The sequence below is a fragment of the Anomalospiza imberbis genome, chromosome Z, assembly GCF_031753505.1.
Source record: "Anomalospiza imberbis isolate Cuckoo-Finch-1a 21T00152 chromosome Z, ASM3175350v1, whole genome shotgun sequence".
Classification (NCBI taxonomy): Eukaryota; Metazoa; Chordata; class Aves; order Passeriformes; family Viduidae; genus Anomalospiza; species Anomalospiza imberbis.
Window position 1 is genome coordinate 9853371 of NC_089721.1, and position 128346 is coordinate 9981716.

The window sequence follows — 128346 nt, forward strand, 5'->3', positions numbered from 1 at the left end:
AATCATTTTATTGTGGAGAGAAATTACATATGTCTTTCGGAGAAGGCTTAGTTCTTATTAAAATCTCTCAACCTGCTATGATGAATCTGCTAAAGTTCAATCTGACAGAATTTTTCCTTTAGTTTTTGAAATGAAGTAAGTTTGTGTAGCATCCAATTTTGGAAAGAGTAAAATTTAGGGAAACTATACACTATTTGTACACTTCTTTCTGCATAAAACTCACTGCAGGTAAGAACATTTTTTTTTCTGTCTGGATTTTGAAAGTGCATTGAAATGTTTCCTGCCTGTACTTGCAATGCCATTTTATTATTTCCAATCTTTGTACAACTTGTAAATCTTGAGGAGCACTTTGGTTTCAAAGATTGTTAATTGCTTTATAATGGCGATTGAAAGACGGACTAAGCAGTATGATGCTGCAAGGATGTTTATTGACAAAAGGCAGGGATATTTATATTGTTTTAGTTTCTGTATAACAATTTCTAATTGCTCTACGTGTGATTTAGTGCATAGCAGGCCATAATGTATACTTTTTTTTTTTTTTTGCATAATTACTTATCACAGCAGGTGCTTTTGTTCTTCGGGAGGAGGACAGAGTTTTTGCAGTTCTTTCTTTATGATTTTTTCTCAGTTTCTGCAGTTTTTTTTCACAACTTTTTCTCACAGCTCTTTCCCTACAATCTTTAGCAATTCAAGCATACTTTTCATGTCATTTAAGTAATTCTCTTCTGCAGCAGTTTTAGATAATTTTTAGATGTTGTACAAAATCACTCAGTTGAAACATTTGAATCCCATTGACATGATCTACTCATTTCACATACAGACCACTTTCATCTGAAAATCCATGACCTCTTCACAATAGAGATAAATATTCTATGTTGTTTCTTCATAAGGTTTTTTTTTAAATATTTAGCTACTGCCTATAGTAATAAAATAAACCATCAATCACTTATCAGAAATATTAATGGAAAATCTGATTCTGTGCTAAGCTGTATTTTGGCAGTGACTTGGTAAATGTTAAATTTTGTTTTCTTAACTGTAGCCAGGAAAATGAATGTCCACTTGAGAAATTAATCTGGAAAATTTTTACCTTTTTTTTTTCCTTTCCAGATTTCAGACACTGCAATTAGTTAGTGATCAAACACTGCTATGATACCTATATGGGCATTTGATATTTCATAAAGGCTAGAAAAACACAATTAATTTGTATTAATTGAAGAGTAGCTTGACATTTCCCTGAACCTGAGACCAGAACCCTCTAACATACAGCAATCTCCCAATAGTGGTTTTTATAATTATTGGTTTTGGTCCTTCATGTTGTCAGGCAGAGATATGAACTAGGTGCAAACACTGTTCACGTTCATAGGTTTTAGCACGTGCATCCAGCTAAAAATTTTACAGCTGCTTTTTAAGCTTGACTGGAAATAGAAAGCGAACGAAATTTGGCAGCTGTATAATGCGAGTGTTATAATTTGGGAAACATGACATTTCTTTATTAAAAATAGATTCAGAATCTTACATAGATATTATTTTCTATTGCTGCTAGACCCAATGGAATGACCTCTGTCCTAGAAAAATCTAAAATGCACAAAGCTCTTAAATATCTGTTAACAGTTCTCCATATAGGTAGCCATGTTTCAGGTGATTAATTCTTATGGACAGGGACTTACAGAATCTTAGACTCGTAGAATGGTCAGGAGTTGAAATGGGCCATAGAGATCATGTAGACCGAACCTCCCCTGCCATGGACAGGGCACCTTCCACTAGACCAGGTTGTTTAAGGCCTTATCTGCAGGGCTGGTCATCGATAACCTCCCTGGACCACCTATTACAGTGCCTCATCCCCCTCACAGGGAGGAATTTCTTCCTAACACCCAGCTTAAATTTCCCCTCTTAAAATTTGCACCCATTACTCCCTGTCCTATCAATACAGTTCCTGAAAAAATGTCTCTCTCCAGCTTCCGGGTGGCCACCTCTTCAGATAGTGGAAGGTTCCTGTGAGGCCTCCCCACAACCTTCTCTTCTTTTCTCCAAGTTGAACAGCCCCAACCTTCTCAGCCCACCTTTGTTAGGGAGCTGCTCCACTCTTCTTACCAACCTTGTGGCCTTCTCTGGACTTGCTCCAACAAATCCATTCCCTTCTTCTGGGGATGCCTGAACTGGACTCCACGTGGGGTTTCACTAGAGCAGATTAGAGGGTGAGAATAACTTCCCTTGACCTGCTGACCATGCTCTGTTGCATTGAGTTGCAACTGGGTTCGTCATGTCCAGGGAGGGTGCAGCTGCTGGCACCAGGCACAAGAATAAATGGGACGGGTCTTCACTTCAGAAAGCTTGAGAATCCATTTATTACCCCCGGGGGCGAGGGGCGGGATGGAGACGGCTGGGCAAAGGCAGGCTCATGGGGTTTTTATAAGGTATCGCAGGGGTGGAGTTAGGATTCGGGTCAAGGGAGGAGTTATTAGCAACACGAGACGAGTAAGATCAAATTCCTGTCTCTTGGGAACAAGGGCATTCTACAGTGCTTCTTTGGAGGCAGCCCAGGATACATTTGGCTTTCTGGACTGTGAGCACTCATGGTGAGGTTTTCATCAACCATCACCCCCAAGGCCTTCTCCCCAGGGCTGCTTTCAATCACTTCTCCTCTGAGCCTGGGATTGCCATGACCCAGGTGCAGGACCTTGCAATTGGCCTTGCTGGACTTCATGAGGTTTGCCTAGGCTTACCTCTCAAGCCTGTCCAGGTCACTCTGAATGGCATCCCTTCCCTCCAGTATATTGACCACACCACAGGGCTTGGTATTATCCGTGAATTTGTGAAGGGTGACATTGATCCCACTGTCCATGTCACCGGCAAAGATACTGAACTAACCTTATCCCTGCTTTCCCTGTATTCCTCACAGGCTACATGCCTTCATATCCAACCCCAGAAAACTGCTTATTTGCATTCTGAGTTTGCTCAGCAGTTCATTATGCATCCATGGAGGCCTCCTGGCATTCTTGCTTAATTTCATCCTTGTATTGCTTCCAAGCTTGGAGGAGGCGATCCTTGAATTCAGCCAGCATTCTTGGGCCCCTCTGCCCTGTAGGGCTCTATGCCATGGGACTCTACTGCGAAGATACTTGAGGAGGCCAAAGTCTGCACTCCTCATGTCCAGGGCAGTGATCTGTCAGTGTAGTCTCCTCACTGCCCTGAGGATCTTCAACTCCACTCTCTCATGGTCACTGTTGCCAAGGCTGCCTTGGAGCCCTGCATCCCCCACCGCCTCCCTTTTGGTGAGCACAGGGTCCAGCAGGGACCTCTCTTTGTTGACTCCTCAGTCACTTGTGTAAGAAAGTTGTGGTTGGCACATTCAAGGAACCTCCTGGCTTGCCTGTGCATTGCCATGTTGTCCCTCCAACACGTGTCAGGATGGTTGAAGTCCCTCATGAGGATCAGGGATTGTGAGTATGAAGACACTTTTACTGTCTGCAGAGCACTTCATCCACACTATCCTCCCAACTGAGTGGACTGTAGCAAATCTTCAATCTAGCAACTACTGTCCCTGCCCTCCCTTCCCCTCAGACTTCTCTCACAAGCTCTGGGCTGGCCCCTCATCATTCCGCGGGCAAAGCTCCATACACTCCAGCTGATCATTGACACAGAGGGCTACATGCCATCCTCAAATCTCCAGCCTGTCTTTCCTAAAAAGTCTGAAACCTTCCAATGCTTCAGTGTTAGGAGACATCCCACTGTGTCTCCGTGATGCCAATGGTATTATCCACACACATCTCTGGTTCCTCCTGTTTGCTCTCCATACTGTGTGCATTTGTGGATAGGCATCGGAGCCAGGCCCTGGATAAAGGTGACTCGCTGGCTGGAGTGTCAGAATGCCTGTACACTGTTCTGGGCATCCATTACAGGTATTGACATCTGACTGGCAGGATTGGGATGGATAGATGCCCTTCACCAGTAAATCTTGATCTGCATGACATCCATTTGCTGCTGTGGAGACAATGTGCCATAGTATAATAATCTGCCTTAATTAACAAAATCAAACACACGAGTTCCCTTACAGTCAGTGAAAATACTCTCTGCTTGCAAACTTGGAAACACGCTTCATTACTTCTTAAAAGAATCACTTTTCTAAATTAATTACTTTAAAAGTTCTGTGTATCAGGCATACAAAGAACACTGAAAGTAGTACTCTTTACATGGATCATGTAGCACCACTATGTGGAAAAGACAGGGGAAACAGCCAGGCTGAAAACGCAGCCAAAGACAAAACATTCCTCTGGTGATGTGTGGTGCTAGCTGAAGATATTCAGCATCTCACAAGTTCAGACCTTGTATGATTAAATTGCTGTACAAACCCATGGTAATAGATCCTTAAATAATAAAGTGAAAGGGCAGATAGGAAGGTTGGGTGGGAATAAAACTATCTCAGTGCATTAGAAAGGTTATTGTTTGAGTTCCAGTATTTAACAGTTGGGTTCGCAGTGCGGCAACTGAACCCAGCAGCAGAGTTGTTCTGGCCAGTGATTCAGTGGGAATGTCAACCTGAGCAACAACACTGTGGTATGTACAACTCAGGTCAGACACGTCTCTGATTTCTGACCACTTTTTTCTCTTGGGTGGTGTTTATTTTCTTCTCAGAAAATATGGTAATGTTTGGATTTATTCAATCCTGTGGTAGTCTTGTACTGCATATTCTAATGCCTCTTGTTGAACCTGACCCACACCCTACCCCTTCATGTAAATAACTTGCTTAGACCTAAGCCCTGAACCCTCTGCTTAAGGCTGAGTGAGCTGACTGAAGGAACATTGTATGTTCTGACATCGAGTGGAGCACAGAACAAATGTTCTTTGATTTGGAAACAGTGCTTGCCATAGTGCATAGCATTGTCTCAGTTTGGAGGGTGCACACGCAACTTGTCTCCTGTTTCATCCTTTCTGGGCTTCCACGAGCAGGAGCAGAGGGTCCTTGGGGTGTGTGTGGAATGGAGCCTTCTCTCCTGTTCTGTGACACCACGTCTTACATGTCAGCAGTGGTACCATTCACCTGTTTGCAATGTGTTTCTAGTGTGTGGGCTCGTGAGATGGCAGAAAGTGTGTGTGACTCTTCATTTCATCCCTTTAGATTGCTGCTCACCTCTCTGTTTGATAGAGGGGTTAAAATTGTTAGCATAGTCCTTACCCATGGACAGCCATGGGCAAACTCCATCTGGGAGTTCAGTGAAAAATTAGGAAACAAGGGATTTGGTTGAAACAATCTACAGGAAATTTATTTGCCTCCTGTCAGAAACACAAGAGGGGATGGATGATAGGTACTGTAGTTTGGGTTCTTAAAGTGAGGGATAATTTTTTTCCCACAGAAATGTAGGAGCAACCTTCCTCACAAGTAAGACTTTTTTACAGTAGGTAAAGAAAAAATGCATTCCAACAATTTTGCAAGTAAACTTTCACTCCTGTTATAAGCTATAACTTTTATTAGGCCATAAGTATTGCATTTTGCAGACACAGAACCGAAGGCAGTGATATTATTTCTATTTTTGTGGTGATGCCTGGAATTACCAGACATAATTTAAGGCCTTTTGGCCTGGGCACAATAAATGTACACAACAGAAAGATTATTTCTCTCTCTAAATAATTACTCCTCACCAACTTTATAGCAATAGCATTCCATCAGAAGCCAAACAGATTTGTATGCTTGTTCTGCCTCCATTTATGTGTTAAATGGTGGTGACTTGCTGAAAAAACATGATGAATGCAATTCAGCTAACACACAGTTATTACATTCATGCTATTCAGATAATTTAGGAATTAGTACTAATAATTCTCAGTTTATTGTGAGTCATCTATTTGTTGTGAGTTTTACCCTAAAACTGAGATTAGTCTTCCAATTCTTTATGAAAAGCTGATACATGCTTATCTTTAGAGTTCATAATGATCCTTTTGAAAGCATGCTTAAACATTTTTAACTAATATAACAATCTGAATGATTTAATCAGAAAGAATGAGGTAAATAAAAATGCCTATTGTTATATTAGATGCTGAAATGCAGCTTAGCCTAAAGATTTTGGGCAAATAGCATGAGAATTGGTAGTATTGACTACCAATTGACTACCAAGAATTGTGCAGCACATTAAAATGTATGCTTATGCAAATTGTGGTCAGATTTTAGCAAGATCTGCTACATGAATCTCTTTCACTCTTGGCAATAAATAAGAAATAGGGAAAGTTAGATATGAAGCAGGTGTCACCATTTTGGTTTTTATACTCAGAACTAAGATTACAGTCCCTGGTGTAGCGTGTCATCAGCCTAGTGACTTCAGATGACAACTCATAACAACTGGCAGTGGCCTTGTTGGTTGATTTTAATGTTGGCTATAGGTGAATCAGCTTCTGAACATTACCTGTTTCATAAGAAAGCTAATTTGATCATGACCCATCTCCGCCATTCAATGAGCAATGTCATATTTTCAATGTCCTCAAATACATATAAAGGTACAGTTTGAGTATATTAGTCCACATGCTTGGAAGCAGGTCTCTGATTAAAAAACCCTAAACATAAAAACCCCACATAAATATATTTTGTATACTGTATTAGATTTCCTAAAAATTTAAACCACGTTGGTGTGGCAGCAGTGTTCTCTCTGAGTCCCTTTTCTCTCAAGATCATAACAATTTTCTAATTCAGTCTGATAAAATAATGTATGCTGAAATGGTGTATTTGTAGTCACACAGCCCTTAAAGAAAAAGTGAAAACCTTAATTAACAAGTGAGATTCTTTATACTTGCAACCTTAATTTGGACATGCTATTTCGAAGCACTGTAATTTGCCTCCAGTATAAACATATGAAAAGTCTGATTCCTGACATTTACTCTTTCATGCTTCTAAACATTTAAAACACATGGTCAGATGGCAAATTGAGGGGTGTGGGAGGGAAATTAAGACATTTTTTGCCATTTTTTCCTATTATTTTCTTTTTAAATGACTTTTTCGGTGAGGGAATGGCATCTGGTTTCATTGCAAAGGAAAGGTAAGTCACAATCAAAATGTGCCAAGGTCACATTTGCTGGATGAATCTGCAAAGACAGCAGCAGTGCTTGGATTTTACAACCTCAAGCCATCTTGCAGCTTCCAATAATTTTTGATTTTCATTCCTTCTCTAAAGCTTCTCATTTCTGTCATGGTGGGCCAGCTCCTACTTTCCCCATGGTGAAACAGCCTACTGTCACACTGCCTGCATTCAGGGGGAAACCTGCATCCTCTGCAGAGTTCAGCACAGGGTCTTCCTTTGAAAGAGTCATGCCAGGCTCATTTTCTCACCAGCTGCAGATGCTGATTTGACCCAAAAATTAAAAATCAGCTTCAAGTTAAGGATATGGAAAAACAGGGTTAAAAGCTGTTGTTGTTCCCAAACTTCAGCAGTGTTTTTTTCCAGCTCTCCAATGGATGGAGAAGAAAACACCTCCTAGTTGTATTGATGTCTCTTTAAAAAAGGAAGTAAATGATGACAGAGATAGAAAGGGAAGAATATGGAACTATTAAAATGGCCTTGGCTGCCTTCTTTCTACCTGTGTAAATTAAATTTTGCCAAGCACAGTGCTTCAGAGCCTAGTATGATTTGGATGCCCGCATCAGTTATTTAAAGCTGGCTGGAGTATTTCCACACTGTGCTAGTGTCTGGAGTACCATCCTGAACATGCAGCTGGTCTAAGTGGAAAGGAGTCACACTATTGTGTATGGCTTAAGTCTGTTATTTTTGCAGGCTGATTTTACGTGTGCAATGTTAAAAGCCCTTAGTGACACCAGCCTGAACCCCTGAGGCTAAGGATTGATTAGCTAACCTGCAGGTTTTCTTTACAGGGAAATGTATTTTCCATTTTCATAACTGTGGGCTTAGAAGGTGTTTTAAAGATAACTTGCAAAGATGCATCTTTTAATATGTTTTCTTTTCCAGCATGACAGTTCAGTGGAGGTGGAGAATTATAAGACATGACAAATACCTACTATTTGCAAATTCCAGAAAGAACAAAAGACACTTTTGACTTAAAGAGACTTGGCAAGTAGCTTGGGGCAAATATCAGGAATGTGCTCACAGGTATATATGTCAAACATTTCCAGCAAAAAAAGAAGTTTGTTTTGTTGTTTCTCTCAGGTTTGTTTGTTTGTTCATTTGTTTCCAAATGAAAGGTGCATTTTAACCTCAGAGAAAGAATGATCCCAGTATAGTATGCAGAAGGGGAGTTCTGGACAGGGCAAGTGAAACAGAGCAAAGTCCATGAAGTTTATCAGCTAGCACAACTGCTCAAAAACAATTTCTTGAAAGGTTTTGTTTTAGCAGTTTATGTCATTTGACAAACCCAGCATTTGGGTTTTATCTGAAGTCTGTTAAAACTGAAGAAAGAAAGATCTTCAGGACAGAATTACTGCCCAAGTTTTTGAAAAAAAAAAAAGCATCTTAAAGAAGGAATTTTTCAAAATGTTTAAAAATAGAGGAGATTTTTTTAGCTCTGGTGTGGTGTTCATTGAAAGAGTCTGTGCTTCTCTAACTCTATTCATGCAATAAATTTATTTCTCAAGAAGAAAAAATTAGGAGCATATACAGAAAATATTTATTTCACAAGGAACAGTTCTAACTTGAAACTACAAATCTTCTTGAGAAAATTGCTGACTTTGAAGCAGTGAAAAAGATCATTTTCTCAGAAATAATAGGAGTTTAAATAAATATCTGTAAAAGGTACTTTAGTAGATTTGGTAGAAAAATATTTCTGTCATTCAGAAGAGTATAGGAAAAACTCCACACCTTTTGCATGCTCTGTTCAATGAGACCAGAAGCAAGAGAAAAGGATACATCCCACTGAACTTCAGCTTTCTGGGTTGGTGTCCCATGTTGTGACAGGCTTATTTAGTTTTAGGGGGCATCGCTCTAGGATCTCTTTATGTCCCATCTCAGATTTTTTGAAGTGTTTCTGCTTATGTAAAAGAATGCAGGGATTTTTTTAGCACCTGAACACAACTTATTTTCGAAATGCAGCTGAATGATGAAGTTTTTTAGATACCAGGTTATTAATCCCTGCAAAGAAAGTGTTTTGTGTGAACTCTAATGAGCAAATTTTCAAATACACTGGAAATGGTTATTTAGTCATTTGGGTCTTGGAGGCTGGGGAACTCAGAGAAAAGCTAGAAAGAGGGTTAGCCATAACATTAATAATCTCTTTGGACATCTACCTATATTAAATTGCCACACTTCTTTTAATTGCTCAAATACTGGTAAACAGTAGAAGGGTAGAGGATTCTTCTGAAAAAGAACAAAAGAAACATAGGATAAATACAGTGATAGCAATTTGTTGTCATATTAAGGTGCTTCTCTGTTTCTTCTTCACTTAATTACACTAAAAATGAATTTAAAGGGAATGCCTCCAAACTATATGGCTAAGTTTTAAGAACTTTCCATCTGGCTTACCTCCTGCAAAAAACAATTCTACCTGTTTGTTCTGTCTGGTTGTTTTATGAGTGCTCTGCTCTCTGAATTTTCTTAGTTTTTAATAGTTTCTGAGAGTTATTTAGTGACTGATTTTTGTGTTCCTGACTCACACAAAATTGAAGAAACAACAAACTAGTTTTAACAGAGGCTGTAAGAATTTTGCTAATGTGAAGGATTATTCTGATAAGTTGATTGCGAAACCCATTGGAGGAGTTCTCTGTCCTGTTTTAGTTGGCCTGAGAAAATAGCAAGTTATGCACAACCAATCATCTAAAGATTGTGATAAATCTCTGTTTACCTGGTTGAAAAATACATTTGTTTTTCTTTACAGCTTGTGTATTATAAAAAAAAGCATCTTTCCTTTGCAATAACTCTCCTCACTTTTATTACTAACAAAGGACATTGCTCTCTTTCCCAGCAAGAGAGGGTATTGGACCAAGGCCTGGATCCACAAAAGGCCTTAGATGCTGTTGTGGGATTTGGGTGACTAAACCCAACAGTTAGATTTGCAAAATCCTTATTGAGCTGTTGCCTAATCCTGAAGGTGCCTAAATCTGTAGGAGCAATGCACAGAGATATTAATACTAAAAGTACCAATAACCACATTTCAGTTTACTTGGAATTGCACCAGAAACTGTTTATCTCTTTCTTGGTCATGTAACTGTTCTCAGAGCATTTCAGCTCCACAAATTGCAACAGCTTCTTTCTGCCGAAGTGGTAAAGTTCTCTTTATACAGTAATTCAGAGGTTACATTCTGGGGAAGAGAGTGGTAGAGGACTAGGTTCAGTTCATCTTCCTCTTGATGTGTTTCATCTCCACATCCCCTTCTCCCAAGATTTACAAAATTTAGATCTGAAGTCTTAGCTATTACTTTCTTCATGGATTTGTAAAGATACTTTATTGGAATTTGATAAATGGCCATTGTCTAATTGTAAAACCAAAAAAAAGTTGGGTAGGAGAAAAAGCAGGAAATAGACACAATTGAATTAGAAACTCTTTCATTGTTTCACAGTAGATTCTGAATGGAGGTATTACTCTACTGCACAATATTGTTCTGCTCACCAGTAAAAATGTCTGTGAATGTGAAATGCAGTCAAGCTGAAAAACTGATTAAACCGGGCTAATTAAAAACTAAAAAAAACCCCTAAATTAAACTAAAAAAACTTAATTGAAAACTAGAACTGCAAAAGAGGAAAATTTATGTTCCCTCTTGATTTTCTTGCCATTATGCACATTTCTAGTCACATAGCTGGTTCACACAGATATTTCCAGTAAAATACATCAGTAAAGTTGTGAAGTCAGACACTGGGATTAGAAAAGCCTGTGAAGCCTGAGGGTGGTACTCTTGAGAGAATTACTTCTGTGGCAATCTGTACGTCAGGTACCATTTTTTTTCATTTGGAGTTTTCCCCTCCCCTCTTCTTGACTTCACGTCTTCTGGTTTGTAGAGGTCAATCTAAGCACCAACTAATTTATTAATTACCTTGCTTTATCTTCCTTTTGTGTCTTCTGTAACATTATTTCCTGGAGGTGTAATTGCTGGTTTCCTCACATGTTCTCCTTCCAGCCCGGCACGGCACGGGGGGCATCATCAGGAGCATCTGCAAGAGATTTAAAAAATAAAGTCTTGTTGACTTCCTCCTCCTGATCAGATGGCTGATACTAAATATGCACAACAGTGTCATCCATTCTAGCCTGACCCTTAATCCTCACCCATAATGTCTCAACTTGTTTGTCAGTCCCTGGGAAGAGCTTGAGGCATTCTAGTTGCTCTCTCACATAAAGAGCAACTCCACCTCCTCATCTCTCTGACCTGTCCATTCTAAAAAGTACACAGCCATCCATGACAATACTCTGGTCATGTGAGTGATCCCACCATCCCAGTAATTCCAATGAGATCTTTGCTCAGTGACCACACAGAGATTGCTAGTTCTTCTTTTATATTTCCCGTGCTGTGTTTGTATACTGGCACCTCAGAGAGGCAATAAAGCATCCAGGTTCCCTAGAGGGATGTAAGAGGAATCACCATAACCATCAGCATGGATTTACCACAGGGAAATCATGCTTGACTAATCTGAGAGCCTTCCATGATGGCATGTCAGAATGGGTTGATGAGCAGGGAGCAGTGGATGCTGTCTATCTCCATAATCTCCTTCTAGGTTAACTCAGGAAATGTGGGTTGGATGAATGGACCCTAAGGTGCATCAAGAGCTGGATGAATGGAAGAGCTCAGAGGGTTGTCATCAGTGGAGAAGAGCCCAGTTAGAGGATTAATACTGAGTCCAGCCTTTTTAAACCTGTTTATCAACAACCTGGATGAAGGGATAGAACGCACTCTCCTGAAGTTTGCTGCTGCTATGGAACTGTGGGGAGTGGCTGATCCACCTGAAGGCTTTGCTGCCATTCAACGGGACTTTGATAGGGGGGAGAGTTGGGCAGGGAGAAACTTAATGGGGTTCAAAAAGGGCCTGCACGTGGGAATAACCCCAAGCATCAGCACAGTTTGGGATCTGACCTGCTGGAGAGCAGCTCTGCTGAGAAGGACCTGGGAGTTTGGGTGGGTGACAGGTTGCCCATGCGCCGACAGTGTTCCCTGGCAGCCACAAGGGCCAATGGGCTCCTGGGGTCCATCGGAAAGAGTTTGGCCAGCAAGGTCAAGGGAGGTTCCATTTAAACATGAGGAAGAATGACTTTTCATTGAGGGTGACAAAGCACTGAACAGCTGCCCAGGGAGTTGGTGGTCTCCCTCTCTGGAGACATTCAAGCCCCACCAAGATGCATTCCTGTGCCATCTTCTCCAGGTGACTGTACCTTGGCCAGGAGCTTGGACTGGATGATCACCTTCCAACCCTAACAATTCTCTTATTCTTGGGCTAGCATTATTAGCATATTTATTTTCAGATTGCTGTAGGATAGGATGGTGCTTGTACTCTACAAATGGGATGTTGCAGAGCTATCCTACAAAAAACTTATTCACAGCCACTTTCAGAACATATCCCTACTCATTCACTGTTCATCCATAGCTGTTATATAAATGCCACCTAGTTTAGCCCTCAAAAAGCAGTGATGTGTATTGACAAAACACCAGGCAACTCTGTCCTACTCCTCTGTCCCACCCACATGTACTGGATGAAGTCCCTGGCAAAGCCCTTATAAAGGAATGTGAAAGGCAAGGTCTAATTATGCTTTTGGAAATATTGATGCTAATGATAAGCCAATGTGCTGAGACTGTCAGCTGTTCAGGACCATTCTTGTCTTACAGCATAATGGAATTCTGGTTTTAGCAGCTACTTACATTATGCATGTAATAAAATTGGTAAGATTGTAGTGGTATGAAAACAGGATCATATTAAGTTTTCAGGCAAGGAACATTAAAATTCAACCAGCATATAAAATGTAAGAAGACTCTACTGTAGGTCTGTTAGAAACTTTGCTTGTGTTTTCAGGCTTTCTGTATGTGTGTGTACGTATTGGTTTTATGTCTATACATTTGTCCCTATGGCTTCTTGTGAAAGGTAAATAATGCAAAGTTCTTAAGGCGTGAATAGACTAACAAGTTTCTTTCACTAAGCATTTTCAAACTTTGAGTCCAGAGTGAAAAATGGCAAAATATGGCTCCTGAAAATGCTAAAACCTCTGAAAAACCCTCATATCTACCTTTATGGTGGGCATTGATTAGGAAACACTGTTACTCTGACAAAGAGAATTTAAATGCTCTGTTAGGCTGTTTTAGCCTAAACCTACTCACCTTTCTGGGGTTAATTCAAGGCATTTGGTATAAAACAAAGGTTGAGAAAAAGGAATATTGGTAGGCACTAGACTTCCTGTAAATTGGATATGAAACTAGAGAACCTGGTTTCTGTTACCAAAACAGTTTGTGTGCTTTGGGGGAGAAAAAGCCACTGCTTGCCAGTCCTATTGAGGTAACCGGTAAATAAATCTCTGTGTTTGGTTTGGTGTTAGGATTGTTTTGAGCACTTCATTTTGATTATCCAAGTTTTTTATTAGATGCTCTGAACTCTCGGCCTGAGACATTTGCAGTGCAAATAAAGCTCACTGAAAAGCAAATTCACGCATAAGTTGCAGTGTTTAAACTGCAAAATATCAATGATGACAGGAACGCAATGAGGTTATTCTTCTACTAATGTTTGGCTTTTATTCCTCATGCTGTCTTGAGTTGTGATTTGGAGAAACAGTCCTCATAACCTGGAAGGTTCTTTTGTTTAGTGTCTTGTTTCTAGCAGGTAGTCCCAGTCAAGAGGAAAGAATACAATTAACCAAAACATCTTTAGAGACATATTACCTCCTACTTAATTGTCAGTGTCTGTCTACCCCAGATGTAGACAAATTTCAGATTTTAGCTTCTAATCTGTGCCTACTATTTATTGAGACTAAATGTTAAAATGTATACATGCCTTTGTTTAATCTCATATCTGAAGGCCTTTTAGTGACAATGTGTTTGTGATGTCATATTTGTTAGTCCAGGTTTTGAATGCTATTTTAGTTATGTATTTTTCCCTTTTTCCCAATGGATTTAATCCCTAGCTCAGTATTTTTTACTAGCATTAAGTATTTCCATTGCATTATTTTAATGGTTGTTTTTTTTCTATTTTTGCCAAGTTACTTTATTCCTATTAAAAGAGTTCTCCTTCAGTGCAAACTCTGAGTTAAACTCTTTTAATTATAATTATTTACAACTAAAAAGAGTTGAAATATGTTTGTTTTTAACTCTCAAAGATGAGTTAAGGTATCTTTTTGGTATCCTTTTCTCCCCTCTCTCATCTCTGCTGTCAGCCATCTCCTGACCCTGACCTTCCAGAAAACACTTCCAAAGTACTACCAAAATGCTCATACCAGTTTAGAATCTAGTAAAGAAATCTAACCGGTTGACAACCTCCAATTACTGTAATTAGGTTGGGCTTCCACTTCTTTGAAATAAAACAAAAGTCTTGGTTGTGTCAAAATGAAGTACTGAAGTTGTTGGTGTGCAGGTATGGTGTAGCAGACTGCGCTGTCTTTACCCTGTGAGATAACATCAGAGGACATTGGTTCCTCCTGCATTATGAGATCTTCAGCCAAAGTACTGAAAAACAAGGGAAAAGAAGCTGTGATGTCTTTTATATGCCTTTAGGGTGTTGCAGTCATGGATTCTTTTCCTTTTAAAAGTATCAGCTAACTATATTAAATCAGATCTCTCCTGTTTTCCATAAAAGGCTCTTTGGAAGCCCCTAGATATTTTATGAGCTTTCTCAGTCCTCCACTGAAATGCAAATGGATCAGATATTTCTTCCAGGTGTCTCTCAGCGTTTGAGCTAAGTAGGTGTTAATAAAAATAACTCAAAGCATTAAACAGTCCAAATAATAAACCACTTCCCCTCTCTATTACTTTGGTTTTACTTATACACTACTGGGGTGATAATCCCACCTGTTCTTCAGCCATTCATAGTCTTCCAGGAAAAATTCAGTAGATTTCCTCATGTAAATAATAGATAGAAATACATCTTACTTTTTTTTTCCTTTAAATAGCATTTCTTTTTATGAAGTTTCTACTTTGTAGATTTTCTGTAAAGCTGATCTTGAGTGGTGATTCCAGACGTGACTATACCAATAACTCTGATTTTTTTGTTAGAACGTGGGTGACTTAACCTTTCATTTCTTTGCCATAAGTGAACTGCCAGTGGGTGACTTTTCACACAGTCCTGGGCCTAATAATGGCCAGTACCACATCCTTGTCACAGGGTGTCTTGAACCTTCCTTGGTGTGTGGTGAATTCTGTTCTGCAAGCCCTGCCTCACAGCCTGTGGAAGCAAAAGGCATTTTGTGCTAAGTTTACAAGAAGCTGGAGGCAGGGAGTTTTTTCATAGAAAATTATTTTCCCTGCAGTTTGCTTTATCTAGATTAACATCAAAGCCAAGATTTTCATTATTTTGAACATTTTGCAGAATATCTTCATCACATCATCTTCTGTGGGTTCATAACCATGGGAATTGAATCTACTGGCCATCACTATAACCTATCTTTGTCCTTTAAACCACTGATGCCAGCACAGAATATTCCTTCATTGTTCAGGTTTCCCAACTGAAGCCCTGTAATGCTCCATGCTATTAGAGTTTGTAGAATTTACTGTAAAACAATAATATGGACACCAAGGCAAAGCATAACATTCTCTTATTATTGAAAAGCATCCTTTTAATGCAGAAATAATAAAACTAAATTGTGTAGCATTGACATTGTTTAAAATGAAATAAATCCTCCAGTTTTGTACTCCCTTTTATGATTACAAAATCACCCATAAGGTCAGTTTGTATCATATAGCTGACTACTCTGTAAAGGTCTGTTTTATTTGGTATGTGAATCTATTGTTCTGAGAAGTTTGTTAAATTGGCTTGTATATCCATATTTCACAGGATCACTTCAACTACTCACTCTACTTTAGGGTCTACACTTGGAAAATTTTCTCAGTTAGTAGACTGCATATCTTTGTTCAATAGTGACTGTGTTAACTATCTTCCCTCACTCTTCAGAGTTAATGGCTTTCCATCATGTATTTTCACTGAGTATGATACTCATGGCAAGCAAAGCACATAGCCTCACTAATGTAAGTAGCATTTCCATCACATGGTTAAACCAGCACAGGCAAAGGCAGTGATAAGTCTCCTCATTTTGTGCAGTCTGGGGGAAGAGGTGGAAGAGGTTAAGCTCTATCAATTTGTCAGTGCAAGTCTTTTGTCTTATGCTTCTTGGACATGCTGTAGTGTGTTGTCTGTTGGGGTACAAGTGTGACCTGTGTGATCAACAGCAAGGTGCCAAACCATCTCGAATTCCCTTGTACTGCCCAGTATTACAAAAGAAAGCCTACTAATTTCTTCTTACCGCTGAGTAAGGTGAATTAATAAGACAGTGACTAAAGATGACCATTTCTCTAGGTTGAACTGCCTTCTGTTTTAACATAGTAATAGTGCTGGTGGGAGCAGCAGAAAATAAGGCATCAGGGAATTCATAGCACCTTTTCCAGAGTTACCTATCCTAGACATGATTTCCATGTCAATAATTTGTGTAGAAATTTTCTAAGTACTTTGAAATCCTTCACATTAGCATGAGAGCTGGGGTTTGAAGGAATGGTGTTGATGAGGCAAGTTGATGTTTCTGCATTTCCTGCATGCTTTGATTTGATCTCTAGGGGAAATGTCTGGAAAGGAAGAAATTTTTTTCCCCCTCCTCAAAGCTGAGAACTGGTAGTGGATTTACTGGTAGCTAAGTTAATTTTTCTTACATGCAAAAACATCAGGTTGCAAATGTTCCCATTGGGAACTCTTCCTTCTCCTGGACTGATGCCCGCTTTTGAATCCTGTTTCTGCAAATTAATTCTACTTGGCTTGTCAGCCCCAATGTAAGTGCCCTCAATTTGGTAAAATAAAGCCTGCATTTTGTGCTTCAGGGAACTAACAGATTCCACAGAGGTCAGAGCTTTTTCTTTTAACTACTACTACTACTACTACTACTACTACTACTACTACTACTACTACTACAAAAAAAGTATAATTATCTAAGGAACATAAAGAAAGCTTTCACGGAAAGAGGATAATATTTTTTTTTCCTTGATTTCCACAGCTAAAGTCTATTTACTGTGGTTCACAGATCCACAGATATTGCAGAATTCTGTGAAAAAAAAAATCATGTCATGCAGGACTATCTTTTGAGACACTTGTGTGTGTAAGTGTCAATAACCTCTCTGAAAATGTTAAATCTATTCTAAGGTTTTAAATGGGTGAATCATGGCCATATTGTGTAGGAAGACACTTCAGAAAGGAACCATGAAGTGTAGTTCTCTAGATATGACAGAGAAAGCCAGAAAAAGCAGATTAAAATCTGTCTGGAAACAAATTGAATTTTTTGGTCTGATTCATCTGAAAGCCTTCTCCAAAATCTCTTTTAAAGAAGAATGTTTAGATTTAATCATTTACTACTGGTTCTTACCAACTAGTTCTTTTGATGTGTCATGGCATAAATACTGCAAAGGTTGTCTCTCAGTTTAAATATCTTTTCTCCACCACTGATGTCTATCTGAGTGTTTGAAGAGAACAATACTCTTTCCTTTCAGACTTAGCAAAACAAAACTCCTTCTATTTCCCACGTGTCCTTTTGGATGCTCCTACTGGCAATTCACCAAAGCTCTTCTGGCTTCAGTTCATCCGATCAGACATGGGAGATGGGAATGGCGCACGGTATTTCAGGCGAATTTTCTATTATGTCTTGACATGAAACATATCTAGTTGTGCTTCAAAGGCTCTCATATGAAATTGTCTGGGATGGTCTCCTGTATCAAGGATAGATGTTGTTTATTTTTTTTTTTTTATCCAGTCATTGCTGCTCTCTGGGTGATGATAGGAAATTCCCCAATAATGTATAAGGTGAAATAAAGGCTACTTCTGTACTAAAAGATGTTTAAAAGTGGTGACACCAAAAGGGAAGATGGATGTTAAATTCAGCTCACAGCTCATTTTAACAAGGAGATTTAGAAGCTAAATTTGTTAGCATCACAGCAATTTCTGCTTTGTCACATTCAGCACAATTTAAATTAATTTAGCTCCATGGCGGCATGACACAGGGCAGAACAGAGCCACCATTTGAAAAAGAGAAAATAAGACTAACAGTCAGCTATCAGTAAAACTGGATAAATGGGATACTTGAAGCTGGCTCCTGTAATAATGCATATGAAGCTCGAAACTTTTCTTCTTCTAGTAGTACATACAAATAACTGTATATCAAGCTGTGCATTTTTTCAGTCTTCACAGCACAGGTAGACTATGCAGACAAGTATTTCACTCAGGGGCATTCCAGGCAACATGGAAAAAAACACAGAGAGAAGTCAGTGGGTAAATTGCTGCCAAATTAGAAAGTGGCACTTATATAAGCTTATTATGAAACGCCCCCCCCCCCACACCCACTGGGATTCCTGCAGTATTTTTTTAAACTTCAGAATTTGAAACATTTTGTGCGCATTTAAGTAAAATATGATCCAGTGATAAAATACAATAGTGAATTGCTGTGTTTTTCAGCCTTCTTTTCATGTTTTCTTTACCTTTGCACATAACTGGCTCCTGAGATTTAGAACCACACATTACCACCCACCTTCTAGGCTGGTATTGACTAAAATTTAAGAAAAGGATTATTGAATGAATGACCAAATTATTTTCTTTACTGGCTTTTCCCCAATGCCTGCAAAGCATTCCAATTAATTTTCAGGCTTAGAGGCCATGTTCTGATATAGATGTGACAATCTCTTTTTCCTGAGGATGGCATGAATTCACATTAGTGGATGAAAGAAACATTTTTCATGGTCATTCAAAATGCCACTGAATATCAGAAATCTAATCTTTCAGGAATCTGAATAAAGTTCAATGTCTTTGTATATATCAAGCTTCAGTGGAAAAAAAATAGATATTTTGTCTCAGTTTTCTGGCTTATTTCTGAAATACTAGTGAACTCAGCTCTGAGTTTCACCATCCCACTGACATCAAGAATCTCAGTAAATTCAATAAGAAATTGGACATTATGCATTTTTGTCTCTATTTGTTCAGGAATGTCTTGGTTGTTGGCAACTCTCACGGCTGGATTGTGGACTTGATACTTCACTTCTTTCAATAGCCAACTGCAAAAGAAAATGGGTAATTTGTTCAGAGATTTATCAGTCATTCCATAGAGTTTTTGGGCTTTTTTTGTCATTTTGTGGACTAAATGTACTAGATCAGCTCTGTGCTAGTAAAGCAGGCTGAGGATGAAACTGGTTCTAAAGCAAGCAGCCTCCCTTTCTCTTTATTCTGGTGGGCCCACCACTGGAATGCTGTCACATGAGGATGAAAATCCTAATTGCCAACCTAATTGCCAACAAGGTGCAGAAGTGAGTTTCAAGGTCCATTTCTCTTTCCATCCATCTTTGAGTAATTGCCAAATTCAGTACCTGAGGTAACAAGCATTTTTGTTGAGCCACGTCCCAAACACCACTTCTGCCGTAACTCAAGAGCACTAAAAATAAAGAACCACCCCTGTACCAGAACTAGTGTGTGTTGGATGCAAATCATTGTGAGGATATGACTGTTCAGCACTGTTCCACAGGTGATCTTTTCAGTTTGGGCTGAGCTCTACCAATCCTGGAAATGCTGGTCTTGAAACATTACACAGAAACTTCTGCGTAGGAGCAAGATATATCTTCCTTGTAAAGGTTTCTGTCTAAATTCCTCAGAGCCCTGTGGGCAGCAGGGGAGGGAGGGGATTCTGCCCCTCTGCTCTGCTCGGCTGAGACCCACCTGGAGCACTGCATCCAGCCCTAGGCTCCCAGTACAACAGGGACAGGTCCAATTGGGGCAGGTCCATAGGAGTGTCAAAAGGCTCGTCAGGGGCTGGAGAACATAACCTATGAGGAAAGGCTGAGACAGTTGGGATTGTTCATCTGGGAGAAGAGAAGACTCCAGGGAGAATTTATTGCAGCCTTTCAGTACTTAGAGACGGTTTAGGAGAAAGATGGGGACAGACTTTTTATCAGGGCTGGTAGCAATAGGACAAAGGATAATGATTTAAACTAAAAGAGGGTAGATTGAGAAATATGGAAGAATTTTTTTTTTTTATTATGAGGTAATGAAACACTGGCACAGACAAGCTGTGGATGTCACATCTGCGGAAGTGTCCAAGGCCAGTTGCATAGAGTTCTGAGCAACCTGATCAAATTGAAGATGTCCCATCTGACTGCAGGGAGATTGGACCTGATTACCTTTAAAGGTCCCCCTTCCAATTCAAACCATTCTAATATTCTATGAAAACCTTGAAGGCTTCATGGACTTTTGGCTGCGTGTCAGTCTTTACAGAAAGCAGCATGACTTACCAGGTAGAGTCATCAGAGTCAACACTTTCCTGCAATAAATACTGGGGTTTTTTGAGGAACTATACTTCTGGATAGCTCCTGTGAAAAATTCTACCTGCTCATGCCTGTGTTGGATGGATGACCACAAGGGATCTTCTAAAACTGACTGTAAATGCTTTTAGTGAATTTTCTTTGATACAAGCTCTGAGGAATTCAGATGATTTTGAGAGGTCCCTTCCAACTTCAACAATTCTGTGATTGAGTGAAATCGTTTTTTGGAAAGCTGTAGCTACATCAAGAGGAGTCAGTCATTGCCCTCTGTCTTCTCGGTTTCGACAGTTCTTCTGGACAACTTTATCTGTTAACATGAGTTGGGGTCTTTCCATTTGAGAACAACTAGGCTGCCTAAAGGTCTAAGTAAAGGAGATGTTGGATACAGTGTTTTAGAAACTAAGTCTGAACAGTTCCTAGTCTTAGAACAGATGGAGAAGCTCATGACAGCAATAAAATTATCCTTTTTATTTTCCACTATGACCTACCTCAGAGAGTTTGGAGAAAAAAGAGCAGGAGCATTTTCTGTAAAAGCCAAATAAATTAATAAAGAAATCTTTATTTCAAGGCATTCCCATTTAAGCATACTTCAGGCAGTTCTTTAAGGCAGCTGGATGGCACCCATGCTTAGTTTTCTTTGTTTTCTCCCAAGTTGAAATCCTAACACATTTGCTGGTATATATGCCCCTAGCATCTCCACCTCCAGCATGAATGTAGTAATAATACTGGTTTTAGAAAATAAAGATACTTTTCCCTTCCTGAGTGATTTTCAGGTGGGGGATTTGATTTTTTTTCTTGGGGGAGGTTTTGGTTTGCTTGTTTTAATTTAATTGAGGGGGGTGTCTTTTTTTTTTAATTTTTTTTTGGTTGTTGGTGGTAATGGTGGTTTTTTAGTTTTATTATTGTTACAAGGGGTATGTGCAGAATAAAGTCCACAGAGAAGGCATGGGAAGATACAATGGCTTTAGTGTTTTGGATTTGTGACAAACACAAAGGCATAGCCTATGACTATAGGCTATGCCTGAGAACAAGTTCTGTCAGCTGTAAAGACGAGTTCATGGAATTTTCAGCTGGAAATTATAATTGTGCAAGAGGAAATTGATGGTGCCATGGAAAGCCTTGATTTCCTTGGGGATTCTGGTCTTCTAATGCATCCATGCTCAACCCATTAGTTCAGTGAGTAGGTTGTTTAAAGTTTGATAATATTGTTTCTACTTGACTCTTGCAGTTTCATCCATAATTAAACAGAAAGATTGAGTCATTGGCCGAGGTAGCTTTTATACCTGACAAATTCACTTGTCACCAGAGTTTTGTATTCTACTGCTGAAAAGGAAATGCAAGCTTATGACAAATACAACCAAGGAATTTTCTCACAACTTTCCTTCTCAGTGAACCATTTCCTATCCAGAACGGCAATGAAAATCCCACTTAAGTTGATATAGAACTAATTTGCAATTCATTTAAAATGTCTTTCGGCATTTTTCAGCGTGTTCTCTGCTTTTATGAAGCTGGGGATAACAAAAATAGGGACATACTGTGTTTTCCAGGCACAGAGTCTTGCTGAAGGCTCTGAATGTGTTTACCTAAGTGACAGAGCATAACTCCTGGTTCCTGGTCAGGAAAATAGTTGCCACAGTGATTAGATAGCTCAGCTTTGTCAACAATGGTAAGTATGAAAATAATCTTAACACAGCCACTCTTATTTTTGCCTTCTGACTTCCACAGGATTAGTGAATTAGTGTGCTGGGGTTAGGTACCAGGACTGAGCTTGGTGAAGTACGGTAGGTCTTGCAGAGGTGGAGTTGTTCAAAATATATATTATCAGTCTCAGATCTCCATAGGTTTTGAATAGCCTGAATGAATTTCAACTGCCATCTGCACATGCTATACAATTCTTACTGCCTCCACTGCCTACCCTGAAAGGGGAGCAGCAGTTCTCACTATCTCTCCACATTTTTGCTCCTTCCTGGGTCCTTTATTTTGCAATGTAGTTCTAAACCAGACCCCAGCTAACACACATGCAAATATGCAAGAATTTGTGGTATTAAAAAACTTCTGTTAAACAAAACAAATTGCTTCTTGGTTCATTTAAAAATAATCATGGTGCTTGATTTACATCTACTTTGGAACGTTCTCCAAATAGCTGCTCCAAATCTATAATTTCAGCTACTGCATCTGGCACAGTCAGATTTAATTGGGTTAAAAATGTAATCCAAGAAGTATAAATTCTAAATCTTTGCACATTCCTAGGATTCCAAAAATACGCATAATTTTATAACTTAGCCTTTGCAGGATGAAGCTCTTTGTACCTTCCTTGCCTGCTGACTGTGAAGAGTTGAATACCCTTATCATATTAGCCAAACAGAGAGCTGATGGAATTCAGAGGAACCCTGGAGAACAATTACAAGTTAATTAATTCATTTGCTTCACCTCTGGAGATAATAATTTTTTATTTTGGTTAGACTTCTGTGTCTTCCAACCACCATTTCAAAATCACAGAATTACATGGAATGGCCACCTCTTAGTTATATTGTCATTAGGTCTATATAGAAAAGGGGGATGTAGTTACAAGTATTCTAAAACAGATATTTTAGTGCAAAACCAGGATGTAAGTTGCCCCTGACCTGGCTGTACATATGAAGCAGAAATCTTAAAGAGTTGATTGTGCCCTACAAAGCTCCATGAACACTGTATTCTGCAGTGCCCATTCAGGTTTGCCAGCTTTCAGGGAACTCAATACTAATGTGACAGGAGAAGGGATATTGAAGGATGTGTGAAGTTTAAGAATTTCAGTCAAATACCAAAACTAGTATTTTTGTTGCATTTAAAATTCTTCCTCTAAGTCATACTGCATGTCCTGCTTCATTTATAGACCATTTATTAATGGTGTATATGTGCAATGAACACATTGGGAAGTTGATAAAATGTATCAAAGAAAACTAAGTCATGGCTTCAGGTGCGCTATTAATGCTGGCAAATAAATACAGATACTGGAAAATAAAGCAATTTCACTGAAAATGGTGTGGTGAAATACCAGAAGAGGCTTCCTAGAGAGTTTGTTAATATTCCCAGTCTGTCAATGTTCAGAGGCATTTAGACAATGCCTTAAATTGCAAGCTTTAACTTTTATCAGCCTGGTCAGTCAGTTGGACTGCAGATGGTCTCCGTAGGTCCCTTCCAATTGAAAGAGTCTCTGAGGTTTGTCCAACAATTTTCAACTTGATATGTAAATACAACTTTTGTATTCACGTTTTGCACTTCTGACTGACCCTTTCTTATCTGCTTATATGACTTCTTGTGGTTGTATTTGTTCCAGCCACATGAAATTGTTGCCCAGCTCCTCAATGTTTGCTGTCTGCAATGTCTTTGATGCCATCACCTTTATACAGATCATTTGTAAAGCTGCTCCCAAATCCAGATCTTACCTGAAGTGCATCATCAAGCTGGTAAGGAACTGAACACCCAAAAAGTGACATAGCAGGAGCTGTCATAGAACAAATGAACAGCTGCTTTTCTCAGATGAACAGTGGCTTGTCTTGCCTTAATGTGGTGCCTGACAGCATTGTTTCTTCTTGAAAAGTCATTATCTTAATAATAATTCTTAATAAGGCTGATATGGAAAGAATTCAGTTCACTGTTATTTCTTTAATAGTCCAAGGGAAGTGCTTTTCCCTGTTACTGTTGGAAGAATCTGAATTAAAGTGAATGAGATAGAAAATTTTCTTCTCATCAGTCCTTCCTTACACATTATTATGAAATAGCAGAGATTCTTGCTTAACTCTGTAAGATTTAGAATATATTTTTTATGAAATTCAGATGGATCTGATTTTGATGCAGTTTTATTCAAAGCATATTAGAAAAAGAGCCAGATTTGAGAGTTAAATCAACTGAAAAGTGATGGAAAGATGAAATTTTCTTAAAAATAACAATTTTTTAAAATCTTAGTATTTTGAAAGGTAATAGAAATACGGTGTTAAACATTGAAATTGGCATATGATAATGCAGCAGTTTCTGCCACTGAATCTTCATTCTTCATCTTTTAGGGCTTTCCATTTCTTTTCCAGCTAAGACAGCTGAGTGGCGCTTACTGTCCAATCTAAATTGGCGGGGTTACAGCCTTAAAACATCTCAAAAGCCTTGCTTTTCACTAGCTCAAAAGACAAAAAAAAAAAAAAAAAAGAGGTCTTGTATATGAATTCAATATTTTGTATGAAAATGTAGGCACTTTCTCTATTTTAACCACAATATAAATCAGCACAGAAAACAATGTAGGTTTTGGCATCTCTGCCATGTTAGTTTTGAACAAAGAATACATACCAGGTTTGGGAATTACAAAAACTGCTTGTGTGGTATGCTACAATTTTTCCAGTGTACCTACAAGCACTTTATCTTTTCATGTCTTAAAGTCTCTTTTGTCCTCCTTGGCATAGTCTACTGGGATTTCCCACTAGGAACAAGAAGTCTTCCCTTGAGATTTGTCTGCCTAGGTGTGTATCATGAAATTATTAAAGTGCGGGGCTATAGGGAACAATGAGACATCACTTTATTTGAAAGAGGGTAGATTTGAATTAGATATTAGGAAGAAGTTCTTTACTCAGAGGATGGGGAGGCCTTGGCACAGATTGGCCAGAGAAGCTGTGGATGCCCCATCCCTGCACTGTCCAAGTGCAGGCTGGATGGGGCTTGGAACAACCTAGTCTGGTGGAACGTGTCCCTGCCCATGGCAGGGGTTTGGAACACAGGGAGCTCTAAGGTCCCTTCTGACCCAAACCATTTTTGTGATTCTATGACACTGTGAATCTGTTTGCAGTCTTCTATATATTGGAGGGCTACAATCATGTCCTTCTTGGTCTTCTTTCTTCTAAAGAAAGTTAAGTCCTGTCCCAGATTGAGAAGCAAGATATATGCCATTTGCCATCTGTGTAGCAGTTGTCTTCTGTTAAGTGGGCGGTTTTTCTTATCTCTTTCACAACCAATTCTCCCTCTGGGGAGACATCTGCTGATAATGGGCTATTGAATGTCACTGCATGACTGATAAGAACTATAACATCCCATTGTGAGATGCTCTGCCAGAGGAGGAGGGAGGAGCCAGAGGGAGGAGCCAAGCATTCCTAACTGGATATAATCTGGGTTTTGGGGACATCAGAGCCAGCCTTTCCACCAGTTCCCAAGAGGAACAGCCAGAGTTTTCCACTGGACCTTCAGAGGAAGACTACACCCTTCTATAGGCTCTCTGCTCCAACAGAACCACATCTGTCACTCCAGGAGGACTGCAGCCATTCCAATTTGGACTGATACCAACACGCTGGCCAAAAGCGTGTCAGGTTGTGTTCCGACTCTGTCAGTAGTTTTTCTTTTGTATTATTGCATGCATTTTGTTTCTTTTCCCTTTTCCTAATAAATTGTATTTCTGACTTAGAGTCTTTCACTGGTTTTGCTTTCAAACCAGAACAGTCCTCAAACTTCTTTGTAATTCTCTCTCTTTTTTTTTAATGCTCTTTATTCTATTATCCCAGGTAGAACAAATCTTTCAAAAGTGTTGTTTTATATTTTTTTTGTTTTGTTTTAATTGAATGCAGAATCCCATCTCAGGCCTCTCAATCCCTTTAAAGAAGGTGGATTAGCCTCATTCAGCTCTGTGTAATTTTGAATGTACTGCTTCTTGTACTTAATTTTGTTTATCTCATATTTTCTTGGATGTTTTTTGACTTATTCTAATCTAATATTGAGTAAATTCTAAAATTTTGTCTTGTCTTACTGATGAGTTAAATTTAAGAGCTTCTCTTGCAAAGAAATAGTTCTTAAAGAACAAATTAATCACACAAATTATATTGTCTAATTAGATAATTTCTAATACAATTAGGAATTATATAGAAAAGCAAGTGAAAATTTTCTCTTTTCATTTTTTAAACACTTTTTGCATCGATTTTAGTATTTACTTCAATAAGACTTTTCTTCTTTGGATTAAATTCAGATATCTTTGGAAGGCTGCCAGGACATTTTTAACAGTCTTTACAGGTGTCAAATGGAGTTCATAGTTGATAAGAACCTGAATAATTTGTTAAGGATTTTTGGCACAAGCCTCTTAGAACACACAAAATTTCACATAATCCTGTGTCTTACCTCCAGCAATATCCATGAGCAGTATCTTGAGGAGAATCTAGAAGAAAATCATGAATAGAAAATTGTGGTAAAGCATGCACAAAGGGCAACTTCCTAATTGTATTTCTTGGTGGTTGCTTATGCACTGAGGTACGGGGACCCAAAATGTAATCATGTTTTGTGCAAGAGAAGGTATTTGTAAAATTCACATAATTCTTAGCATTTCTATGGGTCCTAGAATGGCTTTCTCCTGTAACAGGTTAGTAATACTTAAGGGATTGTTATTGAAAAAATGCTTATTTTTATGTATTTCGTACCTTCAACAGCTCTAAATGACCTGCCTTTCAATTTTGTCACATGTGCCTTTGATCCTGTATTACAGGATTGAGCAAACAAAAAAATCAACCTTCCCTGACCCATTCAGATGACTTCCAATTTACACAAAAATCATATCCAGATATGACCTGTTACCATTTTGTTGCCCCTTTCTGTTTCTGCAGATTCTGCTTATGTTTGGAGGTATATCCAGTTACTAGAGAGTAACTTAATGTCAGTGATATTACAGACATGGTACTGTGTAGTTGCAGTTCGCAGTGTGAAGTGAGGGGCAGGATATCTTCCTAGTCCAAACTGGTGGGAACCCCTGATACCCACAGCTACTTAGTCTTTGGGAGCATGTATATGTTGAATTCTCAGTCTGAAGAGGAAAAGTGAAACATCCCACATGGATGCAGTAATGCAGCTCACAATTGTTGCACCATCCTTCAACTTCTACTGAAAACTAACCCAAACAATCACATAACAGGGTCATTACAGTATGAAAATTTTGATTCAGAATTTTTACATTTAAAGTTTTGTTTTGCTCCTGTTTTTCCTGTCTGCACCCTGTGATATTATCTTTCTCCTTTACAGGATGCAAAGCTAAAATCCAGATGCTTAGAGTCCAAAGATACCAGAAATGCAGTTTGGCTCAGGGTGGCACTGACCACATAAAAGCTGCACGTTTTTTCTTGTTTCATGTGGCTTTTTAGTAGGTTGAATAACAAAAATAGTAGGGTGAGACTGCATCTGAACTTACTTAAAAAAAAAAAAAAAGAATGAATGATAAAAAGAGAAAGACTGAGTATAAAGAAGTGTTCAGCTGAGCATATTTTATGATCTTCTAAGCATAAACGGGGTAAACAGAACTCCAAAAGTGTATATATAGTCAATAAAATAGGCAATTATCATTGCCAGTTTTATGGGTATAGTTTCAGGAAGAGCTTCAGTCCAAATTATTAGCTGAGATGAAACTTTATTGATAGGTGATGCTAATAGGAAAGAGTTTTAAATTTAGTTTAGATAACTGCTCTTCAAATGTGCTAATTCCTAGCGAGTAAATTTGTGAATCAAAAACTGGCAATGGGGCTAGTAGTTGCATGAGAATCTGTGGTCTAAGCAGGATTACTCAGTCAGACCAAGTCCTATGCACTCTCTTCAGCAGTGGCCAAAAGCAGATGTGTAGGACAAGGTATATTCAGGGTAATAATGCAAGTCTGTCACAATATGTGGCTTCCTGAAGATGTGTGGTGTATGTGTAACCTTCATGGATTCCTATGCCTTGAACTTTTTTGGTCTCTCATTGGGCTCATGTAAACTTAAAGCATCTAAGATGCTGTGGTAGAAATTCTGTAACCTCCTATGTTCTTCTTTTTGACTGGTCTATTTGCTCTTGAATAACTTCTAAGAGAAAGATGATTTATATTTTAATATAGCAGGTGCAGTTTTTAACCTCCTTCAGAGGCTTTTTAAAGTTACCAGTGAGACTTTTTCCAAAGTTACAGTATACTCATAATGGACAGTTTAAAGCGTATAAAAGTGTTTCTATGAGACTCAGCTAACTTCAGACAGAATTAGTTTTGTAGTCTAATTAGTTTACCAAGCTTCCCCTACTATCTGAACAACAGAAGCTTCTGGAGGGTGATTAATTAAGTTTAATTTAGGCATCCATTTTTGACTGGATTGAGTTGCTTTTTGGAGGGCTTTGCTTCTCCCTGGAGGAGGAGTATAGATGGCCAGCTTAGACAATCTGCTCCACTTTTAAAACTAAAAATAAGTGCCATGAATCCCGGTCTAAGAACTCATAAATAATACCTACTTTGAAGTTTTGGAATTTGGAAGGACATTGTAAACTGAAAGCAAAGGACTAATAAGCTGATGGAGTAACAGTGCACAAGCATATTAGCATCCTCTTCCAGGGTGCTCCCAAGGGCTGCATGAATGAGGCAGAATGGTAGCAGAAGCATAGGCTTAGAACACAGAAGAAGTCTTGTTGGATGGATCTTGATGTATTCAGGTCTTACTCAAATATTCCTCCAGATAATTGTTTGGATCAGATATGCTATTGAGAGGAGAAACATTACAGTAGCTACTAAACTGGGCAGATGACCGATAAAACTTTATGTTCCTACCATGCAGAATGTGTCTGTTACCCATAGCATGAAGGTCTGGAAAGCATTATCTGCTACAGCTTTCCCTGTGTAATCTGTATGACTTGGGCAAATCGTGAACAAATGCTTGGTTTGATGATTTCTACTGATGCAGTTAGGGAGGATGCTCCGAGGGTTTAGCAATGCACACCTGTTTTCTTCTCATCTCATACAAATAATTTATTTGCTAGTGAAGGGGCTAAATCATCATGGTGATGCACTTAATTATGTTGTATTGACACAAAATTGTCAGCACAAGTTTTCCAGAGGGACTGAACAAGGATTGCACTCTTCCATCAGCAGTGACATACACGTGCTCACTTTTCACACACAGAGCTGTCATGCAGCTGCATTGCTCTGGATTCCCTACTTGGACGGGTTGTTTACACATTCTGAGAGGTTCCCATGCTGTTGTTCATGAATGAATCACCAATGGCCTACTTGCTTGTGGTGCACATAGAAAAACTTTGGCTCTCCTTTTTTCCTGCTGGTTATGTAGGTATTTGACTGCTTACAGAAAAAGCCTGGGGCCCTGTAGAAGCACTGCTGCTCTGGACTCACTAACAACAGCAGCTAGGAAGGTGATGGCACCTTGTGACAAATTCTTGACAATCACATAAGTGTAGTCCCTGTTACTCATCCCTGCTCACCAGTCATTAATCCCTTTTCAGGGAAGAGCTTTCTTGATGTCCTTCCAGCCTATATACCCCGAATCAGTCAAATTAATCTTCTGTTTCTTGCTAACTTTGATAATGTAATATATTTTTCTAGTTGGCATTTTAATCTGAATACAGCTAACACATAATACCTTTGAAATGAACTGAAATTTGGTCGGTCAGAAGTGGCTTCACTTCCACTAACTTAGATGAGCTTAGCTGAGTGAAGGGGTTGGTTAAATATTTCTTTAGCACTGAGTATAAAAAATGTATCCATCCATATGTGGGCAGAGAACACCCAGTTTGAAATTCTCAGGCAAATTTTTTTATTTATTTTTTTTAAACACCATACTTTTCAACAATCCAGACGTGATCAGTGTTTCAAAGTGATGAATCATAGTGCAAAATGTGAGCCATAAAAGACCTCATTTCCCAAAGAGCAGCGGAAAACCAATCAGAAAAAAATATTTCTAAAAATTAGTATTTTCAAAGAATTGGCTAGTACTTGTACCTGAAGGTTTTAGTCTAGATGTTGTGACATGTTTTCTTGTCTGTGTCTGTGCATGCCTTTTATCTTCATCCAACAACTGTTCTGATGCTATTAGCAATCTAAAAGCAGTGAAGCTGTTCAGTCACTAAACCACATGTCCTCTCTACAGAAACATGAAGTCTTATGACTTAAGGTCTGAAAATTTACCTAGCCAAGTTAGTATCTAAATCAGTGTTGGACATCTCTTCCTTTTCCCAACCAGCTCTTCCTCAAACCCACAGAAAGTTTTCTACTCACTTAAGTAGACAGTGGATCAAACCATTCCATGATTCCTTTTGTATGTGCTGTTGGCCAGGGTTGCGCACTGTTGATCTTGGATCTGAATCAATTCCCTAATTTCTAGTGGTTTAAAACCAGGTGGTAAATTTTTTATATAGCAGGAATTTGACCCTGTATGTAGGAATTTGGGATGAGATTTTAGAAACTTTTATTACAAGGAGAGCTCTCTGAAGCATTCCTCATGGCCCTACAAATCTCTTTCTTTTTATTGTATTAAGGCAGGGTGCAGAAAAGGGCTTACAGAGGGTCACCAGTAGTTGATTTTATGTGGGATGAATGCACTTCTAGTGGCCATAGCTACTAGATGGGTCAAGCAAAGGTGTTATGACTGTCCCATCTTGTAATTGTAACCATAAATTAGTTTTATGTGCCAGCATGACTCTCTTCTAGACAACAATTTAATTGAGCTGATGACACATGTATTTCCAAATTCCACTCTTTGACTTTTTCCTCTTTCTTAAAATACTGGCAAGTCAGACCTTCTGAATAGGGCAGAAATCTTCAAAACAGAACTCAGAAAAACTAAGCTTTATTTCAAAGTTAATATCCTGGCGAGACTTAAGGGAAGGCTTGACAGGGTTTGTGCATCCAGCTCAGCCAACTCATGCTTCCAGATGGAAGTTTTGTGAGATACTTTTTGGTTTTGTTTGATGACCTCGGACAGGTCAGAAGTAGATAGTTTATCCATGTTTCACATTGTGTTCTGGTTTTGCTCAAGCATGAGGCTGTCAAAGGCAGCAGATCTATGTAAAAGAAAACAGAAGTACAGATAACTACAAACTGGGCCACCTTTATTGTCAAAATTCATGAATAAAGCTTGAAGAAATCAGCCCAAAATGTGGTAAAGACTGAAAAGCCAAAGCTCCATTTATTGCTTATCTTTCTACTCTACTTGTGACTACTGCAGCTGGGCATTATTAAGTAAAAACCAGCTGAATGCATCTGTGCCAGTGCAATACTGGGAGTCTAATCACTTGATCTGAGACATTTGTAACTTTATGGAGACCATTTCCCCAGGAAGATCACAGGATTTCAAACACAAATCTCAATATGTATTCCATGTCCTGGAGTGGATTATCCACCTCTGGTGTGTTTTCAACTAAGGAAATTAAGCCTTGGTAAAAAAGCAGGTTCCAGCTGCCATCATTCAGACTCTTATCCTTTAGACCTTTTCTTCTGCTTCCAGTTCCTCCTATATTAGAATGCTTTCTCTCTCAGTGGCAACTTAACAGTGCCTTTTGCTTAATTTATGAACAGTATCTCACTATTCATCTGGGACTTTGGGAGGAGACTGGCATTTGACAAATTCTGAAATGAATCGCAACTCTGGCTCATACATGTGTCCCATAGAGGACAATGACATTATCAGCAGCTACAGAAATAGAAAGAGACTCACTGGGGAAAATTTCTTGCTTTAGCCCAGAGTATTGGGTGAAGCCCCAAATTGGTGAATATCATTGCAATGTATCATAGAACCCTACAGTGGTTTGGAAGACATCATCTCATTCCAGCCCCCCTGTCATGGGCAGGGACAGCTTTCACTGTACCAGGTTGCTCAGAGCCCCATCCAGCCTGGCCTTGAACACTGCCAGGGATGGAGCACCCACACCTTTTCCGGGCAACCTGTGCAGTGCTTCACCACCCTCACAGGGAAGAGTTTCTTCCCAATATCTAATTTAAACCTGCCCTCTTTCACTTCAAAGCCATTACCTGGTAATGATCATCACTAGGACAAGGGGTGAGAAGTCTGTCTCCAGCTCTCTTGTAGCCTCCTTCAGGCAGTGGAAGGCTTTTCTAAGGTCCCCCTGAAGCCTTCTCTTCTCACTGCTGAACAACCCCAACTCTGTTATATATTTTGTTTTGATGGAAAAATTCTGTAAATTCTCCTTAGAAAAGACAATTATTAATATACACTGGATCTTTTGACCACAAAAAAATCCAGCACACAAAATGTTTAAATGAAACAATAAAGTCCTATAAATCCATATGAAAGGGCAATGATGGTGTATTTGGACCAGTGTAAAAAACTAGATCATGTGTAAAGAACCAATGTTCAAATTGAAGAGGTAGTAGCTAAGATATGAGAATGTTTCAGTTTTCCTGAGTCTTGTTCCATGGACAATCCTGCAGTGTAACCCTCCTCATTGTTGCAAGAGGCTCCTGTCTTTTCCACAGATAAAGTGTCTTCTGCCATGTGAGCAGACTCTACCTTCCTATCACACACTTTCTACTGATTCCCAGGTTATACTTTTTTTCTTTTTTTTCTTTTCTTTCTTTCTTTTTTTCTTTTTTTTTTTTTTTTTTTTTTTTTTTTAACCAGCAATTCTTTTTCCTTCTGAAAGGGCTAGGATATCCATGAGCACGTTTTGCCTGTTTATCTATCCTTATTTCCTTTCACCTTTACGCAAGAGTAAACTTCAAGGCTAATAGAAGTTTTTTGTACCATCTCTCTCCCTGAATAAACATGAGCCCTTTCTAAAAATGTGCCACCACTTCTCTCTTTCTCAAAAGGAGTCTCCCTCAGTGCTTGTTCTTCTGTTTCCCTCTCCTACAAACTCTGTGATTGGCTCTGTTCTGCCTTTGTCGGTCCAGGCGCTGGGGTTGCACAGTGTCAGATCTTGTATTTCCCCCTTGTAGTGGTTATTGGACTGGCTGTATGGCCAGTTTAGTTTATTGGCTCTATGGTTTCCAGAGTCTGAGAGCAAAAGACACTGAATATGGAAATGTACAGCATAAAAATGATGTGGAAAAAAAATCTGGCAACAGCTTGTTATAATCAGCAGAGGGTAGTCCTTAGAAGATACCTTTTACAATGTGTCTTCAAAATGAGCCAATTTCAATAATCTGCTTGAAAAGCAACTGAACCAGGTATTAAAGGAGTTTTATATTGAGAGAGAGAAGAATATATGGACCTAAAGCAATAAATTTGCCTGATGTATGCATCAGACTAATTAAAATTATCTTTATGCATAGAAAGAGTCCTTCTTTGATTTGAAATTCTTCAGCTTTTACTGAAGACAGTGATAGATTCCTTGAATGACTAAGAAGAAAACTCTTAGGCTGCATATAGATCTCCTGCTTACTATGATGATTAAGCATAACTGTTTTTTACAACTGTACCAGGGGAATAATTGCTTTGTAGCCTCAGAGCAATGTTAACTGAACCTGAAGCAGAATTGCCAGTCTGTAAGCAGCTCTTTGGGTCCAGCTTGCTCTTTACACTGTTGTTTACTTACCTAGCAGGAAAACATCACTTTGATTTTGTTTCAATCCTATTTTTAGTTGGACTGAGCATGGAAGAAGTATTACCTATCTTTGAATTGGAGAGAAAAAAAGATAGGAGACTCATGCCAGGTCTTCAACATTTTAGTTAAGTTATGGTTGGTTTCTCTCCTTCTTTAAATTCGGTGCATTTGTCTGACCCCAGCAAGTGGTGTGACATGCTTTCACCATACAACTTCTTAAACTAACAGTTGTCTTTGGCAGATAGCATAACTGCTCAGCCTCTTTTATATGTCTGGGGTTCTTACTGTGGTCAGCACTTCAAGTATAGCCCAGCCTAAATGATCTGAGGAGAAAACATGGAAATGAAATTATTTTTTCCTGTTGTGAGCAAATGGCTTTAGAAATTATTAATGTTTTACGAGTATTTAAGGCTTTTGTTAGAGCTTTGAAGTAGACCTGCAATTGTTAATACTGTTGATGTCTCCATTGTAAAAAATATAGCCTTTAGAGTTTACTATTTGGCTCCTTGTAACAATATTCAAATCCAAGCTCATTTCACATTTCATGTCTCTCATAAAATTGTTCTATATATATTTTTACAGTGGCATTTGGGAATGATCTCAGAGTCTTTTGTTCCTACAGAAGTTAGACTTCATAACATTCATTTCAATTTTTGAAATATTAGTCTTTAAGGTCTTTTAAAAATAGTTTTCTTTTCTTTTGTAAATGATTAGTCTATTTATAACCAAAACACAGTAAACCTTTTTATCCCAGCATTTTGGACAGTGTTATATTAACATTAACTCCTTTTGGACTTCCTGGTATAGTAAAGCCTGAAAGACATCCTCAGCCCCAGTGTATGAGCTGGATTTGTGAGTTCTGAGGATACTTAAAAACTTCCTCCAGTCCATAAGCACACATTAAACACTCCTGAACAAACTACTGGACTTCCTTTACACAGCAAAGCACACTACCACTAGCCACTAGCACCTTTGTCGTGTAGCAGGAGTACACAGGCATGGTCTACCAGGTTTCTTCCTAGTTCATAAATTTCAGCTTCTCTTTCTGTGAACCTTGCAGTGATCAGTGCTTACATTGGCATTTTTTTTCTTCTTTTTCAAAAGCCACATGAGACTTCTGGGAGAATTGGAAACACCATAGTCTTAGCTACCAACAACAGAATGATAACACCCTGCTCTTTGTCTTGTCCTTTGCTGATGTAATCATGTCTAATGCATCATCAAAGGGCAGGAAATAGCCCTTCAGATGACAGCCGACTGTCAAGAAAGATGAAAGCAATGCTCGGGAAGGTAAAAACACCTGGTGCTGTTTCCACATGTGCCCTGGGGCATTCGACCTGCTACAGCCCTTCCCGACAAGTACAGTGTTGATTGAGCTCACAAAATATTTGAAAATCTTCATGTGTGTAAAGTCTTTACTACAAATATATGCCTTTTTTTAATGATAATGATGACAAAAGTAAGGACTTAAATGTAAACATAAAATGTTTTATTAAACTAGTTTCGCTGATAAAGAAGTTAGAAAAGCTTATGGGTGGATAATCTTTCCTCCAGGCTCATTACTGAATGGTTTTATTTATTTTTCTCTTGTATAAGCTATTCATCATAAATTATCTTCTCATTGTGTTCAACCACATTTCTTATTCCAAAAAATGTACCTTATTTTCACACCTGCCAACCTAACCTGTCTCAATTTACCTGCATTCCCAGTAGAATTGTTGCTGTTGCTATTTCTACTCATTTTTTGTGCTGACACTTTTACCACCTAGTTTAATAATTTTTTAGTTGTTTGATATTTTATTAGTTTTCTAATATTTTTTTTCCTAATAGTTTTCTCTCAAGGCATCACTTTAATAGGTATTGTTTTGAAAATTACCTGCATAATTCGTGAGTTTTTAACCAGGAACACTTATATTTCTTTCTTGGTTTTGAAGGAAAAAATTTAATACAAAGAGATTATTATTTGGGTCTACTCTGATTGAGATTTTTCGTCTTCCAGATATTTAGAAATGGATCTGAAATGAAACACTCAAATAGTATCAAAACACTCAGAAAATTGGTCAATGCAAAAGTTTCAATTTGTATGATAATGAATACCCAGTTCTGGCCTGTGACTAGACTATGGAGAGATTTAGAAAAAGTTGTATGACAAGGAAATCTCTGGCTACTTTAGAAACAAAAGTATGTATTTATATTCTCTTCTACAGAGAAAAATATGAGAAAATATTTAGCAAGACATAAGTTGAGGGGGCCTCAACCTCACAGAATCCCTGCAGAACTCTGTGGAAAATAATATAGTTTCCTGAGTGATTTCTTTGGAGATCAAATTCTCTGTTTAGTTATTTGCACAGGTGAATGCTAGGCCACGAATTCAAGGCCAGAACTGTCTTGCAGAAACATTATTGTTCTTGATGAGTCACAAAAAATAAGTTAACTTAATCTTCGGATCAGATTGCATATGAAGGGGTAATACTTGGAGAAGCCATCTTTTTGCTAAGACTGATATGTGATTCTGAGCCAAACTAAGCTTAAATGTATAAAACTGTGTTAAATATCAAGAGGCAATCACACTAAAGAGGTTTGGGTTTTTTTTTTTTTTTTTTTTTTTTTTGACAAATACACACAAAGAGGAAACTGTGACTACTGTAAGATTAATGAATTTCTTTGAAATTTTGTATAAATCACTGCCCTGTCCGTATCAGATTCATATTTAACTCACTGCCTTCATGCAAAGGCCCCAAACGTGGCTTAATTCATTCTAAATCATGCTACTCTGAAGCAGAAAAATGAAGACATAACATGATTCAGTTTAATAACACTTCTGTCTTCCCAAATGTACTCATTTCTGTAGTCAAATGTGTAATAAGAGACCTGGCTGAGCTCCCAGGCTTGCTGAGCACCACAAGAACATGATACAAATCAGTCAATGCCATAACAAAGAAATGTATAATTATGCAGTGAATACCCTACAAACCTCCCACAAAGAACTTTTGCCTTGAATTCCCAAACAAATGAAATACAGGGCTTCAGAGGAAAAGCAGAGCCAAGTATCTCTGTGCAGTGTCTCAATCTAATTAGCAGAATGACTCTGAGACAATTTCACTTTAAGTGCTTTTAAATATTTGGATTACTTTATTTAAATTAACAGGAAAAAATTTCATTATAAAGTTAAAGACCACAGAAGGGGGCACATTGCCCTTCTCAGAGCATAAAATCCTGATGAAGAAGCTCAGAATCAGAAGTCAAACTGTTTCCCTCTGCTATATTACTGAGCAGCAATGCCAGGTAAACTTATTATAATGGTTTTAGGAAGGTGTTTGTCAACCTAAGATCCTTATTTCTTCATACCAGACGTGACAGGTGAGATAACATTTTTAAAAAGAAAAAAAAAATCTGTCAATATGAGGGGGAAGGGGTTGTTTTCAGACAACTGAAAGCTAAGTCTGAAAAAGCATTTAGGAGTCTAGTGTGTATCTTAGGCATCTAAACTAAGTGAGCAACCTACAGATGCTAGTTCCCTAATTAAACCCAAGGACCACTTATTTGCCACCAGTGAACTCAATAATCTAGAATATTGCTCCTTGACTTATCCTAAGATGTTTTTGGTTAGTAGTGCCTAAATGACAATAGCGCACACTTGAATTTCCCAAAGAAGGTTATCCCTTGAGAAAGTTTTGTGAGTGATCTGACAGCAGGATTGGGCTATTATCATGGCTCCTTATCCACTGCTCACCCATCGCAACTCCACCCACCTTGGCTGAAAACATAAAACTGGTAAAGCTGGTTCCACCAATCTTTGTGCACTAAAACTTCAGCTGACAACGCTCATTCAGGAATGGCACCCTGTGGTTCAGCAATGCCCTGGATGTACTGCATATTTCCCATGAAAACCAGAATTTGTGGGGCCACTGTTTGCCAAAATGCAAATTTGCTTTCTCCTAAGTGCAATAACAGTTCCTGGGAATGTAGCCAATTGCATGAAGTTATTTATGGACATTTTCAGATCACACATCGTAGCACTGAGACTAGGACTCACACTTCTTGCACATATACTCTCACCACTAGGCCATTACCAAAAATGTGGCACTACCAGGACCTCTACCTATCTTTTAAAAGAATAGAGTAACCAGGGTCCCGCACCAAATGGAAAACTTAAGTTAGATGTGGGTTTGAGACTGTTACCCACATTTTTATTGAAACATGAGGTGTGGTGTCACAGACAGAGCCCAGGTATAGCAGGAAAGTGGCTCTTTGAACCTCTTTGTCCATCACTGCTCCTGTTGGCCAGTGTGGGTGTTCTTGTTCTTTGTGGCTCCTGTGAACACTATTGTTGAGGGTGTAACTCACAGAGGTTTTGCTGTACTCTGCAATTAAAGATTTCAAAGTCTGATTGCACATGATTAAGTCACTTCAACCACTGAGTAACTGTTAAGTGAACGAAGTAAAGGTCCAGTGGTCATCACTAACTTTTGGCTCAAAATTTTTGGTTTTTGGTAGTGAAAAATTTCTTTAGTTACCATTTCCAGGGAAATGTGCTACTCTGGATGGCTGGGACCCATCAGCTGGTCTGAGGTGGGTCTAGAGAAACACACAGAAACTTATCTAAATTCCCTGAACATCTGACCTTAAATACAGATCTGAAAGTCTCTGGAGAATAGATGAGCACTAGAGAAGTCCAGCTAATGATGCTTTTTTGTCTAACAGGAAATACTGAAAGAATAGACTTTCTGTAACAGTGGTTATTTATAATTCAGCTACAAACAAGAAGACAACGTCAGGAAAATGAAAAGTTGAAAGCAAAGTAAAAGTAAAGTTTTTTAATAAAGAAAATATGGGGACTAGTTATACTTTCAGCAGTCCAAGTCAAATGTGGATTCCTTATTTACACAACAAAGAATATATAAAATTTATCTACAGACATGTCATGCTCCATTCAAAAGAACATAATATATTTATTTTCAGGTGTAGCACTTGAGAGCCTAAACATTCCTTTCTGTGGGACTACTTTGCTTAATTCTTTAAACATGTTAGACCAGCTATGATGCTGCTGCAAATGTGAACACAGCTGTGGGTGGTAAATGGTAGAGGTTTTTACAGTTTATTGAAATATTTGACACTTTTTGTTAGCCTTGGGCTTCTACCCCCCAAAAGTGAGTGAAATGAATGATCTGAAGGTTACTGACTCATATTTTCTATCCTCATGATAATAAAACATAGTAAGAAAAAATATGGAGAAATTAAGAAATAACTTGGGACCAATTATAAGCTGGGGTGCCTTCAAGAAAAACAATGATGTTAAAAAAATAACTAATTCTGTTTCATTTTAGAGTCTGGCTAGAGGGTGATTTTGAAAAATCTTTCTCCTTAAGCTTAGCAGCCAATAGGAAGGTAGCAGCTGGAGTATTTTTGAATAAATACTTTTAAAGGAATAGAGAGTCTTTCATCCTTGGGAAAAATAGTGCCTGCATGAGTGAGAAAAACACAGGAAATTGGATTGTTATGGGGATTATGAAGCCTGCTTTCTTTACAGAAAGACAGAGCACAATTCAAACCATAAGACACCATTCATTGCAGGCATTTGCTCAACACCTCAGAAGGGAGCAAAGCACAGACAGATCTGTGTTAAAGTGCTTTTCCACTGCTTTTCTACTTCTGCTGCCATAAATAGTCATCTTCCAGAGAGGACTCTACATCAAAGCTAATGAAGTGCTGCGCCTGATTGTCTGTGTTAAGAAGCTCCTAGGATGACCATTCCAACTTTTCTTAGAGTAGCCCATTGCAGTACTGTAATGCTGTCCCATGGAGAATTTTTTCTAATCTCCAGTCTGAGCTGCTTAAGACTTAAACTGTGGCTGGCATCTTTGTTCTGTAACCTTCCATTACACAAGGGAGTTCAGCTCCGTTGTCTCTGTAAGTTCTCTAAGTCATGATGGGTAGAAAGCATTTTGGAAATCAGAATGAACAGATGATTTATTCTCTCTGGAACAGCAAATGAAAAATGTCCCTTGCAGGACATTTGTGCCTCTTCTCTGAGAGGGTCTACTTCATCTATGTTATGAACCTAGTAGCAAGAAAAGATGAAGTGAAATATTCTGCTGTGTGATCCCAGGAACAAGATTTAAAAATTAAAAATTATAATGGATTTTTACTTCCTGCCTTATGCATCCAAAATGCATTTTCAGACTAAGGACTGCCCTCAGTGATGCAACCAAATCAATCTCTACAGACCTCAGAGAATCACAAAGATACTGTGATATTGGGATATCAGCAGTGCACAGCAATGCAGTATTTCAATCTGGGAACAATTTTGTCTCTCATGCACTTTTTGGTTATTTCCACTCGGCAGTTATCATGGTTTAACCCCAGTCAGCAAATCTGCCGCACACAACCACTCACTTATTTGCATGGTGGGATGTGGGAGAGATTTGGGAAGGCAAAACTGAGAAAACTCGTGGGTTGAGATAAAAACTGTTTAGTAGGTAAAGCAAAACCCATGAACGCAGCACTGCCCATGGGCAGGCAGGTGTTCAGCCATTCCTGGGACAGCAGAGCTCCATCACGCGTGAAATGGTCACTTGGAAAGACAAATGCCATCACTCCAGACATACCCCTTTCCTCCGTCTTCCACCAGCTTTGTATGCTGACTGCAGTGCCCTATAGTATGGAATGTCCCTCTGGTCAGCTGGGGTCAGCTGTCTTGGCTGTGTTCTTTCCCAACTTCTTGTGCACCACCAGGACCCTCACTGGTGGATGGGGTGAGGAGCAGAAAAGGCCTTGGCTCTTTGTGAGCACTGCTCAACAGTAATTAAAACATCCCTGTGTTATCAACACTGTTTTCAGCACAAATCCAAAACACAGCTCCATACCTGCTACTATGAAGAAAATTAACTCTATTCAGCCAAAACCAGCACAGGAATGGAAGAGAATAATATCAGTTTCCATCCCACCACACATAAATACATTGACTCCAACTGCAAGAGTATGTAAGTAAGTCTTCCTAACACTTTTTGGAAAGGGATGCTGTTACACTGAGTGATGAGAGAATCCCTGCTTGAGGTGAACGGTTCTGTGTTTTGGACATTGCTCCAGTTGTATATATGTTGTTTATGTGTGCACATTTTCAAGAGAATAATCTTTGAGAAGGCATACTAAGGGCTGCAAGACATTATTGCAGTAGGGCCCATATACTGAATAGCAGCACTGTGTACTCCAGGGAGCTGTCATCTCCTCCTTACAAACCCATTACAGTCCATCTGCAAATACTGGCTCCTCTAAGATGTAAGGGAACAATTGACTCACTGAAAGGTCTATCCAACAAACCTCTAGCTGCACGCACTGCATACAACAGACATCCCTCTGGGGTTAGCCATAAACTCTGTACCATTTGGGCTGTGATATTCGTGTCTATTCTGCTGCTCCCTCAGCCAATCTCTCATGTGCTCTTCACCAAAAAATGCCTGATATCCCTCTTCCCCCCTGAAAGTATGATCCTGCAGAGAAAGAGAAACATAGTGAGAATTCATTCACATCAGGCTTTCTATGATGATAATTAAGGCATGGGACAAAAAGCCTTTTCCCACTTCAGCTTTAAAACATTTTTTTCCAGTTTTAGTGGGAGAGAATTCAGCAACCATCAAGAGAAGCAGACAGAATCCTTAGTGCCAAAGTGAAGTGTCTGTGTTCTCAAGATCTTAACACTCCTGAAGACAGATGTAGAATAAGTCTTCTGAAGATGTCAGCAAGACCACAAATAGCTTGAGAAGAATTAAGTAAAATTTAAAAATACTAGACTACAGGTGGCCTGTGGGAAGACCCCCAGTACACTAGGAATATGTGTTTGGCTTATACCAAGAAGCCTTGCAGCTGTGTTTTCAATATAAGCTGAAGTCTGGGATGTAACAAGATTTAGTTTGATGCCGTGTAAAATGGAATGATAGCAGTTACAGCATATAATTTTATGATTAATTCAGCAAACTTAGCTGCATTAGAAACTTTACTCCCACTGCACTGTTAATTCTTTGCAAGTAATGTAAGTCTAAACTTACAATATAGTATCTATATTATGGGAAAAGGGTAATCTGAAATAGAGGCAGGACCAAATACCAAAACTGAGTAAAATGACAGATAATTTCAGTCATTTGAAACAGCATTACAAGGGCTGAATATAATCAGTATATTTTGTACAAACTGTCATATTTGATTCCTGTCTTCAGGAACAACTAAAACAAGCAAGGATTTCAAGTCTGGCAACTGTGTGCCCTGTATTCATCCCCACAGGCCCCAGAAGGATAATTCTTAAAACTGTCTTGTGCAGCCTTTTTTTTTTTTTTTTCTTTTTTTTTCTTTTTTTTTTTTTTTTCCTGTAAGACTATCCAATTACTTAGTGCTGTGCTGGGAGTACCTGAGGAAATAGTAAAAGGAAATACAACTGAGAGCCACTGTGGTTTGACTCCTCTCCAGATACTTTGAAAATATTTTGGCAAAAACAAGATTTTAAGTAAAACTGTTTCCTTTGGTAACATACCGAGGACTGCAGGTTTTACATTTTTGTACTTAGTGTGGAGGGCCAAAAAAAAACCAAACCCTTGTGTGAGAAGGTTGTACATGCGGTAGTAATGTTGGTGGGGACGAAAGAGAGAGCAAAGCAGAGGTGAAGGAGGTGGGGAATTCGAACAAGATGCAGAAAGAAGACAAGGAGACAACATAATACAAATATCTATTTTCTACTGACAAAACAAACTGCACAGTGCTGCAAGAAGGAAAATATCTTTGGGTACTTTAGACTTCTAATGAGTGACAGTTTGATGGTTTGTTCATCAAGGGATGACTGTGATCAAAGAGACAAAAACCATGATTTCTTTCAGCTTGTTTGGTCATCCAGTGGGGTTAATGAGGGAGCTCCTGAACTGACAAGTGCATTTCCTTTTCTAAAAGAAGATTCCTTGGAGTACTTATTATTTTTGCTCTCTGAAGTTTTTAGTAAAAATCAAAAGAAGTGCCATGAAAAGCTTTCTAAATGCATTGGCCATACTGAATTCTATAAAGCCACATCCATCCCTGGCTGCATCCAGCGATGGAGCTCCCATGGGCAGCAGGGCAGGGAGGGGATTCTGCCCCTCTGCTCTGCTCTGCTGAGACCCACCTGGAGCACTGCATCCAGCCCTGGGCTCCCAGCACGGGAGGGACAGGAACCTGCTGGAGCCAGCACAGAGGCCTGTGATGCAGCACGTCTCTTATGAAGAAAGGCTGAGAGAGTTGGGATTGTTCAGCCTGGAGAAGAGAAGGCTTAGGGGTGACCAAGAGAAGGCTCAGAAGTACAAATTGTGGCCTTCCAGTACTTGAGGGAGCCTGCAAGAATGAGGGAGAGGGAATATTTACATGAGTATGGAGTGACAGGACAAGGGGGAATAGCTTCATTCTGAAAGAGAGTGGGTTTAGGTTAGATATTAGGAAGAAATTCTTTACCCTGAGGGTGGTAAGGCCCTGGCTCAGGTTGCCCAGAGAAGCTGTGGATTGACCCTCCTTGACAGTGTTCAAGGCCAGGCTGGATGGGGCTTGGAGCAACTGGTCTAGTGAAATGTGTCCCTTCCCACAAATGAGCTTTCCAAACCTTAATTATGAGGTCTGTGAATATTTAAATTTATTAAACAAAACAATGATACCTTTGCCCTTCAGGAGTGGTTTCTTTCTTTAGAAGATCTTTGTGTTTGTTTGGCTGCCACTGATTACAACATGCCCAAATCCGAAGTCTTGTTTCCGTGTTGTCCTGCTCTGTACACATCACTCACAAGTGACATAACAATTGGCATTCAAGAGAACAGTGTTAAGTCATTCTTATTATTCATAAGCAAATTAGCCAGATAAGCATAATATAAACATTTCTCTTTAGCTGTTCATTTCCAAATACAAAAAAATATAATTCCTTATCATGGCCTTCAGGCAGATATATAGTTATGTGTTTCTTTCAATTTTTGTTGAACCTAGGAGAGGAGTATTTTAAAGGCTGAATTGCTGTTTTTTTTCCTGTAGAAATGTTCACCTTGTCACAATGGGTCAAATTCTTTCTACTTTGTATGGAAATGCAGTGGGTTAATACCTTTTCACATCACAGCTTTTCCTCAAATTTTTTTTTTTTTTTTTTTTTTTTTTTTTTTTTTTTTTTTTTTTTTTTTTTTGTCCTGAAGCCACTTGTTACTGGGGAGGGCTCAAGGAAGGCATTCTTTAAAAATAGCTGTCGGATGGAAGTCAACTTCAATCCTAACTGGGATTACACAGGTGCTGACTTACATTTTTGCCAGCTGTAGTGATGTGGAAGAATTGTATTGTAAGTTCCCAAGCATAAGAGGTGCTGCGAGCTTGGAAGCTGGCAGAAGACAAGGCTGCAAATCAAAAAGAAAAAACAAAGAAGGTGTAGGTAATGAGTGCATGGAGATGGTGAGGATTGAACAGAATTGAGTTATTTTGGGAAGAAAGTCTCTGGAAAGGTTGTGTTAAGCAAGAGGCATAAGGAGAACACTGATACAAGGCTTTAAAGAATTGTAATGGAGCTGAGTTTTGATACTTTAAAAGAAAGGAAAAAGGACCTATTCATTTAATGATGCTTGAAAAGAAAGGCAAAAGGACCTATTCATTTAATGAATCATAGATGTGATTTCTATTTCAACAGAGTTTGGATTGATTTTTATTTAACTCGACCAGTCAGAATATTAAATTAAATCTGAGGTGCTTTTCAGGGGGAGAAAAATAAAACAATGCATAATGTCCAGTAACTGGCAACTTGCCTCTTTCCTGTACCATACTAAATCATTTTTCTCAGATGCTGAGTTTCATTGTTCTTTGTACCTTGTTGAATTCCTAAGTTATTACACATTGAAATCTAGTATGTTTAACCATGTCTGTGTAGGCTACTTCTAACAGTTCCTTAATATGCCCTATTTATAAACAAATCTTTCTACTATTTTACCCTCTTCAGCTTAAGTGCTTTTTTTGGTTTGGTTTGGTTTGGTTTTTTTTGTTTATAGTTTGCTCACCTGGGAAATCTGAACATGTTGTTAGGGACAAACTCTGTCTCCAACACAGGGGATATTAAGCTCATGTAAGTGACAGTACAGTAACATCTACTGGAGCCATGCCCTGGAGTGCAGTCCAGACTTTTCCTTTTGGCAATCAATGGAAGGAAGAAGTTTTTGACATAACTATTATTTGAAGGGTGCCTTAAGTGAGACTGGGTGGACATCTTCTTCAGGTGTTTAGAACAGGAATCCCACTTCACACAGCTGTCTTTCAGGACAAGGCTATAAAATAACCTCAAACTTTGAGCTGCCATTCTATTTTCTGTTTCTGAGACAGTTGGATGTGGACTAAGACAACTTGATTTTGTTAACAAGTACCTGAAGGAAAAAATATACCCATTTGGTAGAGCAGTTTAGGGAATAGCACTAGTTCAAACAGAGAAGAGTTAATGTGTGAGAAAACACTGTGTTTTCAAAAATCCAGTACATGTGTGTCAGTTGTTCCATAAACGGTGAGTGTGTTCCATTAAAGTGTTATGCCAGGAAGCTTTAATTTCTGCACCTAATTCTTTCACTATCTGAAGCCAATTTTTAAAATGTTCTTGTAGTTTTTTTCAAAAACAAAGCTTTGATGAAGAAATTCCCTGGATTATTTCTGTAGTGATCTGTTCTAGTGGTTTGCAGCATGCTGTGGAGAACTGAGGGAATTCTTCCTGGAATTCCTTGAAGATGTGGGATATTTTTGTCATTTGTGTAACTAATCTGAAACTAAATGAAACTTGTAGCTCTTCTTGTTGCAGTTTAGATTACCTATCTCTTTGTGATTGTCCTAGAGGTACTTACGGTTATCATTTAGAGCAATAGTCTGTGTGTCCATTGAGGCTTCAGGTTGTGCTGGGGGCTGGGCTCCTTCTCCACAGTGGCACTAAACTTTGGAAGTGAGGCTCATGTCCTCACTGATGTTAGATCACTGTGTTCACAGCACGCAGTAAGTTATCCTCAGCTCAATACCACACAGGGCATTCACTACAACTGTATTCTCCAAGTTAGAGCTAATTTACTTCCATGACTTTTATTTTCTTTCTATCATAACCTTTTCTTTTCTTCCTGTCCTCTTTGGTTTTGTCCCTTACCTTTTTTATCAAAAAGGTAAGCTATTTGGCCCATAATTCAACTCTTTTTACAAACTAACATCTATGAAGCTCTAGGCTTACCTTCAACATTTTGGCAAATACCCTCAGCTGATGGAAACTTTTCAACCACGGGCAATTTCAGCATCCTGTCTGTGGAATCTCTTCAGCATCAGGCAGTATCTCAAGATCAGTGACCTTCAACTCCTGCAGGCTGGCAGGTGTCCTCCTTGAGGAAAGAGCTGAACTCACATTCTCTCACTCACATTCACCCTCAGACATCTTTCTAGCCCCTAGAATGAGGAAATTGAGCAATGTATTAAATCCTGTACTATGCCCTCTTTCTACTTATTTTTCTGCTTATCTTTACTGCTAACTCCTCTTTTGCTTGTGTTCATCTTCTCTAGAGTTCTCTGCCCTCTGAGCTCTCCCAGTCACTGTCACATGAGGAATGACAGAAATGAAACAACTCAGAGAAGACCATGATCCCTTTGCAGCCTCCCCATGGGGCACCTGCACCTCTGACAGTGATGGGTCACTGTCAGTCACACCTTTCCTATCCTAAAATATTCCATGACTCCATGATTCCAACTGCAGGGTCCTCAACGCAAGAAGGATGTTAACCTCCTGGAATTGGGTCCAGAGGAGGGCCACAAAGATGATACAAGGGCTGGAACCACTCTTCTAACAAAGACAGGCTGAGAGAGTTGGAAGTAAAGAAGGCTCCAGGGAAACCTCATTATCGCTATCCAGTATTTCAGTGAACATAAAAAAGATGGAGAGTGGCTTTTTACATAAGCAGATAGTGACAGGACAAAGAGGCACAGTTTTAAACTAAAAGATGAGTTGTTTAGATTAGATATTATAAAGAAAAGGTATTTCTGCTATTGGTTAGTAGCAGCTCTTAGTTCAGGCAATTTTGTTAAGGATAATTAGCACTCGAATGAAAGGTATTTGCATTCTGGTCATGATTCTGATATTATTTTTTTCTTTGAATTAGATAGCGCATTGAGATTATGTGAAATTCAGAGACTCTGTTATTGCAGATTTTTTCTTCTTTTGTGTCAACTCTGCTTTCCCTTTTATCAAGAGTTGGGATGTGCTTCTGATTAATTAGTACTTAATCTATTACATTAATTCATAAACACCATATAGGCATTCAAGATGAAGATGCACTAAGTAATGTTGAATTAATTACTGTAGTTTTACTGTTTAAAAAGAAGAAAAATCTTGTTTTACATTTTAAAATAATCTAGATAAACCAGGTTCTTTGAATTTCTTTCAGAATCACTTGGATGTAGACATAGATTAACAGGTGGCAATGAAATATGCCAGGCATCCTTTTACAGCACAGTGTTCAAATGGGGATTTTTGATCAGAGGAAAGACAGAGGAAGAAGCTGACAGAGAGACATCTGCCGGTAACACAGGAGAGCAGTACTGAGAATTTGGGCTTCTGAGCTGAGCCTTTTCATCCTGATTAATCTATTTGATTTGACATGGTGGTGTTCTTACCTCCAAGAAGCATAAAAAGATCAGTAAAAATTCATATTAAAATTATAACGTTCTTCACTCCAACACTGAATAACTTTTGTTCCCTTTTCAAAATAACAAAAGAAAAACAGATTTTGTTATACGTGTTTAACAGAGGAGTACGTGAGTCATTTCAAAACAAAAGTGAGGACAGTCCTAAAGTTAAGGAATCATTTCCATGGTCATGGATATCAACCCAGTTTTAATTATACCAAGAAACAAGCTGGAATCCCTTGCAGTCTTCAGAGCACAGACATGAAGTAGTGAATGGTCAAGAACCTTCTTGATATATAACACTTCATTGGTACAAAGAGTTTTATGAAAAAAATATGCCATTTATAATTTTTTTTTTGTGGATGTTAATGAGTAGCAGAAAATGGAGGCTAGTAACTGAGTTAATGGGCTGTGTGGCTATGAAACAGTAATGCTGTCATGACTTGAAACTTATTTGCTCTGACTCAGGCTGAAAAGGAAGTTCTTCAGACTAGGTACAGATTTATTTTAAGGGGTGGCACCTTGGTTAATCTGAGTCATGTTCAGTCAGTTGCTGGATAGAATCCCTCTTGTTACTAAAAAAACCCTGATTTTTCTCTTGATGAAATAATATTAATTTGTATCTCCCATTTTTGCAGCAGAGGAAAACAAAAATTAAACTGACAAGTGGGACACTCTGTCCATGACCCTTCATGTGCATTGAGTATCAACAACATTTGCTGGAAGATACTTCTTCTCACCACCACTCCTTGTCCTATTTTATTTGCTTTTCACCTTATCAAAGTCCAAATGGGAGATACAGTATTATCTCTGTGATGTGCACAGGAATTAGGACACACACTAACATGTCCCAGAGTCTTGCTTTATTGATTTACTCCATTTTTTTAATTCTCCACCTACTCTGAATCACGATAATCTCAAGACAAGTCAAGACAAAATGCAAATCAGCCAGCATAGTTAGAAGTGCTTTTAAGGACACAGCTGAAGAAATGGAAGAAAATCTACAGCTGACCTACAAAGAAAGGCCTCACCTTCTAGCACCTGTCTGGCTGATACCCTTCGATCTAGGTGGTATGTAGAGTTTCAGGCTGTGCACGTGCATTCCCTCTTCCTGTTTTGGAATATGCTCAGGGTTCCAGCTGATCTTGCCTTTGCAGCTTACTACCTCTACAAATGTTTAATCTTTCTCTCTAAAATTCATCCTCCTCCCTCAGTAAGTAAGAGATAGTGTGACCAATATCCTAAAGGTGTCTTTCACTGTAACAAATGCTTTCTATTTGTATATGAGAAATGTGCATTGTGCAGTCATTTTAAAAGAACAGTTGTGAACTGTACCAACTCCCAAATCACAGGTCTATTAGCCAAAACCACAATACCCAAACACCTCACCTCCAAAGTAAATTAAGTTTTATGCCCACGTACTATCACCAACAGTCCACAGCTCCACTTCCTTAACAAGGGGAGAGCTCTTGGTCACTGTAAAATCCCAGAAGTACCTAAAAGCCTGAAATGGTTTTTAAACATATGTGTACAGAGGATAATGTTGGTACTTTACCTGCAGGAGTCAAAGAAAATTAAGGTCTCTGAAGAAACATTTTTTAAAACGTAGAGATTATTCTTCCACAGGAACACTACAGAAAAATCTACACCTACACCCTTATTTTTGGAAGAGTTATTTTAAGTCTCAAAAAATAAATTCTATTGCCAAAATTTGGAAGAAAATGTCTTAACTATGTTTTCCAATCTCAGTATACAAATGCTCCATTTTTTCTCTCTGACATTATCAATTTAAACTATAATTTACTTTTTAGATTTTGATTCATCTTTATCTATTTATCATTTTTCAAGGAAGAGTTGCTCAGAGCATTAACTTGATAAGCCATTTCCTATTTCAGTTGAGATGGCTTGTAAATAGAGATAAAGTATGTAAGAGTTGCCATGCTGTCATATCTGGGACAGAAAGCAGCAGTGAATTAGGAGGAATTTCTTCACAGAAAGGGTGATTAAACACTGGAATGGGCTACCTGGGAAGGTGATGGAGTCACCATCCCTGGCAGTGTTTAAGGAAAGACTGGGCATGCCATGGTCTCATTGAGGTGGTGATGTTCAGTCATAGGTTGGACTCGATGAGCTCAGAAGCCTTTTCCAACTTCATTGATTTTGTGATTCTGCAAATGCTTGTGATGAGAGGATAAGAATAGTCTGATCTTCCCTAAAGATTACTCTGTGCCTTTGAACTGTTGTGGCTAAGGACCCCCTGAGTTAAATACTGTATCAATGAAGTTACTTGCTATTATTTTATCTGATATATCTTTTTTTTCATACCTTAATTGACACAGTATTCTGAACTTCATACGAAAGTTCTTGTTCCCTCCCCTTCTCAGGGACTAGCTGAGGCTAAGTATCCTATAGTTCTCCAGATTCTCCTTATTGTCCTTCTTGAACACAGGAGTGGTATTTTTTTTCTTCTATATCTCAAGAATGTTCCCAGATCAAGAACAGTTTCAAAAATGTTGAGAGTGGCCTCACAATCACACTGACCTACTGAGAAACTCTGTGAAGTTGGAGAGGACTTCACCTGCTTGTGGTCTATGGATGAGTAGCTGATGAATATCTTCTGGCAGCAGAATTTTGGAAGGTTGGAAAGCTTATGTAATTCTGGATACAATTCAAAAGCACAGCTGATACCAGACCTTTGGAAATTCAAACCCCCCCCCCCCCCCACCAGAAATATGGTTTAACTACTGTAAATACTGCCTCTATCTCCCTCCTTCTAGTTTACCTCATTTTTTTGCAACAAATGAAAAAGAAACTCTCTGGGTCAAATGGAAAGCTTTTAAGTGGGGAAAGGTACAACTGAAAATCAGGATGCTCAAGCATGCTCAGAAAACCATCTAATTCCTTCTTGGAGACTTTCCAGAAGTGATCGGGCTTTAGTTCACATAGAATACCCAGCCTTGTGAGCATTTCTAACCAAAATTAATCTGGTTTACTTGGTGACGACAAGGGCAAGGAGTGTTTAAAGTGCTTTGTCTAAACATGGGAGTTATGGGAGAATTGTATCTCAGGGCAGGGCTGATCTTCCACAACTGAACCATGTGTCTAACCAGCTCCTGAGCCCTCATTCTCTCAGAATGTAATGTAAGAAATGCTGTTTCACAAGATTTTGCACAATATTGTTAAATATAGAGTGACTGGAAATATTGTGCTTCCTTTGCCATCACCAAGAAAGAAAAATGCCAGAAAAAGGAGGGAGAAGCTGTGGAAATCAGGGCCTATGACTTTTTCTATGGAGGTGGAAAACTTCTACTACTTGACAGCATTATTCCACTGAGTGGGTTTTTTTGCACTGAATTTCAAATTACAAATTACAGCTGCACAGTGGGGATTTTCCCTGAAGGAATCTGTGATCTCTGAGCAAAAATTTGCCCTTTCCATGCCTGATTTGTGGCTCAGTATAAACTACAGCCTTACTGTGCAATCACATGATCTTAATACTTTCACCTTTTCTCTTTTTTTCTTCCTTCAACAGCTGCTGACTGGTTTTTGCTTTCATACTAATTGTAACACTTCTGATGTGAGGCTCCAGGCTTGCTCAGAGATGCACTGAGAAAACAAGGTCATTTTAATGTTATATCTCTACTTACATAGACATGTTCTGGAGCAAGACTTTATTACAGATGTTTTTTAAAGTCACTGGAGGATGGTCTTCCATTTTCTGTTTTATGGCTTCAAGCTTAATTTGAAAAATAGAATTAATGACTATTAATTTAATAGTCTTAAAACATGACTTTAACAAAACCCAGATTCAGATGAAAGGAAAGCACCTTTCAAGATTCCTTAGCTTGCAAACCAACCTGTTTCAGTCTGAGACTGTGTACTGAAATGGATATACTACGGCCTTATTTTCTTCTCAATAGTCTCCCTCTTGCTCTTTTTGTCTTTCTTCTCTTCCATATGGGTGGAAGACAAAAAATGAGGAGTTTGTTGCATGGCAGCAGGGTAATCTAAGACTGGCCATTCAGCTTTTTGTGACCTGGAGTTTTCTCCATTAGAATCAGATGATTCTGGGCATGCTTTTTGTTACTTACTCGAGAAGCAGTTGTGCAAGACCCTGCATCCCCAAACAGAGGCTCAGAAACCAGAGCTTCATTTCCCAGTTTCTCTGTTCTCTTGCAGATTAAAGAGCTACTGTGTTTTTTCAGTGCAGTCTGTGCAGTTGATTTATATTTATACAGCCCTGGTTCCAATAGTGTTATCACCTCAATTGTCAGTTAATTTTTCTGTGTACATATACTATATGGGACAAGATTGATTTATTCGTGTTAATCTAAGAGTAAGCCATGACACATTTTATTTGCAGCGTGGTTAACTGTAGTATTCATGGCAGCTCCTCTGAATGTTTTTTATGAGGTCTTTAAGTATGTGTAATACCGAAAACACATTCCCATTCAGTAGGTCTCATGTAAGACGTTAAGCCCAACAGGGCAAACAGCTCCTAGAAAAATTCCATAAACATTAAGCATATTTATGTCATAGTATTAAGCTTGGTCAATTTGAAACTTACTGTATTGTGGTATAAGAGGCATCTTGTTTGCTTTTATTTACCTTCTCACTAGTAAATGTATTTTGGTTAACCACAATGGCAAGGCCAGGCAAGACATTTGTGTCAACAGATCCTTCTCAACAAAGTAACATTCTTAGTTTCTAGGGCAGCAGACTGGATTCTGAGTAATAAGGTCTTTATAAGTCTTGTTGTAAATCTGAAACCATAAACATGTCTACTTTTCTATTAAACCTGCTGCTGTGTTTGAGGCACAATAAGTTCTCTTTAAAATTTGATGGTAGCAAGCATGTTGGTTTTCTAGTTTTGATTGCTGTTGATTTAACATTTGCCAGCACCTCCTGCCAAGCTGTTGACCTAAGTCATGGTCCCTGGTGATGTCATTAACAGAGAATTTAATAGTTGATGGTACCTGCTGTTAAGCAGAACAATGTTTTATACATCCCCTGTTTTGTTGCAGGCATGTTGGGGAGCAGTAGTAAGGAACTGTTTCTTTCCACAGCTGACCTCTAAATGGTTGCTTTTTGAAAATAGTTTCAACAAAGATTGGTGCCTGGTGAAGTTTTGATTGGGGCATTTATTTGGTTTTTATATAATACAGGGTTCTAAATACAACTTGAGCACTACTAACAATGAAAATGATTTCTGAAACATCTCTTGCATTCTTCAGCTGCTGCAGGGTACTTCCCTCCTACTGAGGACAACAGAGCTGCTCCCCTGAGCAAAGTCTATTCACATTGGCAAAATCAACAGGCCCAGTGCCCTTGCTGTATTAATTTCATGTGGGATGTACTAGGAGTTGTATGGTGAATTATTTCTTCTGAATGTATAAAATAGCTGTGCTTCATTTATTGTGCTGTGGAGAATGATACAAGATCACACCCTTGACTGTTTTGTGTGCTCCTGTAGGTTTTGTGGGCTTCTGAAGGCTGCAGGAAACTGCTCAGCTGGAATCAGTGCTTAGGATCCAGGTCTCAAATTGAAATGAAAGTCATATATGCACTTCCATATTCAAAGTATACTGTAACAGTTAAATTAGAAACAGGAAGGAAGCATAATATTGCTTATGTTCCTCTATTATTTCTATCCTCACCTCAATGCCAACACTTAGGACACAAATTAGTGCATTTATTTAAAGGCACCATCACCTGACACAGCAAACAGAATTTTGCTATTCCAACATGTGTAAATGAAGGTTGGAACTGATCCAAGTTCCTTAATCTCTGTGGACAGCTGCAACTGCAAAACCAAAAATTAGTGTGTCCTGGGGAGGCCTCACATTTTCTTGAGTATTTTTGTAAAACTAAATCAAGGGGTAACACATTCCATCTAAACCATGGTTAAGTGCCTCCATGGTGCTTGGAAAATATGCCTACACTCCCAAACTCCTGTCTATTTTTCCAGTTTCTGTATAATCAGTTTGCATACTATTTCTCATGCATCAGGTTTCAGAGTTTCCCTAAACAATCTGAATATGGTCATGTGACAATTTTATGGTCTCACTTTCATGCAAGACATCTTCTTAAAAACACTTGCTGAAAAGAGTAGAAGGCAAACAGAGAAATTATCCTTGGAAACAAGCAGGACAAAACATTAAGGGAAGAACCCTGACTGAATGTACCATCTTCTTAAATTTTAAACTACACTCTCTAAATAAATATGAATACTCAAAAGGTTTAATGAATGTATATTTTGTGTTCATATGCATATATAAATGTGTATACATATACATAAATTTATACTATATGTATGTCTCACCTCCTCTTCTTTGAAATGTTCCTGAATCTTAGTGTAAACTTGAGCTCTTTGTGGAGATCTGTTCCAAATGGTTACTTCAGTTTGACAGGTTTCACAAGGGAAGCTTCCCAGCAAAGGACAGGAAAGGAGCATATGCTTGGTGAAATTCATCTGCTTCTGACCATTTTGCAGGAACTGCTGGAACTGCAGCTTTTTGGGGCTGCTTGGAAAGGTCCCTTGCTTGAAGAACAAGTGAATTTCAGGCCTTTGACCGAAAGTTTAAAATAGGACTTAACAATAAATCTCTCTGCAGTCATACCTGTCTCACACCCTTCTCTTCTAGATTGGGAACCTGAATGCCTTTACTAAACTGAAATCCTTTGGGATCAGATGGAGTTTTTATACCAAAATCTAATTCAAACCTGTTCCAAAAGACAACATTTGTGTGTCAAGGATCTGTATCAGTCATGTCTGAGCTAATCCTGCAGAACCAAGGTCAGGAAACTTATCTGGATGGTCCTTCCTGCCTATTTATAAGTGAAGGACAGAGTGCTCATCTGCCCCAGCACTGGCAGATTGGACTGCAAAGTCTTCTCTGCTTTCAGATATGGGGAGGCAGCAGTTCAAAGATAGGATGGAAAAATGAGAGATACTGAAATACAGTAATAAGGAATCATTAAAATCACATGCAAACAGAATAAATAAAATTTTGCAGTTGAAACTAATACCCTTTCTCCCTCTTCAGCTATCTTTGTACTTTTCTTCTCCACTGCAGGCCTTAAAAGTACCAAGGTGTTCTTTTAAGGGCACTTTCCCTTCAAGGGTAAGTGCATTCACGAGCCTTAAGGCTCTTTATGTGGCAAAGTGTGACATCTGGGATGGCTTGGACCAGTATATATGGGAATCCAGTAGAACAGTACATGGGAAGGAAAAGAAAGGAAATGCATGAAGAGAGGCTGAATGGCAAAAATAATTTTAATATTCTTAGTAAATAAGCACAACATGAACAAAGGGACATGCTGAAGTATGAAGCTGATTGAAGACAATGGGATAAGAGCAGAAAGCACAGCAAAATCAAAATGACAAATTATCTCACCAAATTCTCACTGAATAGAAGGCACTCTTAAATTAACTTGTCAAACATGATAAAAAATGGAATGGGTATTTGGGCTGGTATTTTACCAAAGGCAGCAAAATGCCAGGAGCAATTCTGACTCATGTGTTTGTGAGTCAATTCTTCATGAGATAGCTGCTAGAACAAGAACGATTTGATGTGAAAATAGATTTTTGTGCTGATCTAAACAAATTGAAAACATTTTCATTTGTTTTTCATGAGCAACACAGATGTTGTTTGGCAACTTACATACAAAACACCACAGATAAAAACCGTAACAGCCCAGCGGAAATGGATGAAGTCTATTTTTTTAGCAGAACCAAAGATCTCCAAAGTTTTTATACACTTTTTGCCAGGGAATGAAGGAGATTAAATGAGTTTGGGGTCTCTCTGTTTGTGTAGTTTCATGCATCTCACATGGAAACAAAAGAAAAACCACTGGAGGTTTCTTTCTCATGCTGGAAAATCCACTAGGCAGGATATTACATTCTTTTAAATTCACTGAGCAGTTTAAATTTATTTAGTTGTACTGCATATGTACTTTCTTCAGATGTAAAACAGTAGCAGGCTAATATTGGAGTTCACAATAAAATGTGTAACCTGCACAGAAACTTCCAATTTTTGATAGCTAGATGCTGTAGTCTTTATACCAAACACTGTTTCTACAAGGATTTGGAGAGTTTACATTTATAAATCATTATGTTTGTCCACCCAGAGCATAAATTGCATGTCGTTAGCCACAAATTAATTTTTGAGTGAAATTGCCTCTAATGCCTGACTTTCTGCTCCCTGGCCTACATACATGTACTCAGTAAGACCAAAGACTATTGTTGCATTAAATGGTTGAGGGCCAGCCCTTTCTCCAGCCCTATCACTGGAGACTGTTTCATTAGCCATAACTACATCCTCTTAATATCTCACTAAATAATTCATATGATTTTTCAGCCTCTTTGGCATTTATGTATTTGAATACTGTACTAACAGACAATGAATGTCTCCCTTTAGATATCTCATAGCCAAGTTATGTATATATTTAGTTGCTTTATCTTTCCTCGTAAATCCAGTCATTTAATAATTTTTTTGTTGTTTTCTGAGTCTGTTCCAGTTTGGCACAATCACCCTTATAGTAAGTTGCTCGAAATCAAACGTATTTTTAGCAGTGGTCTCACCATAACCCTACAGATAGGGCTGTACAACCTCTTGTCCCCATGGCCTAATGCCCTGCAGCTTGTAAATAAGTTTTTATTGCTACCATATTGCACTGGAAAGTCATATTAAATATCTTATATCTGTCTCTTTCAGGATCTTTTTTCCATAGTAACTCTCTTTCTTTCTTCCTACATGTTTCTCCTTTTGTCCTCATTTGGCAGTAAGTAATTCCCCAGAATTGTATGTTTCTGGTTATAACAGCAGAATGATGGCTTATGATACTAGTAAAAGATTTGAGAATTCTGTGTTTACTTTCCAGTTCTGTGGAAAATGAGACAATAAAACTCTTTGTGACTAAATGGTGCTGTGAGCCTAAGTGCATTTCACCTCTGCAAAGCACCTACATGTGCTGATACTGAGGCTGTTTAAATGCTATAAAAAAGTCTTGATTTGCTGTTACGTTTTCAATTTCAGTAAATATTTGAGTAGTATTTTCTGTCCTTTGCAGTATTTACTGCTTGCTATTTATCTAGGATTTCATAAAATCTACTTGCATGTACTGGCCGAACAGCTGCCTAAGTTTAGCCAGACTCTAGATAGGTTGATACACAAAAAAAAAGGTGTGTTGACAAAGAGAAGAAATCCCCAACTGTCTTTACAGTGTCTGAATGTCTGAGCAATTGCTTCACCAAATACATGCTCTGAGAAGCACAGGCTCACCAGCAACTTGAACTGGTCTTGGTGCAAAGTAGTAAAATTACTCACACTGTTCTGCAGCTTGCATGTACTTGGAGCTGGACCTGTTAGACTTAAAAATGGCATGGTGGATGAGCTGGCTGTTCCCAGAAACAATTGCCAAAGCATTTGTGCTGGCTTCTATCAAACTGGAAAACATTCCTGCTATTTATTAAGGTACACTCCTGTCCACATCAATGAGCTGATATGTGCAATGTGTGTGCATCTCTGGCAGAGGAAAATTGGTTTCCCAGGATATGGAGAAGGCTGAGGTACTCAACAACCCTTTAACCTCAGTCTCCAGCAAAAGTTCCAGCCAGACTGCCTGAGAAGGCAAAGGCAGGGACTGGGAGAATGAAGAACCATCTGCTGTAGGAGAAGATCAGATACAACATCTAAGGAATCTGAAGATGCACAAGTCCATGGGGCCTGATGACATGCATCTGTGGGTCCTGAGGCAACTGATTAATTAAGTGGCTCTCCTTTGTATTTCAGAAGCCATGGCAGATCCCTCTGACTGGGAAAGGGGAATCATAACCCCCATTTTTGAAAAGGAAAATAAGGAAATCTTGAGGAGCTGCAAGCAGGTTATTCTCACCTCACAGTGAGACTGTGACCAGAAACAATCACAGAACTGATCCTCCTGGACACTTTGCTAAGGCACATGAAAAACAGAGAATTGACTGGTGACATCCAGCAAGGCTTCACTAAGAGCAAACTGTGATCTTCTACAACAGGGATAAAGTGCTGGTGGATAAGGGAAGAATAACTGACATCCACTACCTGGAGCTGTGGAAAGCATTTGACACTGGATGTTCCCCACAACATCTGTGTCTCAGAACATAAACTTGGTGAATGGACCATTCATTGGATAAGGAGCTGGCAGGATCAACTGCTCAATATCCACATGGAGACCAGTGACAAGTGGTGTCCCTTAGGGGACAGTGTTGGGACCAGCACTGTTCAATATCTTTGTTGGGGACAGGGACAGGGAGATCAAGGGCACCCTCAGCAAGTTCACTGATGACACCGAGCTGTGTGGTGTGGTCCCCTCTGGAGGGAGGGGAGCCATCCAGAGGGACTGGACATGTACAAGATAGGCTTGAGAGGTGGGTCTGTGTGAACCTTATGGAGTTCAACAAGGCCAAGTGCCAGGTCCTGCACCTGGGTCAGGGCAATCCCAGGCACAAACACAGGCTGGGCATGACCAGACCCAGAGCAGCCCTGCCCAGAAGGGCTTGGGGATGCTGTGGGTGAGAGGCTGCACATGGCCCGGCCATGGCACTCACAGCCCAGAGAGCCAAACGTGTCCTGGCTGCATCCAGAGCCCCGTGGGCAGCAGGGCAGGGAGGGGATTCTGCCCCTCTGCTCTGCTCTGCTGAGACCCACCTGGAGCACTGCATCCAGCCCTGGGCTCCCAGCATGGGAGGGACAGGGACCTGCTGGAGTGAGCCCAGAGGAGGGACACAAAGACAGTCATAGAACTAGAGCATCTCTCCTACAAAGACAGGCTGAGAGAATTGAGGTTGTTCATCCTGAAGAAGGGAAGGCTCCCAGGTGACCTTACAGCATCTCTGTAGTCCTTTTAGGAAAGGACAACAGGAGAGCTGGAGAGAGACTTTATATATGGGCATGTAGTGAGAGAACAAAGGGAAATGGCTTCAAAATGAAAGAGGGCAGGTTTAGACTAGATAACAGGAAGAAATTCTTTACTGTGTGGTTGGTAAGGAACTGGAACAGGTTGCCCAGAGAAGCTGTCTGACACATCTCTGGAAGCGTCCAAGTCCCAGCTTAGTGGCAATGTGATGTAGTGGAAGGGGGTTTGAATGAGAAGACCCTTCCAACCAAAAGCATTCTATGATTCTGTGACCTTATAAGAAAAAATTAAATCATGCCTAAGTTATACTAAAATCATGGAAAGAAAGAATCTTGATCTCCCGTAAGTCTTTCCTATTCCCATATTAAATGCTAGGCCTTCCCAAGGTGAATTTTGCTACTATGTGAAATGAAACCTGCAGATACTCATATTCTTAGGAAAACACAGCAGCTCTCTGCACTGAGGAAGGACCGTGGGGGTTTTGAGCCCATTATAGCACCAGTTTTTCACCACAGAAAATTTTGCACTGACATCTTCAGTAAATAACTCTTACTCTGTAAATCCAGAAGTTTCATCAGCAGCATGTTAAGTACCTGCTGCAATGGTTAGTCATGCAGATATGAGATATTTTTCCTTCTGTCAGGCTGTACAGTTCAGCCACAACCATGCTGCTGTGGGACACCCAAGTGGCATATTTGAATGTAAAATATCCCCGGTTTTGTTTGCATCACCCATGTAGCATCAGTTCCTGTTTCTGCATTTGAACATAAGTGTTTTCTTTATCTAAGTTTGTGCTAGTAAAACAATGCTAATGAATACACTGATTTATGTGCATCTTAATTTTCTACCTCTCCCAGCAAGCAGGCTCTGGGGAACTGTAGGTAAATATGAGTAAATGTGAGTAAAAATTTACCTTAAGCCTAGGAGCAAAATGTATGGGCACATGGACAGCTAAGTGTACTTGGGTGCCTAATCTAGTGAACCACCGAATTACTATTTTAACCCTCAAAATGGATTCTGTTGCATGACTTTCATGGTGACTGTTCAAAAATGCTTGACTTAATATACACCTCATGTCCAAAAAAGCCATAAAACAAGCTTCACTAAACTCTTCAGGATGTTGTGATATTTAACTTCTGCTCATGCATGTGTTAAAGGAATGTCCTGAGGTCTCAAATAATGAGATGAGTAATAATCTGCCTTTTTGTTGAAAATCAGGGAGAAAATCTCTATTGTATTCTTAGGCAATTTTTCTTTCATTATCTGTGGGCTTGCACCGAGAATGTCTCTGTAAGATCTTCTGTCAAACCAAGGCTCACTGGCACAATGGCACAGGGTTTTAATTTTCTCAGAAGTTAAGCTAGCAACTGTCAAAGGAAGAGGCTCTTACCTGTCTGAACCAATCCCTGTTTTTGACATATGGCATGGGCTGTTGCTTCATTTGGAAATACCACAAATGCTGTGTTTTGTAACTGACAGCCTAATTACTGCCTAGTGATTAGTGTTTGGCATAATAGACTGTCTCTTGGATCACTTTAGCTGGTAATGCTTTGCATGACCATTTCATAACTTAAGATCATAAAAGGGAACGCTAAATTAATTCACAGGCATGAATGGACCTGAAAGGTTTTACCTTGGCCATATTTTTCCAGCTAGTTATCCACTCCCAGTAAGTCTCTCTTGTTAGCGCACATGCACATACTTTGGAAAACAAAAGTATCACTATTGCCACTAAAACTTAAATGTCTGTGCCTACAGTGAATGATAAGTTTTAGGTAGGCAAAAGCCTCCTCCTCCCCACTTAGCCTTAAAAACGCTTTTTTGTTTCAAATTGTGTAACTCCTTCAGCAGTCACAGAGGTGCCAAGAGCCCGGCTTTGGCTGGGGTGGGTTTTCTTTGTATCGGTGGCAGGAGCCCTGCCAATGTCTCGGCTCCGGGGGCTGCCGGGGGCTGCTGCTCCCCGCGGGCAGCGGCTCCTCTCGCTCGGCTGCTGTGCTCGTGGCCTCGGATGGACAGCCCTGATGCTTCCAGCTGCTCCCACAGCTCAGCACCGCTGGCTCCTGCAGGAGCAGATGCTGGCCGAGGAAGGGAGCAGCCAGCGAGGGACAGAGTGGTGGCTGCAGAAGGGCCAGACTGTCAGATGTCTCAGTGCTGGCATGAGATGTCTCTGCATGCTGGCAGAGACCGTGGAGAGTTCACAGCTGAAAAGAAAAACAAGGGGGGCCCAGTAAAGAGAAGAGGACCACAAATCCTCTGGGATCCTCAAGGTTAGATAATAAGTTCTGTGCTCTTTTTTCATGGGATGACTGGTTTTGTCTCCAAGAGCAATGATTTGTTGTCAGCTCTTCAGGATAGTGGTGTTCTGGAGAAAGCCATGTCAAAAATCACTGTGAAGCTGGTAGTCTCAACCTCAACACTTGTCCACAAAATATTTTATTTCTAGGCTCTGCCAGCAAACTCAACAAGCTACATTTTCTATCAGCACAGAAGCACAAAATTGAAGAGCAAAAGGGACAGATTGACTGCTCAGAGATGCTGATGAAGGAAGACCTCATGAGATTATGTCTGAAGTGACTACTGTTCTGCATTTCAGAAGGGAAAGCATGAAATGTGTCAGAAATGTTTTCTCCCACCTTCAGAATGCTGTGATGATTAAAGTCTCCAGAAGCTGGAACACTAGTCTAATGACTGTCCCCTTGCAACACCATTATAATACCAACAAACCGAAAGAGAAACCATTATTACCTTTCTGAATTAGTTGATATCACAATATTAATTAGACTGGACACACTTATTTCATGGATGGGAAGAGCTCTTTGCAGCTGTGCAACCATTACCCATCCCAACCATGCAGTTTGGACAGTATTTGCCCATTTAGGCACCACAATTACAATTCCAGGGTAGCCTGATCAGGACAGCTGACCCTGCCAAATGGACAACAACAGGCCTGGAATTGAGCTATTAGCTTTGTATGAGGCTGATGTGTGTGCAAAATGATTTGTTTTTCAAACTTGCATTACTGAACTTTCAGAAAAAAAAAAAAAAATGGGCCACTTCTAAGTCTTCTGTTCACTGTGAATGTTTTGCCTTAAGAACTCCAGTTAAGGAAATTATCCTGAATTCCTGCAAAATCAAGAAGGAATGCTTGGGCCTTTTTGCTGCAGGAATTGGTCACCTTTTCACACAGCTCCAAGGACCTACCAGCCTCAACATCCAAAGCAGACGAGACAAATTAACAAGTAAACAGATTTCTACTGCTCTGTTGTGATTTTGCCTTTCTCAAATATTGCAAAATAGAAGCACCAACAAACAACTATGAGAACCTGAACCTTTACCCTAGTTTTTTGTAGGCTGGACCATTCTGAGACCTGTCTCTAGGGAGTGTTTATTTGTGGTGTAAAAGTGTCCCAGGCTGCCAACACATCAAAAAGCAAACAGAGCAATAAAAGTTGGGCTATTTTTGTTTGTTTTGTTCACCCTGCTTCACAAAGAGGGAACTAGCTGACTAATGAAATTATATAAACCTATTATGTGAATTCCTACATAAATATAAAATCAAGGTTTATTTTGCAGATTGACTTGTAGGGAATTGCAACATTATTGGATTGTGATTGTGATTATTTGGACAACTTTCCTCTCTTTTAGAGAGTGCAAATAAATCAGAGGAGTTGTGGATTCTAGCACAAATGATTAATGATGGCAGAAATCTGATCTCTCTTGTTCCCAGGTTTTCCTTCAAGTTTGGGAACAAGAATACTCTGTGCAAAATATTCCTGTCCTGTATTTCTGGTAATCTACAATTGGGCCACTCAAGGCTGCCTGGGTTCCACAGCACTGAATTGGGAGTCACTGGGATTCAAAACTGGAGTGGGCCTGTGTAAGTAGAGAAGTTTTTAGATGTTGACTGGACAAGGAACACATCACTCACCTATCTGAGGTAGGGAAAGAGTCATAAGAAGTACCTTCACAGTAGTGAAACCATGCACTGCTTCTCTTTTCAGGCTAAATTTCCTTCATGTTTCCCAACACAAGATTCAGATGACCAAACAGAAAACTAAAAAGAGAGATCTATAGGGAATACTCTAGAAATTGTTTAGCAAAGCCCTTGTTAACCCTTTGAAAAATAATGGCAACATTCAAAATGAATGAGAACCTTTTTCTGATGGGTCACACAGGCTGGTACCTTGGCAATTTTGGTACACAAGCCACAGTGCAACTGATGGTATCGAATACAGAACACAGGCACACCTCTCTACTACAACAACCCCAATGTTTGAAATCCCACTTGAACACATTCCTAGGACATAGAAAAGGTGTGTCAGTGGTTTTTAAATAAACCAGCTGATGCAAACATTAAATAAGACTCTTGTGCCCTATGGGAGACTACTTAATCTAAGCATTTGAGAGCTGCGGGGAAGTAGCCACCGCCTCTTTCTTAAAAAGATGGACATTCATCACTCCCTCTGTATGTCTAGATACCATGATGGTGGGAAAATCATATATACAGCAGGCAAATAAGGTCATCAAGGGCATTAGGGCAGGCAAATAAGGCCATTAAGGGTAGTCATCTTCTTCATGCCTCAGAATTAAAGTAAGGAAAGGGAAAGGCTCTGAACTTCAATCTGCTGGTATAGCTTGCATTAGGCAAAGAGCGCTGCACACAGCCATGCAGGGGACTGTGAAGAACTAATCAGCCTCTTCCAGAGCACAAAACCAAACTCTGCTGTAGCACAGAGATTGCTAATAGCACTAAATATCAGGTTTACTGGCAACTTGTTAAAACATCAAGAATTAAAGAAATGTTCTACGCTGGGCTCTGAGCTTGGTAACACCAGTGTGAATTACATGAAAGCATAATTCTGTGCTTCCAGCAGATCTGAATACCTGTACATTTGAAATAGCTATCATTTGTATTGGTTTCTTAGCATTACAGCCTTTGATCACAAAAATGACTCAGCCACACTGACTTAAGGAAACTTCTACTCTCTCCATAGTTGTTATGTAGGTAAATATTGTGGTTCAAGTGCTAAAATGCACACAGTTGAAAAATAATTATCCATAATGCTAGCCAAGAAAAACTTGGCAAGCACTCTAATGCCATAGAGCTGGAAATAGAGCCGCCATAAAGCACCTTTATTTTCTTAAATAAGTAGGATTAGATAAAATATGTCAGTAAAAGAGGCCTTTTCAATAAGAATTAGGTAAAATTGTCTCTTTTTTTTTGTTGCTCCTAAAATAATGAACTTTTATTTTGAATTGTGAACTGAATTAAACAATCATATATTTCTTTTGTTTCTTCTGACTTTTCTCTCAAGGAATTATATTTTAAGGAGTAATAACTAAGAACACCTAGAGAAAATTAAAAAAAACCCCAAAAACTAAGGAAAATTAATTCCTGTGTATGCTGAATCAAGAATTGGACCATAACTGTTATTTTCTAGTTCCATTTAAATATAAGCAAACTCAGATGTAAAGTGTGTATAAATATTTATTATGATTATTTAAAAATAAGATAGGCATTTGATCACTTGGATACTAGTATTAAATACTCACTATACTGTCTTCATTGAAAAATTCCCCTGGGTTCAAAAACTTTTTGAATTAGAATAGTTTCACAATTTTAGAATGATTTTCAGTGGATGCATTCCTGGAAATAGCAATCTGTGAACAACAAACTGTGAAATAGAAAATAAAACAATAAAATTCAGCTAGTGATTTGATCACTGCATTTCTCTCTTTCATTCTAATAACTAAAATTAAAACATTATAAATACTCTAAGTATTAAATGACCACTTGTTTTAAAATGACACAGCAATTTCTTGAGATGTAAAGAGTAAAGTTGGGGACCTTTCACATGAAAAACATTCATTATTTGCCTTTCTGTCTTGAAAGCAGTGTTGGAAGTGATTCAGAGATTTCCCAATGTCACACACAAAAATTTTATATCGAATTTTCTTAACTGTACCTTAAAGAAGGGTTTTGTTCCTTGTACACTGTAAGACAAATAAGATTAATTCCTAGGCAAACTTAGCTAAATAAATATGTTTTTGTACTTTATGGAAGAAAGGGGTTACTTTATCACTATCAAAAGCAAAGTGTCTCCAGTTTGTTATCAGTGCACAGTAAATGTTTGCCTTAAGATGAACTTAATATCAGGAACCTTACAAATGAGGAAATAAAAACCAGACACCGATAAAAATGTGCTGAAAGTGTTCCTTTTGTCAAACACAATGAAGGTGTACTGTGCCTTGTGCTCTGCTTCAGTCTGGGGCTGGACAGGATTACTCCATTGACAGTTTGTACTATTTTAACTTCCTGGGACCCACTGGAGGCCTGGGAGGGCTCAAGAATTCTGGTGACAGATGCTGGAGGTCTGTTATCTTTGAATGAAGAGTTTTCAGGGCATTCCAACATGAATTTCTGTCTTTTGGTTAAGCTCGGAGGAGATCCATCTGGTGTTCTGGCAGCACAAATCTGCTATTATTGCCTCCTCCCTGTACTGCAACACTGGCTTAGATAGTGCACCTGTAGGATTGAGAGGGAATTTCCCCCATTGAACCCCACCCCACTCATTTGCTTTCAAGCTTGACCTATCTTGTTCGGTTGGGATTGCCAATAAAAGGCTTAAATCGTGGTAGTGGCATTTTTTATCTTTCTGCAACTGAGAATAAAACTGAAGCTACTAATTAGTTCTATATGAAGCCTGAAACAGTCACTGAATTTTGACAGGCTTTGTCCCTTCCAGTTCAACTCAGTGATCTAATGCCAAACAGTTATGTTTCTCAATACTAATTCCATCATCCCAGGAAATGTAGTTTTCTCCAGCTGTTTTACTGAGAAATTATAAAACAGAATGGAAAAGCAAGAAAATATGGGGATTTTTTTCCCTTTCAATTTAAAATGAGCGCTTTGAAAGAGTTAAACCAAAATCTGACATTAGAAATTTTTAACCAGCTTCTCAGTTCTATATGCTTGCTCTGGAAATTTCATGGATTTCTATTGACCAGCAGCTGCCTAGGCTGAATGGATCATAAATGCATGTCTAGATCCTGAGCTCCTTTCCTTGGTGCTTTTGCAGGTTACACACTCAGACTATTCCCCTCACACTCTCCCTACATCCTAATGCTCTCTTCTATTTTAATACAGTTGGAATGTCATCACCTGGACCTTATTCTAAGAAGTTCCAGTAAGGACCTTTTTCAGTTTTGTGCTTAATTTAGGGTAATAATACAAAACTTCAAAATGTAATTGTGGGAATGTAAATGTGGGAATCCAGGGCAGCCAGAGGGATGCTCTGGATTCCCACATGTAATTCAATTTCATTAAAATAAAACCATAAGAAAAACCCCCACAACTCAAATCCTTTCTCATGAGAAGTATTGTGTTGCCCTAATTTTATAGTATAAAGCAAAACAGATCAATAAATAGAAGTTACCTGTCACTGACCCATGTGACCAGAGAGAATCAGCTCTCTCCCCACAGATCCAGAAGACAAGCAGACCCAGGAAAGGCCAAGGTAAAGGGAAAAACCCTCCCGGGATGCAAGTTGCTGGCAGATATCAGCAGGGCATGCAGGGATGTGCAGGTATGTGCAGGGATGACGTTCTTAACTTCTGACTGCCATCTCTCCAAAGTCTGTCCTGTCCCATATGGATTGACCACACTGATGTGGTTCTGTCTCATGAGCAATGGGGCTCTTTAGGGGCCTTCTCACTAACATGGTTTCACACTCACTGGACATCTTGAACTCCCAGGAACCTTTCTAAAATCATAATCAGAATGCCAGGAAATATAGACTATTTTTTAATAGTTAACTTCTGTGGATCCTATTTTGTGGTAGAGAAATGTCACTCCCTTGCTCTGGTGCCTATCAGATGACATGACCCTACACCAGCATCTGTCATTTGATGCAGCCAGGAAGAACAGGGTCATTCAGAGGGTTGCTTTCCTGGGGCAGAGCCTCCAGCTTTGAAAATAAACATCTCAGCTTTTTCTTGACATTTTGTTTTGATAGTGACTTGAATGCATTTTGGCATTTGTCTAGTAACAGGAGATAATTGCACCAGGGTGGGATGGTCTCAGAGGGCCCTTCTATTACACTTCTGGAGTTCCTGTTGGGATCAGTTGCTGCCTCTTGATCTTCTCAGTGATCTACCATTCTGTGAAGTATCAGGCAGCACAACAGATGCAAACAATCTACATTCACCAAAGAACTCAGTTGGAATAATATTTTCTTTTTGAAATTTGTTCTACCCATAAATCTTTAAAACAGAATCTTTAAAGAAGAAAAAGAACAACCAGCAACCAAGTAAAGCTAATATGACATCTTAGTCACCTTTTATTCTATTTCAAATTATATATTCTACTGCTACTATATAAAAGTAAGCAAACTTACAGAACCACACCAAGCTAAGTCTGTAGTTTCTGTATACACTTACTTTTTTTTTTTCATCATCAAATATGGCATAGAGACTTTGAACACAACTGTACCATCTGTATTTGTCATGCTGTTTGTCAGAACAGCAGTTTTATCATATTACCATTTTTTAAAGGGTAGGTTGCTGGTCTGTCACTCAACTCCTACCCTTTAAGCAGCTTTTTTTGTCTGGATTAGGTCTTTAATCTCTCAAACTATACGGATTTCCAGGAATTTAAACACTCACCAGTCTAAGTCTTATTGGATTTCAGGACTTTCCTGTCATTCCAATACATTAAGAAAGTGTCTCTAAGGAAAATGCTGTGTTTGTGTTGTACTGTACTACCTCTTGAAGACTTCCCTATCCTCTCTTACTATGATTATGTGGTTATGACCAGACCATCACCTAACCTTCACTTTGTTCTTCATTTCCTCTGTTTGGAAATTCACTCCATATGAGAGCGAGGAAAAAGTCTGAATTCACTTCAGTGTCTGGCTATTCCTGGGTCAGGTTAAAAAGGCACATGTGCTATGTTTAGTTCTTTTCCTTTTCCTTCCACGGGATCCTAGTAAGACTCCATGATGCCAACACTGCAAGGAAATCTTGGCTCCCTCCTGATTTTGCTGATATGCTTTAAAAATAAGAAACAGAACAAAAGAATATACACTCTTAAGTAGGTGTCTATAATGCTCTACTGACAGTGTGACCTTTATTAACAACTTGCTGCCTGGTTTAACGTAACAAGCATGCAATGAGAGGTAGAGGTGTTCACAACTTTGGTAGGTGGGTTGGCACTGTTCTTTTGGAACCTGCAGGGGTGTAATGAGGTGACATATCCAAAGGTTTTATACTTAGGTTGGGTTTCCATATGGATTTAAAACATATTCAAACATCTTGAATAAATTGAGAGAGCAGCCTTCCTTAAGATATTTGGCACTTCATATGCAATTAGGAACCAAAAGTGGAGAAGAGTTATTGAAATAGTTTTAAACTTCAAAAAATAGTGCACTTTGGAGGTAGTTGTAGGAATGGGGTAGATTCAAGGATTATAGTAAATATAAAAATATTTCTGCATTTGCTCTCCAGTTCAAACCTCTGAACACCAAACCTTTTCACCACTTTAGCCAGCATTGTTATCTTACTTCATGCAGAACACTCAGAAGAGTTAGAAAACCAAGTTTTATTCATCTTGTCCTTTTTTAATGTCAACGTTAGGTTCAGATGAATCAAAAGGTATTTATCTGCCAAGAAATGAGTCCAGAGTTCTGGATTTCTTCTCCAACAGCAGATAATTTTGTTCTCACTTCAAGTATATTTCTACTTTAAATATTAGTTTTTCATACAGTAGAAATTCAGAGACATGTTGCTAGGTTCTGACAATATAAGCAAGGGTGTTGATTTGCAGACATTTGATTTTAAAATCCAAGTATTTTGAACTTGCTCCTGTGTTTCTCACTGTCAAACCCCAGATGAATGTACTCAACACGCTGTCTTTAGAGAAGTGGGGATATGGATTCAAACTGTGTGTCTCAAGCTGGTTCCTGGAGTTAAATGGAATGTGCAAGTCTATCCATATTGGACTGAACCTGATCTCACACTGGGGCAGGTCAGAGGTAACTGTACAGCAGTCAGTGGAACAGACCCCAGCCTTGTAACTTCTGTACCAGTGAATTTCACTTACTTCAACAAAGTTGATTTTGATATGCACTGATTGAATGAGCCTCTTATTAAAGATCTCATGTTAAAGTAATTGTTTTTCTTTTGACTTTAGTAAAATCTTAATACAGCAATACAGCAATAAGATGAGATTTTTTTTCTCCTTAAAATACTGTTTTTTTTTTTTTTTAAATAAGCACATGAAAAGTTTTGTATTGTCTTTATAAAGAAATGCATGCTGATAGCTATGAGAGAGGAGAAATATTTTGCAGCATTAAATCATTTTTTTACAGTTCAATCTTCTGGAGGATTTCCATAGGTCATATTTACACTCACTTCCTATTTAATGCAATACAGATTTTTACATGCATCAACCTTGAAAGAAAATAACATATGGAGTAGCCTATGTAGTTGTTTTTTTTAATGAAATTCTATGCTTTTGTTTTACAAAAGAATTTTAATGGGGAGAGTGCAAGACCCTGAAACATTACTGTGTTTCATTAAATCTACTTTTTTTGCATTTCCACTGCCCAGCTCAAGCTGTGACATGGACCAAGAAAATGTCAAGGTACCATGTGTTCCATTGAAATCTAAGATTTATCAATACAGTAATCACAATGAATGAACATGAAGTTACAGAATCATAGAAAGGTTGGCAAAGACCTTTTGGTTCACTGAATCCAACCACTAACCCAGCACTGCCAAGCCCATCCCTAAACCATGTCCTGATTGCCACATGCACTTGTCTTTTAAAAACCTCCAGGGATGGTGACTCCACCACTTCCATGGTCAGCCTGTTCCAATGTCTGACCACTCTTTCAGTGAAGAAATTTTTCCAAATATCCAACCTCCAAATATAAACCTCTCCTGGCACAGTCTGAGGCGGTTTCTTTTGTCCTGTCACTTGTTGCTTGAGAGAAGAGACTGACCCTCACCTGGCTACACTCTCCTGTCAGGTCATTGTAGAGAGTGATAAGGTCACTTCTGAGTTCCTTTTCTCCAGGTTAAACACCCCCAGACCCCTCAGTTACTCCTCATCAGACTTGTGCTCCAGACCCTTCTCCAGCTCCATTGCCCTTCTCTGGACACACTTCAGCACCTCAATGCCTTTGTCATAGTAAGGGGCTCAAAACTGGACACAGGATGGAGCCTTACCAGAGCTAAGTAGAATTGTGTTTGAAAACTTGATATTTGAGCTTGAATATCCTGAAAAGCTCTTTAATGTGCTCTGGGCTGGCCTTAAAAATGCAAGACAGCTAAATTCCAGTCAAAAATTCTTCCTGATCATTAATTGCTACTTCTTTAATCTAGAAGCTACAAATGCTGGGTTTCTGAGCATGGTCCAGTCACCTTGATGGTTAAAAATGTGCAGCAGACTATTTTTCTATTGAGGAAAAGAGGTTTGTTTTAGGGATTGTAGGAAGTGACAAGATAATAAATCTCTCAGTCTCTAAAAAAACTCTGGAACAATATTCCACCCTAGTTAGACTGTAAAATTCTACTGGATTGTATAAATCAAGATTAGCCTATAGACTTCTGGCTACTTTATATTTAGGCACCTTGAGCTGATGGAACTATTGTGGACCCACATGATTAGAAATTTAAACATGCAAGGAATGAAGTATAGCTGTGTTTTTAAAAAGGAATGTTACAAACAAATCAGCTCTGTAAATCTACCACCACATTCAGATCTGCTGGAAATAAGTGCAGCTCCAGTGGAAACACCTGAGTTGCACCCAGCATGGCTCACAGGAAGTAAGCAGGGCAGACAAAGAGAGTCCTCTATTACTGCTGGTCTAAGGAAACCCTGCATTTCTAGTCCTGGATCCCCAGGTTATAACAGAGGCTGTCTGGAGATACACCAGTAACCATTCAAGATGGTTCACTACCAAGAAACCTGACAGAATAACAGTCAAATTTCTGTGTTTTTCTGTGGGACTGGGGAGTGGGGGAAATGTGAGGTTTTTTTGTTCAGCACACTGTCTTTGTTCACATTAATCACTGCATCATCAAAAAGTGGTCCTTTATTTGCTGCTGAGTATTTAGGCAAGAAGACTGATTTTCACAAATGAGAGAGTTATGAAAGATCCCCACCAGTGCCCTGTTTCTACACTGGAATAACACTTATCTGCAAGCAAAATATGCTGAAATGCTTAACTGTGAGAATAACTAATCATGAAAGAAGACTGTAATTCCATCAGACTTTGGGGAATGATATCTCCCAGTGTTTGCTGCTGGATTTGCCATCCTGGAAAAGGGCCAGACTAGAGAGAACAAAGAAGCAAGCTTCAAACACATTGCTGTACTTCATGTAGCAAAGCAAACACATTTGCACTCCACTTTACTCTCCCTTAATAAAGAAAATGTTTTTGTGTTCTGTTTGATTAGTATTGAATAAAAGACCAGTGCTGAGTAAAAGTAAAAGACCAGTTGCTGGGTCACTACTACTGCTGGCACATGTAACTCATGGCCCAGAGGGAAGCTTTGTGCCTCTGGCCCCCACAGCCCTCGGGGCCAGGACAGACAACTGCACTGATCCAGGGTTAGGACAGCTGGCATCTGAAAGCAGGCAAACAGTGTGGCCTGGGCACCACACCTGCTTCACACCTTGCAAGGATTGACAAGAACCAAGCTGATGGATAAGACTGGATTTGCACTGTGTTAAGCTGCACTGAGTGGGCTTTTTGTCTCATGTTCCAAATACACAGTAATTTCCTAAGGCTTCTTTTTGTTGTGTGGTGTAAGTGCAGTCTAGGTAGGATGCTAGTCTTGCATGTTTGCTGCATTCAGGAGAAGGCATTTCTCCTCCAAGAGGGCTTCCCACATCCTTAATTTTTAGGTCTTTTTTCAAGGAAAAATCTTCAAGTTCATTGACTTGATTGTGATTTTGCATCAAAATGGTGTTTTGAGCTAAGTCAGTAAGTCACTGACTGTAAACCATTCCAAGCTGACTTGAAACTTTTGGAAGTACAGTTCCTGATCTGAGAAAACCTGGCCTCAGTTAAAAGTTTGCAATGAAACCCAAGGAAATTTGCTACCAAATGTTTTGTGGGAGGCTTAAGATTCCATATCCTCTTCCTAACAACCAACTAATCACTATTTATTTTTGCGTGGTTGTACCAGCGAAGACATACTAAAGCACGAACACAAACTTTCTTTATCTGGACGCTGCTATCTGCTACCAATGTCAGTAACACTGCAGATTATGAGCACTCACTTGGCACTGCTTGCTACTGTTGATAGGATGTGGTCTTTGCTCCAGTCCCCATATTCTGCATGCAAGCAGCTAATCAGTCTGACCATTTGCTGAGTGACTTGACAACTGCAAGAACCAGATGTTAAGTTCTAGAATTTATTTTTCCAGTAGGGTCATTTAGGTCTCTTGATTTTTTTCCTAGCTAGCTCTTCTTAAGTCTTTTATCTGCCTTCTTGGCTGATTTCCAGCAAAACAATAAAGCATTTATAAGTCTCAGTTTCCGCATAATCATCATGTCCAACTGCAATTCTAAGAAGTCCCCTGTGTAATGATGTGAAGGTTTTATTTTCCTTGTGAAAGCTGTGAATGAGGTACAGATTTTGTTATGTCAGATACAATACTCGTATCTTGTTTATAACTGTTCAAAAGAACACATTGTGAAGCTTCATTCACAGAATTGACATTTCAAATTTATCAGAACAGGATTTATACTCCGATGTTGGTACAGCTATAAAATTTATCTCTGATGGGTGGAGAAACAAGTTTGTTTTGGGTGGAGTGAATCCATCCAAGTCTCCATAGGGAGCAAAGAAAGGACAAGAAAACCTGGGATAGCCTTTGCAATCATACTGATAACAAACAGTCACCCTGAAAACACTAGGGAAAAATAAATTAAACACTACACATTTTCCTGGTATGCATTCTTATTCTTTGCTTACTTGCACTCAGAGATTAATATTAAATCAAACAAATGTGCAATCCATATATATATATATATATATATATATATATACATATATATATATACACACACTTATATTTTTATATATATATATATATGTGTGTATGTATGTATGTATGTATATAAACATTTTTAAGAGAGTACAGTTTTCCAATTCCATATATTTTGGTTTTGCATGAAGGAAAGCATGTAAAAAGAAAACTGCCTGATATGTCAACACTCACTAATCAATATCTAATAGAATCATATTTGCACCTGTAAATTACTGCTTCCTCTTTAGCAGATGATCTCCTCTCAAGATTTGGATTAGAATTCTCTCTCTCTTTTGCAGTTCTGCTATGAAGGAGTACCTAGTTCTAACAATCACTTAAATTACTCTAATTACTTTTCAACTCTTCTTATTTACACGGTGATACTATATTAATGTACAAGCAGTACCCAAAAATACATTACTAGTTCTTCCAGCCAACCAGACATTGGATGAATTTGCTGGTTCAAATGAAAATCCTGGCTCAGAAAGTCCATTTGCAGAATGCCAGCAGAGTGTGCTACGGAAGAACCTTGTTAACACCTCAACTCCTTCAAAACTCTTCCCCTTGGTTTCTTGTTACTGGTTACTGTCAGACATGAACTACTGGATAGAGGGTGCTTTGATCTGAATCACTCCACTGGCATCCATTGCAAACTTTTTTGCTTTGGAATGCTACTCTGTTAACATTATCAACCTCCATTTGCACTCCTGGGTTGACAAACCTGGATTTGGCAACAGTATAGAAACCCAAATCATCCACTTACGACAATGTCCAAAATTAATAGTTGTGCCATCCTCAAGGATGTCATGGTTGTATAAAGCTCAGAAGACACTGTAGTTACTAATCCAAAGAAATTAAACCCAAGGAGTTGAATCCTTCTCCTTTTGGTTGTATAAAGCTCAGAAGACACTGTAGTTACTAATCCAAAGAAATTAAACCCAAGGAGTTGAATCCTTCTCCTTTTGGTCATGGTAAGTAGAATTTCTTCTCCACTCTAATTGAGAACTTGGGTGCCACATCACTTGAGTAATCACAGGACCACAGAATCACAGACTCGGGTTTATACAGTGGTGCTGGTAGTGCCATGCAGTACCATTTTCTTTAAAATACTCTTTCAGAGGCCAGGGTGCATCTCTTACATTATTAACATAAACTAACCCCTTCTTGTTAGCACAACTTCATGACCATCATGGTTTTTCAAGCCTTGGTAGAGGTTGCTATTTTTCCACATTCATGGCTATTATAAATGTGCTGTTTGAGCAGTATTGAGCAGAGTTAGTGTTAGGCACACCTAATTAATGTCCTTGAAGAGGCTGTCCTTTCTCTATGGATGAAAAGATTAAAAGAATTTGAAGGGAAGAAAGCTAATAACAGTGATGAAATATTTGAGTAACGGGTAAAAAATTCAAAATTACAGTCTCGGCCACCTGAATGAAATATATCACAATAATTGATTGATAGCATCTCTTCATGCAAGGAGGTGCTGTGAAAAAAAAAAACATAAGAAAGACTCTGAATGTTTCTGGCACAGTTCTGGCAATGTTCAGTGACTTGTCTAGTATTCAAGAGAATTCGCAAACTACTGTTTGTCTCACTCTTGCCAGCTGTGACTGTCAAAGGGGCCCCCAATGCCATCAACCAGATGATGAGGTTTTCAAAACTCAGTTTGAATTCTCCCCAGCAGATTATTTTCTGCTGTTGTGTTTGGGCAGGATGGCTTCCAGGGAATTGATTCCTTAAGCTTCAGACAACTTTCATCTCTTTTTTCCCTTCTGTTTATTCCCTCTGGATAAAGAATCAGTTGTGACATTTAAAACATTTGGGTTTAAGATCCCTCCATTTCACATGACAGATGGATCATGTGTATAAAACTTGCATGACTTTTCTTACTGTGTATATCTTGAACATTTCTTCTTTCAGTGATGCCAGCATCTTTCTATTCTTAATGCTACAACAGAAAGAAAGTGGTTTTACCTGCACCCTCTTCTGACATGCAAGTGTTAAGACAGCTCCATGATCTTCTGTGCTGTTTGGTAGTACACAGGGTGGCTGTGTTGGTGGGCCAACAGTAAAAGGCAGTGCTCCCCTGATGCCTATCCTTTTCAAACATGCTGTGTCTTTCCCTTATGCGAAAGGCAATTTGGACATGTCTTTGTAAGGAAATTTTCAACAGTGAGTGAAAACAAACATCTATCCTCCATTCTGAACATCTGACAGAATATTCAGACAGATCCTCATTTCCTAGGGGTTGGCCATGGGACCTCTGGTGACAGTGAGCTGATTGAAAGCTCTTCCAGTCTCTTGCCTCTTCGAGGCCCTCTTAAATTAACACCTCATGTGAAACAGAATATGCCTAGGTCATCCTGGATTTAATTTCAGGAACATGCATGTGTGCCCTGCTGGGTCTAGGTTTTCTCCAGGCTTGGTGAAGGTCCTGTAGCAGAGGTGTGGACTGTACTGACAGGTTTCTGTCATGGCAGATTTACAGGTCCTAGGAAACACTGTACTGGAAGCTGCTAAATTTTGCTTGTGTGGCTCTGGTTGCATCTCTGCTTGGGTCTTTGCTGGCTTATTTTTCTGTTTTCCAGTTGATAAGGCATTCCAAACTGAGGCATTCAGACATCAGGTTGAATTTTCCCCAGCAGATAGTTTTACTTTGCAGTCAGCTCAACACGCCAGCAAAACTTCGAAGTTTAGGTGATACATTAAGTTTACAGTAGGTTGGTTTTCTTTTCATGTATATCAGAAATATAATAGCATCAGTTATTCTTTAAAAACTCTTCCTTTTTCTTATTCATCCACAAGGTCAAATCCAATGCAACTTTCACTCAAACTGAAGAAGCCGTCAGGAACTTTACTATGATTTTGTTGTTTTAAAAAATATCCCTTAAAGACTAAACAGCTTTCCATATGCTTGTAGTAGCGAGTAGTAAAATACTATGGAAAAATTTGTAGTATACCCGATAACTTGATGTTGATGGATATGTCATATACTCACTTTTGGTTAATAAAACAACATATTTAGCAATTAAATAATTTGAGAAAAGTTTTAAGGCAAATCCAGGCCCATACAATGTCATGACTTCAGGTGAAAGGTCCTGACTTCACTGAGAATGAGGTCAACCTATAAGCTCAATAAGCTTTCAGAAAAAAATATTTTTGTAAATGTTTAATTTTAAAAAGTACTTTATAAATAGTATTTTACAGCATCAACAAATACAAAAATCTTAGTATTACCTTTGCATTGTATTGTTTGATCTAGAATCTTATTTTGTGTGTTTGTAAAACTTGACATAAAGGAACCATGACTGAATTTGTGTTGTTAGGCCTTGGTGACAAGGCAAGTATTTCCTAAGTCCTGTAGAGTAAGAAAAGAGACAAAAAGAGCATCTAGTATGGCTTTTATTTCAGCGTAGTAGTTCCTGGTATAGTTCTGAAGATCATGGAAAGTACTTATTTATTAATTTTTAATGGATTGATCAATCTTTTCCACCCACTGATGCCTCTTAGCCATCAAGCTGTAAGCATGAGCAGGCCTACGACTGATGCTCCTCTTGGTAAGCAGGTCTTCACAGAGGAAATGGAAAAGATTTCCCATCTCTGTTCATCTTTCCTTCATAAGGGGGGGTTCAATATGAATATATCAACTTAAATATGGTAGATACATATGACATGGAAAGACTAGGGCAGATTTATTTATTAATATGTAAGTGTCCTGTTTGCATTTTGAGGTATAGTAATCTTCCATAAGAGCTGTTTCTGTCTTTTCCTGAGCTGGATTATGCACAAGTATCTGCCTTCTCCTTTTCCAAAATGGACTATATGCAAATGCCAATGGTTAGCCAGTGTAAAAGTCCCACTTTAAATTATAAAAATTACCAACTGTCTTAGAGATTTTCTTCTGCTCTGTGGATGCTAACATGTGCACTATTCTAGTCCCTCATTTCAGTGGCACTGTGTGAGGAGGGACAGATTCTGCATTACAAATGTGGCCAGCCCAGTATTCTGTGACTGAGTTCAGCTGTTGGGGGTGCAATTTGAAGAATCACAGTCAAATTCAGCTCTGGAGCTGATAAAAAATTTCATCTGCTTTTCCAAGGTATGTTAAAGAAGAACCTATCGTAAACCTGTAAAACCCCCATAAATCTTCTAAGAAAGCATTTTTAAATCTCCAAGATGTCAAATAATTGTTTCTAGATGGTTATATTTGTGCTTAGAGAACTGCCATATGCTTTCAATTAACATTATTTTGATTTCAGATTAAAATAACAAAATAAAGAATAAAGTTTCCATGAAAAACCACAATATCTATATTTCTTTATCTTTAGTGAACTCTGCAAGAAAGTGGGTGTCTCAGCCTTTTCCTTGTTTAAATTAGAAAAATAATAGAAAAAATCCAAAAGCTTAAATATTTGTTTTGACTTTGCAACTTAAATGAGAAGAAATGTCAGGACTCAGACTTTCTGAACTCATTCATTCTACCTCACTCAAAATCTATAGTGTAAATCTTAAAAACAGGAAAAAAATTAGTTTTCTGGAAGTTTGACAGCCATTTCTTTCAACTATTTAAAGGTAAAGGAGTCATGTTAGATATGTAAATAGTTATGTTTATACCTTTTACAGAATGCTAGCAAGAATTTATATCCTTAATTCTGCCTAAATGGGAATGATTACAATTAGAATGTTTACACTTTCTGTCTTTGCCAGGTGTGGATGTCATAGGAAGAAAATTATGAGACAGGTGTTATTTTATGCCCTGAGTATGCCACTTTACATGACAGATTTTATAGCTCTCTTTACAGAAAGCAAAACTCTTCTTGTCAGAGTGAAAAAACAGCTACAGGAGCCAATGAAAGGATCTAATTGCTTTCTTAAAACATACCAGGCACTTCACAAAGTGCACAAAAACATGATTTTCAGAAGGACATGAAGAATTGTTATTTGAAATGCCAAATAAACCAACAAAAGCTTCTCATCCTGTTATAACATTCTTCCAAATTGAAGTTCATGATGCACTTGGGTGGGTATAATCTTCATTATTTCTGAACAGCAAGATGTGATTAATAGCTACAGTGGCATCCATTTAGGTAGGAAGCTGCTTTGTTCGAATAAATAGGAACCACAAAATAAATACATGTTTACTTCAAGGGTTTCTATACAATTTTATATCTATTGCAGGTATTGCTCTGCTGCCCTATCTTGCATTTTATAAAGAGTTGCAGTACTCTGACCTACAGAACAAAACAATAGCTTTGAATTTTAACAGCCGATTTTGACAATGCAAATAACATAAAGCCTTTACTAATCAGAACATCTTGCAATATCCCAGAATAATTACCTGATCTAGAAAGAAGTTCTGCTTGGATTTTTTTATTTTTCTTTACCCACTATGCTGTGGTAGGTGACCGACCTCAGCCACACTTTTAGATAAAGACAGTATATTTTTTAAGAGCAACTTCTATGAGCAGAAGAAGCATTCAATGCTTTGGGCATGCAGTTGAGTTTTGACTGACTACAAGAGTTATGTCCATTAAGAATTTGATCCAAAGTCCAGTGCAGTTGAAGGACACTGTTTTAAGCCAAATTAATGATTGAAAACTGGATCAAGCTTGATGTGATCTAAATTAAACCCAGTATTTTTTAAAAAAATATTGTATTTGCTTGCTATATCCCTATCAGGAGACCATCTGAATTTGTCTTTGTAATCTGTTTTACCATCACAGATAATTTAATAATTTTCCATTTATCACTGGGCTTCTAAACTTCCAGAAAACACAGTAATTTTAGCCAGTAGCAGTGTAAGTTATTTGCTTTTTTTAGTTATTTTCATATGACTCTCTTAACTCTAAGCTCTTTCATAGTTTAAAATTCATAGCTAAAGTTACAAAACTTCTTTTATCCACTTACTCAATTACCCTGATATCAGAGTGCCTATTAAAAGCAATAAAACTAGTACTGCAGACCTTGAGACTCGATCTTCAATACGCTCTTGTCTGTATTTTCACTAGTTATGAGCCCATACTCCTCCCAAAAACCCTTTAAAAATTCTAGCTTATCATATTCATTTGCACACACTAAACTTGATAGGACCGAGTCCTCACTAAAATAAGCAGGAAGAGGTCGCACTGTAACTTTTTAAACACACTTAAAAAACTTCTAAACCTCAAACCTAATGACTGATCCATGTACTTAAGAATAGCTGTAGTATAAAAAGATTACATTAATGGATAAATCAGAATGGATTTTTTTCATGTTTGTTGTGAACGTCTTCTTGTCCGTATATGATTCTGTGTTATGCAAGGTGAAGCTCTGTCTACTTTATTTCTTTTTTCCTGTGTCTGTGAAAAAAAAGGAATAAATTGAGAGTTTATTCCTACACATATACAAAAGGAAGATCATGCCACTTAAGTCATGGCAGACAAGTGACTGACAAGGCATTTTTGAGATGTTGGTTCATTTCTTCTTTCTTCTACTTTGTGAGTTTGAGAAAGCTATCATATCCCTCTGTACTTCAAGACTCCTTCCAAAAACTAGGAACTTAGGAAATAGGCATATTTATAGTAATAAGAGCTTAGATACAAATCTTGCACATAAATGCCTGTGTTTAGACATCTAAATACAAACAGGTTATTGTAAAGAATTCTTTCTATATTCAACTCCAATCCTATGTAGAAGAAGCAATTTCTGTGGGTGTATTCCATGCAGAAAAAACAGTGGGATTGCTGTTATGGAAGATGCAAGCACTCTGCAAGTGATCATAAGAGACTGTCTGAGCTAACAGAGCTTCATTAAAATTTAAGACAGTATGGGTAAGGTAGGTAGGAATATAGAGGGTTAGTTTGTATTGCTATAAAGGCAGCACTAGAATGTGATTTAAAGCAAGTTCTCTACTGAGAATTAAGTGCTACTGTGACCTCCAACTTCCCCAGATAAATAATGGAGCCTAAAAAAATGCATTTTCCTGCATGGCAAGCAATAACTATAGTCATGTTAGTCATGCTGTGCTGTTTATTCGCCCATGAAGGTGGCAAACTGCTGGCCCACCTTCTGCTCTGTGTCTGCTGCTTGACATAATTCAGGCTTGCATATTTAAGTCCCACTGGCATCCTTTCAAAATAAAATGACACCCTTTACAACATGAGCTTCTGAATAATTCTGCTGTCATAACTTAGACTGAACATAGCTAGAGCTAAAGAGAAAACAATAATAAGACATTTTCTGATGTCAGAAAATGTGCATCAAAAGTACAAGGAGCTTTGAAAAATATGGCAAAAATGAACTTGGATGTGATATATTTTGTCAGAAAGGACTTTGGATTTACATTTTGTATCTTCAAGTTGCTCAGTCACATTGAACAAAGGTATGCTTAATATAGAGTTACTCTCTTTTCAATTGTATATGAATTAATGCATTAAGTTTCTTAGTTTTTCAATAGACTTGAATCAAATGAACTGATTAAGAATAAAGAGATTAAAATAAATTTTAAAAAAGGAAAGGAAAAGGAAAAGGAAAAGGAAAAGGAAAAGGAAAAAGGATAAGGAAAAGGAAAAGGAAAAGGAAAAGGAAAAGGAAAAGGAAAAGGAAAAGGAAAAGGAAAAGGAAAAGGAAAAAGGAAAAGGAAAAGGAAAAGGAAAAGGAAAAAGGAAAAAAAAAGAAATAATTTAGTTATATGATCCCTGGTCCAGCTAGGAAATCAGTAAATTTTGTTTTCTATAAACAAAAGTGTAGAGTTGATCTGTTTATTAGGGTAAATACTGTGAGCAAGCAATAATTACAAGCATGAGCAGGGGGAGGGGGAGGCAATATTCAAATCTAATCCCTCTGACTACTGCTGAGCTCATTCCATAAGGACAGCTCACTAGCAAGTTGGAGTTGTCCCTTAGCAAGGATTTACTGACTCCCAACAGTTTTAAAGCATGAGGAATACTGGTTTTGATTTTTATGACACATTATCAGTTCAACATAGACTTCCAGAAGGATTGCTATATGTAACAGCATAGTCTGATTTTTCAGTTTTTCTTCCAGGTTACTGTGAATTTGAAGGAATGTCAAGATGGAGAATTTCACCTCATGAGACTGAGACACTTCCAGAGCCATGAAGTTAGAACTGGAGTCAAGTCTGTTCAGCACAAGCATTTCAAAAATGACATTTGATGATGGGCAGTAGACACTATGAGAACTGGCAGAAAGGCAGAGACAGACTTAGGAACAACAGTATCTGAGCAGAACTTTTGGCAATGAGCCCACACCCAGAGCCAGGCACTGGAGGATGCTCCAGAAGGGATGATTACATGGAAGAGCTGAGAAGCCATGCAAAGGAAAGCGTGGCATGGATATCCATCTAAAAGACTGGAGCATCCTGTCCTGGTATCTCAGGTAGGATATCTGCCCAAACACAACAACTCTGAGCATTCTACAAGGTACACATCAGGCAGTAATCCAGGTTTCTTTGGGAGATGGTGGAGAGAAAAGGACAGTTTACTGGTGTCCATATAAGCTGGACAACCAGCTCTCCTGAGTGCCAGTTTCTGTGTGTTGGATAAGAAAGGAACACAGACAGCCAGCTCAGATCACAGAACTCTCACTGGAGACTCCTAAAACTAGATGTGGTGAAATTTTACTTTGCATCTGATATAGCTGGGCTGGTGTTTCAAAGGGACTGCAAATGATGTTCAGGGTATGTTGTGGTCACAGTGTGGGAAGCCCAGTGGCAGTGCCCAGTGTCTGTCCCTGTATGCGAGGGAACACATGCAGAACAGTCCAGACTTTGAGGGAATGAGAGAAATTAAATGGCTTTTCTGAAGGAATAATTACATTCCATTCTTCTCAAATGTCTAGAAATGTCTTAAATTTTCTAGACAGAGGAAATAAAAAAAGAACTCTGTGTTTCTGTCTTCTCTGATGTGCTGGGCAGTCTATGACCTGGTAGTGCAACCCCCTGAGTTTAGGGAGCTGCACACTTTTACTCCATACCATTCACCTTTTCTATTAGCTGCTGAAGGATGAAAGGGATGAACTTCTACTACATGTAGTCACTGTTCCTGTGGTGATTATCTTAACACTTATGTGCATAGCACATTAGGATATTTTCATCTCTTTTAGCCTTCTAATTCAGGTGACAGTGCCTGTTGTTGCTAGTGGAATGCTATACAAATACAGCATGAATGGCTGTAAACTTCTTTAACATTCAATACAATAGCCTTCTGCTGTGCCTCACAGCTTACTATTTTCTGAAACCCACCGGCAGCCTGGGTTTTTTAGTCTATGACTACGCTGCACCTAAGGAGTTTGCATCCTTCTACCTGGATGTTTGTGCTTTATCTAGATACACAGTGATCCCACAAAATAAATACAGCATTTTCTTTTATCTGTGCTGTCCCTGCCATTAGAAATATTCATATCTTTTTAGAAGATTAAACTCAGGCCACTAAACATTTCACACAGTTCTCATTGCCCTTCCAGTGGGAAGATCTGTCACATCCACACACTGCAGTTACAGATAACAGTAACTGTCAGGTTGAACTAGAAAAAGTAGCAAATATATGAATTTGTTTGTTTTGGCCATGTCACTGCTGTCTTTCTCTAATCCTTACAGAGTTTTCCCTGACCACAGAAACTCATTGCTTCTGATACACTGAACAATATACATCAACTCCCACTGCTTAGTGCAGAGTTACATTTGGAAACTATTATTGTTTCAACAGTTTTACTGTCAGATGTACATACACTAGAAATTTTCTATAGGGAGCGTTGATAAATAGGCTGGAAATATTGTTTATAAAATAATTTAGACTACACATTCATAAGGCGTTTGGGTTAACATTTCTCTTTCTTTTCATCACAAGTCATTCCCAAATAAATCAAAATCTCTACAAATGTATTAGATATTCATAGAATGTCCACAAAAGGGAGGATGAAGAGCTTGTCTGTTCTTGTATCACAGTATAGATTGTTCTTTGTAATTCACAAATTAATGATAAATTATAGGTAACAAAATGCAGGTTTAATATTAGAGTGTCCTCTAAAAAGGCCTACAATACCAGAATAGCTTTCTTGAAAAACTTGAGAAGAAATTGTATTTTTAAATATAGAAAACAATTACCACTTATTTCACTGATGTGTGATATCACAGCTATACTTCTACACACTACAGAAATTCCCAAATTGCATTAAAATTAAACAATCCAGACTACACAGTCTATATTTCACAATGTAAAATTCCACAGACTTGGCTCTTTAGAGTTCTCATGAGACGACTAAAAGCATCCTCACAAGGATTAATTTTTCTAGACACTGTCACACTGCAGCAATTCAATCCCACTGAACACATACTGACTGCTGGAGAAAGGTTTTAGGAACTTTAATCCTTGTTCTTGGGCTCATGCTGCAGTGTTGATACCTCTCCAGCTGCACCCAGTATCACAGCTTCCCATACACCTTTTTGTATGGGATGGCAAATATTTTGTCAATTTCTTTAATTCAAAAAATGTAATGGGCAAGTGTCCTTTGATATATGGGCAAAAACTAGTTTACAAAATCTGGACATTTATCCAAATACTGTTATCTGGACATGTCTATGAAGAAAAACCCTGTCTTGGACAAAGGAAAAGAGATGATTTACAAATTAATGTAGTATCTCTCATTAGAGTACCTGGGGTAGATAGAAAAAAGTAGCCAAGCTCATGGGCACAGCAGTCATTCTTAAGGTTTTGGGGAGAAAGATGACAACCTGTACTTGTAATTATTTTAACACTTATTTCTATGGCTCAAGATTTTACCTTCCATTTGCTTTGTATCTAGTCTGCAAATCTTGTGTTTATGAAGACATAAGCACTATGAAACACTTTGACACCCTCAGTTTCCTTCATCTGAAGCAGCAGCATTATCTAAAATAAACGGGCTGCCTGGCCAAGGAGGGGGACAAAATGAGTGCTTTTGCCTGCATTTTTGCCAGGGAGTCCAAGGCGAGAGCAAGAAGGGAAGTGAGGCAGGGCCTGCTGTGGATGCTGCTGGAACAGCCAGCGTCCAGCGAGATACAGCTCCATAAATTTGACAAACATAAAGGAGAGACAAAGAGGTGAGGGCAAAACTGTGTTTGTGCCAGCAGAGATTAAAAAAAATAACTGCTTGGCTCAACTTGTGTTGAGGCTGCAGGTTATAGCTTGTGTGCCAAAGAAGCATGTGTATTCTCACATGCTTTTTGTACTCTTTTGAGATACAGGATGACTGCACTTAGAAATAAGTACACAGTATACCCTGAACATTGTCCTTTCCACAATACAAATATTTATGTTCCCCTCCGAGCACCCAGTTTCAGTCCGTAGTCACAGACTCCTCCATAACATTAAAGTCTTGATTGATATGTTTACTAGGAGATTTTCATTAAATCTGAATTTGGAAATTCAGTCATCCCCTGGCATATCCTTAATTCTTATCAAATTTCTCTTTTTTTAGTCTCCAAATAGTGCATTACTATGACCACTTATCTACCTGTACTCTTGGGAGAAAGAACAGCAATAACGACCCACTATAAAAAAGGGAAACTGAGGCACAGAGTTGGACTGCCCAACATTGTGTCTTTTCACTTCATCCCCATGCAGCTCTTCCCTTCCTGTTATTAAGATCCCCTACTCCCTAGTAAAGGCAAAACTCTTGCTATCTTTTCTACAACAGAGTCTTACTTAAAGCTTGCTCTGTCTTCCAGTTGGTTTGCCCCATATGAGCTGCAGAAACAGGTTCTGGAGCTCTTACACTTCAGTCAGCCTGGAAAACTGAAATGGACAGGTGGTTTTCTATCCTTACGCTCACAGAACCACACAGTTCTTATCTTTTCCTTTTGTTTTCTTCCATTAACACTACTCATTCCCACACATGCACAAAAGTTAGTATCTTTTTGGCTTTTCTTTGGTAACTTTATTAATGCCCTTCTCAACAAAAATAATTTTTTACTGATTTCCTTCACACAAAGTAAGTTCAAGAACCTCATTTACAGCCCTGACATGTAAAGTCAGCTTTAACAATAGAAAGCACATTATATACATGGTTTTCCTGGATTTCTTGCAGAAACATCAGTTCAGGTCAGTGCTTTTCAGCAGCTGCTACTGCAGCAAAAACAACAACAACCCGTAAGCAAATTAAAAGTAGTCTTACCTCAGTACGGCACATTGGGAACCTGTTTCCTTGCTCTTCTAGCTGCTGGCCCCATCATTCTCCTCAGGCAGCACTGACTCACTGGACCAGTAAATATCTTCTGGCTTTTCTAGAGCAAAAACATAAATTAAAAAATATTTGTCAGACCTGTGTACAGTGATTCCAAATTCTTCTGCTGTATTTTAAAAATGAATGTCAAGTGATCCAAGTGAAACAGATATCTGATTTGCTTCTCCTCCCGTGCTTCTGTCCATGTGTAAAGCTGGGGCTAAGACACAGAGACACATATTTAGGTCCTTGCATGCACATTGTTATCTTGTAAGAAAGAATTCTCTTTGGTGCTGAATGTTTTGTTTTCCTCACTTGCTTTTAACGTCTTTTAGCAGACTGATTTTCAAGTGTGCAAAGAGCAGACTTTTGGGCCAAGCAATATGGACGCAGTAAATATTTTAATAACCATCTGTGCCCTTTTGAGTATTTGGGCTCCATCAGCTAATATATTTGATTTCTTCAGCTGAGCTGTTTGAATTCACTGATTATAATATTATGGTTTTAAGAAAAGAAATTTCAAAGTAAAAGCACTGAGATTAGCCATCATCCATCAAACAGGTAGCTAAGTATTCGCTGAATATGAATATTTGAAATGCAAAACTAAAGTTAATACAGCATCAGGGTGCAGTGTAATAACCATACAAGAATATTAAAGGCAGAATTTATGAAAAAGAAAAATTACAAGCTGTACAAAAACACAGGAAAATAAAAAAGGCAAGCACAGTAAATAGTGTAGAAACTACACTCCTTTATCTTCTAAAGCTCTCTTTTATCTTCTTTAGGTGTTTCTTTCCTGTCCTACTCCACCAGTGAATCTGTGCTTGGCTTTCTTCCACACAGTGCTTTCAAGTCTGCATTGATTCAGGATAGTCCTTTACAAACTACCACAGAAAATGTATAAGAGTATTACATTCATTCTTAAGTCCTCCTCCTCCCTCCCCTGTAGCATTAAGAACTGCAGAAATCAACAGAATGCTGGTAACTGAGTAAACACTGATAAAACAAACCACTACTACTTCAAGTGGATGTTAGGAGAATCAGAAATACCTCGCTGAGCAGCTCATCACTGGCTGGATGTGTGGGTTTGACTGCCGTTCCTCTCCACTCCTATTATTTATTACAGCCCTTTCACATTCTATTTTAATAAACTCTGTAAGTTCTCTTATGGGGCAGGGAACATGCCTTCCCCTGTGCTGGTAATGGTATGTTGTTTCTGTGCTCCGTTTCATCCCTCCCTTTCTAATGGGAACTGAAGGCGTGAAAATATTTCCTGTACCCAGATCTGTGCCAGTGCTAGCTTGACTTTGAATCAGTCATAGTTAGTTATTGGCAAACAAATATCAAAACTAAAGGCTAACCTCAAGCAAGTGAAGCATCTGCATTCCACTGGCACATGTGCACACCTTGGTTCTGCAATACAGCAAATCAGTTCTGCCTCAGGTTACTGGAGGATGAGGTACAATGATCTCTAGATAAATTAGCTCTGTTGAGCTGTGCTCCCTGCAGCTACAGTGCTGCTGTTATCTCTGACCTTATTTCTACTGCAAACAAGTAGAAACTTACCTAAAAGCCAGAAAGGGTTATCCAGTCAGATCTCCCAGAAAGCAGAAACCATAGAATCAAAAAGTAAGTTCAGCTCTAAGCCTGGAAGGAACCTCAGGAGGTCATCTTGTGCAACCTCCTGTTCAAAGTGGGACCAGTTTAGATTAAGTTGCACAGGCCCTCAAGAATTAATTCCCATGTCACTGGAAATTAATTGACTTAAAAAAAATCTGGGAATTGAGAATCCACTATGAATCCACAAATCTTTCTGTAACCAGTTGCCACCAAAGATGTTTTTGTTGTTGGTTTTAGTTTGGTTTGGTTTTTTTTCCCCAAAGACTCATTTTTAGCCTTTATTTGTCTAGCTTTATCACCCTCTCTTTTAACTCTGATTTCTTGTTTTGATACTGCCTGGCAGAGGCTGTCATCACATAACCCTTTGAATCAGACTGAGCTTCATGAATTTGTTAGTGTATTATGTTTTTCATGTTCCAATTGCTTGTGCAACCCTGCTCTGAGCTTTCTCTAATTTATCAACACATGTATTACAAAAAGAACTGTCCAGATAACGAGATCAACTGTCCAGTCTTGGGCAAGAGAGCTGGACAGAATTTTCATAGTTGCAGCACCAAATACAGAGCTAATGTATGCCTTTTCTATCTAGGGAAAATATTCCCCTTTATATTTATCCAAGGGTTTCAATAGCAGTTTTGGAAATGGCATCATGATGGCAGTTCATATCCAAGTTGCCTGCCTGCCATGAACCCAAATTTGCTCTTCCCCAGGAAGGCCATCCACATGCTGCAAGAACATTTCTAGGCATAAGACTGCCCATTTAGAGATATTGATCCAGTGATTCCAATGATTTGTTTGTGACTTCCTTGTGAAATTATTCAATTATACTAAGCAGTTCATTCATTGCATTATTTAAATATTTTTGTGGTATCTGCAAAATTGGTCAGGAGTGATTTCATGTTTTTCTCAGACCATCTATAAAATTTGATAATTATCTCAGCATCAGAAAAGGGCTTTTTGGGTATCACTAAACAGCAGACCACTGATGAGTCTCAATTTACATCTATATTTCAAGAACTAATATTTGCTATTATTTTATTAGTATGTGCAATATTGGTATTTTAATTTTTAACTTTCCTTAATCAAAATGCCAGCAGGTACTAGATTAAATATTTTAAAAACTCTGAACTGTATTGCATTCATATTAATTTGGTGGTCACATGAAAATGTCAGAGTTGGGGCAACATATGTGACAGAATTGTCTCTCCACAAACTACCAGTGTGAACTTTCCTTCGAAAACCTGATTAGAAGAAAGTTTTGTCCCTGAGAATTTTTCAGTTGCTCAGGATAGAAGCCTTTAAAATGACATGTACAATTCTCCAGTCATGACTTTCCACATGGATTGCTTTCTTGTACAAATATTAAAAGCATTTGAAATACACTGAGGTATTTCACTGCTTCTAAAGAAGGAAAGAAGATAATTTAATTTTTTTTTTTTTTTTTTTTTTTTTTTTTTTTTTTTTTTGGTGTTTGCTTGATGTTTTCCTTAAAAGTTTATCTTAAATGAAGGAAGGGAAATATTTACAATTGAAATGGAACAATGGCCTGGAACTAAGGAAGGGAAAGTTTAGGTTAGGCTGTAGTAAGAAGTTCTTAACTCAAATAGCCTCAGACTCCAAAATAAGTTTTTTGAGACAGCATCATGAAAGATTTCCATTAACTGTGCAGGTGAGACACTCTGGAGAAATACTTTATAAAGAACACTATCTGGTGAAAGTTGAATACTAATCACCTTTTAATATAATCTTTCTTTCTTTATAATTCTTTATCTATAATTTTATTAGTGACACAAAGGAGATTTAAATTTGAAGCAAATTTTAAAACCTGACATATTTAAGAGGCATATCCACTGCAGCACAGATCCTATTGAGAATGACAGCTCAGTGAAAAAATCCAGATTCAGTTTTTTATTCGTTATGTTTACAATTGAAGAGGAACATTCAGGTGCTGGATTATTGAAAATCTCACTCGTGCAGTACAGCCCCTCCAGTGTGCCCTAAGGATACATTGGCTTTTAGAACTGCCAGCACACCAAAGATTAAACAAAAGTATAGGGGGAGATTAAAGTGACACTTTCTGTGATTTTTTGAAAAAGACAAGAGGCAGTACCAGACAAGCCAGGAGTTCTCACTTGACTCTTTCTAATTCTCTGCAAAAAATATCTAAGTGAGAAGAAGTTTAATTCACTTTGGTACTTAATTCTATTACCTATTCAAAGAAGTAAGGGAAGTTTATTTAACAAAATAATCAACTTTCCTTTTAAACCAGAATTTAAATATGCTGTGTTACATGAAACTCAATTTTCCTAGTTGTACTATATACAATAAGCTGGGGGCTGGATAGCACTTGTTCTGAAGCAGGTCCATTTTATGTGGTGAAAATGCTGCAGATTTATGCTAGCAGAAGAGTGTTCATTCTGTTCTGCTTAATGATATATGAAATTATCAATTTCAGTATTATGAGCATTCATTTCTTCTTTCCTGTCACATTCAAATTTAATTTGTTAAATTTAAACAATTTCTCTGGCAGTTCTCTGCCAGAGAAACATCTGTCTGAGCTGAAGGGAAAAAAATTATATGTCAGATAACTTTGAGGTATTAAATTAGTTTCAGATTTTAGAAGACAAAGACTAATGATATCTGGCCTGCTACATGCAGGATCCACTACATGCAGTGCTAGAAATACTTATTCCTTGGAGATGCCCAGGATTGAAGAAAGAGTAAAACTTGTCCCCCTAGTGTACTGTTGTTGTAAAATATTTAGCTCTCTAACCTGCTGGAGTTTGTCTAAGGGTTCATTGTGACCTCTTCTGTATCTTCAGTGTGTTTTTACTGACTGAGCACAGTTCCTGGTGAAGGACAAGTCTCTTAAACAATTTTCTTATGACTCTAGGTTTCTGGGATAGAACAGATTCCACCCGGGAATACAGTTCCTATAGAATGTAAGATAAAAACTAGATAATATTTTGCTTCTGTTTATAAAAGCTTATCAGAACAATTTTGGCATTTATTCATGCTATTAACATCTGTATTTTTGTTATAAAATTTAATTTAAAATCTGTGTATATATAACAATTTTAATTTTGTATTTCTGAATAGCATTTCCATTGCTTTGGAATACTCAGTTAAATAAAAGGTCAGATGAGATAGGCAATAATTATTGAACTGATTCAATAATCAATATTTTCTTCTGGGAGATGGCTCTAAAATAACTTATAGTCAGTATTAATCTGGTATTATTATCATATTGGAGATATATTGTTTAAATTATATTTCTAGTAAATTATTATGTTGTCCCTGAAGTATCAAAGACAATTTAGTTGTTTTATGTGAATGCATTGAACACAATGCTGAAAAATATTCTTGACTATTCACTGAAGAGCCTCACTAAACCTTGAAGGGAGGCTATGAGGAACATTTAAATGAGTGACTACAAAATCTGATGCAAATTTGGAAATTTACAATAGGATATTTAGCAAAAGAAGTTTGACTAGAATGGCTACATGAGGCATTAGCATTGCAGAAAATATTTAGCATTTATTTGGAACATAGTCTGCAAGTCTGTTTCTGGGAGTTGTTTGTGTAGGGGACCATGGAAGAATCACTGAGAAACAGATCCTTATGAATCTAAAGGGAGGGTAGAAGGGTTTTGCTGCCTTTCTGGCTGGGGTTGTTGGGCCTAGGAAGGGAGTGATAAGGCGAAATTGGAGTAAATATGCACAGAGTAATGCAGCATCGTGGTGTGACAGCCAGCTCCTCACCCCTTCCTGGCAGCCACCTCAGACCACCCTGCTGCTACTCTGCACCTCAGCCATAGGAGTCTTCTCCTGCAAAGTATGAAGAAAAGAAGTTTTAGCCTAGGCCATCAGATTAAGGGCTGCCAACAGGTCTCTTACACCCCCAAGCAATCCATCCACTAAGCTTAGGTGTAATTGGGTTGGGAAAACATCACCTTCATGTATATTTTGAAAACATTTAGCTTTTTCTGATAGATTTTGGATGAGACCAGTCTTGACAGGCTCACCCTCAGAACACCCTCAGACTGGTTCTCCAGCAAGATTTACCTGCTGGTAAATCCCAGCATGCTGAAGTCGTTAGTTAAACAGGAGCATTTCACAACTGCCATGCACAAGAGGACAAAGGTACTTCCAGAAATTTCTTCTGAAAGTCTGAACTTCTTACAGACTTCACAATCTTCCACATGTAGTAAATTGGAATTTTGTGGTTTGCCATTTAGGCATCTAATCCTGTCACTTAAAGTCCTGATTAAACCAACTTAATCTTACTATAAATTTAACACAATACTACTTAAGTAAGTGCCTCATGCATGCTGTTGCAGTGAAGAATCTGCACTGCTTTTCACACACTGAGTTACAATCAGTTTATATCCTTCTTTGTATCAGGATTAGGTGATGGAATTTAAAAAGAATAGTATAAAATAAAGAATATGATGGACCAGAGATGTGTGTCTTGCCTAGAAAGGACATTTGCAGGGACAACTTTGAAAACAGGTAATTTGCAGCCCTTCACTGTTAATTATAGTTTCATAGTAGTATTTATTCAAGCATATCTTATGACAAATATTAAAATTATCTAAATAAACTGGCCACTTTCAGGGTGTTCTCTGTGTATTCAGAGCATTGGAATGGGCAAAAATCTATACATGTAGTACTTGATCTTATGGCATATAAAAGATATTTTCTCTGGGTCACAGTTATAGAAAGCTTATTAAATAAACAGCTAGAAAAATCCTAATGCTATTTATGTTTTTTCTCTCAATATTAATTTGTTCAGGTTAAAGGGGAGTTAATTTACTTGTAGATATAGGATATTAGCTCAGTTTTTTAGAGCATGGTACTAATAATACCAAGGTTGCAGGTTTAATCTGCACATGGGCCATTCACTTAAGAGTTAGGATTCAATGATCCTTTTGGGTCCCTTCCACCTCAGAATATCCTGTGAAATCCTGTGAAAATGCCATGTCCTCCCTGGAAGATGTAGAAGATTTGGATTTAGATCTCTCAGCAACTCATTCTACCTGCTTGTCTCTGTTAGATTATAAAAGGGAATTCCAACCACCTAAAATTGTTCTTGGAAGAATATTTTGCCTCAAAACCCTTTCAAATATGCTTGCACCATGTACCATTTCTACAAGCAGCATTTTTCCTTAAACCACCTGAAATTCCTGTCTTCACACACAGGAAAATGGCACATGAAGGATTTGGCACAGTCACCTTCAGGACAAAAGATGCCTGCTCATTTTGCCCTCTAAGCACACCCTAGGTAGCACAGTTTAGCTCACTGTGTGTGTGGACAGACTCTGAGCTCCATCTTGGATGTGTTTCAGATGAACTCCCATGGAATCCCAAACAATCTTTCTGGCAGAAGATTTTCCAGTGAAGGATCAAATCCATCATATGAGGGGAGGACATTTTCAAAGCTGAGGGTGCATTTCAACAAACAAGGCTGTCAGCCTTGCCCTCAAGGTCAAGCCTTAATTTTTCAGCCTGATGATAGGGATTGTTTGATTCAAAAGAAACTCTGCATGCTCACTCCTTAGAGAAGAATAACTGAAATTTCCTTGCTTCGTATGTTGCCTAACAATCCTTTGCATGAAATGGTGCTACACTGTCTGATAACTGCGCCAAATCCTTGGCTACTATAAATCATTCTTATAAAATTCATCTATTTTTGCCATTTGAGGTTCTGACTTTTCTGACTTGTGCTCTCCGCCTATTTAAGGTTAAGAAAATATCTCTCCAAACTATACAGCCCAAATTTATGTCTTTTGAAAACAAAGCTGATAAACTCCCCTTGTTAGACCAATAAGGCAAAGAACATGGCTGTTCCAACATGACTGGAAAATAAATACAAGCATTTTTAATGAATTATTAAACACATCCCAGGGTAGCTGGTTTACAGGCTTTTCTCTTAACCAGTTCCAGGAGTATCTGAATAAAAACTTGTTTACACTTCTTAGAGGCAAGGAGGACATATCTAAAGAAACATTCAACCTGAGCATGGTATAGATCATATCAGGAGAGAGTGAACAACAAATTCCTTAGAGAATTCTCCCTCTCAGCTGGTGTTTGTGGCTAAACTGAAATGAATGTGATGCAGAAGTGTAATACAAAGAGTAACTGTGTGAAAATAGAGAAGCATGTGTGACAGATTGCACATAACCCTGTAAAAAAGACACAGATTGAATTTGATTTTTAATCACTTCCCTGTGAACCTGCTGAACCCACTAGGGTTGCCTGGGGATAAGTGAAATACAAACCTGATCCATTTGGTTTGCTACAGCCTCTGGCAGTTTAAATGTAATTTCAACCAAATCAGAACAGCAGCAGTTTATCCTTAGCCGGCACAGATGCAAGAGATGACTCAAGGAGAAATGAACCAGTAACAAATTTTGAAGCAAGAGGATAACTCTGTCTGTTTTTGAATTCCAAAACAAAAAGGAATGTAATTTGCTCCCCATTTTGTAGCAGCTGAGGGCTATTTTCCATGTGAAAACAGTAGCTGTAAAAGGGACATCTTGCTACATTATGCATTTCCTTTCTTTGCTACAGCAATCACTCATCTGGCTCTTAAAACTGGAAATTCAAGTTCCAGTTTCTTGAGATATTCTGCTCTTCTGTTGGAGCGGAAGAGCAGCCTTGATGCCTATTCACTGGTCATGAAATTCTTTAACTGAGAAACAGGTTCTGCTCTGAAAGAGCAACTGGGACAAACACTGGATTGTACCCTTGCACGCGCTGGGCCTCTGCTCTCTGTGGCTCCAAGGCAGAAACACAAAGGAAGAAGCAAAAAGAGCCTGGACAGGGCCTGAGGAATTCTTTCAGCTGGATCTACCAGCTCCCACACTTCATATGCTTCTAATCAGCAAATACACTTACACAAGCTGATGATAGCACGTTAGAAATGAAGCAATCCGGAATCAATGCTGGCTTTAAACCAAAATGTTGCTGTGGATATATCAAGAAAAACTGCTGAACTATTGCCAGCTCATGTGCTCTATGCTGAATTTACCTGGCTGGCAAAACGTGCAGGGAAAGAAACTTGTTATTGCTTATCAAGAAGGTGAGAGCACTGCCACTGCAGGCATGAAGGTGAGAGGATAGAAACATGGCAAGATTTGAAATGCAGCTGCTGAGCTTTAAGAACAGAAATGGTTGCCTGAAAGTAGCTCAATGGACGAGTTGATCTATTGTTTAAAGTGACAGAAAGTACTGTTCAGACAGGATTCAGAAATATTTCTTCCTGTTTTTTAGGCAAAGCACAATAATTGTTTTAGTTCTCAGTTTGGAAGAAATGGCTAATTCTTTGGAAGAAGCATATGATGTATGTCATACCCGATTTTTAGTTCAATCCAGTGGAAATAAATCAATTCCAAAATATCGGTATCTAATCTCCTTCCACATATTTTATTAAAATATAGATTCCTTGAAAGATTTTATTTTTTGAGAAAAATGATTTAATGTTAATGGAAAAATCTGCGTTTCACCAGAACTTGACATACCTTTTAAAAAGAGTGTAGAAATATACTTATGACATTTTTCAGAATTTTTCTCTCATTTGGCTCTTTCCCAGACCTTTTTTTTATTAGCAGGCATTTGACTAGAAATCAAAGTAGAAGGGCAGTGCCTAATATGACTCCCACTTGTTTCATCACAGACTGTAATGTAAACTTGCATATTACAGAGATGAACAAAGGGTTGAGGCTTAAAAAGAGAAGCTGAAAGATTTTTAGAAGGTGGTAATTGATTGAATTTATGCTTTCTGTTTGCTTTTGAATCTAGGAAACAGAAAAACAAATTTCTTCTCCAGGTTTGTTATGACACCCATGTAAGTTGGGTTAATTCCTCTGATTTTGGAGTATCCATAAGGTGCCTAAGTTACCAGCTCATTTGCTTCAGATTCTGTCTACATTTAATAGACAGGCAGATGACTGGAAAATTTCAAAGGTGATTTTGACTTAAAGGTGGCTGACTAATTTACAGTGACTTTCCCGGCATTGATCAGAAAACACAGCAAAATGGTGTCTTTAGTAGTGGACCACTCAAACAAGCACTTACAGTTAAATGGAATCAACCCATGCCTACAGAGTTTTGTTTACCACTGAACCTATCTCCCCCACTCTTCTTTTCTGTATACAGCTTCTGTTTTAAATTAAACTTAGTAAAGATACATGTCTTAGGACTGCCAGTCTTAAATTTCACTGCCAATTCATTCAAGCATAGCTTTTGGTTTTCTCAGTGTTCCTTCAGGCAGTGACACTGAAACTGAAAATGCACATTTTCAGCGGGAAGCTCAAAATTTGTACACACATTTTATGAACAAAACTTATACATGCAAATCATATTTCCTCATGTAACTAAATTTCAACAATCTATTGAAACTTAGATCTGTCCAAGGTACATTTGTAAATCTGAGGTCCCCTTATAAGCCATGTTACTTGTTAAAAAAAAATATTTGTTACCAAAAAAAGCTGTAAAAGAAATTTTGAAGTGGATTATCTTGTCCACTTGATATCCCTAGAGCTATTTTTTTTTCTGAATGCATGCCTAATTAATGTAACAGGTTCAATAATTTTTCCTGTTTGTCCAGGATGATAAAGCATGTGTTAATGGGTGGAACATAAAATGTAAATCATGATACTCCATTCTGCTCCCTAGTGTCTCATAAAATTTCTATCATCTGAAGCAAATGACTTCAAAATGTGTTAGACTTGTAAAGGTGAACTCCATAAATTAAGCTTTTACAACTCAATTTTCATAAAAAGGGGCCAAGAAAGAGATGTCATTGCACATTTGTCAGTGGAGATCTTGAGCTATATTCCTTCAAAGAAACCACCCCATTCTGGTCTTCTGAGGACCTAAGCTGTTCTCTCCTCACAAATTTCCACAACTGTAGCTTAATATTTCAGCTGATTTTAAGGTAAAATTTGTCCTTTTCTTCTTCTTGGGCTATGCCTTTTGCACTGAGTACTAGCTACTCATGGTTCTGCAAATCTAATCTGCAGCTCTGGGTGCCTTTGAACAGGACTATACAGTCACTAAGCAGCTCTCTAAAGAAAAGGGGATTTTTCTCTACACAGAAAGCTGAAATATGTTACCAAACAAAGTTCTATTTTACTCTAGAACCCTTCTAATCCTTGGAGTGGAGTAGAGCCTGCCTAGTTTAGAAGAGTTTCGTAGGGCAGCCTGACCCATGCCTGATCATTTGGCCTCCCACATCTTCTGAATTTGAGGTGGGGAGGAAGACAAAGGCAGAAGTACACCTTTAAGTGCTTACCAGGTTTGAATGAAGGCAAATTTTCATGCAATCCCAGTCTTTCACCTTGGCGTAATAGATGGAAACCAAACTCTTTTCACCCTTTGGTTCTCCAGGAGTCCTTTAATCCAAATTTACAGATCTTGACTTTTCTTAATTGAAAAGAGGGGGACATCTGGATGCAAAATCATAAAAAGTTATTAGTTTTAGTATCATTCCCACTCTTAAATATTAGCTGATATTTGGCTCTCTCCTCCTTGTCCGCACCAGTCCTACACACCTGAGCAACTGACACATTCCACAATGCCAGGAAAATACAGCAACTTGCTGTATTTTGTTATGACATCCATCATAACCCCAGATTCCTGTTTATCATTACTCTACACTAGATCCTTAACAAATAAAAAGGAAAACATCCTGTCTCAAGGAGTTTTGCAACATAAAAACATCAGGAAGAGTCCAAGAGCAGATGGCAGAGGATGCGGAGCACAAAGAAGGAAATCAGAATTATAGTGCACGCTACAGATGGTAACATTCAGGGTCAGACTGGACAGGGTTCTCAGTAATCTGATCCAGCTAAAGATGTCGCTGCTTGTTGCAGGGGTGCTGGTCTAGATGACCCTGTAGGTCCCTTCCAACCCAATCTGTTCTGTGATTCTGTGCCCTTGTGGACCTGCTTGCACCAGCACAGACTGGGGGACTACAGTGACACTAGGAAAGAGAAGCAGTGTAAAAAGGTGAAAGCAAACAGCCTTGCCCTGAGCTCAGCTGAGTAAAGCACATTCCTGGGGCTCACACTTGCGAAAGGCTCTCTAAAGTTCCATGCATTTTTCAGCTGGATTTTTTCCTAGCGGTGTGACGCACTTTGAAAAGCACCTGTCGTCAATAGGAGCATTTTGTTTTTCTTATTGCAAGCATACGAAACAGAAGATTTCTTTGTTACAGAGGGGCTCTGTTGAGAAGAGAAAACAAATCAGAGTCAAGGGATGCAGTCCAAACCAAAGGTTCCCATCCCTTTGCTCACCATCTGTGTAGTCAAAGATAGCAAAGGCTTCCTTGCTGTTGAATAATGCAAACTTGGGGACTTCCTTGACGTCATTGTGAAGGGTGGGTGGTCTGTGTGAGACAGCTGGCAGCATGTCAGTGATCAAACACATTAGAAGATCTTCAGTGGTAAAGCATAAAAGGTAGTTCATGAAGAAATTGTGCCAGTCTTTAGGCAAGCATGTATAGTCCTTACTTTTTAAAAGAATATTTGACTCAGATTTACTACTTTTCTAATAAATGAACTCCCACATGCCTGTAAAGCTGTGCAGAAAATGTTTTAAACACCGAGCAGACATCCAGAGAACAAGATGTAGAACATCATATAGATAGGTATAAAAAATATCTGTTTCTGAGTTTCTTTGAGCTATCAAAGCTGCTAAAACAATGATGGAAATGCTGGAAGAATTGCAGCTGTCTTCCTGTTCCAATTCTAGGCACAAATTCTGTGAGGAAGAATGATATTTTATAAATCATTTCCTGCCCCTTTGTAGAAACAATGCAAGTACTTGGAAGTTCAATATTTCCTAAAGCCTGAAGTGACCTCTGAGAATGAGTTTAGAAAAAATACTTTTTTTTTTCCTAAGCTAGTGAGCACCAAGATGACATTGAATGCAAAATCAACAGTTACTAATTAAGACTCTTTTTAGGGTTATCAAGGTTTTATCTGGCATCTGATTCAGCATTTCTAGAACTCAGGGTAATGGTTTTCCATAATGTTGGAGTTAAAAGAGATTCTTCCATTATATTCACCCACTGACAGCATCTCCTTTTTTTGCTTTGGAGCTGGATAATCCTAAATCAATCCTCACTCACACCAACAGTTTCAAGAGATATATTTATCCTTTCTCTTCCTTCAATTGCTTTTAGATTTCACCTGGTAAAAGCAAGGAGATTAGGCAAAAATGGACAAAGAGCAAAAGCAGAAATGGTAGGGAGGAAAAGAGAATGAGATCCCTGTAGTCCAGCCCTTTCCTTCACAAAAGGAAATTAATGAAATATTGCTTGCAGGGATCCATCATCTTTGGTGTCAATTTGACCAAGGAATCACCCTAGATCCACAGCCTTTTGCTAGGGAGGAAGATCAAGACTGTAGGCCAGGTTATTCTTGTCGGAGAAAGCTGGCAAGTCTGCTCCTCACAGCTTGATGATGTGCTCAGAAACACCACGAGGCACCAGCTGTTCCTTGAAGAAGTTTGTGAAATGGCTCAGAGGCTTTATTGGTAGTGACTAAAGAATTCAATAATAAAGGAGAATCAATTTTTACCTCAGCATAGAAAATGTAGATGTCTATTTACAGAGTTTATAAACACACATATGTAAGTATGTCCCAAATGTAACAAATGAGGCAGAATGCCCATAAATAAGGTTACCATATGGTGATTCTGAGTATCTCAAGTCCATGCTAAGGATGGTTTCCAAAACCAGTGCAAATTACTTCCAGCAGCTGGTATCAGCCCTGATAACCTCTATGCATTTGCAGCTCTCTTTAGTGTCAGCTTGTAACCTCATCCCTGAACCCTTGTAAGCAGTGATATCCTTGTCATCCTTTTTCACTGCTCACCTGAAGATAATTGAACGTGAATGTCATGGCAAATACAGGACATTCCTGCTGCCCTCACAAACATTTGCAAATTGGCCTTCAGATCCGAGTAGATCAAAGCAGACTTAGGCCATCCACGAGCACTTTGCTGTCATTTGTGACTGCACACAGCCTGTTCCTCAATCCCCTCAAGGCCCAAATTTGAGATGTAGTAAGATCATCTTCATCTTCGCTGCTCTTCAGATGATTTGCATCTTTAAAGGTCAGGTCTTGAGCAGCAGCATTATTGTCTTACACTGAGTTTTCTGAAATTATAGCAACTCTGGCTAAAATTGTGCAATGAAAAATGTCAGGCATAAGTGGATTTCAGAAGAAAGAAGATGTTAAGATACATGAAGAAACAGAAAGGAGTCAAATAATATTCCTTAAATACTAATGAATAACTCAGATATCGGCATCTTTACAGGAATGTGACATATTAAAATCCAAGTATCATTCTAAATACTTTGTGGTGTACAGAAATATGTTTAAAACACATCTTAGGAAAATACAGTTCAAAGATGCAGAATTATATGTAAATCCCTTGGCATTTTTTTTATTTGTCCCAACCTTACAGCCTCCTGTTTTAGAACTAAAAATCCTACCCTTCATCTTTCAGTGACAATGAGTGTCAACGAAAAAGTCATAATTCACCATGCCCTAGGATTTGTCCTCTGCTTTTGCCAGCCTTAATGGAAGAAAAATTTGAGAAAAAGGCATTTACGCTCTATCAGACCACAACCTACTTTCCAAGAACTGCTGTGAGACATACATCTCCCTTGACATCACTGCTATATTTATCCTAACAATAAAACAAAATAGCAATATTATTTCATACCTCTGTGGTGCCATTTAGATGTTGAGACCAAATGTTTCACAGTTAGACAGTACTTGCAATAGCAGTAGCTTAAAATAATGAAAACCATGGATTTAATATTGGCAGTGCAAAGAGGTCATGTGTTGGGTGCAAATAGTGATTTATTTGCACTTTGAAGCATCTGGAATGGCAGAACACTTATTTTCACTAGAAGTTATCAGATCTTAAAGTGACTCACTGGACAGAAGAGCAGAAGATGGTCCTGAAAAAGCTAGGAACCATGTAAAGACAGATTTTACTGTGGAGTCTGTGGAGGAAAAAAAACCAAACTTCAAGACCTCAAGAAGTGTTTGGAAAGTCACTTCATTAAGTGTGGGGGGTATGAAATTATACATGCATGTAGTACAACTGACAGGAAAAAAAGAGTATTGTATAAATAACCATCAACAAAAAGAAGATGGGAGAAGGAAAATTACATTATCTCTACTTCACATTTAGAAGATTAGGGAGATTAAGGATTTTACCCAATAAACTAAACCCTGGATTCCAGCCAGTTGTCTTGAATGAACAACATTCTATTCCCTTGTCTTTGTTAATGTTCTTGTCTTTGATGTGCCACAAGAAACTCAGAAATTTGGTGGGGTTTTTCCACATGGAAATTAATAGGTGTGGTATTGCATCTTCTGAGCTCCATGACTGAAGGGTAGAGGATAAAAAATTTTCTCAGATCACATAGCAGACCAGTGAAACTGTGGCATCCCAATTACTAATGTACTGCACTAACTATCAGCCCTTAGGACATCACACCTGGCTGCTACATCATGTCATGTCCAGAGCTGCTGCTGGGTCAGGATAGTGAACAGCACAGCTAACTCAGATGGTTACAGAGTGCAATTCATCATCTCATAAAATAATAAAACACTTGAATCTGTTGTCCAATTTTCCTTGTAGCTGGAAGAGCTTACAGGACTCTGCTAAATGTTTGAGGCAGAAAGCAGAAAACAAAGCAGAAAGATAAAATTCCTTTAGTGCAAATGGGCTGAGGCAGGAGGGGAGGAAAGTGAGCTTGAGATTATACACTGCATTAGGCAATAATTACCTTTGGGGACAGGATGATTTATGAAGTTCCTGAAATAAAAAATATGTGGTGTACTTGTAAAATGTTTGCCATACTGCTACTCTTCTCTGTCCACTGTTAAGATGACAGGAGGTTTGGGTAGACCTTGGGCAAGTTGGCTATTCTGTACTCTTGTACAGCTGAAAATGAAAGACCACTCTGAGTTAAGATACAGTACATCAGCTCTAAACAAATATTAACCTGTATGGGTATCTTTGAAAAAAATTTCAATTTGCTAGCCTTATAAAATTTGGGTTATTTTGTAAACTTAAATATAAGTACTGCAATTCGAGAAAAATAAAATGTTTGGGTGTATGCAAAGCCCTGATCTCAACCAATTAATCCTGAGGCAAACCCAGCATCTTACAAGAAGTCCTAGCCACTTCTCTGTGAATTCTTTCTTGACAAAGGCTGGGCTGAAAGCTCAGTTCCATTGAAAAATCTAGGTGTTTGGCCATTCATTTTCTTGAGCTAGGGTGGATCTAGCTTCCACCCTATTTCTTAATTTGTAATCTTTAAGAGATGGTGTTTAAAAAATCCCACAATGAAGTGTGGCTGTAGATGAAAAGATGTGGATGTAGCTGAAAAGATATACTTAAATAGAAAAACTGTTCTAAATGCTCATCTTTTATAATATATGTTCATTCTTGAGTAGATGTCATGAGGAAACATGAACACCTACACTTTTCAGAATAAACTAGTAAGAGTGCTTAGGTAACCAGCCTGAGCTTAAACTTGGGCAGCACTCCCTCACAAATACAGCACTAACTGGCTGATCTTTCATGGCGTTTTTGTATCATACAGCAATATTTTTATTGGGAATATGATCACCAGTTTTGAAAGAGGTTATATTTCTCTTTTGCATGCTCAAATTAACTTGTCCAATATGATGTGCAGCCACTGAAAAATACTCAGGGATGTTATAGTAGAAGTCTGAACCACTTGGGTATTGAATACAAAATTCTTTAGTAGATAAAGCTTTAAATCCCAGTTTGGTTCTTTTTAAAGGATTAACTCTGTTTAGCATGTCTGAAACCCTATGCATTCTATACAGAAGGCTTAACTGAGATACAGGTAAAAGATATGAACTTCTGAAACAATTAGTAGTTGTTTATGTCCTGCTGTGGGCAGAATGGCAGAGACAGCACTCACATTTCTCAAGCCAACTGATAACACAACCTTCCCATGTCAGTTCTAAGGCTGAAGATACGTCAGCATAGAATCACTGAGGTCACTTCTCTCCTTTGTTATTCCCCTTTTAGGCTCTCTCCTAAATTCAAAATTGTTTTAAAGCTAACAGGATTTACAATCATGTAAATAAAGGACATTATATTAGCTTGCATATCAGATACGCTTGTTTATTCTGTCCAAGGAAGAGCTAGCAATAGCATTTTCATGACATCAGAGGCGAAGCAAAGGAAGCCATTTCAACTAATTAATCTCAGTATTGTTTATAAAGAAATATAGGCAACTGATCTGTGTAATTGTTCTAAGGAGTCACAGTTTGCACACTATGTTTAAACAACATATGACCATTAAGGGCAACTTTGAGGATGCGCTTTTAATTCATCAGTACAAGGTATTTTCAGAGTTTATCAGAAGTGTGAGGTCCACAATGGTGGAGATACAGAAAATTTTCAGACTTGTCTGTAATTAAAGCCCAGGTGAGTTTGTGGAAAAAATGACAAACCGTGTCTAACACCAAGAATTCATGAACTACATAGCAGGCACCAGGATGAAAAGGATTAAGAAACTAGATTTACATTAATATTACAAAATTTTGTGTAGAGGCAGTAGAACCTAAATAATAATTCTGATATATGGTTCTCATTTTCTTCTACCCGATTTTCACCTGAATATTTGCAGCTTCTAAAGGGATTTGTTGAAACAGCAATACACTGTATGTACACAAACACTGAGAGAAACGCTGTGGTTAAAATGTGAGTTAAATATGGGAATTAAATGAGGAAAAACTGCTTTATGAACACCAAGTGTTCAAAATCCACCTTTTTTTTCTGTGAGATTGAGTTGTATGGTGATTTGGGAGCAGAGTCTTTAAGTTAAAATTAACTAGCCTTCTAAGAAATTGCATGTCAAAGTTTTGTTTTGTTTATTTAACAAATATGTTTAGTAATCCTTCATACTTCGCTTTAAACTTCATTGAGAATTTTAGGGGAAATTGAGCTATAAACAGAGCAAATTGATACCAGCTAATACCATTACCATTGCTATTTTTTTCCCCTCCTGTATTTCATCAAATAATCACTGCATCTTTTCTCTAGCTTGTTTTCTGACAATACATGTAGATTAGTGATTTTTACATGTGCACTGGGTAAATAGCAGTATCTAGGTCAATTTGAGTTTAACTGTAGTGCTCATGATGCTACTGAACACAGAACTAATGTCTGTATAGGATGGGGAACTATGGTGTGGGAAGGATATCTGGTTGTTCTCTACTGCCTTGCATGCTGTTTTGCAAGCAGAAATCTTTTCCATCTAATAATTAAAAATCAGATGTGTCTATCACCCTCTGTCCTGTATAAACTTCTCCCTCCATGCCCCACTGCACCCCTCCTCAGCCTAAGCTACCAGGGAGTGGTCCTTTTCTCCTCAGTTCCTGCAGATCAGGAGCTGAGCTCACCTCTCCTTAATGCTCCTTTGGGTTTGGTGGGGACACTACTATCACTTGCAGCTTCCCACTTCAGTTGTCTTCAAATCACATTCCACCTCCTTTTACCTGACTTCCCTGCAGCAGCTCCCTGGGTCCTCAGCCTTCCAAATTCCTTCACCAAAGCAATTGCCACTCTCCTGTGGGAACAGAAGGAATACATCTGAGGCAGATGATTTCTTCCACCAGAAACTAGGAAAGAACATACTCTTTTCAATTCCAAAGATGTAATTGATTTTTTTTTCATAATGTTTGAAATACACCAAAAGTAATTCAGAAGAGTCACACTTCACTTGTCAGCAGCTTCCAGCATTTAAAATGGCACCACTCATTGACCTTAGCCAGGCCCCCAACAAAGAGAAGCACACATCAAAAAAATCACTGTTGATACACTAAATTAATCTACTTTTAGGGCTGTTCAGTTGAACTGAAGGGGGATGGTACTTCCAAAGTGCCCACTGGCTTCTAAGGTTAAAATTTAGCCTTGAACAGCCACCCACACAGCTCCTGAAGAGGCAGCCTTCCCTCACACACTGCCAGCCCAGCCTCAGTGCCCCACTCCCATCCATAACATCTTCCAGCTCTCACTCTGCTGTCTCCTCCCTTGTTCTCCTGTGCTGCACTCCACTTGCTTTTCTCACACGCTATGGGGGACAGGGCAGTCATTTTGTTGTCTCCCAAACCACTAGCAGTGAGGGGAGGTGACAGACATTTTGCGTGTAAGACAATTCAGGTGTTGAAAGCTTTCCTCTAGGTCCCCATGAAAATCTAAAAAAATCACAGATATCCACAGAGGAACAGTAAATTCTGCTAAGACTGGCTGTGTTGTGACTTTTCAGAGAACTACTTTCACCTGCCAGCTGAGCTAGGTCAGAAACCTGCTCTCAGTGACCTGCGGCCAGCACAGGGCCATCGGACCTGTCACCCAGCCAGTCTGTCCTTGCAAAACCTGCTGAGGATAAGGAGCAGGGATGACAGTGGAATTCCTGTGTTTACATAGTATCTATTTAATAAATAGAGTTTTGCTGTCATACCTTCCTGTTTTCAGAAGTTATCCAGCTATGAGCTTCCTAATCAAAACAGATGTGGCAACATGCCATGGAACAGCCTCCCTTCCAGCATGTAGCCCAAAGTATTTCCAAACCCCAGAATAAGCCTAGAAACATATGCCTTGCTTGAAAATTTGACCTTTATGCTATGTGCATCAGAACACACATTCATTTTAAAGAAGACAGAGAAATAGCAGGCACCAAGATCCAGAGGCCACTTTGGAGAAAACCCCAATGTGGAGTGAAGCCAACAAAAAAATCCAAGGGTTCACTTGTTTTTCAACAGATAGGTATCTGTCCATAAGGGATATATCTCACCAAATTGCACAGTTGAATCTTTATGTATTTAAATTAATGTCTAATTTTGTTTTCAGCACACTATAAATTCAAAGGCCTCATACATATGGCATTATAAATCTTTACTAAATGCAGTAAAAATGAGCTAACAAGTCCTCTGGGTCCTTTGGCTGGTGGCACGAGCAATCCTAGTCCTTTCATATTTCACCTGAGGGCAACATAAAACAAAATTCCAAGTACACTGGAAATCTGACTGCCTGGCATTACTTCCAAAATGAATTTTTGTTCCTATAGATTTTAGTTTGGGATTACTAATAAATAACAATAATACAAGGTCCAGCGTTCCTGTCAGCAGTCTAAAGACATACTTTATTAATTTCAAGGATCTTAGAGTAATATTCCTGACTTGGGGTTAAGTGCAGGTTTCATAGCAGCATAGCATTGCTTTTTTCTGCATAGTGGGTGAGTGACATGCTCCTGACTTGGATCGAGCTGCTCACATTGTGGAAGAACAAGGAAGACACAAGGTTTGAGGTTCTTGACATGAAGACAAGAGGGTACAGAGTAGCTGTCATTGCTTAGAGGTGCAGTGGTTCCCCCAGCCAGAGCTGCTGTCCCACGAGCACTCATCTCTGGCAGCAGGGATGCTTAAAGGTTCCTACAGCATGGAAACATAACCTGTGGGGTTATGGTCATTTGTTCACACCAGCAATCCACTGTCTCGATTAACTGCAGATGATGCTAGCGCTGTCCTGGTCCAAATTCAGCAAACAATACTTGAAAATCAAGCTCTCTTCATCAATGAGCATATTTTCCATGAAAATTTTGCAATAAAAAGCAATAAACATTTTATTGTTATTGCTAAAATTATATCAGTATCACTGAACTCAGTGGTACTTTTGTTTTAATGTTCCTATAAATCAGATGATCACAACCTCACTATCCTATGTTATCCAGGTGTAAAGGTTGAGGCTCAAAAGAATCATTTCCTTGATACCTATGAATCTACAATTCAGCTCATAATTTGTTATATTTAAATGCAATGCAAGTGTGGATTTGACTTAATCTCAGGTAAAATCTCTAGATACAACAGAGTTTTGATGTGTATGTGAGCTCCATGCCCAGACATACCTAGAAACTGCAGCTGAGCTGAGTCACGGCCACTGTGCTGGGACTGGAAAGTCCTTAATCCCTTCTGCCTTGCACTCAGCATGAGCATTGGATTCCCATGGTGCACCTTCCAAAAGTCTGCTCAACATGATTCTTAAGGAAATTTCAGGCTGCAAAGTTCCCACCCATGTCAACTACCTACAAGCCTCAATTCAAAACTCTTCTGTGAAAACCTTCTGCTTTATTTTGTATAGAGGCAAACTGAAAATGGAAGAAATGGTCACGTGAAATCTTTTACCAAATCACCAAGATTTATCTACTGTGAAGTCAAGCATGATCCTTCCCTCAAAAGCCAGCATGACCTTGATATTGAGATCATATGTGGAAATTGTTGCCACCTTATGCCTGATGTTTTCCTCATAGCTAAAGAGGAACAGAGCACACTTTTTCACTTCCTTTCCTGATGCACATCTGGACATTTACATTTGCCAGCCTGGGCAGTGCTGTTTTAATAAAAATATAAGTGTGATTTTTGGGGCTTTGTCATACTTTCATTATGTTGTAACAAATCTCCATAATAGAGGTTGTGGGTTATTATTGCAAGAGACACCGGTGATGTGGAATCTGTGTATGAGCTCATTTATCATTTTATCTCTGTAGTTGTTTTTGCTCATGAAGAAAATGATGTGGACATATTAACCTAAACATGAATGAACTGTTTCTTGAAAAATTTTATTCAAAAATGGACCTCAGCTGGACATACCAAAGGTAAGACTACCTACATTTGCTGTCTTTTACATCTCTCCACAGATAACTCACACTGAACATCAACAACACAACAGTTTTTAAAAATTAAAAATATATTTGTAAATCTAAAAATAGAGAGAAACAGAATCTTAGATGACTAACTAAACCTTAGTTCCTACTCTAACTGTATCAAGATATAGTCTGTATTATTTATAGGAGTCTTTGAAATACAAAGACTAAGAAATATTTCTTCTTTCCATGTTAATGAGGTGTCTGTATCTCCTCTGGACACTCAAGTGAAATAAAAGAGAAAGCCTGGCCTAGCCAACTGAAAAATCAATTACTTACACAGGGCTATATGCAAATATCTAGAATTGAATTTTTCACACCTGATTGGTGAGCATAATTGCAGAATTTTCAAAAGCCTATGAATCTGAGCTCCAGTTTGTGCAGTGTTTACACACATAAATTGGACAAGTAACTTCATATTAAATGCTAAGAGAAATTTTTTGCCTGGTTCACAGTTTGGCAGTGGGAAATTTCTATCAGTATCTATGGGCATGCCTGCGTCAGACTATTTACCATGTTTACTCTTTCTGCAGTTTTTCTTTGAGAATTTGCTTGCCAGTTGGTGTGGCTTTTTCTGATGACACTGAGAAAGGTTCCAGTTCCTTGTGTTTTGCTGACTATTATTTGCTGACTAATCTTTGCATGTGTGTATCTGTCTTCCAGAGCTTTTCCATTCTCTGCTGTCTTCCTGGCTGGTACTCTGTGCATCCCAATGAATCTTCTACTCTTCTATGTGTGCTGTTCCATCATCCAGGATTGTGGAGGACAATGATAAAGAGACTAATGAGGTATAGCCTAGTTATTAATGATAAGCATTTCCTTTTGAAAGCCAGGACATCTTCTTGACACAGTGACTCCCCCAAATGTTTACAACATCTGTGTGGAAATCTGAGAAGGATGAGTGCACCTTCAGCCTTCTGAAGGACCAGATGGATGCTGTCTTTCAGTGCACAAGACAGACAGCATGGCAGAACTGTACAGAAAGGACACATAAACAGGCATTTCCCTTTCAGCACAGTTTTGGAGGAGTTTACATGGTTCATCCTTCTTGCACATTTCTTCAATCTTCCTTGTATTGTGAAGAGTCTCTTGTACTAACATTAAATCCAAATATTAATACCCAAAACTGTAAGACCTGCCTGCAGACATGCAGATGTAATTACAGACCTGTCCCCACCCAATCCACTCTCCCCTTGCCTCACACTCAAGAATGCCTCATGGTTTGAAAGCTAAATGTGTCCCACTTCACACTGTAAAGCCAGATGCTGTTACCCATTGGTCCAGACCATTACTTCACACAGCCAGTAACAATATGTGGTTCATGGTAGGAAGATTCATAATTTGGTTGGAGAAAATTCAGCCTAAGCAAGGAAATGTTAACACCCAGAGACAAGGCCTTTCCTTCTTTTAACCATTTTCTACAACCAATACAAACAAAATGCCAAGACACCCAAGGTGAGCTTAGTTATTATCTGCTACTGGCCTAGTGAGATGGAAAAAAGAACATAGGCCGGAAATCTATCAAAATCACAGCAGAAAGTGAAAACAGAAGATATCTTATTCAGGAGGAAAGAATGAAAGTTAAGAATCTATGTGACGGCTTTGGGCAGCAGAACTCTTACATGAGAGAGCATTTAGCTGCATTACAATTGTGCCCACAGGGCAGAGGCAACCAGAGGAAGCTCTTGAATCTGATGAAAAGGCAAATGATTTTGCACAAGTGCAGTTATTACTGCTGGTTTCTGAGAGACCACAGCAATCTCTGGCAGTGAAACTATCCAGCCAGAAACATGAGATGTTGAGAATGCTGCCTGCTCAGAGGGAACGTTTTCTATGCAACACCTTCCTCTGAGTATCTCCAGCTCCCTTAATGGCAGACAGCTTCTGGGGATGGTACATGAGCTGCCTGAAAGTTAAGTTTTCAGTATGCTCCTGAACTCATCAAGATACTGGTAGAAAGTTGGACCCTCCCCAGATCTTTATTCTTTTTCAGTGGTTATGCCCACTAATGCAATACTTGATTGGTAAGAATGTTGTTAACATCTGATTTGATTCCTGCAAGGCAAAGCACATGAGGCTGAATGCAGTGAGTGGCTGATAAAACCATTGATCCTCATACACATCAGTAAAGTATTGTGAATTACAGTGGTCTCCACTGCCAAAGCAATATATTTAACCTACATTGTTCTGTGAAAAGTCATTCTGTTTTCCATAAAAGCATAATTCCCATGCCTATGATGCATCTGATGAATAAAGTCACTTTATTTTGATGTTCCATGTAGGAACCCAAATGCTCTCTGAATTTGTTTTCATTGCCAGTTGCCATCTGGGAACACCTCTTGTTCTTTGATTCCATGAGATATAGTCTCCTTTTTTCTCATCAGTCTGGAGCAAGCAAGCAGGCACTCATGATGGAGGTAGTGTTCACAATCAGTCACTTAAGCACTCTCTTTTTCTCCTCCAACTCTTAAATACACTGTCTCCACTGTCAATCTATAGTTTCCCAGGAAAAACTGACACATCTTTCTGTGCAGGACCCCTGCTTAAGGGAAAGGGGAATGGTAGGTCTTTTTTTTCCAAAACAGCAGCAACAATTTAAACACTGTGAGTATACCCTGTGAATTTTGGAGCAATGTCTCTTTTCTGTTCATGGGTTTGTGACTGTGGTGTTGGAGGACCCACCGTACTAAGCAAGCAGTCCATCAAAACCTATAGAGAAATTTCTGTTTAACCACATTTCTTTAGAGTGTTTCATCTTGGTGCAGCAGGCAAAGTACAGGCACACGGGTGCTATTAAGACATTAAAATCACATGGAACAAGCAATAATATCACCAGGAATCTCCCATTCCTTTTATGTTTTATGGTCCATGCTGCTGCTCTGTTGCCATTTCTGTAATATTGACAAGGCAGAGATCCGAAGAACAGAAATTATCACAGTTCTTGTATTGCTATTGTCCCCACTATGCATTACAGATCTGCAGTACAGTGCAGTGCATGTTCAATCTTTTACCTGTGCTCACAAAATGAATTTATTTCAGAAACTGTTTATTTCTGCTTAGCATTCCCATCTTCCTCCTGGTGTCATCACCTTGTCTGAGCTGCTAAATAACCTGTCAGAATTCTATGTGTTTTCCACACACAAATCCATTCAGTCTGGAGATCTCAGCTCTTTTGTTTGAAAGGCTCCTAGGGCCATGGCAGAATGAAGAGTTCCCTGATGGCTTTGGTTCACCAAAATAAGATGAATCAGTGCAAATGTGTAGTTTGACCACAAGTCCTGTAGTTCTGGCTGATTCCAGCTGGCTCTGCAGTGCAGTCACAACACGTTGCAAGAGAGGATCCAGAACACAAACAGCTAACTAATCATCTGGAAAAAACAGCACAGGATTCCTGCCCAGAATAGGCCCCTGCTGTCTTTATGCCATTGTTATAGAAATTAAGTAGGAAACAGCTGGCCATGTGGACACAGTTATTGGAGAATATCACTTCTGCAATAGGGTAGCAAGGAAGGTCACTGAAAATGTCCATGTGAAATGAGATTTTCATATGCACATGACTTGGTCAGTTTGCCACATCAATTTTAGGGGTGGGGCTTGACTTCTTTTGCTGCTGTCCTTTGCCTTCCTACTATGTTAAACCTCAGCAGTAATGCCAAGAAAGAATTTTGCACTCATTACAGGGGTAAGAATAGAAGAGAATGATAATATGTTAAAGTTTTTGATGATTGTACATCCAAATAGCATTGCAGAGAACTGTTGCTCAGGTCAAAGTGCTTAATTTCTGAGAGCCTCAAGACAGAGAAATTAAACAAAATTAGTTATCTTGTCACGGTAAAGTAAGTCTTTAAAAAACCCTCTTTTTCACTAGTGGACATTTTAGAAAAGTTTAGGGAAGACCTTGTTTCAACTCTGTGCTTTGAAGGAAAAGTCAAAGTACAGTAGGAAGAAGAACATGCTGAACTCCTTAGAAGAGTAACTTCACCCAAAAGAATGCTTAAGCATGAGGAAACTGAAACAGGCAAATGTATACAGACAGCTTATTGTGTGTCTGGGTTTAGAGATCACTTGTGCTACCAGAAGTAAAGATTAATAGATTTGGATCTTTTTCAAGGTCTGTGTCTGTCTGCTTCCACCATTGTGCATCCATGAATACATGAAGACTAAGTCAAATTGCCCATGAAATGGAACTCAGTGAAAGGTTATGCTCAGGCACAGGGGAGCCCATGGCTGCTGTACTAATCACAGTGTCTAAACTCAGGGACCATGGCCTTCCAGCTCTCAGAAATGGGTTATTAAGCACCAAAATCAGAGGGAGGAACAGAATAAGCATTTTACTATTCTCAGCAACCTCAGGAATGTGCAAAAGTGGTGGCTTGATGATTTTCTTGAGCACAGACACTTTGCAGAAGTCCCCTTTTGATACAGCATAAACGCCTTCAATTTTTCTCTTCAGATCTTTTAATGAAAAAGGATGCTTGCAAATATGCAAATGTCTTGTCAGGTTTGCATTACCTGAGACATGGAGTTTTTGGTTCACAATAGAGTAATAGCTTTTGATCGGTACTCTGTAAATCCCTGCATGAGAAGGAGGTAGGATTTTTTTTTTTTTTTTAATAATTTGGTTTAGAGTTCATTTAGATCATTATGCCAACAGACAGACAGGTCTGCTTAATTGCTATAGATTGCACTTTAAGAATTCATGAATACACAGCAAGTCTGATAAACAGCTATACATTGAAGTCTGTGAACCATAACTGATGCCTGGATGATTTGTGTATAATTCCACTAAACATGAAAGCAACTCATATGAACTCCATGCATGTGACATATACTTGGGTATTTATATGTGGAGTTAAACCAGCATGAAACTCAGCATAAGCAGGAATTAGAGAGGATGAGAAAGAGAGTAAATACAGAGGAAAATAAACGAGGTGAGATTAGAATGAATGACAAAATGCTTTAAGGTAAATATGAGACAGCAAAGAATGATTTTCTGAAAGGGTCAGGGAGTCAGGGTTATTAAAAGGGTAGCATAGCATAATGCACAGGGCAACCAGCATGTGTTAGTTTTTCCATTTATGAAGCTTTTTTTTCTTTTTTTTTTCTAAAATTGAAAGCCACACAGACATGTTTGGATTAACTTCTGTATTTTCTGCTATCTGATAGCAAATATTCTGTGTTGCATTTATACAAAGCTAGCCTTCTAGACAACATAAGGTTTTTCAATTACAGCAATATACCAGCTCTCTATTAGTGCTGTGGGAATACATCCAGAAGACAGGAAATAATTTCTATGAGAAATGATTTGCACTTCAGCTTGATTAAAGGAAACACCATCAGGGTCAGCTTTCTGTTGCATGGCTTGCTGTCCTGACTATAATTTTCCTTCTACTTGCATGAAAGTGAGAAATATTTTAAAACTGTAAAATTATGTGAGAAACAATCACCTCCAAAATTCCTCCTGGAATGGCTAGACAGGCTTTTTTTTATGACACAAGGCACTGGGAAAAATCAACATGCATTTCCTCATGTCCATGTACTCTTGTGAAAGCTCCAAATCTTGCTGAAGACCTGCCCTGGGACAGAGTTACTATTGTGTCTTCTTGTTGTGGTTGTTGCAGTGTTCAAGTGCCTCTCTTAGGAAAACTGTAAAAGGTTTGCACAGTCTGCAACTTTCTTTTAGTTACTCTTTATGTTAGGTGTGCACTGTACCATGCAACTTTCACCTAGACACATTGTGATGATTTAGCACAGAAAAAATGTCCAGAGAGCCCATTTTTGTGTTGTGTCACATCCCATTTTCACAGATTCAGTATATAATGGGCTTTAATTTTATTTTTAAAAACACACAAGGCACAGGAATATCTGACAGAAATATTCTGGAAACCCATCATAGAAAATGCTGTCTTTTCACAGACAGATAACTGCATGAATTCAAATAGGAATTGGAGCTTATGTTTATGTATGAATCCTTTGCTTCAGGACAAAAAATAATCACTAACTTATACAGACTGGGAGAAATTCCTCCTCTGGGAAGGCTTTGCGTGATGAGATTTTCCTCAGCTTTCTTTAAACCATCTAACCATGGCAAAACATAGGGTAAATGCAATGAAATTAAAGATCCCTTAGAAAAGCTGTGTTCTTTCTCATTATTATTATTCACCTGAGTAATTAATATATTTCTCACTATCAAAAATGTCATAATGTACCTCATCAGGAAGAATCAGCCTCCCTGGTTTCTTTTTCCAGTTACAGCAATAGAACTTCTTTTATATTAACCCAATATCCACATCCAGGCATAAAAATGAAATCTTGCTGTTTCAAGTCAGCTAAGAGATCTTAATTACTCTACAGTATTTTAAAAGGGAGTAAGTGAAACCCCAAACAAATTTATATTCCTTAGTTTTGTGTTTAATGCTGACTATAAGTGGTCAGAAGTTTGGCTGGCATGTTTTCTTTACCTTTAAAAATGCTAAATATCACCCTCTTTAAAAGTTTTCCTCCTGCCTCCATCTTGAGATTTCTTCAAAGTAGCTGCTAGAGTGAATTCTCTTATCATTGCAAAGAACAAAACAACTAAACTAGGGTCTTTCTGTCCAATGGTCAGTAATTATTCAACAGAGAAATCCCATAAGAGACCAGATTCAGCAACTGTCCAGGACAGCTGCAGAAAACTGAGGAAGCAACTGAATTTTGCAGGCCAGGTTACATTCTCCACATCAGCAATATAAATCCTAAAAGTTGTTTCCACTGGTAATACTTAAAGGTTTCAAAAGCTCTATTCCTTCTAGAAGTACTGAGTTCTTTTAGCATGCACTTCTTAGGACAGGAAAGCCCATGGAGCACTTGCTTCTCCTGTGACTGCAGTAACACTATTTCTAATACTAAAGACTGGTGATCAAAATCTCTCAAATCTGCAAGTTCCTAGATGTGCCTTGATAAGTATATCAAATTAAAGTGATGGCTCCTCTCACATGCCATGTTACTCCCACTTAGCACTGTCAATTTTATGGAGAGAATGTGAATAAAAATAACATCCAGCACTGTGAAAAAATCAGTTCATAATATGTGTAAAGGTTCCCCCCCACCAATTAAAGAAGTTAATTTAGTTAACAATATCCCAAACATTTTGCACCATTAAATTACTTATTTCAATTAAATTTCAAAAATCTCTATTAGAAACATCAGCTAGTATTTTTCAAGAAGAGAATGCTCTAATGTAACAATTTAACTTGGCTAGGTGTTACTAACTTCCCTTGTGCTTATGTACTCCAGAATGTAGTCCTATGGGAAAATTCCCTGTTGGGTACTCTTCAAATCTTCTCTTGCATCACTGTATCAGCCCAGCTACAATGCAAATGAAGGATTTTATTTGCAAGTTCCATAGAGGTGCTTCTCTCCTTCTCCTTTACTTTAACATAGGTTTTGAAACTTTTCAGACCAGAAAAGAAGATCAGAAAATACCTCTTGTAAACAAGAAGTGGTGAAGTATTTTGCCTGGAGACAGAGTTCCTACGTCTTTGGAAACAATGTTCCTTGAAACATTTGTTATCATTTCCTCTTTTAAACAGTTAAATAAAGAGACCTTAAACCAAGGGTTCACAGCGATACTAGCAAAAGGTTAAGATAATATTTGTAGATTTTTTTTTCATCAATGATTTCAAAGGGGAAAAGCAGCATAATTTAATTTTAATTGCCGCCCCCATTTCCACAGAATGGTGCATATTGATAAAACAGATGTAATCACACTGTCTCTGGACATTCTTACTCACGGTGGATGTGGACATGAATTAACCAGAACTGAATAGCAGGAAGTATGGGTTACATGAAAACACTTTAAACTAGTATGTAAATACTTTATCAGAAATGTGCTTTGTACAATGCTGTTTGAATCATTTGGCAGCCAGTCCTCCAGAGGCTGATTCCACAGTTGCCTGTGGTCCCAGTAAGAGAGCTCCAGGTGTGCTGGAGCTCTGCAGGGCAGCAGAAGGATCACCTGCATCCGTAAATCACCATCTCCTCTCACCTTGGGCAGGAACAGAGGTGCACTGCAGGGATTTGCCTTCTCATTGCAATAGCCCAAGGGGCTTTTAGAGTACAGCAAACCTGTACACTAACCATGTCTCTGAACTTTTCCAAAGTGTCCTGTTTCTGCCATGAAATACATCTTACACTGAATGCAAGCCCCATCTCTGTGCTGAAGGAACCTGCTGGAATGGTGGGGGAAATAATTTGCAATTTACTCCTGGTGTTCAGGAATCAATCGAGACTTGATGAGTCTTTCAGAAAACACTTTCTATCTGTGGCTTTAGTAGTACAAAGAAAGGGTCCCACAGGATGGAGTGAAAAAAACATGAAAGAGTAAGAGAGGAAGATTGGAAGCCACTGATGTGAAGAAGAGATAAAAGATCCAGCCAAGCAACCCAAGCATATAAAGAAGATATAAACCTGGGGAAAAGTGTAAAGTAATTTACTGAGCTAAGTTTTCATACTACTGGGGCTCAATGCACAATCTCTAGTTAAAAAAGAAGCAGATTCTTTTTCCTCTGAAGAATTTGGAATATGTTAACATTTAATGAAAGAGCAGGATTAAATGATCTTGTAATATACAGCCCAGTTAATGTATTTTCTTCATTAGTGATTAATTAAGTGACCCGAAAACATCTGAAGACAGAGAAACAGATTCAGACCAAAATTAAATGAAACCAGGTTGTTTTCCCAGCTGAGAGCAAATAAAACCACCAAAATATTTCAGGTTACCTGAAGTCTACTGCTAAACATAAAGTAAAGGGTTTTTTTCTGATGATAACTTGGTTCAGTTCTTTTGTCCTTTACAGCTAGAAGTGTTTTGTTCAGATGCACAGCTGATACAGGCATTTGACCTAGAGGGCAAGAAGTGCACTTAGAAATAAATCCAAGTAAAAAGCCAAGAACAAATGCTGCAATATTTTTTGTCCTGTCTCTTTTTCTGTATCTCAGATAACAACCCCAAACTTTAAGGAATTCCACCTTGATATCCAGATCTGGTTCAGAAATCTAATCTGCTATCTTTTTCCATGTTTCAAACTGTAAGAATGACAAAGAAAAACAATTATTTGAAAATCCCTATTAAAAATCTTCTAATAAAACTGTCTCATAAGTGAATGAATTAGGTTTAGAACTGGCCTGAAAAATTCCTTATGGGTTTACAAGTTGCAGCAAGTCTCCAGGGAGCTAGATTCTGAATTATAAAGCTGCCAAAGTACACAGATCTATGCAGTGTAGACAATGTTTGGGAGCTGACAAATTTCCACGTCTCCTGTGTTAAATCACACTTTGCACAGACTTAAACATAAGGTAAAAATGATAAAGCTAGGAAGAAGGAAAATTCCAGATAATAGTAGAAAAACAAAAATAAGAGTAGTTGTTCCCAATCTAACAAACTTAGGAGGGTTTCTTCCTTGTTTCCTTTGATTTGCAAACTCCCGTAGAAATGATTTAATGTTCGTTAGTGTTTTAGATGTGTTTTGCAAAAATGTTTATCCTTCCCCTTCCTTGTCTTTTTCCTCTGTTTATTTCAATGCCAAATGAAAAATAATTACTCCAACTTACACTACCATTCAAAACTGTTATTGTGAAATGAGCCTGGGATGGCTGCTTGACCACCAGTTCAGTGCTTGTATTTGGCCTGGCTAGCAGCAGCACAAGAGAGATAATAAATGCTGAACCCAGCTTTGATTCCTTCCATTTATAGGGACCTTTAGCTGTTTCTCTCTGCCTCTCACTCTTATCACCTCCCTGTACTTAGCATATGCATGAAATCTCTGAGCCCCAAGTATCTTTAAGACTCATCCACCCCTCTGTCAAACACAGCTGAAAGTAAAAAACTGTTTCAAAACTTCCCACTGATGGACAAACTACTGGAGGGCATAACCCCATTCCTTCAGTAAACCGGGTAGGCACAGGGGAAAGCATAATAATGCCCTTAAATAACAGAAAAGCTTTGCTACAAAACTCTTGCTTAAACCTCTGAATATTTTTCAGCAAATAATGTTGAAGGTAACATTTACCTTACCTTTTAGTAACTCCTATGTGTTCCATGCTTGAAAACAGCTGTTTAAAGGAAAAAGTAAAAGGACTCTTTCTCTTGCAGAAAATACTGGGGTTTTTTTCAATGGGCTGGCAGAATTTATTTTTTTTTTTTTAGTTCAAGAAGTAAAAGCCTTTCCAAGATTTTGAAGGAAAGTGCATTAAGAGCAGGGCTTAGTAATGTTTCCTTTATTCACTGAGTGTATTCACTTTTTTCAGGCAAGCTCACATATAAAGCTTTTTAGATGTGATCACCTAATCATTAGTAAGAATGGCAATGAATAGAAAATAAAACAAGAAGTTTCATAAGTTGAAATATGCATTTAAAAACTTTTTATCCTTGAAAGTATTTCGCTTTGATAGAATTACATGCAAGTATTTGTGAGAAAACTTGCACACATGTCTTAAGGGTGGGACAGTGGAAATAATTATATCAGAATTTATGTATTTTGGTAGGTCATGCCTTGAACAATTTCTAAAGCTTGACTTTTATTTTTAAAACCTGTGTTTTCCTTTTCTGAACACTTCGAACTCTGAAGAGAGTTGTGCAAAGAAGGATGTTCCAGGAAGAGAAAAAAGCCCTCATTTCCATATAAAAACTGTTGTTTCTCAACTATTTGTTTACTCCCCAACTATTGGAGAGAAATCTATGTACATATGGAGGAGGAATGATTTTTATGGTACATGAAGCATTTAGGCTTGATATTTTGAAAAAACCACATAGCTACACAACCTGGCTCTGTTTCCACTATGTACTTTAATGTGTGCTTGTAGTGTTTCCAATATTTATGTGGCACGGTCAGATAGAAGATAATGTGTTGTGCATGAGAATGCATCAATATAAATTGCCTACATTTAATAAGTTGCAGTTAAAAACTGTAAGACTCTTCTTTTTGCTAGTTTTTTATGCTCTAAATTTGTTGTTTGTCAGTTAGGACCTTCTAAAGGGTAAATTATGGGAGAAGTAGTGGTATAATAGAAGACTCTATAGTGATACACTAACACTAACAGTGTAGTATAACATGGCCACCTTGATTTTTAAACTGGAGCTACGATAAGAAACTATTTTTTTGCAACACTGCCCAGCTTCCTTCCTCCCACCTAGGTTACTAACCTCCTTGAAAATCATGAAGCAATCCAGTTACCCTTGCAGCCGCGAGGGAGCCTAAGCAACACACAAAACACAGAGCACTGGGGCAGTGTAAATGTAATGTAAATATGTGGGCATTTAAAGCAAACAGAGCTGCAGACCTGAAAGGTGATGGTTTTGATCGAAAGCCCTGCTTCAGATTGCATTTCTAATGCAGGTGTTAGTCAAGGAATGACTCAGGGTTTGTTACATCCACAGGGCTGGAGATCCTCTTTATTTTCCAATGTTTTGAATTTTCCTACACACTTTTCTTGCTATTTCAGTGTTTTCTCCCATATGTGCATTTGTGAAACTATGACTGAGAAGCAACATGTTACCAAAAAAGGCCATAATAATATTTTTATGTAATAACTAAGGATTTGGGGGTTTAAGAAGATTGATTTTGGATACATTGTTTATACATGGGCCTGCTTGAGTCATCTAAAGTAGATGTGATTTTCTCAGGCTTTGAGAAAGTCTTGTTACATCAAAGTATCTCAAAGTAGGCATGCTCTGCACTGAGAGATTTAAAACCACCAGTTCTTTTTCAAAGCCTTGGCTGCTACATTTGGAATCATTTTAACTCAACCACCCTATTCTGATGCAAGTAAATTGTGGCATTTGCCCCACAGTTAGTTTCAATATTTAGCCAAATCAACAACAGAAATGCAAGGGCTGCATCAGATGCCTGATCTGTCATGGAGCGGTTTAACTTATGCAGATTTTCAGCTGAATAACTTATTCCACAAGGAAAACCACTTCTGGCATTCAGCCAGAAGTTTAAAACATTCTTTGGGAGGCAGCACTGCTGATTGTCAAGGCCATGTGGTGTGTGCTCGTTGGTTTCCATAGGATTTTCCTAACCTTGTGAAGCCTTGTGTAAGGAATGTTATTACCTGGGTCGGAGGAGCTTCTCCTGAAGTGCAGTTCTCCTTGCTGCCCAAACACAGGGCTGTAGGTCTACAGATAACAAACTCGGCTTCAAATTTTATAGGCCTCGAGGGATAGGAAGGATTGTGCTGGCACCATGGGCTGTGTAGGGGTGTGTCGTTGCCTCCTCCCTCTGTGATGGCACTATCCTGTTAACATTAGTCTGCCAAGTTAGGTACATCATGTTCTATCAGGACATGGCCTCCTAGTGATGTTTGTTTGACAAACAACAAACTTTATTTCCAGAAGGTGGTCTGTATGGAATTGAAGGCTGCTATATTGTAATTGGATTTTGGTCGTTCTTACAGTCTGAGAAATCAGAGCAAAGCCACTTATTTCTAGTTAAAAGGAATTAAAAATAAAAATATTCTACAGAAAGTTGTGTTGTTTTTTATAGGAGAAAGAAAAAAAATCATGACACTGTCTAATATCCATTAATGGATCCTGAAGGAATGGAGTTTTTTGTAGTTAGTTTTACTTCTGCTGTGGGCCAGAAATAAAATCAGAATCCCATAGAAGTAGAGTCCCTGTATCAGCCCCTGCTGCAGTTATGGGGGTAGAGCAACACTCAGAGCAGGCCAGTGAGAAAGGAGCAGGATGTAGCACTCCTCAGCACAACCTGGGGGACACAGTGGAAAGACCCCTGCAACTGAGATTGTTGTGTCAGGCTTCGACCTCGGCTGGTACTTTTCTTCCAGGAGTATACAATCTAGGGGGGCTCTTTAGAGTAAGTCAACAAAAATTTTTAAAATGGCATTAAAGGAAGAGAAAGAAAGCACTTAGGAAAACTGGCAGGCAGAAGGAAGGACATCGGTTAGGTGTGGAGTAGAGGGATTACAGAGGATGATAGAGGAAACAAAGGGAAAAAATAACAAAGTGAAAACAAGTAATGAAAGGAGTGACTATAGAAACAACTGACAATGTAAAGGATCAAAATAAAATATAATCTCTTACGCAGACATTCACGATTAGGAAAGGTTATTTCTCTTTCATTTTTATTTCCTTGGCAGAGAAGGGGGAGCTGTAGGGAGGAGGAAATTAAGTGTTTGGTACTGGTGCCGATGGAAAATTTTGTTTCAGCTTCAGCCCAGGCAGAGAAAGAATTTTTTCCTGGTCAAACCCAGGTGAGGGGTTACAGAGCAGTGGTATCTGTGTCCAACGCAGAAACCCTTAATATCTGTATTAATTTGCCAGGCCTTGACTAAGGAAAGCAACATTAATGAGACTTTAACATACTTGCCACTGGCATGTGACATGTGTCTATAAATATTTAAGGAATGATGGGATCACTTAACCACTCTTTCTTCATTTCAGCCTCAGTTCCCATCCCAAACTGAACTGGAAAAATTTTTTATGCACTTTGGCTTGTCTCAGTTAAATTAACACCCCCACCCCTCTTTCTATACCTCCTTTCCTGTCTAGTTCTTCTGAATCACTCTCTCGAGCTATGTCCAGGCTGCTTTCAGCTCTGATGTTGAACTGCAGCTTGTCACTACAGGCACCTTGGCATGTACATAAAAGAGATTTGAAGGTGGAAATGACCACCAGTTAAATCACCTCATCCCTCCCGTCAGTGTGGGCTTGTTCCTGCAGCACACTCCCCAGGGCCTGGGGTTTTAATGCTTTGAGCAACAGAAATTCTACCTCCACCCCCTTTGGGAGGAGTGCATGAGGGCTAATAGATCACACTCTTATGCAATTTTTCCTGATACATAGCCTGCATTTTCCTTTGTTCGATGTCTTCACTCCGTTATTCATATTTATAACTGGTGCTGGGTGAATCCCAGGTGGTTCTAAGGTTTATTTCTGTTTAAGAAGGCATGCAAAAAGCCAGAGACTACTCCACATTCTTTAAACCTTTTGGTGCCTTCCTGACAGGCTCTGTTATTTCTTCCCTGAAACTGCCCAGGACCCAGTAGAAAGCCCCATTTCTGTCTATCCCGGAAGGGTAGAAGGTTGGATACTGGCCAGTCTCCTGCTCTGGTAGATCTATCCTTAGAACAGAGACTAAAGACCTCATCTTCTCAATCTACAATATGCCTTTTTCTCATCATTACCCAGTAGGCCAAGTCGTCCAGTTTAATTTCCTGTACTCATCAGACTGTTGCTGTGCTTTTTGTACTCCCTTACTTAATTGAGGGGTTTATCAATCTGTTTTTATTGCACTGCTTCTTTTAATGTCTGAGCACAAGAGATACTTCTTTAATATTTTTTCTTAAGAAAGAAAGGTATTTCTCAAGCTGCTGTTTCAGTTGATACCCCATGAAACTCTGCACTAATCAAATGAGAGCAAGAGGGATCCTTCATTTGTTCTGAGGAAAACTTGCACAGCAGAATTTAGTCAGGGGCTGTGAGTTCTTCCTCTGGACCTTCCATCCTGTACATGGAGCCAAATGCTGCAGAAGAGTCTCAGGGTACGCCATGGTTTAAGCATGCCCAAGCAAAAGTCTGACTTAATGGCTCCTGGCAATCCAGCTTAGCAGGGGCACATTATACATGTGTGCAAGAAAATGACAGACAGCGCTGTCAGGACTTTCTCACTATCTGAAATTCTTCATTATGGGAGCAGGCTCCTCCTCTTCAGATCCTCCTCCCTCCCTTCAGTCAGAGGGACTGCTCCTAATACTGTCATTTTAACAAATAACAGTTACCAGGGCTGTAGCAAGTGCCAGATCATGCCTTTCTTCTGTAAGGGTTGAAGAGAGATTTAAATCCATGTTGCTGTCAAAATGGCCCCTGTACTACAGTGAATTCTGCCTGCTCACTCTTCCCCTGTGAAGGTTAAATAACAATAAAAAATTGTTCTGCTGCAGCAAGAGAAGTAAAAAGTGAGAAATACCTGCTGTAGTCTGGTAGTCTAGGCATTCAGATTATGGGAAAATTATTTTTAGATGCCTTCACCTGAGGCATTCTCATTTTTTATGCAACAGTAAATTGAGTACACACTGTTCTACAAATAGCATATTTTTTCTCTTAGGACACAGGAAGACTGCAGTTCTACACCTCATCCAAATGCAGGATGCTGGATTTCCTCCAGTCACGCCACTACTGCTCTAACTCCAGGCAGGACAGGAGGAAGAGGCACAAGCACCACTTCTCCTATCTGCTTTATATGGTGTAAGTGTGCTTTTAGCCTGCTAGACCCCAAAAGGAGAAGCTTGCTGGCTTTCAGTGGTGGTCGTTGGCCTTTGGAGGTGCTCATGCAGTGAGCAGCTGGGGAGCTGGTCTGTTTTCATACCACAGAAACAGAGGTGGGAGAAAACCAGACGTGAGCTTCCTATGTCCTATGTTCTTATATCCCTGTCCTGGACAATTATAAATACATGGTTACAATTTTTGCCATCAGCTCATTTTTGAACTATATACACAGGTATCAAAAACCTGAAAGCGGGGATTTATTGTCTAAATTAAATGGCAGTATCAAGAAGTAACTGACACTGATAATAAACTGCCACACTGCCATAACAATTAACTGTGAAGAGTACTTACTTATAGAAAGGGGAATACAATTATTTTTTTCTGAGGCAGAGGAATAAAGGCCATCAAACCAACCCTAAAATGACATAGGAACACTTACCAAGAGTAGCATATGTACACAGGGAGACCCTTTATGGCTCATACAGTCTTTACAGACTGTAAATTATAGTTATTCCTAGGAGGAAAGAAAAGAGGTTCTGTCAGTTGTACAATTACTTTTTATTGGCAGTGCTCTTTCAACTCAAGAAAACATTGGCTGAAGTTCAAGACCAAGATTTGGCTCAAATGCCACCACAATTTTTCAGAAATGTGATGAATGTTCCTCAAGAAATAGTTTCCTAAGGAAGCCACAAAAATGTGTCCAGCTAGCTTTCAGGATATCTAAAATGATATCCAGAAGTTGCTACCACTGAAGATCAATTGCCTTAAGTAATTTCACCAAATTACATTTTTACCTGTCAGACTGACTGGTGCTCTCTGACAAAGGGATCTCTGACACATTTGGATGAAGAGTTTCATAAACTTTGATGTATGTATATCTCTACACAATTCATCACACCCACCTCAAGCATTTATTTTGATGGATAAGCTATTAAAAAAAAAGTTACCAATCTAGTAACAGTGGAAGACAGTCCTGTCACTGTGACATGTTGGCCTGAGGGTCATATACTGAACATAAATTCAGTCAGTCATCTCTCATGCCTGAGTGAAAATATTCCCAAGCCTGAGTGAAAACTTCATTTTAGAAAAGCTGATGAGACTTTTTAAAATTGCTGTCAATTAAGGCAAGATGTCAAAAGTCTGTCTTCCTGCTGTCTTCCCTGAAGATTTGTCCATATGATACAGCAGGGTTAAAGCATTAACCATTACTACTCTCAGTTCTAGAAAATTTAGAAAATTAGCAATTATTAGTAAACCAATCTTTATCTTACCCTGACCTGAATCTTAAATTGCTAGAAGAGAGTGGAGATGTGTCATGTAAAATACTCACTTTTGTTCCCAAAACACCTTTAATGGTTACTGCAGTTATCTAGAACACAAAAGGCTATTTGTACAATTTTTCTATGATGCTTTATGCAGAAATACTGGAAAACCTCTAGGTACTTCCAAAGGATTCCTGTCTGTAATGGGATGAAGATATAAAAACATAACCATCAAGCAAAAGCAGGAGAAATAATAATTTTTATTTGTAAAACGTGCATGTAAGTGTATCTATAAGGAGGCAGATTTAAAATAAGCTAGATTCTAACAGATATTGGGAATATCTTCAACAATTTCAGAAGATTCGTATAATTACACTTTTAATCAGCTATACAAACTGGCATATATTTTACAGTATTGAGTTAATTAAATGTAGCGACATATTTAGAGATTTACCAGTGAAAGGCACTGCTGCTAGGATATTAGTTCAACCCTCCCCTAACTGAATGGGCCTCTCCAAATCTGTATTTTTACTCTGGGTTTTTTTTTTTTTTTCTTTTCTGCACTGTAGAAAGGTCCATAGTTAACCCAGAGGATGTTTTTATCACTCCATCAATTCTCCAGTGACGTCTTAATACTTGAAGTTTTGATACAAGTGTGACCAGACACTTCTTCCTCACACTCATTTCCAGTTATTTCAGATTATAAAGGCCTGGCATACTCTCAAGCACAGATCTTAAATCTGGCAACATTGCTCCAACAGACACATGCATACAGAAAGCAAAAGGCTAGACAAAACAGGATAATGTGAAGACTGTATTTAATAACACAGGAAATCAAAAATCCCCAAATTTGATAAGATTGCTGCTAAGAAATGAACTTGTAGCTTAATGAAATATATTAGTTTTGCCCCTCTGCAGGCTATAAAAATTAATGTTTGCTAGTTAAGGTTTCAATGCATTTCAATAGTTCGGTTCATAATTACTTGCATTTCTAGACAATTGAGAATAAATACAAAAATATTCAAAGTTCATTTGGAGTTCACTGACTAAAACCTTTCCCAGATCTTAAAATGCAATGGGGGAGATTTTTTCCCGAGGAAAGGTTAGATTGATTCCTGATTTAATCAGTTGCTAAGCATTATTAAAATCAGTGGTTTATACAATTTCTTGTATAAAGAATAACCCTTGTGTTATTAATTCTGTACCATCTGACAGTACCCTCTTATGTGATACAGACCAACATGTAGTAAATAGATGACAAGAGACACCATAGAAACAGGTGATAGCATATTCCTATGTCTTTAATGGAAACATTTTGTTACAATTTAGGTTATGTGATATTCTTGCATTTTTAAAAAGTGTGAAAGAAAATGCACAGAATAAAAAGTCAAAGGACACCTGTGAATGCAGGTATTTTAAACGACCAAGTCATAGAAGAAATAAAATACATTACACAAATAAACAAAGGTTATACCCACAGTCATGAATACACACTCTCCTCTACACAGAAACAATAAATAAAAACACATTATATGCAGATAGTTCTACTTACATCAGTACAATATACTGTGCAGCTTTCCATTTGTTTTCTGCTCAATTGGCACTAGGTTTCTCTTTTGTCCAGTATTTTTCCATTAATAGGGAACAGCATAAAAAAGGAGACTAAGTTCCTGTCCACAGTGTCTATCCTGAGTCCTGTTAGTTTTTGATTGTTACACCCTATGCACAAGAAACACAGCAAATTCTATCCACTGCCTTCATCCTGCCTCTCCAAGTGTTCTCAGCACTTTCAGACCTGCTTGGTAAAGACTCTCTTTTCTGAGAGAAAGAGAAGTCCAGACCATCCCCAAGCAGAAAGCAATGCAGCTGTGCTCCTTGTGCCTGCTGCTAATGCACAACACCAGCAAAACCTCTGTTTGTTGCCCCAGCTGGGGCACGGGGGGCAGAGTCGTGTGTTCCCTGTGCATACCAGTTGACATTACAAAAGAAACCCCTAAAATAAGATTTTTTTTTTTTTAATAACGATTTTGGTACGTTTTTGTTGCTTGCTCAAGTGTTCTCTAGAAATGTTCACGTCACAGAAACACCAAGGAATAGTTCACACAGAGTGGATTTTAACCTTTCAAAGATTTTTCATCTAATGAATCCACCTAACATTTCTGAATATAGCTTAACATACAAACTGTAACAGTGTCAGATTATTCGGTGTAATTTATCTTTGATGCCGAATATTTATTTTAGTGGCTAGTGAGAGATTTTGAGGGAACTGTAAGACTCTCCTTTTTGCTAGTTTTTTATGCTGTAAATTTGTTGTTTGTCAGTTAGGACCTTCTAAAAGGTAAATTATGGGAGAAGTAGTGGTATAATTGAAGTCTCTATAGTGATACACTGGACACAATTAAACAATAACCCAAGAAAGCCTCAAAACTGTGGCAGTCTTATGTTCTTGATCAAAACCAGCAGTAACTCCATAAAAAGTCCAACATTAACCTTTTTCCTTTCTTCCTCTATGTGTGAGATAAAGGGGGAACTGCATTTATGACAGACTTAAGGCTTCATTGGGGCAAACCACAGTGCTCAGGCTTTCTGTTGTTATTCTTTAGAAGAGAACAGACACTATTAATGTCTGCTGCACAGCTTGCTGACCCTGTAGACAGCCAGGTCTGACGTCTCTCACAAACAGCGATTTGTTTTAATTTCAACAATCATTTTTCATCAGTCTCAGAGCTCAGATGTTAAAAGGTATCTGAGAATGGAAAACAATTCAGCTCTCAAGCTATCTGAATTAATTTCTGCCTCTAAGCAGGGATATGCACAGTGCAAACTCTTCCATTTCTTCCACTAGAAAGTTTTCACACACACACAAATCTTTTTTGCTTTCAACAGCGAGACGGAAAGGGAGGGAGGAGAGGTGACAAACACACAACATATCTGAAAGCAGAACTTTTCCCAGCATTCCTTAAAAATACATTCCAAGAGCAATGCCTGTGTTTGCTTCTAAAAAGGGCTAAAACTGACTCCTACAAAACATGCACTTTGAAATTTGTCCCTTTACAGCTCACTGTTGTGAGGTGAGTTACTAGGGCATGTTGCTAACCAACAGAAAAGGTAATGTACCATTAGAAACTGGTATTTCTGTTCCCATGTGCCCTGCCATGGGAAAGGTGGCTGCTAGACATCATTTTATATCAGCCACAATAAGGATGAATAAACCCAACAGGTAATTCTAGGTCTATAACTCCAATAGTGGCCAGCATGGCCATGGTGTGTTGACACCACAAGGTGTGTTGACAGCTGAGCAGTACTCAGCAATGAACCATGTCTGAAATTACATAAAGGCCAACACTCTCAGTGAAGAAGGAGCATTTCTGACTAAATGGTAGAAAATGGCTCTTCTTTTCAAAGTACTTCTGAACCTAGACAAAAGACCATGGAAAAAGAGGGTAATTAAAGACTGTTCACTCAACTCTTGGAGAAAATGAGGAAAAATAACCTTAACTGCTTTACTGAAGGAACCAGAATGCCCACATGGCTATACTCGGAAGCACAGAGGAGGGCAGTGAAGGATGTGGAACTGTCTTGAGCTCCAGAAAAGGTGGACTGAATTGCCAAAGAAATTTATGACCAGGTCTATTAGCTTCCTGTCTTTGATGTCTATTCTTGGCTTTCCAGGAGCATTATGGCATTCATGAGGTGAAAACATCACTGGAGCCAAGGTCAGCTAAGGCTGATGCAGCCTGTTCTACTGCAAAGCTGAGAAACTGAACTGCTTCAAGCCTGCAGACACTCAGTGAGGGCCTAAATTTACTTCCACTGATTCAGTAAGAGGGGTTTTTTGTCAGTTTAATGTGTGATTGCGTTTCTCAGCCAAAAAATGAATCAGAAATCAACCTCCCAGTAACACATGTTGTCAGGGAGAACTCTCTTTATTTTGTCCAGCACAAATGTTTTCAAAGCTACACCTTAATAACTTTCCACTGAAAAACCCCAACAAAATACTTCCAATAATGCAATGGCGCATTGCTTAAGAACAAATTGAAAATAGATCAACATGGTTTATTTTTCAGAAATTAATTAATATAACTCTTTAATAAACTGAATTCTAGTCACAATCTTCCAAGTGCTCAAAATCACAAGTTTTAGCAAAGACTGAATGCTTTCAGAGCTCAGCTAGGTGTGGTCTTCAATGAAGCACACTAGAGCAGGAACTGATAATTAAATGGTGATAGGGGTAGTCACAGACAGCTCAGAACACACAAACTGTCCATAAACAAAAGTTTCAGAACTACCAGTGGTCCAGGACAAAGCACCTAAACATCTGACTCTGAAGCTGCTGGTTTCAGGAAACTAATTAACAGATACTTTTGCAAGTTCTGCTTCATCTTTGTCACTTGTAGTAGAAGCCTGGGTGTTGAAGTTATGAGGGTAAAAAAGCAGAAAAACTCTCCACAGAACCCTCAGGAAGAGGATTCTAAGGTGAATCAGACAGTAAGCTGACCACTGTTTATTAATTCTAATAAATACTAAATTAGCAGAATTTGTCAAACTTGGACAAACAGAGTATGAAGCCACTATTTCAATTTCAATTTAACAGGCACAACTGAAAGAACTAGCAATAAATATGGCCTACACAGCCAGCCTTTCTTAAATTCAAGCATGGCAAATCTCCCTTTGGTTCAGCCATGGCCAGGATCATACCCTTTGGTCCCAAGTGAGCAAAGTACTTAGAAGCTGAAGTTGAGCATATTTTAAGTGTGTTCTGAAGTGCTGAGCTGAGTCAAGGGTCTCGTTGTGTGTCTCTGTAATACAGATGTATGTTTGTAATACGGGCAATTTGTTCAAGCCAAAAATGTTGGTTTTGAAACCTCTTTTGAGGATCAATTATTATTATTATTTTGATTAGACATTCCCTTACAGAGTTCGGACCCTAAAGATTGTGGCATTGAGCTAATGCAGACGAACCAGAAAGGAAAAGTGCATTAGCCAGTAAAGAATCTCTCTACTGAATAATCTAAACTCAAGGCAGCTTCTGACCTATGCTCTATGGAAGACTTGGGAACTATTAGCAAGAGGCCTGTGAAAGGCAGCTAAGAAGAGCAAGTTTATTTACGCTATGAAGGAATCTACTTATGTGAAATGTCTTAAATTATCTCCACACTTCCACGAGAAAAATATATACGTTTGTGTGCATCAACTTGCTAACATTAAAGCCCATTGATCTAAACAGCTTTAAGGTTTAGATCAAACCTGCAAAGAAGGTTCACCTTTCTTGGAGGTGCTGGGATGCACAGTTTTGGCTAAGCCTAGGTCAGCACCCCACCAACAGTCATCTCATAGAAACACTTCCTGAGGTCATGATTAAAAACCCTACCCAAAGGTTTTAAAGCATTAGAATTAATAGTCTTTTTAAAAGTGACCTTTCACTATACTTTTTTTACAGGTATCATAAAATGACATCATAAACTGTCATGAGAATTTATTGTCCCAGCCAGATCTCCCATCTTCTGGTGTGACTCCGCTGTGCATGGCACAGGAAAAATGCACATCTACAAAATTGTCTTGATTCCAACCTAGTCACTTTTGAGTTTGAGTACTAGGTCATACTGCAAAGCAAGTCACAACAAAAATAATTTCCAAAAGAGCTTATGCTGCAAGTTATACCCTCTTCTCTACACATTTAAAAATTTTCCTTGCCTTTTTTTTTTTCTGTGGCAGAGTAGTCAAATCAGTAAAAGAAAGTCAAAATACTGAAAGGCCTATTTGCAAAACCAGAAGTAGATCAAACCACTTTGGAAAGTATCTAAAAAAAAAATATCTGTCCAAACTTCAAGCATGCCCAGGGGCTAGACAAACTCAACTGCTTGGGAAACAAAAAAAATATCCAGAAACTAATCAGGAAGTCTTTTTTTCCTCCCCAAGCCCACAGCAGTATGAATG

General features: G+C 38.6%; 2 long non-coding RNA genes across 2 annotated transcripts; both read right to left on the reverse strand.

Moving 5' to 3' along the window:
- Nucleotides 1–29883: 29883 nt before the first annotated feature.
- On the reverse strand, nt 29884–95469 carry LOC137464513 (uncharacterized). The gene is made up of 3 exons (XR_010994263.1): nt 95404–95469; nt 84439–84547; nt 29884–31178 (listed from the first exon to the last, which is right to left on the reverse strand). It is a non-coding gene; the product is annotated as an uncharacterized lncRNA (long non-coding RNA).
- Nucleotides 95470–97438: 1969 nt separating this feature from the next.
- LOC137465159 (uncharacterized) lies at nt 97439–121663 on the reverse strand. Its single transcript, XR_010994574.1, has 4 exons — nt 121587–121663; nt 102680–102750; nt 98579–98696; nt 97439–97656 (listed from the first exon to the last, which is right to left on the reverse strand). It is a non-coding gene; the product is annotated as an uncharacterized lncRNA (long non-coding RNA).
- Nucleotides 121664–128346: the final 6683 nt, after the last annotated feature.